The following is a 139,276-nucleotide window of genomic DNA, read 5'->3' as shown; positions in this document are numbered from 1 at the left end:
GGGTTTCTCAGGGGATGCTGGTTAGGGTTCCTCAGGGGATGCTGGTTAGGGTTCCTCAGAGGAAGCTGCTTCCCCCTGCATCCATGAGCCAGGACATCACCTCCTGCCCTGGAGCTGCCTCTGGGCTCTGCCTGAGCACTGAGGATGGGACTGAAGTTGTCTCCAGGACCAAAACCTGACCCCGGGGGTGCTGTGCTGCCCATGGACCACGGCAGGGCTGGTTGTAACCTCCTGCTGCAGCGATCCCAGCTCCAAAGCCCTGAGGAAAGCAGGAAGATCATTTATACCAATGAGATGTGCTGGAGCAGATCCCCGTGTGTGGGGCAGAGCTGGGGGGCACAGCCCTGCTCCTGCCTCTGCCCTGGGTGCAGGAGCTAAAAACCAAACTGCACAAGAGCTCTGAGGGCTGGAGAGCTGCCTGAATTTCCACAGATTAAAAACGCACCAGCTCGGAAAGGCTGCCCTGAGGCTGGGGAAAGGCTCAGCACGCTGGGGATGCCTCTGGGCACTGCTTTAGGGAGCCAAGGTGGCCCTGCCCAGCCCTTTGGATGTTCCAGGCTGGCAGGGACTCCCATGCCCTTGAAGACCCCGCGGATGGTGAGCAGGGACCCCCTACCACGAGATGGGATCTGACTGGAACCTTTCCAGGCTCCCCCTTGGAAATGGGAGCACGGAGAGGGCAACGCAGCCGTTCCCTCCTCGTGAGCTTTGCAGATTAATTATTCCCAGGGTAAGGAGCTGCTTAATGGCTCTCCCCCTCCACCCCCCCTTCCCATGGGAAACGGCAGGGACAGCTTCTCCTTGTCCCTCAGGGGTGATGCATGTCAGGCTTAATCCCTGAGCATCCTGCTGCTTTACTGGGGACACTCAGAGCTGATCCTTGGCCCTGGTCTGAATCAGGAACAGCTCCCTTAAGGGCAGCAGCAGTGGGTTAGCATCTCCTGATGCTGTGGAACAGGAATGCTCCATGGAGGAAAGCAGGATTGATTGGAATAATCAGGTTTTGTTTAACCATATTGAACTTTAGGGTGAGGGGCAACTCCCCCGTTCCCAGCTTTTGGTCTTTGCTTTGGTTTCTGAGTGCCTGAGGGCAGCAAATCTGTCTTGATAGAAGTGCTAATGGAGAAAAAAATGGATATTAATTCAGGGGAAGTGTTTCCAGACAGGGATTCATCTTTGTAAGCACCACTGAAGCTGCTCTGCTCAAAGCAGGAGCAATGATTTTTTCCAGCTGCATCCCACAAGGATGCTGAGGGACAAAGCTCATTTTGGGCTCTTTTGGACCAGATACAGACCTGGGGATCTCACAGCTGGTGGTGGCAGACCATCCAAAAATCCACTTTACCTCCAGGTTCTACATGCCATGAGGCAGTACAGAGGAGAGGGGGTGACTTTCCTTCTTTCCTCCCCAAAAACCCTCTGAGAAGCAGAGATGTGTCATCACCCCAGGCATGGTCCAGCCCTTGGCTTGATTTCTTTCAGCCAGGCATCCCAGGATCAGGAATTTCTGCCCAGGGATGGAGGGGAGGAGGGAGCAGATCCCTCCTGGCAAAGGCAGTGGCTGTCATGGAGCCCTCACAGCTCCCTTCAGACCAGGTGTGTGTTCATTGCTTCCTGCTGGGAAGGGCGACAGCTGGGATCTGTTTGCTCAGGAACTTGTCAGGACCTTGTGGGCTCAGCCACCCTCTGCCCCTGCCTGCCTGGAACCCTGCAGAAGGGATAAATCCCGGCAAACCTGGCCTGGCACAGGGCTGTGAGCTGCTTCACCAGGAGATCCACCTTGTTCTGGGGGCTGGTCACCTTCTGAGGTTAGGAAGCCATCAAAGACCTCTTTGCATTGGCCAAACACTCAAAGAAATTCATCCAGATGTGCCTAGGAGTGACTAGAATTGCCAACAATGGCCTGAAAAATTGAGCCATGATGTTCCTCAACATAGAGAACCAACTTTCTCACCTCCTCAATGGCTGGACTGTCTTTCTCCTTGAGCATTGTTTTAAAAATTGAACCATGATGTTCCTCAACATAAAGAACCCCCTTTCTCACCTCCTCAATGGCTGGACTGTCCTTCTCCTTGAGCACTTGTTTTCTGTTGGGAGTTAGGATTTTTCCTTCTCTCGTGGAATTTTGTCCCATCTGTTGCTAAGAGAAAATAACGACCGGTATTTAAGAGACAAAGGAAATGGCCAAGATGGGTGAAGGGTGCAGCTGGCTACTCTCTTACCTGAGTGGTTTTCTCTTTGGAAGGGCAAAGATACCTCGAGATTTTGGTGGGGGCTGAGGGGCTGGACTTGGCTCCTCTTGCTCTTGGCATCTGAGGGGAGACAGGCAGGGGTTGCTATTGGGAGAATTCACCACCATTGCAGGGTTCTGTCTCCTGCTGCAAACAAAGTTCTGCTCATGGGAGCAACCATTGCACTGGGACTTTATAACACTCAACCTCAGTGGGAGGTGCCCTCACCATCTTTATGGTGAGGGGCAACTACCCCGTTCCCAGCTTTTGGTCTTTGGTTTCTGAGTGCCTGAGGGCAGCAAATCTATCTTGACAGAAGTTTGTGCCTTAGGGGAGAACCCAGAACCCTGGGCCCTTTCCCCCTCCAGACGAGCCTATTTCAGCCGCGTTCCCAACCCGGCTGCCGCTGCCCTGAGTTTTTCGCTACACTGCCTGCCGGGACACCCTGTGGCTCATTCTACGTTTGCAGAGTTTCAGATACATCTTTAACTCCTGTGGGATCTGCTCCTCCCTGCCCCTCCAGCCGCCGTTCCTGCTGCGGCCTGCCCTTGCCATCTATCCTGCCCGCCAGCCCCGCGTGAGGGAGCCCTGCGGCACCACAGCGCCCCTGGCGGCTCGGAGGAACCCGCGCCACAGCGCCCCTGGTGGCTCGGAGGAACCAGCGCCACAGTGCCCCTGGTGGCTCGAAGGAACCGCACCACAGCGCCCCGGTGGCTCGGAGGAACCAGCGCCACAGCGCCCCTGGCGGCTCGGAGGAACCAGCGCCACAGCGCCCCTGGCGGCTCGGAGGAACCCGCGCCACAGCGCCCCTGGCGGCTCGGAGGAACCGCGCTCACCCTGCCCGGCCGGCAGCCAGCAGCGCCCCTGGTGGCCGTGCTGGGAACTGCAGTGCAGGGGACGCGCCCCCTGGCGGGAGAGGCGGCGCTTGGGTTTTTACTTTTTTTGTTGTTTGTTTGCCTTTTTATACATCCTAGCAAAGCAATGTTGTTCTTTTCCCCTTAATGTCACCTGAAAGCATCTTAATTTCAAAGTTATAATAATTTGGAGGGAAGGGGGTCATATTTTTTTGCCGTTCCAAGGGTGGTTCCCGCCTTCCTTGGCAGACACCTGTCTTTCAAACCAAGATGCTTTTCCAGGAGTGGTGTCCACCTGTCAAATGGACCCCGAGGCCAAGAATCTGGCAGAACACAGCTAGACAAGGCTGGTGGGAGCTGTGCTTGCTCCTCCAGCCTCTCTGTGGTTCCTGCCCTTCCCAGTGCTGGTGGTGCTGGTGGGCTCTGGGTTGATATCTGGGAGCACCTTGAGTTTCTCTGCTCCAGTGAACTTCTGCTTCCCACTCCTCTGCCAAAACCAAAGCATTTCCAAGCCACTCTGGTGCTCCTAAGCCATGTGGGGTCACATCTATTCCTTCACCCTAATGAGAGAAGGGAACTGGGACCAGTAAGGAAAAAATGGGAAGAGCTGACATGAAAGTGAAGAGTGAGGGAAAGCTGTGAGGGCTGAGGACACATCTGGGGATGCTTTTCTCCAGACACAAAGAGGATGCTGGGTGGATTGGGATGCACAGCTTGAATCCATGGACTCTTGGGAACACCAGATCTACCTGGGAGGTGGGACAGTGGTGGGAATGAAAGGGACGTCTCTGCTGGGAGGAACACCTGGGGCAGGGAGGAGGATGCAGCCTGGTTGTAGCTGCCTGGGAACCTCTTGAGCTCTGGAGCTTTTTCCTGAGGAGGCCCCACAAATCCCACGGTGGGATCTTGGCTCGGATTGCACAGAACAGCGTATGGATCCAATAGAGCACAACCCCTGCTTGTCAGAGCTGCCGCCGAGCTCCAGCAGATGCAAAGTTTCGAGGAAATTGTGGTTTCTCCATGTGTCTCTGAACCAAACAGGATCCAAACAGGGTCCTTCTCCTCCACCTCCTGCTCTCGCTGGGAGGTAGCAGGACAGCAGGATGCTTCTCTCCCTGCTTTCCTCCCCTGAAGGGATGCAGGAGGGGATGTGATTCCCTGCACATGGCTTTCCCTGGGGAGCTGTGCTGGTGGAAGAATAATCCCTTATGTATTTGGAGAGCAAAGCTGTTGGTGGCAGCCTGCTCCAGCATCCCCACGCAGGTAACAGCACCCAGGCGTCATTGCTGGGCTCGTTTTCAATTAAAAACTGATTTGCTACAGCACTTTGCTGACCTTCAGCCTGGCAGGCTGCTGCTCTGCAGGAGAAATCAGCCCCACTCCCCACCTCCCTCCCTCCCTCCCTCCCTCCCTGCTCTTGTTTCCTTCCCCCATGCCCGAGATAACTCTCTGTCTTGCTCTGTCATCATGTCTTTATCTTAACCCTACAGATTTTTCCCTTCCCCAGCGAGCTGGATGATTTCTTAATGCTTATTGACAGGGGTTTGTGAGCATGATATAGGACCGGGGAGCAGGACACAGAGGAACCTGGGGGAGGTCCGTGCTCCTGGTGCCAGGAGGGGCTACGCTCAGACAACACCCTCGGCTCGCCTGACAGACCCATGGCTGTGCCCACACCCTGCAGCTGATGCTGCTGCATGACCAGGATCCCACTGGATTCTCCTTCCCCAGGGTGCTGAGACATCTCCCATCCCAAATTTGTGCCAGCACTGCTGCTGCATAACCAGGATCCCAAGGAATTCTCCGTCCCCAGGGTCCTGAGACATCTCCCATCCCCAATTTGTGCCTGATACTGCTGCATAACCAGGCTCCCACGAGATTCCCTTTTCCTGGGCCTCTTGAGGCACCTCCCCACTGCTCACAGAGCACCATCCCTCCCTCCTCCCCGTGTGCCTTGGAGCTTTCAAGGCCGTGCTGTGGGCAGGAATTGCCAGGCAGGCTCTGGCTCAGCAGCTCTGGTGCCAAGCCTGGGGACCCGCAGGCAGGGCAGCTTTGGCCGGGCCCTCTGCCAGTGCTGGGACTGCAACGACAGCTTTGGATTTAGCAATCTGCAGACTTTGCCTTCCGGATGCCAGCCTCCCCGTACCTCCTGTGGATTTGCTTATGAGAGGGAAAATTACGGAGCTTTGGAGGGAGGGAGGAGGGAGTTACCTGTTGGGATGGGCACTTTTCTCCTGGGGATGGAGATGGGGGTGGGAGGAAGCGTGACTCCAGGGTAGGCTGCAATCCCCTGGGGGTGGAGATTGGATCTCTGCCCCAGAGATTTGATTTATTTCCTGGAGATTTGATTTATTTCCTGCGTGGAAGGCATTGCCCAGCTCGGCTGAGTGTCTCTGCAGGCTCAGCTAGCAGCAGTGCCTGTAAGGAAAAGCCTTAAGTGAGAGATAACAGGGACATGGGACCAGAAGGGCTCTTTGCCAGCCAGGGCGGTGGCACAGGCACACTCTGCTTTGCCGAGGCGGTGGCAGCCGGGCTGAGCACGGGCACACTCAGCACACAGTGGCATCAAGGGACAGCGGTGACCCGGCCAGCCCGGCTGAGCCCCCGCGGTGGGAGCCGGGCTGTCCCCGCTCTCCCCGTCCCTGGACCAGCAGAGGGCAACAGTGACCTTTGCAACCGCCTTGTCCCCAAAAAATCCCCCTCCCTGCACCTGGGAGGCTCGGCCGGTGCATCCCGGCTGCGGGGGACACGGGGACCCTGGGTGGGCCCATGGTTCTGTCCTGAGAGCACTCAGCATCTGCTGTGCAGAGTGGTGGCACCTGGACTGGTGACCCCATCGGTGCAGTGACAGTTGCCACCTTGGAGCTCATCCATGGGAAGGAGTAATCACCCCAAAGTGGGAATGAGTGATCGTCTCAGTGATGGCTCCGAGGTGGGACTCGTCACCCCATCCATGACCCATTAATGAGCTCCAATGTGGGCTATAATCCAGGGAAAGCTGCTCTGAGCCCGAATTTTGGGCCTGAGCAGGGCCTGGAGCTGCCCCCAGGGGTGATGGGGTTACCAGCAGCAGAGCTGCAGTTTCCCAGCCTGTGAATCCTCCCCGTGGACACAATTTCAGGTAACAACCAGTCGACGAGAAGTGCTTGGATGCTTCCTTGAAGCCCGAGGAACATCCCTGGCGCTTTGGGAGGGAATGACTCGCGGGAAATGCGCCGGGATGGGCTGTGGGATGCGGATCTGGAGGAACGAGGCTGCAAAGTGCGAGATGGGCGCAGCCAGAGCCGGCTCAGCTGCAGCAGGACGAGCGCCGAGGGACCTGAAACCCAGACAAGATGTGAACCATCACCCGCAAGCCTCAGCGGCCAGCCCCTCCGCAATTAGCCTCCTGAACCAGCCAGCGGGCTGAAGCCGCAATTTTCTTTCTGCAACAGCTCTCTCCCTCGACCTGCGCCAAGGTCACCCCCAGAGCGGTCGTTAGCGCCGCATGGAGCTCCCATTAACGCCCCGAGGCACCGGCAGGGGCGGCGGGGCAGCCCCAGCCCTGCCGGCCCGAGGGGAGGGAAGGGGGCCCTTCGATCCTCCCGCAGCAGCCGTGGGAGTCGATCCATTTGCTGCAATGAATGGGAAACGCTTGAAAGGCTAAACCTCAAATGAGGTATTGACTATCTGCCGAGCCGGGCAGCGCTACCTGCCGCAAGCTGAGCCCCGCTCCCATCGCTCTGGGTGTGCCTAAATCCCCTGGACCCCTCCCCAGGCTGTGCCAAAGGGGCTGCTGGCATCCCAGCGCAGGGATGCTGGAGCGGGCATCACCTTGGCATCAGGTGTTCCAGTGCCCGCTCGCCAGGGAGCCGGAGCCTTCTGTGGGGCTGAGCTGCAAGGCGAGACAGTAGGGCTGAAATCCTGCCGTCACGCTTGGGTTAATATTAAACCATTAAATGTGCTCAGCTCTTAATAGAGGGGCTGGTTGGAGCCTTAACCCTGTGTTTGCTGGCAGTGTCCGCCTCTCCTCTGCCAGGGATGGCAGTCCTGGCCCTGCTTTGCACGTTCTGCCTGCCGAGGTGTTTGCTCTGCAGGCTGTTTTCTTCTATTTTATTTAATTTCATTTAATTTCATTTTCATTTCCACCCCCCCCCCTTCCAGATATTCTCCTGCCTCTTTTCCCGCTCCCAAATCCAAGGCCACCCCACCAAATATGTTTTTAAAAGTCTATTCATTCGAAATGCCGCGGTACTCTGCAAAAAAACGGTGTTTGAACAAACTCGAAATCATACTTTAAAGAAAACACAGCTGTTTAATTACAGCCTGCATGCAAAGCAGCCTCCATCATGTGAGTGGAGGAGCTGGGTGCTGACTGTGTGTTTGGCCTCTGATCCCCTTTAATCTCCGCAGTCAAAGGATTTTGGTTTGATTTCCTTTTATTTCCCCACCCGCCTTGGAATCTGCAACCAATTTGTTGTTGTTGTTTGGGAAATAAACCCCAGGGAAAAGGTCTGGATCCGGCAGAGCCGGGCTCGCACCGGCTCTCGCCGTGCCGCCTCCCGGTTACCCCAGCGCCAAGAAAAAAATCTGTTTTCCCTTTGCCCATCCTGCTCTGCTGTTTTTGGCCCGTCTCTCTCCCGCCCCGAAGGAGCCGATGACTTTCGCATCTGCTGCTGCATCTGTTTTCCCCATCGGGTCCGAGAGCGCCGAGAGCTTCAGCTGGGAACGGGAACCACTGCCGAGCCAGGGCTGGGGGGGAAAACCTTCCTCCAAAGTGCCTCCTCCGCGAGGAATTGAGTGTGAAAACCAGGGGTGTGTGCGAGCGGCTGGGTGTTCCATGGAGCCCTTCAGAGGTGGGAAATCCAGCCCCGAGTTTTGGGCAGTGACAAGAAGATGGGGATTCCAGTGGCACAGCCGCCCCCCCGCATCATATTTTTGGGATGGGGAGTTTTATGGGGATGCTGAGAGTAGCAGGCTGTGGTTTTGGGGATGCTGAGAGTAGCAGGCTGTGTTTTTGGGGATGCTGAGGGTAGCAGGCTGTGTTTTTGGGGATGCTGAGGGCAGCAGCCTGTGTTTTTGGGGATGCTGAGGGCAGCAGGCTGTGTTTTTGGGGATGCTGAGGGTAGCAGGCTGTGTTTTTGGGGATGCTGAGGGCAGCAGGCTGTGTTTTTGGGGATGCTGAGGGCAGCAGGCTGTGTTTTTGGGGATGCTGAGGGCAGCAGGCTGTGTTTTTGGGGATGCTGAGGGCAGCAGGCTGTGTTTTGGGGGATGCTGAGGGCAGCAGGCTGCTTGGCGGGTGAGGACACACAGATGTTGCTGCAGGCTGCAGCTCCAGGTTCATCCTGGTACAAATCCAGCGCTTCCAGGCTCTGCCTGAGGGGGATCCAACAGCAGCGAGCAACAAGGCAAACAACCCCTGGCCCTGGATTAAAGCACAGAGCTCCAGGCCAGCCCTGGTTTGCATGGCTGGGGGGCGGCCGGGGGCTGTCCCCGAGCTGCAGGGGCAGGGTTGGTGTCCCAGGGGATTGCTGGCTGCAGAGCAGGACCACCAGGGCAGCAGGATGAGCTCCCTGGGCTCCGGCCGTCAGTTGTTCATCCAAACAAGATGTGGGCAAGGTGGGAGGGTGAGTGTCCTCATGGTGTCTGGGGTCACCAGCTGTTGGGGGCAGTGAGTGATGTCTCCTTGTTTCCCTGAGGTGACCCCGGGCTAACTTTGGCCAGGCTGCACACAATCCCAATCTTTCCCTGTGCCTCCCCTTGCCCTGCTGAGCTTTACCCCGTGCCTCCAGCCCTGCCAGCCCCTGCCTGGACCCCGCACCTTCCAAGGGCTCCAAGCTGTGCCCAGCTCCAGCCTCCAGCTTTGATTCCCCCTTGGAGGCTGCACCAGCCTTTCATTGCTCTCTGCTCCTCCGTGCCCGGTGCCTGTGCCATGAGCCTTTCCAGGCGAACATTAAAGCCTTTGTCTGCTTGGGAGTGCGGAGCAGACCATTTAGGAGGAATTAGTGGTTACATTGAAAGGGGAAAATAAGGGCTCCTGGGTTAAATGCACTTTAAATGTCTTAATAATTGCAATTGGCCGACTCGTTCCTCCCCGGAGCCAAAAGCCTGTAATATGGGAAGCTTTGCTCTAATCAAGAGCAGCGCCGATACCTTATGTAGGAAGCCACATAGGATGGAGGGAATTATTTCCCAGCGCTGCCCGTCTGTCATCCCCGGGCTGCCGGCCGGCCCCTCGGAACCCGCCGGTCACAGAGGTGGCTTTGGGGCGGCTCCGAGCCCCAGGGATTGCAGCCACGCTCCGTGCTCCCAGCCGGGGTGGCCTTGCCTGTGGCAGTGCCTTGCTTGTGGCAGTGCCTTGCTTGTGGCAGTGCCACCCCGGCGCTGTGCCCCTGTCAGTGCCATCCAGGTGGCTGGCGGAGCCCCCGAGCACACACGGCCCGGCTCCCTGGCTCCAGCCGCCGCACAACCACGTCATCCATCAGCGATGACAAGCTCCTTTTGCAAGGAGCCTTTGTTGGCACCCGGTGCCGAGCCAGGCGAGGGGGGAACGCGGGGCTGGCTCGGCTTGCGGCAGACCTCCAAGGCGAGAGCGCCGGCCCCGGGTGAGGAGCAGCCCCCTCCCTGCCTGCCAGCAGCCGGGGGAGGGAGGTTAAAAGGTGCAGCTTGGAGGAGGTTAAAAGCAAAGCAGCTTTTAATTTATAACGTGGCCGAAAGAGAAATGGTAGCCAAAAAAGATAAAGATGCTGAAATAGCTGGAATTCTCCAGCCGCCGCGACTCCGAAGGGTAAAGCCGCTGGAATGTGTGTGTGTGTGTGGAGGGTGGGGGTTCTGCTCTGTCCCCCCCGGGGTGTCCCCCACATCCCCCCTGGCAGAGACAGGAGGTGGTGATGCCCAAGGATGCCCTGGTACCCATGCAACCCCACCAGTGACTGTGGGGTGCAAGTCTGCCCCTGCTCCCACCCCCTTGGCTGATTTTGCAGCAGAATTGGACCTGCTGCCCCCCGGCCTGGGTGAGGGCAGGCTCGGAGGTGCTCCCAGGGCAGGGCTGGGGGCCAAAGCGCCTCCGTGCTTGGGCTCAGGGCTGGGCTCGGGCTTTCCGAGCTCAAACTGAACGGCTGCCCGAGGAGGAGGAGGAGGCTGCTCCTGCCCTGGAAAGCAGAATGAGCAGAGCTGCCCCCCCAGCTGGGTGCACCCCCACGGCAAGGTGGGTGGCAGAGAAGGGGTGCAAGCCAGAGGGGAGGTCTGCTCTTCCAGACGGGCCATAAGGCCGGGTCTGCCCTTCTCCAAGGTCCTTTGCAGCTCGGGTTTCTCAGATCTGGGTAACCTTCAAGCAAGGCCGGCCTTTAGCACCTGGCTGCATCGCTCAGGGCTCGGCCACCGGCCCGTGACGGGGACCAGCCCGCTCCCCATCTGCTCCCTTCCCTCTCCCCATGCACTCACAATAGCCCATTCACAAACCCATCCCGGCTCTTGGAGAGAGGAGGAGGAGGGAAAGAGCCATCAAACCCTGTCTAGATGGGGAAACACCCCCAAAAATGAGTGGGAGTGATCCATCCACTCACTGCCACACTTGCAGGGATGGGGCAAAACTCATCCCAGCTCCAGGGGTGAAATGCCTCTGTCAGGGGGGCTTGAGATGGAGCTGGTGATGCCTGTGTTGACTTCCCGTGCTGTGCTCCATGCTGGGTAAGCCGGCTGGAGCTCTATTTTGGGGTCCGGGAGAGGAGAGATGCCCCAGAGCAGCCCTGCCCTGAGGATGCTCGGTGGGAGCTGTGCGTGTCCTGGCGCCCTGCTGGAGAATCCAGCGCTCTCCCCGGGCTGGCAGCACCTCCAGACACGGGTCAGGGGGAGAAAGAAGGAGCTGCTGGAGCTCTGCAAAGTGCAGGGCCCGGCTGTGGGTTGGCCTCGCAGGGCCTGGCAGAACAAGGTGTCCCTGTGTGGCTCTGGCAGCGCGCCGGGCGCGGCTCGGCCGCAGACACCGCTCGTGTGTCTGCCAGAGCTGCTGCCTGAGCTGGGCTGGGTGTGCACACACACCCCTGCTCTGAGCTGGGCTGGGCTGGGTGTGCACACACACTCCTGATCTGAGCTGGGCTGGGCTGGGTGTGCACACACACTCCTGATCTGAGCTGGGCTGAGTGTGCAAACACACCCCTGCTCTGAGCTGGGCTGGGTGTGCACACACACACTCCTGATGTGAGCTGAGCTGGGTGTGCACACACACACCCCTGATCTGAGCTGGGCTGGGTGTGCACACACACACCCCTGATCTGAGCTGGGCTGGGTGTGCACACACACACCCCTGATCTGAGCTGGGTGTGCACACACACACCCCTGCTCTGAGCTGGGCTGGGTGTGCACACACACACTCCTGATCTGAGCTGGGCTGGGTGTGCACACACACCCCTGATCTGAGCTGGGCTGGGTGTGCACACACACACCCCTGCTCTGAGCTGGGCTGGGTGTGCACACACACACCCCTGCTCTGAGCTGGGCTGGATGTGCACACACACACCCCTGATCTGAGCTGGGCTGGATGTGCACACACACACCCCTGATCTGAGCTGGGCTGGACATCCATACCCAGTCCTGTGCTCTGGAGCTGGGCTGGATGTGCACACACGTCCCTCTGCTCTGGAGCTGGACATCCACACCCAGCCCCTGCTCTGCAGCCTGGATCTCGGCTGCATGTGCACACCCAGCCCTGTGCTCTGGAGCTGAGGTGGACATCCATACCCAGCCTGTGTTCTGGAGCCTGGAGCTGGGCTGGAGGCTGGACATCCACACCCAACCCATGCACTGGGGCCCAGAGCTGGATGTGCACACCCAACCCATGCTCTGGAACCTGGAGCTGGGCTGGACATCCACACACAGCCCCCTGCTCTGATTCTGGGCTGGATGTGCACACACAGCCCCTGCTCTGATTCTGGGCTGGATGTGCACACACAGCCCCTGCTCTGGAGCCTGGAGCTGGACGTGCACACCAAGCCCTGTTCTCTGGAAGCTGGAGCTGGATGTACACCCAGCCCTGGTGCATCTCTGGAGCTGGGCTGGATACCCACACCCAGCCCTGTTCTCTGGAGCCAGGGCAGGTCAGAGCCTCCTGTCCCAGCCTCACCAGCCCTGCCTGCACGGATGGATGCTCTGACCCAGTTATTGGCTCTTTGCTATTGCAAACTCCAGCCAGGCATGAAAACCAGGGCTGGGCCTGCCTGCATGGACGTGGGGGAACTTTTGGGATTTTTTTTGCCTTCCCAGCCCTTCCCCAAGCAGCACAAAACCACCCAGGGCATCCCGGGTGGTGTCAGCAGAGTCAGGCTGAGTTGCTGACACTCATTTCAACTCCCTGGTTTCTCCTCTCCATGGTTCATTTTCCTTCTCTTCATCTGGGAGATGGGACAAGAGGCTCCCTTGATTTTTTTCCATGGTGTTTGTAACAGCAAACCCTGTGCCTGTGGTTGTTTAATGGGAACAGTGTTAAAGCACTGGAGTTTATTTGTTGCAGCACCCCCAGGCTGCCAGGCATCCCTTCCCAATGGGATTGGAAGCAAAATCCAGGATAGGCAGCCAAATTATCCATGTTTTGTTTGTGTGGCAAGAGGCAACAGCTCTTGGGATGGCACAGCCCTGCTGTTGGGGTGGAAAAGCCTGGGATGCTTCCCCTCTAGGAAGAAAAAATCCCATTTTCCGGTGTCTGCAGGGAAATCTGAGGACATGGGGGTGTATTTCTCTTCCACACTTGCACAGACACAGCTTCCAGCATCCCTTTGGCCAGAGAGGAGCCTCATCCCATCTCCCATCCATATGCCAGCTGAGGTCTGCCTGGCTGCTTTTATCCCAGGCTTTAATACAGATAATATCATTACCAGGAGCTAATGGAGCAAGAGTACCTCAACTTCCCCACTCCTTGCTGCACCTTCCTTATTCACTTTGAGTTATTTAGAGGGAAAAAGAAGTAAAAACCAGGGCTGAGCCCTTCCCCATCCCCACTGCTACAGCAAACCCCTTAATGCCATCCCTGGAACAGGAACAGCTCCAGCTGCTGGCCTGGGAAACAAAAGGGGATTTTTTGCCCCCATGGCTTTATTATTATGGGAATACCCAGTGCCCTGCTCAAAGCCATCTCAGGCAGATGTTCTCATCCTGAAAATCCCACCTCCTGAGATCCCTCTTCCCTAGTGCTCCTCAGCCCTGGTGCATGGGATGAGGACGGAGCTCCTTCCTCCTGCACTATCCTGAATGGGAGCGGACACCAGAGGGAATCTCCGTGGATAAGTGGTGATGGGGAGGGTTGTTTTCCCTGCTAGAAGCTGCTTTGCTGCTGAAAAAGCTGCTTTATTTCACCCCAGGTAAGTCCCACCCCAGAGCTTCCCTGCAGCAAAAGCTCCAAACCCAGCAGGTCCACCCAGGAGGGTGCCCGTGGCCCAGCACGGGGAGTTATTTCATCCTGAAATTAAAGCATCTCCTCTCCCTGCTCTGCTTTCACCCCGAGCCTCAGCAGACACCGCCGAGCTTTTCCCAGCTCGTTAAGTTCAGGCCTGAGCTTTGAAACGGCAGCGCCGTCCCTGCGCTGGGACACCGGGTAAAAATAACGCCGGGGGGATGAAAGGGGATTTGCCATTTGTAGTTGGACTGCTGGAAGCTGTGCTTCCCTGGCAAGTCATCGGGGCACTGCGCGGGGGCTGCTGCCGTGCCTCCCACCCCGTGCGGGCTCTTGGCTGCGGTGTGCTGGAGGCCTCACTGTAAGGTTTTCTGTGAGCTGTTTAGGTGGCCTGGAAAGGCCCAGGGATGGCCTTGGAGAGCCGATGCTTCAAAGGACGAGGAGAGACTTCTGATCTTGTCTCGGTCTTGGTGTTTATTAATTGTTTATCTAAAAGATTTTCTTTCAGCCCGACAGAGGTCTGCACAGCAAGTCAGCCATGGGCACACTCCCCAAGCCCCCGGGCGGTCACTTATCTTTATACCCAAAGTTACGTGTACAATATTTATAATTTTTCTCCAATACTTTCTACTCTTATTAACCGGTGCACTTTTAGTAATAACCAATCCCAAAGTGCCACCACCACCACAGAAGATGGAGGCCAAGAAGAAGAAGAAGAAGAACAGGACACGCCCCAATTCCTCCATCTTACTTCTTTAGACCCCCCTGTACCAAAATCCTAAACCCTGTGTTTTACACTTTAACTAACTTATCCCTTCACCATTCACCCAGTGAATTCCTCCCAGTCCTCATACAGGTCTCATCTCCTGTGTAGGATCAAAATCCTGCCACCAGACACTTCTGGCAACATTCCAGGATTCCCGAGCCCCCCAAGGGTGGTCTTGGCCTCTCTGCACCTCCATCCTGAGGTGCTGAGATCCCACACCTCACCAGCGTGGAGCTGCTGTGCCAGATGGGAAATGTGTTGTTTTGCAGCCTGTGTTAAATATTTTTTAACCTAGAAGCCGTTAACAAATAAAAACTCTGTGGTATAGAGCAAGGTGATGCTCCTTGTGCTGCTTTTCCATCACAGCGTGCCCAAGGGCTGCAAAAAGCAACTCAGAGGCTCCTCTCTCCTTATCAAACTGAGCACAACCTCTGGTTTTCCAGTGGCTGGGTGTCAGGATGGCAGCAGGGAAAATCTGCCTCCAGATCCAGCTGGATTAGGACTCCGCAGCCTGAGATTTCCTCTTGTGCCCGTGGTTTTTATCACCATCAATGTCCCCACAGATGGTCCTGCTGTCCATATAATGGCCTAGGAGATATTTATTTCTTGGGAAAGGAATTAATCCATGCCTTTAATCCTGCTGAGCTCCCAGCTTTGCTGCTGGGGAGCTGTGAGGAATTCCTCAGGTTAGCACTGAGCTCTGTTCTGAGGAAAAAAACAGAAATAATTTCCTTTCCACGGGCTGGTTCTCCCTGCTTAATGCTTCCTCTGCAGCTCTCCTATCCCTCTGCATCCCATTGCCCCAAGGCCTGATCCTTCTGCTTCTGCATTTCTGCATTGGCTTCCCTGCAGGGAGGCAGCACTGGGCAGCTCCAGCCCCTCCTCCTCCTCCTCTTCCTCCTCCATGGCCTTTGCTGCCTCTCTGGTGCCGCTCCCCAGGCTGGGGAGCAGCAAGAAGAGTGGTTTGCATTGATCCATCTGCTGCCACGCTTGGATCTCCCTCCTGAGGGATTTGGGCTCGCTCTGAGCCTGGCAGTGTTCAGGAGTCGCTCTCTCCATCTTTAAAGCTGAGCTCCTGCTGCTTTACCCCAGGCCTTTCCCCAAAACCTCTGAATGTGTTCAGCACCAGCCCCACAACCCCCTGAGGTATTTCCAGCTGGATCAAGCCTTTATTCCCTCCCTCTGGAGCTGTTTCCAGCCTTCCCAACCTCGCTGACCTGTGCAGAGGCTGTGGCACCCTCCACCTCCCATCCCGTGTGCCCTGCCACGCACCAGCCGTGGCATCTCCCTCTGAGCACGGGTCCTGCCCAGCCCCTGGCAGCTCCCCGTGCCAGGAGCCGTTAGTGGGAATGCCTTGGCTTGGCCAAGCTCCCTAACCGGGAGGTTTGCCTCCAACACGCCCGTGCTGGCGCCCAGCGCCGCGTCTGTGCTGCCGCGTGGGTGGCGGGGAGCAGGTTCAGATGGTTTCCCTTTATGGAGCTGGGGGGGAAATAGGCTTTCCTGGGGATTTCTCAGCCAGAAAGCTGCTGTTTCTTTTCCATGGATGGAGCCTGGGGTGTCCTGCTCTGGTGCAGAAGCAGGGAGTGACCAGGGAAGATTGGGGCTGAGAATTCCCTTTTTCCAGATCCAACTGGTGACAGCGGCCCCTGGGCTGGGGAGGGGGAGCCTGGATCACATTTATCCAGGAAATTCTGAAATGTGGGGAGTTTTCCTATGAATCCCAGCAGGGGTTTCCTATGAAACCCCTCTCCCTGTTGTGTTGCTTCTTTCCCCTCCCTCTCTGGGAATCCTGGCTCCTAGGGGAGTGCTGGGGGCTCCTCAAGCTGAACCCCTTGGGGTGAGGGGGCTGATATTTATTTATAGGAACAATCTCAGTGCTGGTTCAAAAAAACCCCGCGGAGCGCTGGGCTGGATCCGCGTTCTCACGGACTTTCCCTCCTGCATTTGTCAGTGTCAGCAGGAGTAATTTCATAAATATGCTGGGAGCAGGGGTGGGGACTTCACCCAGACTTTACGTCAATGTAAACAGCCCTAATTGGTGCTGGAGCCTCATAATTCCAGGATTCTCCCCCGTCCCCGCCCGCGTGCATCGAGGAAACTCGCGGTGCCAAGGCCAAACGTGTTTTCATTCATAAATCCTGGGAGGGGGGAGCAGGGCCTCGCTGCCATTTCGTGCCTGGGGGTGCCTTTTTTACATCCCCCTCTTCACCCTCCCCGATCTGACTTATCACTGGCTTCAAGCAGCGGCAGAAACGCGGAGTGCTTAATGGGGGAGTGCTGGGAAGAGAATAAAGCCATTTACTGCTCAAACGCTGTGCTGGAGGCAGCCGAGGGCCACTGGGAGCCTTCATCCCTCTCACATTCACTCACTTGATGGCCTCTGTGTGACTGGAGCCACGTGGGCTGTGTTAGGGGGGGCAAACCCACCTGCCTGCCCCACACCTGGGGTGTTTTAGGGCAGGGACACCCCCTTGGGGCTGTGGGATGGGGTTGTGCAGGTTGGCTCCTTGGAGCAGGCAGTGATCCCTGTTTTCTTGCTGGCATGCCTGCATCACCCGGGGGATGCTTGTGTTTAAAAATCCATCATGTGCTGGGAAGCAGCTGGGAAGGGAGGGAGATGGGTGAGGGTGCCTAGCAGGGAGGCACAGAGCACTCCTGGGCAGCCCAGCATCCCCAGGAGGCAGCTGCCCATCACTCACTTGCTTACAGCTCCTTTTTTCCTATAAAATTAGGTTTCTAAAAGAAGAAAAATAAACTTTGTAGCCCCTGGGGCTGTGTCCTGGGCTAGGAACAGCATCCCTAGCAGGGTTTTGCTGCAGCCATCCCGGAACCACAGCAAGGCTTGGCAGCCATGGGATGTGGCTCTTCTGGCTGCCCTGCTCGGTGGGGATGGGTGTGAGGGTGGATTTGGGGTCCCAGGAAGGGCAGCATCACCCCTGCTCCTCCTCTCAGTGACTCAGAGGGTGCAGCACGGTGTGTGGGAGGGTTGTGGTCCCTTTTCTAGGCTGGGAAAAAGGGAAATGACTTCTGGTGTCCCGACTTAAATGCTTCCCACCCACTCACCCCGAAATCCAGGGGAAATCAGACACTGTGGCTGTGTTTGCTTCCCACATCTGTCTGTGGGCACTGTGATGGATGGCAAAACCATGTCACCAAGGTGGGGGAGCCCAGAGGGTCCCTGGGGGGCTCCCCATGGGTCAGACCCCTCTGCTGGCAGCACCAGGAGGGTGTGGGTGCAGCTTCCAGCACCTTGGGAGGCTGCCGTGGGTGTTGGATGTGCCTCGGTGGAGCCGGGGGCTGCTGTTTATGCTCTCAGCACACTCTGGGCTTGTCAGGGTGAATCCAGAACGACACAGAGCTGGGCTCCATGCTCCCCAGGCAGCTCTGCTCTGAAAGGCAAGCCTGCTGATTTAAGCCATCTTTTGGAGGACACAATCTCAAGCCATGTCAGGGAAGGGATAGATTGGATATTAGGAAGAAATTTTTCACCGAAAGAATAATGAAGTACTGGAATGCTCTTCCCAGGGAGGTGTTGAAATCACCATCTCTGGATGTGTTTAAAAAAACACTGGACATGGCCTTGGTGCTGTAGTCTGGTTGAGGTGTGAGGGCATGGGTTGGACTCGATGATCTTTGAGGTCTCTTCCAACCTCATTATTCTGGGATTCTGTGATTCTGTGATTCTGTGACTCTGTGATTCTGTGACTCTGTGACTCTGTGATTCTGGGATTCTGTGATTCTGTGATTCCATGAATCTGTGATTCCGTGATTCTGCGATTCTGTGATTTTGTGATTCTGTGATTCCGTGAATCTGTGATTCTGTGGATCTGGGATTCTGGGATTTCTGTGATTCTGGGATTCTGTGATTCTGGGACTCCGTGGTTCTGTGATTAGCCCCTCTGGGTTCCAGAGCTGAAGGGAGAAGAGGGCAGGGTCTGGGTGTGCCCAAGCAGCACCAGCTGCCCTTGTGCCCTGGTACAGGACCGTGCTGTCCCTGGTGTCACCGTGCCCTGGTGCCCAGATGTGCTGGCCCTGGTGTCACCGTGCCCCGGGGCACACACAGAGCTGTCCCTGGTGTCACCGTGCCCCGGGGCACGCACTGGCACCCTCAGCCCCTCGCTGGCATTGAGGCGTTGCAGATGTTCTCTCCGCAGCCCGGTCAGCGCGGGAGGAGCGGCTCCGCGCCCGTCGGAAGCGCTGTAAATCACCGCGATGGGTTCCTCAGAAGGGCTTCCAGCCAGGACCATAAACATCTTTGCCTCGGGCCAACGTGACATCCGTGGAGCGCCCCGGCCGTCCCCTGCACGGCTCACGGCTCTGTCCCATCCAGCTAGCACTCAACAGCTGATAACTTTTCCCCCCTTGCCTTTCCTTCCAAGAGTTGAGCTGTTCTTCAAACTCAAAAGCTCGGAAGGGCTTCCAGCCAAGAGTTTAAAGCCCCAGAAGAAGGTTTTGTGAGCTGGGTGGTTTAGCAGTTACAGAACACTTGCTGCAGGACCCCCAAGCAGAAGCTCAGTCCCTCCCCTGCGTGCAAAGGCTCTGGTGACTCTGGAAAAGGAAATTTATTTCTACTGGCCACAGCAACTCCCACTTCTTGGGGGAAGCAGTTAAAAAAAAAAACCAAGAAACCTTTGAGCACAATTAAATTTTTTAAACCGTAGTCATCCCCTCTGTTCTCCAGTGATTTCCCACCGGCAGGGTTAGGAAATCATGTTTTACATCATTCTGGCTGCTGACCCTTGTGGGAGCTGCTGGATTTCTGAGAGGAGCTGGAAGGGATCTTCTGAGCTCACCTCAGCCCAGGCAAGAGTTGTTTCATAAAGAGGCACAGTTAGAAGTTTGATCTAGAGAAAATGGCATGGAAAAAAAATTCCCTGAGTGATGGATGCTCAGATTGCATTGGAGAATATCAAATCTTCTGTGAGGGAAAAGGTTCCCTGTGAGCGCTGCTGCTGTGTTTCTGGGTCCTTTGGGACCTTCAGGGAAGGGTTGGCCTCCCAAAAAGTTTGTAGTGGATGTGGTCTGATGTGGAAAAGTACAAACAAGGGATTTTAATTTAAAGTTGCCAATATTTAATCACTGCACAGTCAGTGTTTCCTCCCCGGGTCGCAGGATGGGCTGGGTCACAAGGGACATGGTGGGGCTGTGGGACCATCATGAGAGTGGAAGAGTTTTCCAGTCCCTTCCTCTGGTGCTCTCAGCAGGGTCTGGCTGGGGTTTTATCCTGTCTCCCAGTGCTCTCTCCATATGGGTGATTGCTTGGCATAATCCTCTGGCCCAGCAGAGCTGCCTGTCCTGAGAACGCTCCTGAGAGCCACAACTCGGCCTGTGGACAGCTATCTGCTGCCTTCCACAGGCTTTGCTGCTCTGCCCCTGTCACCTCCAGCTTTTCCATTCATCCTGGGGGATTTGGGGGATTTGATGCACTCAGCATCCTGGCTGTGCCATCCCACCCACATCACTGTGGTGCAGGTGAGCCGCTGGCAGCTGAGCCAGCCGGGAGCTGCTGCTCCCCCACCTCCTGCTCTCCCTCCCTCCCTCCCTCCCTCCCTCCCTCCCTCCCTCCCTCCCTCCTTCCCTCCCTGCCGAGCGTTTGGACAAATAAAGTTCGGAAAAAATCCGAGCTGGAGCTGCTGACTCCTTGTGCAAGCGGTTTAAAATAGGCCACGCTGTTCCAGGCTGGCGGCAGCCAGCTGGCCGCGCGGCCTCCCCGCTGGAAAACAACCGGCAACAAAAACACGGGAGCCCCGCGCCGGGCCTGCCACCGCGGCCAGGACGTGACCTGCTGCCACCCGGGCTCGGGGACACTGCCAGGAGCAGGAGGGCAGCTCCATGGACATTTCTCTTTGCTGTGCATGTGGGATGCCAAGGCTGCGATGGGCAAGGAGCATCTCCGGTGACATCTTCACCCGTGTCGCTGCCGCCCCAGCGGGGTCCTGGGCAATCCCCCCGCTGCTCCCATTGTGTTTTTGTGGGTTTTGAAGATAAAGCAGCAGTGCTGCTGGCCGGGAGCCCAGCGGGAAGTGGCCCCAGGTGGGCTGGACAAGGTGCCGGGGGGCAGAGCCGTGTCCCCCCGGGGCTGGCCGGTGCCGCAGCCCGCGGTGCCTTTTCCGTGCTCGGCGCTCCTTCGGGGACAGGAAGGGCTGCATTGTAAGATGGCCTTCCAGGATTTCCTCCAGCGGCCCTTGGGGCAGGATGCGGCCCTGCACCGGCTTCCAGGGGAACCTGCAGGGATGCTGGGGTGTCCTGGACACTCTCCACAGCTCCTTTGCGAGCCCAGGTGTTGTGGTCTTGGTAATACCAGGATTGGGTAATTCCTCAGGGGAGGGACAAGAACCCAACAAAAACACAAGAGCCCCATCAGCCCTGAACTGATCCAGCTCACCCAACAGGCCTATTCATCAAAAAAGTGTGTGAAGACAGCACTGGGATCCCAGGGCAGGTGGGTTAGCTCAGAGATGATCCTTGGCAGTCTCAGGGGATGGGTAATCTGGCAGTGAGAGCTCAGCTGAACACAGAGCAGGAGGAGCACAGTCCCCTGAGGGAGAGCTGAACCGCAGGTGTGGTGATGCAGCTTGTGAGGATGTGAGCAATGTCCCTGGGCTCCCAGGGGTGTTACCCGATCCCAAACTGCCTGCACGCACAGTGAGACTGTCCCTGCCTTGTTCTCTTGTCCCTGAACATCCCTGCTGGCACCTGCTTTGCTTCCCTTTGTCACAGTGAACATTTTGGGTCTTCCTTCCAATGTGCTCTGGGGAAGCAGGAGGGCAAAGGATCCATCCACAGGGACAGAGCAGCTGTTGTGTGCTCCAGCAGCACATCAGCCCTGGCTTGGGGCATCAACCAAAACCTCTCCAAGGAGTGCAGCAGCTTCCCTGTCACCACTATGGGGGACATCAGCACTGCCCCTGGTCCTCTGTGCCCTGATGATGGCAATTCCTCGTTGCAAGGTTTAATGGTTGTGTGTAGCTTGCCTCAAAGAGCTCTGCACCTTGGCTGGGGGGAGGAGGAGGAGGAGGAGGAGGATTTGGCAGCCGGGAGCAGGGGGATTAGCAGAGATTTGTTGGATCTCAAGGAGAGAGGTGCCAAGTTTTATTTGTCAGAGCAGGAGTCCTGCGGGCAGGGCACGTCCCCCGAGGATGCTGCGTGTCCCTGTCAGCTGGATGCAGCACCCAGGGCTGCCTGAGGGGGATTGGGGCTTTCTGTGTGGGGAACCTCACGGGCCACTGCTGGGGGAGATTCCAGGGAGACAGATTTTGGTTTGGAATAACCACAGGCTCCTGGATAGGGGTGTCCTGGAGGATGGAGCTCCGTGGGGGCAGCATGAGGTACTCCTGGAGATGTGCAGGTTAAACCCAGCTTGAGTTTAAGCTGAGCCCATGCAGTGCTGGTCCCAAAACGCGCTCAGGATGCAGATCCCTGCTGTGGGCAAGCAGGGAAGGTGGTGGGAGAGAGATTTTGGTTTGGAATAACCACAGGCTCCTGGATAGGGGTGTCCTGGAGGATGGAGCTCCGTGGCACTCCATGAGATGTGCAGGTTAAACCCAGCTTGGGTTTAAGCTGAGCCCACGCATTGCTGGTCCCAAAATGCCCTCAGGATGCAGATCCCTGCTGTGGGGAACATGCTAGGGAGAGAGATTTTGGTTTGGAATAACCACAGGCTCCTGGATGAGGATGTCATGGAGGATGGAGCTCTGTGGAGCAAATGTGGCGCTCATGGAGATGTGCAGGTTAAACCCAGCCTGAGTTTAAGCTGAGCCCATGCAGTGCTGGTCCCAAAACACCCTCAGGATGCAGATCCCTGCTGTTGGGGAAGCAGGGAAGGTGGTGACTCCTACCCAGGGCACGGGGACCCTGCAACATCTTGTGTAACAAGGAGCGAGCATCAAAGGGAAATGCCTGAGCGAAGCAATAACCCATGCTAACAACAGAGAAAAAAAAAACCCTCTCCCCTTTCATTTCCCTCCCTCCCCTCTTGACCTTGAAGAATGCTGGAAGGTGTCATGTCATCAGCATTTCCCAGCCGCTGGGAGCTTGGGGGGGGATTTTTTTCTTCCTTCAGGGCACCCTGCCAAGAATAACAGCCGACTCCAGCAGGTCGGCACAGGAAGGGAACGGCTGGAACCTGATTTGCAGTCAGACGCTCCGAGAGCCAGAATGCGTTTTATTGAAGAGGTCTCCAAGGAGGCATAAACCTTTCCCCCCCCTAAAAAAAAAAAAAAAAAAAAGAAAAGGAAAAGAAAAGAAGAAGAAGAAGAAGAAAAAAAAAGCCTTTCCGATGAAGTTGTATTTTTTTATATGGGTTTTTAAAAGTCTTTAAGATGAATTTGCTTTTGGGTCATGCTGCTGGTGTTGATTTAGGGCAGGAGCGGGAATGGGGAGGAATGGGGTGCATGGAATCCTTTGGATGAAGGGACATTTATTTTCCTGGTGGGATCAAGCCTCCTCCAGCAGGGCCAACACGTCCCTTGGGATGGATGTGTTTAGCAGAGGTCAGAGAGAGACACAGGCACGATTCCTCCCAGGAAGGGGATGTTGATTGTCCAGGAGACAACCTGGGCACAGGTCAGGAGGTCCAGTGTCCCCATGATAACCAGTGCTCCTGTGTCCCACAGTGTGGGAGGTGTGGGGGCACTGAGAGAGTCTGGAATGGGAAAATCCCTGCTGGAAACCCGGGTTTGGTCAGGAAAGTGGTGAGCAGGACAGAGGGATGCAGTTCAGATGGACAGACAGGACAGGAGCTGGCAAAGGAGGCGACGCTTGGCCCAGGTGGAATCTCTGGGATGAGGGCAGCTCTGGGGCTGGTGGTGCCTCTCAACAGGCGCAGGGGGAGCAGGGCTTGGAGCAGGGGAGCCATGAGCTGGTGGTGATGGCAATTTGGAAGGGCTGGGCTCACATTCCTGCAGATTCCTTGCCTCAGTTTCCCCAGGTGTGAGAGCTGCAGTGTGTCTGGAGGGAGGTGCCCATCACGGCTGATGGGTTCCAGTGCCACGTGGGCAGGGTGAGCCCACAGTGACAGAGGTGAGAGCCCGTTTCACCTGGATGGTGGCACCTTTCCTGGGCATCCATGCTTGCCATGGTGGGGCTGGACCCTTCACAGGCTGCTCTGGCTGCTGCATGGCCACGGATTTCTGCCCCATTATTGCCAACAAAAATCTTTCCAACACGGGAGTTTCCCTGGTCACCCTTTGGCTACACAAGGGGACAGTGATTCCTGCTGTGTTCCATCGATTCCTGATGTGTTCCATTGATTCCTGATGTGTTCCATTGATTCCTGATCTGGTCCATTGATTCCTGATCTGGTCCATTGATTCCTGATCAGTTCAATTGATCCTGATCCGTTCCATTGATTCCTGATCCGTTCCATTGATTCCTGATCCGTTCCATTGATTCCTGATCCGTTCCATTGATTCCTGATCTGTTCCATTGATCCTGATCCGTTCCATTGATTCCTGATGTATTCCAATGATTCCCGATCTGGTTCATTGATTCCTGATCTGGTTCATTGATTCCTGATCCATTCCATTGATTCCTCATCTGGTCCATTGATTCCTGATCCATTCCATCCTGCCTGCACCAGCCTGCCCTCAGAAAAGAACCAAACCAAACCCCATCCATTGCTTGGCACCCCAAGGCACAGGAGAATCTCCCAAAAAAGCTCTTCCACCAACTCTTAGAGGGAAAACACTGGAGGCAGCCCTTGATCTCTGGGGATGAATCTGCTGAGCTCCCAGCCCTTGTTCCTCCGATCTCAACCCCCAGCTCTCTAAATCCAGGAGCAGAGACCAGGCTGGGGTTGTTTGCAGAGCTCCATCCTTGGGAACATCTGGAACTGCTGGCTCGTCCCACCTCCAGCTAGCTTTGGGGGAGCAACAACCATGGGTGGTCACCCTGGGGTGCCACAGGGCTGCTGACAGTGGAATCTCAGTGCTGGCAGCTTGGACCCTGCTGAGCCACCCCAGGGCTGGTGACAGTGACAACATCCATGGGATGGATCTCTGTGCTGGCAGCTCCTGCCACAGCCCCATCCCAGCCCCGGGAAGCTCCAGGCAGGAGCAGGATCCGAGGGTGAGGTGATCCATGCAGCTCCCAGCTCCCTTCTAATTCCTTTCCCAGCTGCTTCTGCTCATGGCCATGACCAGGCTGTAACCGGAGCAGGTCAGCGTTTTGCTGATGGAATGTTTTTCCATCGGGAAATACCAATTTCTGTGGGAACATCTCAATTTTGACCAAAGTTGTCTCTTTTTTTTTTTTTTTTTTGTTGGGGAGGTGGGGGAGGGAGAATACTTGAAAACCAGGCTTTTCCAGAGGTTAACCTTCTGCCATTGCTTGTGAGATGAGCACAGAGGGTGGCTGTGGCATGGGAAAGGTGGGAATGAAGGGTGGTGTGGGAATAAAACCGTTGTTGCAGACATCTTTTATGGAAAATCTTTTCTTTAGGATTTTTCTTCTTGAGAAGCTGAGAAGCCTCAAGAACAAAATGTAAACATTGATTATCTGCTGATGTGGAATGCAACAAGTAGATCTTTGATTGGCCCATGTTGGGTGTTTGTAATTAATGGCTAATCACAGCCCAGCTAGCTCAGGCTCTCTGTCCGAGCCACAAACTTTTGTTATCATTCTTTCTTATTCTATTCTTAGCCAGCCTTATGATGAAATCCTTTCTTCTATTCTTTTAGTATAGCTTTAATGTAATATATATAATAAAATAATAAATCAAGCCTTCTGAAACATGGAGTCAGATCCTCGTCTCTTCCCTCATCCAAGAACCCCTGTGAACACGGTCACAAACCATGGCTAAGGACAGACCATGGTGCAAAATGGTAAGCAAGAATATTTTTTAACAAGTCAGAATGAAGTGAACTGATAGATTATCCTCAAAAATACTTTCATTCTGGGTTTTGGAGTAAGATTTAGGCTTTGTCTATCTCTTCCTTTGCTTGCTTGGTCTTTTCCCAAGTGCTGTTACTTGAGCATCCCCTACATCCACTTGGGTTTGACATGCTGGCAGGAGGGAGAGGAGATTCCAAGGGGGATTTTCAGCTGGGCAGGAGCTGCAAGCTCCACCTGCCTCCCAGGGGGATGAGGTGCTTGACCCTGGATCCATCCCCATCTCCCGTGGCCGCCCTGCGGGGCAGATCCACCTTGGAGCGCTGAATAACGGGCTGGGAATAGAAAGCTGAAACCAGAGACCTCATCTTCCCGCTGCATCTTTGCAGTCATGTGAGAGGCTCCTTCCCTCCCATCCCACTCGGCAGCAGCCAGGGCTTGCCTCGAAATAGCTCCTGGCACTGCGGGGGCAGGACCTGGACCCTGCCCATCCCGGGGAGCCGGTGCCATGCCCGGCCCTGCTGTGGATGGAGCCCTGCAGCAAAGCCTGGAGGCCAAGCAGGAGCACAGCAGGCTTGGAACACCGTCAGAGCTTGGAAAACACTTTGTGCAGCCCACAGGGGATGCCGAGTTGCCGGGATGGGTTTGTGCTCTGGAAGGACGCAGGGTGCAGAGTCCCTGCTTGGTGCCAGCGCCCAAGGGCACTGCAGGGGTCTGGCTGCTGCTCCCGGGTTTTTACTGCTCTGCAAACTGTTATTATTTGCAGTGACAAACCTTTTCTTCTCTTTTTCAGCCCCCTCTCTCCCTCTCCTCTCCACCCTTTTTTAATAGCAGCCTCTAACAGCCACTCATTCTTCTTTGTTGACACGGCCCTTTGGCATCAGCACTTGGCATTTGCAGAGCTGCTCGCCCTGGAAAGGAAAAGGAAAAAAAAAAAATCTCTTTTTTTTTTAAAAAAAAAAACCTTCTGAAAAAGCCCCACAGGCAGCAACTGGGCCCTTGTGCCTCGCAGGGACGTGGCTCCCTCCTGCCCATGGGGACATGTGGAGAAATCAGGGCTGGTCTCAATGGGGGTGAGCAGGAGGAGCAGCACGAGGTCAATGCTGTGGGTGCCCGTGGAGGGATTTGGGGCATGGATTGAGGGTTCAGGATTGTCCTCTTAAATTCATGGACTCACAGGGTGCTCCTGGTTGGACTCAGCCCCTTGTGACCACCGTGCTAGGCACCAAATGTGTCCCCACACAGCTTTGTCTTCCAGGAGCAGCAATGTCTTTGTCACAGCCTGGGAGCACCCAGAGAGGCTCAGTGTCCCCACAGGGCTGTGGTGGCCGTCAGCGATCCCCTCCTCTCCCCAGAACCACCTCCCTCCTTCCTGCCTGCTGGGGACCCTGCCAGCAGCATCCTTCCCTCCTTCCCTGGCTCCTCTCTCAGCCTGCAGCTGTGACTCCGGCGCGGTGTGGCCGTGTCCCCGTCCCCTCCACCCCGTCACAGCTCCCTGTCACCTGTGCACAGCTTTCCCTGGGTCATTATTTTTTGATTCCAGGCTCTCTGCTGTGCAGAGGCAGATGTTCCTGCTCTCACCAGCTGGGATCTTGGCCAGCAGCATCCTTGACTCACCTGCATGGCCACACGAAGGACTGGGGGAAAAGAGTTTGCAGGAGAAAAAACTGCCTGGGCTTTTCCAGCGAAAAAAATCAATGAAGTCAGTCCAGAAGTTCAAAGAAAGGTTGAAGCAGCAGATAAGGGATATATCCCCACCATTTCCATGAACCAGCCCTATCTCTCCCATCTGAAAAATCAGCACCAACCGAGTGCAGAGATCAGCCTTTTTTAAAAACAACAGAAAAAAAAAAGGAAATAAAAGCTTGCCGAGACAAATACAGCTGTTGAGCACAGAGTTCAAGGTCGCTGAACTCCAGACCAGTGTCCCAGCATCCCGTGGCAGCCACTCTGCCACCTTCACCCCGGGCAGGTAACACTGTGGAGCTCAGCCTGGCCGCCCCGTGCCTCAGTTTCCCCAGCGGGAATCATCACCCATGCTGGCACGTGGCGGCATTTAGCTGGATTTTGGGCAGGGATGATGCCAGGGCTGGGCTGCCCTTCCCAGTGCCCTTCCCTGCCTGGCTTTGCTGTTGGGCAGGACGCCAGGAGCCCACGGGCGGAGGTGGGAGCCTGGACAGGCGCCGTGCAGGCAGCGGCTGTTCTGCCTCCCTGGCCACACTCAGCTGGGAATTGCCTCCTTGGAGAAATATTCCCTTTTCAAACACCAGGCCCTGGAGAGGATTATCCAGAGGGGGTGGCTGGGGCAGCAGTCACGCTGTCTCGAAGGCACTGTGTTGTTTGAAATGCTCTTTAAGGCACTTGATGACTCACAGCAACAGCTGGAAGGAATAAGCAGTTGGTAATTTCCATATTAACCTCCCGCTCCCAGGGATGTGGGATCTGCAGCACGTGCCTGCTCCAAGGGGTGCCAGGGAATGGGTGCTGCCGGGGCCTGTCCTGCAGGGCAAGAGGGCAACAGGGACTGGGATAGGAACAAGGACAGAGATGGGGATTGGGATGTGAATGGGAATGGGGATGGGGAGGGAGATAGGGGTAGAAATGGGGATGAGGATGCAGATGAGGATGGGAATGAGGGTGAGGATGAGGATGAGATGGGACAAAAGTGGAAAAAGGAAGGATTATAAGGATAAGGATGGCAATAGGGACAGGAGTGGAAACAGGAATGGGGATGGCGATGAGAATAAAGATAAGGTTTGGAGCTGGCAGCGGGGATGGATGGAGGAATTGAGGCAGGAATGGGGATGGAAGTGAGGATGGGAACAGGAATGGGAATGGGGACAAGGATGGGCATCCTGAATACCTGCCCCATAAAAGCCAGAGGAGCCCCCCAGGGCCCTTCACAGCTGTTTGCACACCTTGCACAATTGCTGCCGAGTCCTGACACAAGACAGGGCCTGTCCCCTACCTTGTAAGGGACACCTATCCCCGGCACTTGTCTTTGAGCAAGGCATAGTGTGACATGGGCCATCCTGAGCGAGCCAGGAGCCGCCCTGCCCTGCCTTCCCAGTGTGCTCACAGCGCTGGGGGAGCAGACCTGGCTGTCACTGTCAGACCCCAGCCCAGCCCAGGGGTGTCTGTGCAGGCCCAGCTCTGGCAGCAGGGCTGTGCGCCGGCCGCGGGAGCCGCGCTGGAAAATCCTGCGCTAGGCTCGCCTTGATCCCCGCGCGCCCCGGGGGACGCGTTTGCCGCCAGGGCATGTGTTTTCAGTTCTTGCCGAGGCCGACTTGAGAAATTTTCTCTCCCTCCCAGCTTCTCTGTTGCAAACAGCAACCGCAGGGCCGGGGCGGCACAGGATGATAAATGAGCTGCTCTGTCCGGGCGCAGCCGAGGCCCGGGGAGCTGCTCCGAGGCCGCGTCCCAGTGGGGCACGGGGGAAACGGGGGAGCCGGGGGCTTGTGGAGCCTCAGGAGAGGGGCACGGGGGGTTGGTGTTCCAGGGCAGGGTGGGGAGGGGGGTTTGGCCCTGCTGAGCTCCGGACTTTGAATACGGCGCGTTGTTTCTGGCCCATCTGCGGAGCAGGCGGGAGAGCATCTGTCGGCTGCGCTCGAAGGGTGGGCTGAGCTGGTGGCCGCAGCTCCCGGGGGAGCTCCAGCTGGGCAGCTGGGCCGAGGCATTCCCAGATCCGCTGCTGCTGCTGCTGCCTGGGGTCAGGGATCCATCCGGCCCAGTGGCCCCTTTCCATCCGGGAACAGGGGTGACACCGAGACACCGTGCGCGTCTTTAAAGAGCATCTGAGTCATGCCCACCCCGAGGCGCGGCACTCCCGCTGCCCTCGGCGCATAGAGCAGCCACCACATCAGCCCTATAAATAAATAAAATATAACGAGGCCCTGCTGTCTTCTGGAAACCCCTGAAAAAGCCCCGTGGAGCCAGTTCTCCCAAGGTATCGTGTTCCCGCTTTGTGCGCTGCCTCCCACCCCCTGCTCCTTTACTACCGGAGCCATCTGCGTGGAAACTGGATCCGGGTCCCCGAAGAGCCCTCGTGCCCCTGCCCGCGCTCCAGCTGATGTCACACAATCTGTTTGATCTCAGGGCCGGTTGCCGGGGAGCACCGGACGCTGTCACCCGCAGTCCGGGTGGGAGGTGACACCGAGGCTTGGTCAGCCCCAGGGGGACCCGGACGGGGTGGCCCGAGCAGTGAGGAGGAGCAAGGGGCAGCGTGGCTTCTGCGCATCATCTGGGTGTGCTGGCACGTGGCTCAGGCATCCGTCCTGCTGTCCCTCTGTCCCTGTGTCCTATCCAACCTTGCCTCTTTGGGTTTCATCCTGAACCCTCCCAGCTCAGGCGGATTTGCAAGGACAGCACCTGGGATATTGCAGTGACTTGCTGTGAACTCAAAACTCCACAGCGCTTCCTACTAAAACGACTGTTTGGAAAAAAAAAAAAAATCCCCCTTCCAGCTCCTAATATATTTATTTAATCGGGAGAGCCGTGCCGAGCCGGTGGGCACGCTGACGAGCCGCTGGGGTGGTTAATCAGTCAGGTTTAATTGAGGCTGGCCCTGGGCACAGTTTGCGCTTCCGCGGTGCCTATTGTCCAAGGACAGCAAAGTGCTTTCCAAGCATTAAATCTTATCGCGGGCTGCGAGGCAGGTAAGGATATACCGGGATTATTGCATGCGCCGCTGAAACGCCGCCAGCTCCGGCTGGGAACGCATCAGCTATTTACCAGTGAGTGGCAAAGCGACGCAGCATTTTAGGACCGAGCGGGAAATAGAATCTGGTATTGAACTGGAACAGCGGCAGCAGTTTGAAAGTGGGAAATAAATTACCGGGGGTGGTCGGGACACCGAGTTAATGGCTGGAAAGGGCAGGAAAGGGCCGCTGCTCTCGGTGGGATCCGGGAAGCAGGACGCGTGCCTTTGGGGGGTGCGAGCCGCACAAAGCGCCGTGGCGCGGTTTGGGGGTGCCGGGTGGGACACGGGTGGGACACGGGTGACGGGAGCGGAGGGGACAGCGTGCGGGGGCTGGTGCGGGGATCCCGGTCACAAAACGCGCTCGGGGGGCGGCTGTGTAAATCCCCACGTCCCTCCCTCCCCGGTGGGGTCCCTGGGCCGCGCTGGCTCCGGGCGGGCTCCGGGCGGGCTCGGGGCGGGCGGGGGGTGGCAGCGGCTCGTTCCTCCCTCCGGGCCCCCCCGGGCGGGCAGGTCGCGGCGGGGGGGCCGGGGAGGAGCCGGGCCGGGGGCGCCGGGGCCGGGAGGCGGCCGGCAGCCGCCCTTCCTCCGCGCCGCCGGCGGGACCCAAACTTTCGCACCGAACTTTTATCCCGGGTTTATTTTTGTTGCAGTCCGTGGGTATTTTGTTGTTGCCGCGGGGAGCTTTTTTTGTTGTTGTTGTTGTTGTTGCCGTTGTTTTATCATAATTTTTTTTTCTTTCCTTTCTCGCTGCCTTCCCCCCGGCGGGAGGAGGCGGGCGGAGGGGTGGGGGGGGAGCGCTCCGCAAACCCGCCCCCCGAGCCTGCGTGTCCGGCGGAGCCGCGGGATGAGCCGGGGGCGGCGATGAGCGCGGCGGGGCCGGGGGCGGCGGCGGGGCCGGGGGCAGCGGCGGCGCCGCTCTCCCGCAAGCAGCGGCTGATGGCCGCGCTGGCGGCCGGCGAGGCGGCGGCGGCGGCGGCGGCGGGGGGGGGCGGCCCCGGGACCGCGCAACCCTCGGCGCCCCCGCTCTGCTGCTTCATCTGCGGCGGCGGCATCAGCCGCGGCAAAGAGCTCAAGCTTCAAGTGCGACCCCCCCGCGACCACCGGCCCTTCTTCCCCTTCCTGCAGCACCAGGAGCCGGCGCCCGGAGCCCGCGCCGTCTCGGCGGAGGGCTGCGCCCTGGTCTGCGCTGTCTGCCGCTGCTTCCTGGGCGAGCAGTGGGACTCCTTCGAGCGCAGCCGCACGCCGGTGGAGAAGCGCATGTACTGGCTCAAGCGGCCGCATCAGTGCGAGGCGGCGGCGGCGGCGGCGGCGGGGGGAGCCGGGCTGCGGCGGGGGGCCACGGGCTGGGACCCCGCCGCGCCGCCGCGCCGCGCCGCCGGCCACCCGGAGGAGGAGGAGGAGGAGGAAGAGGAGGAGGAGGAGGAAGGGCCGGCAGCCGGCTCCGAGCTCTCCGAGCTCTCCGACGCCGAGCCCCTGTCGGAGCCCGAGGGGGCGGGCGGCGCTGCGCGGGCCCCCCCGGCGGCGGGCAGCGAGCGGGGGCCCCCCTGCTGCTCCTCGGACAGCGAGATCAACATCACCAGCGAGGAGGAGGAGGAGGAGGAGGAGGAAGGCAGCGAGCGGCCCGCTTGGGCGCCGGGCACCGCCTGCTACATCTGCGGCAGCCCCCTGGCACCGGGCGCCCAGCACCGCGTCCACGTGCAGAAGCAGGAGAAGAGCTCGCCGGGACCTTTCTTCCCGTTCCTGTGGCTGCACAGCCCCCCGGCGGGCGCCCAGCCGCTGTCGCCCACCGGCAGCACCCTGGTGTGTCCCTGCTGCTTCGCCTCGCTCATGCAGCAGTGGCAGAGCTTCGAGCTGGCCAACGTGCCCGTGCTGCAGCGGCTCTACGTGGTGCCCCTGGGCGCCGGGGCCATGCCCGCCAAGGGCCGCCGCGGCGTGAAGGAGGACGGCTCGGGCATCCCGCCGCTGCCCGAGGCTTGCTACCTGTGCGGGGAGGAGTGCGGCAAAGAGGCGAGGCCGGTGGCGGCCAGAATCACCAACGGCAACGCCAAGAGCACGATGCATTTCCCCTTCCTCAGCCTCCTGCCCTGCCCGCCCGGCGCCAAGGGGCTCAACAAGCACTGGGAGGTCAGCAGCTGCCGCAAGTGCTTCGGGGTGCTGCAGGACCTGTGGGCCATGTACAGGGCCTGTCACAACGAGGAGCTCATCTCCTCCGTGCAGAGCTTCCTGGGCAGGTACCACCAGGTCTTCTCGGCCGGTGACCTCGCCGGCCACCCCGCTGTCATCAAGCCGGGTCCCACCTCCGTCTGTTACATCTGCGGGGCCGAGCTGGGAGCTGGCAAAGAGTTCCAGCTGAACGTCAACCCTCCGGGGCGCTTTGGGGAGAAGGAGCCCTTTTTCCCCTTCCTCACCGTGTACCCGCCCGCGCCGCGGGCCAGACCGGCCGACTCCACGGGGCTGGTGGCCACCTGCATCCTGTGCTACCACGACCTGCTGGGACAGTGGCTGCAGCACGAGGGCAGGAACTCCCACCACCCCAGCAGCGCCTGGTCCCGCCAGTACAAGGTGGAGACCTTCGTCTGCTTCTTCTGCCGGCAGGAGAAGAAGCGGTGCCTTGGATTAAGAGCGGTTCAGGTGGCCAGGCTCCCCGTGTTCCTCTACACGCTGCGCGTGGCCAACAGCCTGCTGGTGGACGATGGCAAGCAGCTGACCATCGGCGCCTGTGCCGAGTGCGGGGCCGTGGTGCTGGCTGGCAAGAGCGTGACCCCGCCAGAGCTGCTGGCAGTGGCGCCCCCGGCTCTGCTCCCCAAGGTAAGGCAGCTGGCCAGGTCCCCATCCCTCCTTTCCCAGCGCTTCCCACCTCTGGGATCCGGGAGGAGTTGGAGCGGTGACATAGATGGATGCTCGTGTTTTGGGTCTGGGTGCTGGGGGTGGATGCTAATGGGTGGGGTGCCTTTAGCAGTGAACTTTTGGAGCTGTCAAGCTGCGAAGGAGCAGATAAAAACCCTTCCAGGAGGTGGGAAGAGCCAAGAGCTGTCCCGTTCCAGAAGTGTCGGTGTTGTTGGCAGCCTCGCGTGAGGGAGGTGGGAGCCAGGACAGAGGAAATGCCAACCCTGTCCTGCTGGCCATCAGGGGTGCTCAGAGGTGCCAGGGAGGGCTGCCTGGCCTGCCCTCCGTGGAGCATCCTTGGGAAGCTGGAAGGAGCTCATGGGCTCTGTAGGAAACTTCCCAACTTCTCCCCAGTTTTACAAGGTGCCTTAATGAGGGGATTTCCTTTGGAGGAGCCCCACTTCTTCCCACAGCTGCTGGGTGAGCACAGGGCTGGGTTCCCCTCACTTATCCTGCGTTGAGGGCTCCCCAAAAGCCCTGCAACCCTGAAGGGTGTCATGGGTGTCGTGGCCCAGGTGCTGCCAGATTCCCCAGCTGCTCCTTTCTGGGGTTACACAGGTTGCTTTGAGGCCATCCCCTCAAAAGCACATGGCAGAGCAAAAGTTTATTCCTCCCAAGCTTGTCTTTCTCGTGGGATGGGAAAATAACAGCTTTTCCTCCCAAATCTCCAGCTTGTGGGAGCTCTCCAGAGCCGCTGCTCTGTACCACCAAACCAGGCCCCAGGCTGGGCTCTGTCAAATGCCAACATCCCAAATCCCCGAGGTCATTTTCAAAGCCTTTCAGCTCCATCCGTAGCCAGATCCCTGCGGCTCTCTGAGGCGCTGGCATTTTCTTTAGAAATGTAAACCAGTCCTTCCCAGACAGCGCTCCTTTTCTCTCCCATCCCTCTCCCTTGGCTGCTCACAAATATAATTTCCCATTCAGCTGTGCTGGCTCCTGACCTGGGGGGACACTTGGAGAGGCACCAGGCAGGGGCTGCATCCACCTGGAGGGTGCCAGGATGGCACAGGAGGTTGGGTTGGCACCAGTGCTGGGAATCCTCTGGAAGTTGTTTCTTTTTGGGGTTTCCTCCAGCTCTGTCAGCCTGAGCTGGGTGGTCCTGACATAATTTTGGGTGGTTTGTGGATGGATTTCCATGGTTGCTGGGTGGGTTGTGATGCCCATGTGGTCATGGGTCTGGTGGCATTTCCAAGGTGCTGGTGGCCATGGAGGACTCGGGATTCAGGTGAGCAGCCCGTGGTGCTGATCCAGGGTGGGTGAACTGATGAGAGGGGCATCGCCTGCATGTCCCCAGCTGGTTCTTCAGGCCTCTGTCCCCTTGGTGTCCCCAGGCCACCTCATGGGGACATCATCAGCAGCAATTTGTTCCACCATGGGTGGGTTCCTGTGGGGTTCCTCAGTGACCCCCCCAGTTCTTCACATTTTTCAGGCACTCCAGTCCTCGTCCTCCCTGGCCCCAATCCCAAACTCCCAGGAGGACACAGTGTGTGCCTTCAGGAAGGGACACTGTTGAGCTCCTCCTCTTGTTCCAGGTTTGCTAATGAGCAAATTAAGGGGCTGCTGCAGGGGGTTGGTGGCAGGAGGGACAGCAGGGCTGCCTGGGGACATCGTGGCCTGGTGGGGACTCTGGCTGGCCACAAGGCCCTGGCTCATTTTCCCTCCCTGTCCCCGCATGCTTTCCAGCAGGCTGAGACCTCGCAGATGTCAAGGTTATTTAAAACACGGCTTAATGCTTGGGCAGGGCACTTGGTTAATTTAGCTGTACCCTTGTTCAGCCATTCTTGCTGCTCAAAGTCACCCCAGATGAGCCTTTCACTCTTGTGTGACACCCAGGGCCCCGTGATGGTGGGACCAGGCTGGAGGGAACGAGCCTGAGCAATTAAATCATTCAATTAAAATGATTTAAATTTAATAAATCATTAAATTAAAACCCCAAAAGCCACCAGACACCCCCACATGTCCCTGTTTGGGGCTGAGGTCCCCTTTGTGACATTGTGGAGGTGCTGATGAGGGACCCCCACATCTGGGGCTTGCCGGGAGGGAGGAGCCACTGATATTTGGGATGGGTGCTGCCTGTGCAGCTGGTTTGGTGGTGGGGAGCAGAGGAACAGGCAGGGCTCTGGGGAGCTGTGGTGGTGCCTGAAGCTCTCCCTGCTGCAGGAGGATCTCCTGGAGGTGAGCTCTGCACAGCCCTGCTGTGGTTGGCACGTGTGGGGCGGGTTTGGGTTGTCCCTTCCAAGAAGAAAAGGCAGTGCTGGGTGTAGAAGGGGAATCTGGCTTGGGCATCCTTTGGCTTGTCACCCTTGGTGCCCAGATGTGAAAACGGATTTTCTGTCCAGCTGTGCCCCTTACAAGGGGAAGATCAATGCGCTTATTGGTGTGGTGCTCTGATTTTGGGGTGTCCAGGTGGGATATCTCCTCCTGCTGCTGATCAGGATAAATTCCCTGTGCATCCCCCTGGGGTGTGCATGAGCTGGTTCGTCCAGCAGCCGCTGGTGGGAGCCATGGCTTTGAATGAACCCCAAAATGCCCAGGTTTGGTCACTTCCCAGAGGTGACAGTGACCTGCTCCAGGCTGGCTGTGCCTTCTCAAGTCACCCCCAGGCTCTCCAGCCTTCTCCACAGGGATGAAGTGATGCATTCCCAGCTCAGGGCTGCTTGTCCTCAGCCTGCCTGGCATCCTCCGAGTCCTGTGCTCACCAGGAAAAGCTTCCCCTGTCCTCCAGCTCTTCCCATCTTCACCTTCCACTGCTCTCCCTGCACTTATGTACCTCTAAAAGTGACTCCTATTGAGGTTTTCTGTTTTTTTTCCCCCTTAAATGCAACTTTTTTTGGAAATACTTCCAAGTATTTGGAAAGCTCTCAAATCCTACCATAACTCAGGCACAGCTGTTCAGGACAACCGAGTGATCAGGCCCAGCCCACACGGGTTCACAACCAGCAGGAATTGTCACCTGATGTCCTGTGACAAGATGACCCACTCAGTGGCTCAGGGATCTTGTCTGTGTGGATTTTAGTAAAGGCTTTGGCAGCATTTCCCTGGAGAAATTGGCTGCTTGTGGCTTGGATGGATTGCTGTTCCTTGGGTACAAAACTGTCTGGGTGCTGGGCCTGGAGGGTGGCAGGGAGTGGGGACGTGTCCAGGTGGTGGCTGGTCACCAGGGGTGTCCCCAGGGCTCAGCGTTGGGGCAGCAGAGCTGGGAAGGGGCTGAGGGAGCTGGGAAGGGGCTCAGCCTGGAGAAAAGGGGGATCAGGGGGGACCCTGTGGCTCTGCACAGCTCCTGCCAGGAGGGGACAGGCTCTGCCCCCAGGGAATAGGGACAGGAGCAGAGGGAACAGCCTCAGGCTGGGCCAGGGCAGGCTCTGGGTGGTTATTCAGGAAAATTTCTCCACTGAAAGGGTCATCAGGCTCTGGCACAGCTGCCCAGGGTAATGATGGAGTCGCCATTCCTTGAGGGATTTAAAAAAGGTGGCACTTGGGGACCTGGTCACTGGTGGCCTTGGCAGCGCTGGGGGAACGGCAGAATGATGATCTTGGAGGGTTTTTCCATTTTCCAGCCCAAACAAATCTGTGGCTCTGTGCTCAGTGTCCTTGGGTGCTGTGCAGGTGTTGGCATGGATCTCACTGCTGCTCCCAGCTGCTCCTCGGGCTGGTTTCTGGGAATCTCATGGAGTTTTCCATGCCCCATTCCCACTTTTCAGAGCACACCTGGGGCTGCTGGTGTGGGGCTGTGCCTGGCAGGGCACAGCCAGGCCCCAGGGGCTGAGTTCTCTGTATTTGCTAATTGCCAGCAGTGCTGTTGGCTCAGCTGGGGATTTGGCCCCTGCTGCAGGTTCCCAGCTCCAAAGGTCATGGCTGCATTTCCAAATCACTGCGTGGAGCTGACAGCTGTTGGTGGGCACTTTCCTTTTGGCTCTCGGAAAGGGCTTTGGGCAAAAATCAAAGAGTTTCTTGTGTTCTCCACTAAACCTTGTCCCACTGATGCTGAGCAGCAGCCAAAGCTCCTGGATGCCAGGAAAACAAACCCAGAAGGCGGGGAGTGATGCCTGAGCACTCCTCCTGCATTGCACCAGGCCAGATTATGGGATATTTGGGTGCACTGCAGCATGAGAATTGAGAGACCTGTGTAGGAAGAGCCCCAGGCACTTCTTTGCATCTTTTATGGATTTTGAAGGAAATCAAAAACCTTCTGGCCACTGGCAGTGTTTTGGGTGGTGGTGCCTTTTTTGGCCAAGCTGGTGGCACCTCTGTGTCCCTGCCCAGGCACCATGTGTGGGCTCCAGGGGGGTGGCACAGGCTGCACTTGGCTTCTCCTCATCCCTTTAATAAGGAGCAGAGCTGGTCTAACTCACCTCAACCTTCTGGCTTCCAGCTTGGGTTGGTTTTGGTGGTTTTACCTTTGCTTTGTGTGGCAATTTTTGCCATCAGGAATTCCAGCGGATTCAGAGCAGGATTTTAGCCAGCTTCTCTGGGATAAACCTGTTCAGTTTGCAGATTCAGAGTTTTAGCTAACTTTACTGGGATAAACCTGTTCAGTTTGCAGATTCAGAGCAGGGTTTTAGCTAACTTTACTGAGATAAACCTGTTCAGTTTGCAGATTCAGAGTTTTAGCTAACTTCACTGGGATAAACCTGTTCAGTTTGCAGATTCAGAGCAGGGTTTTAGCTAACTTTACTGAGATAAACCTGTTCAGTTTGCAGATTCAGAGCAGAGTTTTAGCTAACTTTACTGAGATAAACCTGTTCAGTTTGCAGATTCAGAGTTTTAGCTAACTTCACTGGGATAAACCTGTTCAGTTTGCAGATTCAGAGTTTTAGCTAACTTCACTGGGATAAACCTGTTCAGTTTGCAGATTCAGAGTTTTAGCTAACTTCACTGAGATAAACCTGTTCAGTTTGCAGATTCAGAGTTTTAGCTAACTTTACTGAGATAAACCTGTTCAGTTTGCAGATTCAGAGCAGAGTTTTAGCTAACTTTACTGAGATAAACCTGTTCAGTTTGCAGATTCAGAGTTTTAGCTAACTTCACTGGGATAAACCTGTTCAGTTTGCAGATTCAGAGCAGGATTTTAGCTAACTTTACTGGGATAAACCTGTTCAGTTTGCAGATTCAGAGTTTTAGCTAACTTCACTGGGATAAACCTGTTCAGTTTGCAGATTCAGAGTTTTAGCTAACTTCACTGGGATAAACCTGTTCAGTTTGCAGATTCAGAGTTTTAGCTAACTTCACTGGGATAAACCTGTTCAGTTTGCAGATTCAGTTTTAGCTAACTTCACTGGGATAAACCTGTTCAGTTTGCAGATTCAGAGTTTTAGCTAACTTCACTGGGATAAACCTGTCCAGTTTGCAGCGTGTGAAGTTGTTTTTAGTGAGGCCTTTCAGCAAAGCAGCTGCTCAGCCAGCGCCGACCCCGGGCTGGCATTTTCAGCTGAGATCTCAATCCCAGCATGGAGGTGGCAATATAATCATGAGATGACTTCATGTCTCAGGGCACGGCCTACCCTGGGATCGTGTTCCCACATGGCAAACAAAGAAACAACTCGGGGAAAATGCACCCTGGGCTGTGACAGTGATTGCAGGGGTCCCAGAATGAGGGAAGAGACGAGGATCTGACTCCGTGTTTCAGAAGGCTTGATTTATTATTTTATTATATATATTATATTAAAACTGTACTAAAAGAATAGAAGAAAGGATTTCATCAGAAGGCTGGCTAAGAATAGAAAAGGAAAGAATGATAACAAAAGCTTGTGGCTAGGACAAAGTCTGAGCCAGCTGACTGTGATTGGCCATTAATTAGAAACAACCACATGAGACCAATCCCAGATGCACCTGTTGCATTCCACATCAGCGGATAACCATTGTTTACATTTTGTTCCTGAGGCCTCTCGGCTTCTCCTAAGGAAAGGATTTTTCATAGAAGATGTCCGTGACACTGGGCTTTCTCCTGCCGCTGAGGTCAGGGCTGCCCTGCCGAGTGGGAACAGCACCTGGCTGTCCCTCCTCATCCTCACCTGGCACTTTGCCTGTGTCAGTCACCCCCGGCGTTTCCATCTGGGGGTGTTTGTCCTTCATCCCCGCTGTGGGGAGCAGCACAGGGGTCTTTGCTCAGGCCAGGCTGACCTTGCTGGACCAGCTGTCCCAAATTCCAGGGCTGTGCTGCCAGCGCCGCGTCCTGCAGGCCTTGTGCTGACTCCACAGCTCACCAGCTGGCTGCTATATATTTATATTTATATTTATTTTTCACCCTGCCCTCCCTGCTCTCTGCTTTCTCCCTGCCTTTCCCAAAAGCAGCAGCTCCAGCAGGCACCTGCCATAAACACTGGTCTGAGAGCGTGCTGCACCCCTGAAACACCACCCTGGGGACAGGCGCCGGCTCCGCTCCCCCCCCATGCAGGGAAAACGCTTTTGCAAGCTCTGGAGCATCCCCTGGAGCGGCAGCCAAGTCGGAGAGGGGGTGAAGGGCCGGCTCTGGCTGCTGCAGACGGACAGATGTTCTGTGCAGACACTTGGCCCTCCCCAGCCGTCCGGGAAGCTCGGTCACAGGGGGCAGCCTGGGATGCTCCTTGGCTGCTGCCCAGCGAGCAGGGACTTCCCTGCACAGCAGCGTGGGTGCCTGGCCTTCCAAGGCATCAGCGATGGCAGCAGTTGGCTTTTCACCCCTCAAGAGACCAGCTGGGCGCTGTCCTCACACCCCTGTCACTGTCCCTGGGTGGCGAGGAGCCGTCTCCGTCTCCTGAGCAGGTTTTGGGGACACATAGTGTTTTGGGGCAGGTTTTGGGGACCCACAATGTTTTGGGGCAGGTTTTGGGGACACCCAGTGTTTTGGGGCAGGTTTTGGGGACCCACAATGTTTTGGGGCAGATTTCGGGGACACCCAGTGTTTTGGGGCAGGTTTTGGGGACCCACAATGTTTTGGGGCAGATTTCGGGGACACCCAGTGTTTTGGGGCAGGTTTTGGGGACACACAATGTTTTGGGGCAGATTTTGGGGACCCACAGTGTTTTGGGGCAGGTTTTGGGGACCCACGATGTTTTGGGGCAGGTTTTGGGGACACCCAGTGTTTTGGGGCAGGTTTTGGGGACACACAATGTTTTGGGGCAGATTTTGGGGACACCCAGTGTTTTGGGGCAGGTTTTGGGGACCCACAATGTTTTGGGGCAGATTTCGGGGACACCCAGTGTTTTGGGGCAGGTTTTGGGGACACACAATGTTTTGGGGCAGATTTTGGGGACCCACAGTGTTTTGGGGCAGGTTTTGGGGACCCACAATGTTTTGGGGCAGATTTTGGGGACACCCAGTGTTTTGGGGCAGGTTTTGGGGACACACAATGTTTTGGGGCAGATTTTGGGGACACCCAGTGTTTTGGGGCAGGTTTTGGGGAGCCACAATGTTTTGGGGCAGATTTCGGGGACACCCAGTGTTTTGGGGCAGGTTTTGGGGACCCACAATGTTTTGGGGCAGATTTCGGGGACACCCAGTGTTTTGGGGCAGGTTTTGGGGACACACAATGTTTTGGGGCAGATTTTGGGGACCCACAGTGTTTTGGGGCAGGTTTTGGGGACCCACGATGTTTTGGGGCAGGTTTTGGGGACACCCAGTGTTTTGGGGCAGGTTTTGGGGACACACAATGTTTTGGGGCAGATTTCGGGGACACCCAGTGTTTTGGGGCAGGTTTTGGGGACCCACAATGTTTTGGGGCAGATTTCGGGGACACCCAGTGTTTTGGGGCAGGTTTTGGGGACCCACAATGTTTTGGGGCAGATTTCGGGGACACACAGTGTTTTGGGGCAGGTTTTGGAGACACACAATGTTTTGGGGCAGATTTTGGGGACCCACAGTGTTTTGGGGCAGGTTTTGGGGAGCCACAATGTTTTGGGGCAGATTTCGGGGACACCCAGTGTTTTGGGGCAGGTTTTGGGGACACACGATGTTTTGGGGCAGGTTTTGGGGACACCCAGTGTTTTGGGGCACTGGGCACAGCTGGTTTGCCAGGAGCCCTTTTACACCTCTGTGGCTGCAGGAGGTGCCCTGGATCCGTTCCCACACTGGTTTTTTGGGGTGAGGAGAGCTCTGTTTGCTCCCCGATGGCACCTTTGGCTCCTTTTTTAGAGATGATCCTGTGCTGCTGGGCAGCATCTGGCCAGATGTTCCTCCCTCCAGAAGGCCTGTGCCACATGATGCCATCCTGGCCTGGAAAGGATGGTGTGGAAATGTCCCTCTGGTGTGTCAGGGGGACACTGCTCTCTTTGGAGACTGCCAGGGTGGGGATTGGGTGCAAACCCAGGGGGATGCTGAGGCGGGGGCATCCCTGGGAGCTGGGGCAGAGCCTGGCTGTCTGTGCCAGCCTCCCAGCCGTGCCAGGCTCTGTTCCTCAGGGAGCAGCTGGCACTGGGAGCCTTTCCAGCAGCACGGCTCCCCCGGGCCCCGTCCCAGGGCAGTGACAGCCCCGGGTGCCCACGGCCAGGGCGGGTGGCAGCCGTGCCCCGGGCGTGCCTCGGCTCCTGGCGGTGCCACTGCGGGGCTGCTCCTGTGCCAAGGGCGGCACTGCCAGCCGGGGTGCCCTCCCTGGGCCTTGTGCAGGGTGCCAGAGCCCGGTGCCAGCCCGGGCTGCTGCGGGCAGGTCGTGGTTCGCTCCCAGTGCTGGGGGAGCAGCTGCTGTGCCCTGGCTGGATGAGCAGCCTCGTGCAGCTGCTCTGGCTGCTGAGTGACTCCTTTTCTCTGCTGGATCTCCGGGAGCAGGGCAGGGATGGAGGGGATGGCTCCAGGGTGGTTTTTGGGTGTCCTGGGAGAAGGGTGATGTTACCTGGGTGCTCTTCACAGCCTGACGTGGGTATGACGCTGCTTCTCCCTCTTTGGTTTCCTTCTTTTCCTCCCCCCTTCCCCGTTAGCACAAGTGCTGCAGGGCTTTAGGAGCTCTCATCAGGGAGGCTGAAGTCATCTGTTTACCCAGGGAGCTGTGCTTGGAGCAGCAGCTGCCCCGGCTTTGCCTCTGCAACCTGCAGGAGAGGGGCCTGTGCTGAGCGTGCCGTGACCTGCACTGGGGCAGGGCGAGCCTGTGGGGCTCTGGGCTGCCTCACATCCCACCCCATGCCATGCCATGCCATGCCATGCCATGCCATGCCATGCCATCCCATCCCATCCCATCCCATCCCATCCCATCCCATCCCATCTCATCCCATCATGGGCCTGGGCTGTCCATGCTGTGCTGTGCAGGTGTAGGAGCTCCCTCCATCCACAGAACTCCCAAAATTCTGTGTTTTGGTGGCCATATCCAGGCACCAGTTCTGGATGGGCCATTCCTGGTGGCACAGGGACCTGCTGCAGGATTTACCAGCGGTTGTTCTATTCCAACATTGCCTGCCCTGGTGTCCTGGCAGAGCCAGCTCTTGGCAGGGGTGAGCAGCTGGGTTTTGGGGCTGGCTTTGACCAGGAATTTGTGGGAAGGGTCCTTGGTCAGGAATAAGTGTATATATATATATATATAGATTTAGATTTATTTATATATTTTCTAGATGGATGGATGGATGGATGGATGGATAGATGGATGGATGGATGGATGGATGGATGGATGGATGGATGGATGGATGGATGGATGTCTCCTGCCCCTCTCCTTGTCCTCACTGCCAAACCAGCCTCATTTTCCTCTCCCCATCTCTCCCCTGGCTGTGGGAGCAGGCAGCAGGAGTTATCCCTGAGTGCAAACACTGCAAACACAAACACAAGGCCTTTCAGTTCTCCATGAAGGCAGCGCTGCCAAGGTCAACCTGCTGTGGGGACAGGCCTGGCTTGTCCCTGCTGGGCCTGCTCTTGGTGAGGGTGGCACCCCGGGGGTGTCCTGGCTGTTCCTGGTGTGGCACCTCAGGAGTGTTCCAGCTCTTCCTGATGTGGGCTCCGGGGGTGTCCCAGTTTTTCCTGGTGTGACGTCCCAGGGGTGTCTTGTCTGTTCCCAGTTTGGCACCCCAGGGCTGTCCCGGTTGTTCCCAGTGGGGGCTCTGGGGATGTCCAGGCCGTTCCCAATGTGGCACCCCAGGACTGTCCCAGCTGTTCCCGGTGTGGGGCTCTGGGGTGTCCCAGCTGTTCCCATTGTGGGGCTCTGGGGTGTCCCTGCTGCTCCCACTGTGGGGCTCTGGGGTGTCCCTGCTGCTCCCACTGTGGGGCTCTGGGGTGTCCCTGCTGTTCGTGGTGTGGGGCTCTGGGGTGTCCCTGCTGTTCCCACTGTGGGGCTCTGGGGTGTCCCTGCTGCTCCCACTGTGGGGCTCTGGGGTGTCCCAGCTGTTCCCATTGTGGGGCTCTGGGGTGTCCCAGCTGTTCCCGGTGTGGGGCTCTGGGGTGTCCCAGCTGTTCCCACTGTGGGGCTCTGGGGTGTCCCTGCTGTTCCCACTGTGGGGCTCTGGGGTGTCCCTGCTGTTCCCACTGTGGGGCTCTGGGGTGTCCCAGCTGTTCCCATTGTGGGGCTCTGGGGTGTCCCTGCTGTTCCCACTGTGGGGCTCTGGGGTGTCCCTGCTGCTCCCACTGTGGGGCTCCCAGGGCCGGGGGCAGCCGGCTCTGCTGCTGCAGACACAGTCCAGATGCTCCGGCTGCGGCGTCTCTGGAGGGGGAGATGAATTCGCTCCTGCCGTCTTCTGTTTTCAGTCCAGAACATCTGCACAGTAACTGGGAAATCTGGGCTTTCTCCTGCTTCTCAGCCAGGTCCTGTCAGCCCTTTCCTCTTCCAAAAAGGGCTTTGGTGGTTGGTGGTTTTTTTCCCTTCCCCTTCCCGCTATTGCCTGTGCTGTGTAACCTGCTCCCTGCTGTGCATCCTGTCGGGGCTCTGCTTGGGTTTTACTCCAGAAGGAGCATTTGGAGGGACCTGCCCACCTCAGCCACCTCCTGAGCTCAGGGATGTGGATCCCCAAGAGCAGATTTTCCTGCTCTTGTGGCACTGGGGTCACCCAAGCTCCTGGATCACTCACTGCAGTTTTTTTCCTTATGCTGGTCCTGGAGCCTGGGTGCTGCATGCTGAGCGCTTGGGGCTGGACAACCCCTCCCAAAGCTGGCACTGGGACGCATTGGAGGCTGCAGGGTGGCCCCCACCCTGCTCCCTGTTCTTTCCAGCCCTGAGTGGCTTGGCCAGGCTGGCCCTGGGCTGGCCAGGACAGCTCTGGGCTTGGCAGCATCCCACGGGGTGAGGTTTGTTCCGCAGCCGCTGGCTCGGGCTCCTGGCACGGCTCTGGTGGGTGCTGGGCACCTCCTTCTCCTTGCTGCTGCTTCCACCGTGCCATGGGGACACTCAGGAAGTGTCACCCCAATAACTGAGCCGCTGGAGGAAGAATAAATCCTGCTGTCGTGTCCTTCCTCCCTTTCCATGCACAGTGTGTGCTCTCACCCTGACCTTCCCCACCAGAGCTGCTGGGGTCCAGTGAGCCCAAACCGGGCTCCATCCTTTATCCACCCTGCACCTTCTCCTTCCTTCACACCGATTTCCTGCCTCTTTGCTCCTCTTTTAGTCCTTTTGCTGTGTTTTGCCCCACCCCTTGGTGCCCTAGTTGTGGCAGTGCTGGCGCTGTGCCCGGTGCCCTCTACTCCGAGCGGAAGGAAGGGCTCCAGGGAGGGATGGCACTTTTGGGGTGATGCCAGAGGGGTTTGGCCTTGCTTTGGACAGGGGACTGCGCTCCAGGGAGGGATGGCAATGTTGGGGTGATGCCAGAGGGGTTTGGCCTTGCTTTGGACAGGGGACTGACCCCTCAGAGGGGCTCTGGGGCCATGGATATCATGGGTGCTGCTCCCCCAGGCACTCAGGGGACTTGCAGGACACAAAGAGACAGTGGAGGAGGGAGATGCCACCTCTCTCTTTGGGGACCTTGGGACAAAGTGCAAATGGTGCTGCTCCCCCTTGGAGGAGGAGGGGAAACGCTCAGGATGAGATGATTTTGGGTGGCCTTGAGGGCCAGCAGGCTGCCTGGGGGGATGGCTGGCTGCGAGCTTGGCACCTGGAGGTGACGTGTGCCCGCTGTCCCTGTCCTGGGGACAGCCACACAGCTCCGGCCTCGCAGCTGCTATTTCTGTCCAGCCACCGCCACCAGGGCCAGCAGCCGCTGCCCTTTCCCTCCCCATCCCCTCGGATCCGTGGGATGCACGGAGACAGGATGAGGAATCCCCCCAGCGTGGGCAGCAGCTCAATCCCCCTCGGGATCTCCCCTCCAGCCCCGTTTTCCTCCCGTTTAACCCCGGGCTGTGCCTGAGTTTGGCAAAAATAGCGCTGGGCTGGAGAGAGGAGGGTGGCAGGGCCGGGAGGGGGCCGGGGTGCAGGGGGAGGTCCGGTTTCTCCCTTTCCTGCAGGAATTAGGGAGGCCACATGCTGCCAGCAGTGTTTGGCTGGTAGAGGCAAGCGGAGGCTCCGAGGAGGCGAGCAGGCGTCCGCACAGATGGAAATTTGATCACCCACGGCTCAACAGATTGTTTGATTTATTTTAAAATCAAGCAGATGGCTGCAACAGGAGTTTGTTTAAGTTCAGCTCCGAGCTGGGCCAACGGCCAGGATACTCGGGGGTAGGCGTGCCAAAAAATGTTCAATGACTTTGGTCATCACCCACCTCTCCTCCTCCTCCTCCTCCTCCTCCTCCCTCCTTGCCTCGCTCCAGCACACACACACCCTGCTCCCCCTCTTATCGCATCCTCGCCTTCATCTCTTGGCTCCTGCAGCTCGCTTTGTCTCTCCCGGCGGGCGCAGCCTTGCCCTCCACTTTTCCTCCCCTTCCAGGAGCTCCAGGGGGTTTAACTCTTGCCCAGCCATCCCCTCGCCTCGCCCTGCTTCCCTTCTGCTGGAGGGGTGCGGTGGGGATTGAGGGAGAGCCCCCGTCCCTGTCCCCTCTGGGACCAGTCTGGGGGAATGGAGAGCTCTGGGAGCTGGCTGGATGCCCGGAGGGACACCCTGCCCCACTCCTGCCCCACACCCTGTTCCATTCCTGCCCCACACCCTGCCCCACTCCCTGCCCCACTCCCTGTTCCATTCCCTGCCCCACACCCTGCCCCACACCCTGCCCCACTCCCTGCCCCATTCCCTGCCCCACACCCTGTTCCATTCCCTGCCCCACACCCTGCCCCACTCCCTGCCCCACTCCCTGCCCCACACCCTGCCCCATTCCCTGCCCCATTCCCTGCCCCATTCCCTGCCCCACTCCCTGCCCCACACCCTGCCCCATTCTCTGCCCCATTCCCTGCCCCACTCCCTGTTCCATTCCCTGCCCCACTCCCTGTTCCATTCCCTGCCCCATTCCCTGCCCCACACCCTGCCCCACACCCTGCCCCACTCCCTGCCCCATTCCCTGCCCCACACCCTGCCCCACACCCTGCCCCACACCCTGCCCCACTCCCTGTTCCATTCCCTGCCCCATTCCTGCCCCATTCCTTGCCCCACACCCTGCCCCACTCCCTGCCCCACACCCTGCCCCACTCCCTGCCCCACACCCTGCCCCACTCCCTGCCCCACTCCCTGTTCCATTCCCTGCCCCACTCCCTGCCCCACTCCCTGCCCCATTCCCTGACCCCATGGCTGTCCCTCTGGTGAGGAGGGGGTGGATGCATCCTGGTGTCCCCCAGCCTGGATGGGTTGGGGTCCCAGCAGCGTGGCACCCCCATGGTGGGCTGTGAGGGCTGATGTGGGCACGGAGCAGAGCCCCTGCTGCAGCCCGTGGCGGCTCTGGATGAGTTCCTGGCCTCGCTGCCACATGGCCAGCAGGGAAGGGGCTGGAGGAGCCAGTGGGAACCGCCTGGGGTGTGCTAAACTGCTGTAAATGGGATGGGGCCTGCTGTGCTCAGGGCTTTAAATCACCCGGTGCCACCAGGCTGGCACCACCCTGGGGTGGCACAGGCTCCCCAGCACGTGTGGCCATGTCCCCCCAGCCTGCCAGGGGCCATCTGGGATGCTCTTTATGGCAGGGACAAGGAGCTCTGGGACGAGTGGGTGGGATGCTCCAGGACCACCGGGCATCCTCGGTGCCCTTGGGATATCCCTGTGCCCCACAGGACCATGGCAGGCTCAGTGCACCCTCTCCCTGCAGGCTTTCCTGCCGGAGAATCGCCCATTGTGCCATTTCTGGGGGCAGATGTGTGTGATGGGACCCCTCCCCAGCTCCCCTCTCCCCTCCAGGCGGGGCTGGGGGCTGTGGCTCCTGCTGGGAGCAGCGTGTGGGGCTGGAAGGGGTTAAGGCAGGCAAAGGAAAACAAGAGTGCTGCAGGGCCTGGGTGGCTGACAAGCCAAACAACTGTTTTTGACTCACTGCTGCTGCCTTGCCAAGTGCAATTGCTTCCACATTCCCATCCCCTGGCTGGAGGGGCGCGGGGAGATGTTGGCTTTTTGTGGTCAGCAGGGGAAGGGGGATGCCGGGGGAAGGGCTGGCTCTGCACGGCTTTTCCTCAGCTCTTCCCTCTTCAGTTCCCCTCCCTGGACAGGGGCAGGGGTGATGGTGGTGCCAGGGGGGTGATGGTGGTGCCAGGGAGGTGATGGTGGTGCCTGGGGCATAATGGTGGTGCCAGGGGGGTGATGGTGGTGCCACGGGAATGATGACGGTGCCATGGTGGTGATGGTGGTGCCAGGGGGGTGATGGTGGTGCCATGGTGGTGATGGTGGTGCCAGAGGGGTGATGGTGGTGCCACGGGGGTGATGGTGGTGCCTGGGGGAATGATGGTGCTGGGGGGGTGATGGTGGTGCCGGGGGGGTGATGATGGTGCCACGAGGTGATGGTGCCATGGTGGTGATGGTGGTGCCATGGTGGTGATGATGGTGCCAGGGTGGTGATGATGGTGCCGGGGGGTGATGGTGGTGCCAGGGGGGTGATGGTGGTGCCATGGTGGTGATGGTGGTGCCAGGGGGGTGATGGTGGTGCCAGGGGGTGATGGTGGTGCCAGGGTGGTGATGGTGGTGCCAGGGGGGTGATGGTGGTGCCAGGGGGGTGATGGTGGTGCCGGGGAGGTGATGATGGTGCCATGGTGGTGATGGTGGTGCCAGGGGGGTGATGACGGTGCCACAGGGGTGATGATGGTGCCATGGTGGTGATGGTGGTGCCAGGGGGGCGATGGTGGTGCCATGGTGGTGATGGTGGTGCCAGGGGGTGATGGTGGTGCCATGGTGGTGATGGTGGTGCCAGGGGGTGATGATGGTGCCAGGGTGGTGATGATGGTGCCGGGGGGTGATGGTGGTGCCAGGGGGGTGATGGTGGTGCCATGGTGGTGATGGTGGTGCCAGGGGGGTGATGATGGTGCCAGGGGGGTGATGGTGGTGCCAGGGAGGTGATGATGGTGGTGCCTGGGGCATAATGGTGGTGCCAGGGGGGTGATGGTGGTGCCACGGGAATGATGACGGTGCCATGGTGGTGATGGTGGTGCCAGGGTGGTGATGGTGGTGCCAGGGGGGTGATGATGGTGCCAGGGGGGTGATGGTGGTGCCATGGTGGTGATGGTGGTGCCAGGGTGGTGATGGTGGTGCCAGGGGGGTGATGATGGTGCCACAGGGGTGATGATGGTGCCATGGTGGTGATGATGGTGCCAGGGGGGTGATGATGGTGCCAGGGGGGTGATGGTGGTGCCAGGGGGTGATGGTGGTGCCAGGGGGATGATGGTGGTGCCAGGGTCACTCAGCCCAGTTTCTGGTGGAGCATCCCCCGTGCCAGAGTTAAAGGTGGGAGAGGGAATGGGGGGTAAAACGCACCCCCAGGGTGTCTGTCCTGCCTTTCCCTGCTGTTTGTCTGCAGGGAGGAAGCTGAGAAGTGGCTCCTTCCCTCTCGGGGGGTGTTGGGGGCCAGCAGCTCCCATTTCCCCCCTCTCCATCCCTTCAAGCCCCACATCCTCAATGTCCCCATTCCAACCCTTCACGGCGATGGGGAGTGATCCCATCGCTCTGAGATCTGAGCTCTCGTGTGGGGCTGGGCCCCCCGCCTTGCCTGGGTGTCTGCAGGGTTTGGGGGACACACACACAACCCCAATAGAACCCCCAGGCCTCCGGGTGCTGGTGCTGTGGTGATGGAGACAGGAAGAAATAATTCCTTGGAGAAGAGGCTGGGGAGTTACAGCAAAGATTTGAGCTGCTCAGGGTTGCTGCTTTGTGGAGTTAATTATCTTCTGAGTCTGGGTTTTTTGGGTGTTTTTTGAGTCGGTGGTTTTTGGTTTTTTTGTTGTTTTTTTTTTTTTTTTTTCTCCTTGGGATTATTTCTTGGCAAATGAGGCGTCCTTGTGAAGCACTGAGCTCTGCTCCCTCCGAGCTCCTGGCTGCTAAGTGCTGTGGAGGAGATCCTGCTCTTAAAAAAAAGAAAAAAAACCAAAAATCAACACACACAAAAAAATAAAAACCACCCTCAAAAAAAGCCCTGCTGCTTCTGCAGCGTGAATATGGGGTCTGGGATAGCTCAGGGGGATTCTGTGCTCATGGAGGTGATTCTTTGGGGAAGCTGGAGCAGGAGCCTCCTGTGGGCAGCTCTGGGATGGGCAGGGCAGGATGTGGAGATGCTTGGAGGGTACCTGGTCCCTGCAGGGCCAAAGTCCAGCCTGGATTGGGGTCTGGAAGGAGCCCCCACATTTGGGAAGCTGTGGGGGTGTGCTGTGAGCTGGCCCTTGGGTGAGGAGGGCGTTTATGGGGCAGCTGTTTCCCCATTTGGGATGTTGGGATATTGCTCCAGCACCACATTCCCGTCACCCTCTGGCTCCTGGGGCTCTGCTGCTGCCTCCCCCACTTTGGAGAGGCCATTTCCCCCTCCTGGCTGTGGGGAGGGTCTGGCTGTGCTGGGACAGCGGGGCTGGCGTGCTGAGGGTGGCCTGGATGCTGTGGGATAAATGGGATGCACACCTGGAGCTGCTCCTGCTGGCTCTGGCTCCTCTGGCTCCTGCTGCTGTCCCTGGTTAATCTCAGCCTCCTTTGCTGAGCAGGAGCTGGTGCTGCTGGAGGTCAGCATGGAAATCCCTTCCCCTGTTGGTGCTGCAGGAAGGAGCCCCAGAGGTTCCCCCAAAACATCCTGATGTCCATGAGGGATGTGGGACTGCACCACTGGGACAGACACAGCATCCATCACCCCACCTTCAGCAGGGCTGCAGCCCCATCTCTGCCCCTCTCTGAGCTCCCACCACCCTGCAGGACCCATCCACACCATCCACGCCATCCTGACACCCTGCAGGACCCATCCATGCCATCCACACCATCCTGACACCCTGCAGGACCCATCCACGCCATCCTGACACCCTGCAGGACCCATCCATGCCATTGTCACACCCTGCAGGACCCATCCACGCCATCCTGACACCCTGCAGGACCCATCCACGCCGCTCCCACCCCGCTGGCACCGGGGGTGTCACCAGGGCAAACCCCCAAACTGTGCCCAGCACACCCAGGGGCCCTCCCTGCCGCAGTGGCAGGGGACGCTGGTGTCCCCTGTGATGTGGGACACCTTGCCAGCCCCTAATCCCGACGTGAGAAGGCAGTTAGGGGCCGGGATGGGCAGATGGGGCGCAGTGCCGCCGCCGTGGGGCTGCTGCTGGGGCTGGGGCTGGCTCTGCCTCCTCCTCCTCCTCCTCCTAATGTGTTTGCAAATCCTCCCCAGCTGAGGGGATTAAAGCCGGCATCTGGCTCGCTTTAGAATATTAAAACAAAGGGAGTTGTAGGCGCCATGATCGGGGGCAGGCGAGGGAGGGAGCGGGGCCGGGGCCGGGGGGGCTGCAGGGAGAGCCTGCAGGAATGCCCCCCTCCCTCCCTCCCTCCCTCCCCAGCCTTCCCCCCGGCATTTCCCTGAGGAATAAAGGATTTCCCGTGGGTTGGCAGCAGGGCCCAGCACCGGGACACCGGGGGGATGCTGGAAGCGGGTGGGCCGCGCCGGGGGTGTTGTTTGGGGGGTACAGGGAGGTTTCTCTCTCTCTTTCTCTCTGTGCTTTTTCCACCCCGTGGAGCTGTTCTGGAAGCGGCAGGAATTCAGGAAGCCGGCGTGCGGCGGGTGCCAAGTCAGGCTGTACCGCAGCCAAGCCCCTGCTTGTTTTCTCGTCTTGCTGGAGCCAGTAAGTGACCTTATTAGCTTAGGGGGCAGCTGCCTTATTAACACACATCTGGCGGCGAGGGGGCCGCATAGGCCCGATATTGTCTGCCTGCCTGCTCCCAGCGTGGCTGGGGGGGCTCCCCCCGTGGATTCTGCCACCCCTCCCATAGGCAGGGCTGGCATCCAGGCAGCCCCACTGCCCCCCATCCATCCCCCTGCGAGGATTAGGCAGATGGGGTTAGGATTTGCTGGGGATTAATAATTTGAGGTTATAATCTGTGTGAGGTTATAATCTGTGGTGGAGAGGGGGAGTGGGGTCCCCCAGCAGTGTGCTGTTGGCATTCCCATGGATGCTGCCCCATCTCCCATCTTGCTTTTTGGGGCTCAGCGTCACCGTGCGGGATGGGATCGCTCAGAGGGGCTGGACCACCCATGCAGCATCCTCACATCCCTGCCAGCAGCCGGGGTGGGCACTGGGGTTTCCTTCTGGATTGGTGTCAGCGTCTCCTGCAGCAAGGAGAGCCTGCAGCGTGCTGGATTCGGGGCTTTTCCGGCAGATTTGGCTCCTGAAGCTGGGTTGTTCCCAGGAGGATGGGAGCTGGGAGGCTCCTGCTGTGCCAGCACAGGGAGCTGGGGGCTTTTTGCTGGCGTTGAACCACCCCAGGCTCTGTGGGTGCACATCCCATCACAACCATCCAGCCCTGTGCCAGTGCCCACCCTCACCCCGAGCTGCCCATTTCCCCTCCCTGGCTGCAATCAGAGCCAAGCTGGGAGCGCCCTGTGCCCCATGCCCTGACCTGGCACATCCCTGGGGGGCACTGGGCGCCCGCCCTCCCCCCCAGCACACAGGGATGCCCTTTGTCCTTCTTGGCCTGTGGGGGAACTCGGCAGCTCTTGGCTTCTCCCTTCTGTTTTGGAAACTCAAAACATTTGCAGGGCGGCCCACTCGCGCCCTGCCGCCACGGAGAGAGGCACTTGGCTGACTCCTCTGCTTTCCTTGGCCGCTGCTCACGCTCGGGGGGGGCTTTTCTCCACCTCCTCACCCCTCTTTTTTCTTTCCTCCCCCCCTTTTTTTTGGTTTTTTTTTTTTTTTTTGTTTTTTGTTTTTTTTTAATTTTTTTCTTCCCCATGCTGTAAGCTTGGAGAAATATTCCCAGCCTGCAGGAAGAGCCCAGGGGGGCTTTTCTCCACCTCCTCACCCCCCTTTTTTCTTTTCCCCTCCTTTTTTTTTTTTTTTAATTTTATTTATTTTTTACTTTTATTTTTAGGGTTTTTTTTTTTGTTTGTTTGTTTTTTGTTTTGTTTTTTTTTTTTTTTTCTTCCCTATGCTGTAAGCTTGGAAAAACACCCCCAGCCTGCAGGAAGAACCCAGGGGGAGCTTTTCTCCACCTCCTCACCCCTCTCTTTTCTTTCCCCCCCCCCCTTTTTTTTTGGTGTTTTTTTTTTTTTTTTTTAATTTTTTATTTTCTTTTTTCCTTCCCTATGCTGTAAGCTTGGAGAAACACCCCCAGCCTGCAGGAAGAACCGCCCAGGGGGGCTTTTCTCCACATCCTCACCCCTCTTTTTTCTTTTCCCCCCCTTTTTCTTTTTTTTTTTTTAATTTAATTTTTTAAATTTTATACTTTTTATTTTATATTTTATAATTTTTTTCATTTTTTATTTTTTATTATTATTATTATTATTTTTCTTCCCTATGCTGTAAGCTTGGAAAAACACCCCCAGCCTGCAGGAAGAGCCCAGGGGGGGGCTTTTCTCCACCTCCTCACCCCTCTCTTTTCTTTTTCTATCCTTTTTGTTTTTATTATTTTTTTATTATTTCCTTCCCCATGCTGTAAGCTTGGAGAAACACCCCCAGCGTGCAGGAAGAGCCACCCAGAGGGGGCTCTGTTGGTGCCCACCAGCCCCTGGCACTGACCTTGCTGTCTGCTGGGAAGGGCGGCTGTGCCGGGTGGCCGGAGCAGCCCCAGCACTAATGAGCTCTGCCTGAGCAGCAGGATTAATTAGCTGCTGGGAGGAGAGGGGGGAGCATCCTTGTGCGGGGGCTCGGTGCCACCCGAGCCTGGCACGGCGCGGTGCCCGCGGCGGGTTTGGGATGCTCCAGGAGGAGATGTGGCTCTTCCTGGAGCAAATGCCGCGAGCCAAAAGGGGAGAGGGAATCCAGGTGCAAGAGCTGCTGATCAATCACGCGGGCTCCTGCTCTCTGTATTCTATTTTTTTTTTTTTCCCCAAAAAAAGCGTTGTAGGGTTTTTAGTTGATGTTCCCGCGCTGTTTCCGAACCCAGGGTGTGACATGGATGTGTTAAATATGTCCTGTGCAATGTAAAATGACGCTGCGGGGGACAAAGTGGCAGCTGGCTGGGAGCTGGGTGTGGGCAGGGCCTGGCTGTGTGCTGGGGTGAGCCCTCACCCCAAAATCCCAAGGGATTGGAGATGATCAGGAGCATTCTGTTGGCGACTGTCGCCCTCCTGGATGGTGTCCCCAAACCTGGCTTTTGGGGTCCCGTGTATCTGGGTGGATTTTCAGGGGTTGGCTCCGTGCCTTGTGCTCCTCCAGCCCCTCGGTGCCCCTGTCCCCTCTGGAGCGGCATCCACGGGGCAGAGGTGACATCGGGGGGCCCTGCAGAGACAAGCGGGGACACGGTGACACGGTGTCGGGGCCGGCAAGGTCGCGAGGACGCGGAGCTTGAACTTGAATTAGACGGTAATTGCGCCGTGCCTAATTACAGGCAGAGAGCAAATCACTGCGGTGCCGCACAAAGTGTCTGACACGGAATAACGAGCGTAATTAGCAATCAGACGGGAAGCTGCTGCCTCCCGGCCCCCCGGGGCCCTGGGGAGCCCCTGGCACAGCATCTGCCCCTGCCTGCGGTGGTTTGTGCCCCCCAACTTGGGACATCTGCCCCCCAAACCCCCCAGAGGGGACACTGGTGCAGCAGGGACACCTGGGGGGGCTGAGGTGCAGCTGGTGGCTGTGTCCATCCCTGTGTGTCTGTGTGTCCGTCCCCACACGGGTCCGTGTCCAGGTGTCTGTCTGTCCCCACGCAGATCCGTGTCCAGGTGTGTCTGTCTGTCTGTCTGTCCCCACACAGATCCATGTCCAGGTGTCTGTCCCCACACAAATCCGTGTCCAGGTGTCCGTCCCCACATGGATCCGTGTCCAGGTGTCTGTCCCCACACGGATCCGTGTCCAGGTGTGTCTGTCTGTCCATCCCCACACAGATCCATGTCCAGGTGTCTGTCCCCACACAATCTGTGTCCAGGTGTCCGTCCCCACACAATCCGTGTCCAGGTGTCTGTCCCCTCCCAGATCCGTGTCCACGTGTCCGTCCCCACACAATCCGTGTCCAGGTGTCTGTCCCCACATGGATCCATGTCCAGGTGTCTGTCCCCACACGGATCCGTGTCCAGGTGTCCGTCCCCACACGGATCCGTGTCCAGGTGTCTGTCCCCACACAATCCGTGTCCAGGTGTCTGTCCCCATGCTGATCCGTGTCCAGGTGTCCGTCCCCTCCCAGATCCGTGTCCAGGTGTCTGTCCCCACACAAATCCGTGTCCAGGTGTCTGTCCCCTCCCAGATCCGTGTCCAGGTGTCCGTCCCCTCCCAGATCCGTGTCCAGGTGTCCGTCCCCGCCCCCGCGGTGTGTCCAGCTGTGCAGCCCGTGCCTGCTGCCAGCCGTGCATTAATGCAGCCTGACGCTAGAGCGCACCAGCAGCATGTCGTGACATCCTCCCTCCCTCCCTCCCTCGCGGGGACACGGCTCCCAGCAGGGCCACCTGCCCCGGCCACCCTGCTGTGACCCTCCTGGGGACCCGGGCTGCCCTTGGTGGCCGCAGGGGACATCAGTGTGTGTCAGGGCTGGGAGTGACAGTGTCTGATTGCACTCGGAGGGAGTGGGAAGGGAGGAGAGCTGTGGCACCCCAAAATCCCCCCATCACCCCAGCCTGGCTGCTGTCACCCCTTGGGGACCGGGAGGAGGGCAAGGAGTGTCTGGCTGCTAATTAGCTGCACTTTTAATGATGCTTCTGTTGTTTTAGGGAATGTGTCCCCCCTCAGGGAGGCTGGGGAGCTGATCCTAAACCTCCTCTCCTCTACCCCAGCACCCAAAGGCTGAGGAATTTCCTCCCTCTGGGCATGAGGGCACCTCCCAGCCCCAAAACGCCCCTGCCCGAGGGTGCCAGCCTGCTTTGGTGACTTCACTCCGACTCCTGCTGGCCCTGGAGCCACCTCACTCCTGTCCCCAAGTGCCATCCCTCCGTCCCCTTCCCAGCACCTTCTGGGAATCCCACCAGGATTTTTGGACTGGTTTGTCACTGGATTTTAGAGAGGTCGGAGCACATCAGTGGCACCATGGGGATGCTGTCCCTGAGTGCTGGGGCAGGGTGAAGGTCACGCCTCCTCCTCCTCCTCCTCCTCCTCCTCCTCCTCTGTGCCTGTCTCCTTCCCGCCTCTCCTGCTGCCTTCTCCTTTTTTTGTTTCCCCCTCTTGGAGCAGCTGTTCTCTAATAAGCTGTTAATGATGATACAGTAAGTAGGAGCAGAGAGTCCTGCGGGAGCTGCCACGATTTGTGTAATTGGCCTCAGAGGAGACAGAAGTATCTAATATTTACATGCCGGTATTAGTCCCCCGGGAGCCCGGCTGGGCTGGCACTGAGGCAGCTCCAGCCTCAACCTCCCTGCTCCCCCCGATGGATCTTCACATCTCCAGTGGGTGGGAATGGGGGGATCCCCCTCCTAAAAAAAAGCTGGGGGTGGCTGAGCATCCCCAGCAAAATCTGGGGGGGGTTTTGTAGGTGTTGGATCACCCCAGGAGTGGCTGAGCATCCCCAATAAAATCTGGGGGTTTTTGCAGGTGTTGGATCACCGCAGGCTCTGCACATCCCACTGTCCCCATGTGCCACCAGCCCTGTGCCAGTGCCCACCCTCACCCAGAGCTGCCCATCTCCTCTCCCTGGCTGCAGCCAGAGCCAGGCTGGGAGCTGCCCTGTGCCACATCCCCTGACCTGGATGTCTGTGGGAGCAGCGGGGCTGGGCTGAGCTCCCAGAGGGGCATTGTGAGGTTTGGGGTGCCCTGTGCTGGGCAGGGGAGCGGGGCATGTCCCACAGTGAGTTCAGCAGGGCTCTGAGCTGCCTCTGGAGGCACAAACGTGTTCCTGAGCTGGCTGTGCCTGGAGCAGGGGGTGGCAGTGAGAGGGATGCTCACCCTGTGCTCACCAGCACCTCTGCCCTGTGCCCGTGGCTGGGCTGGGTCCCTGGCAGCTGAGCTGCTCCTGGAAGGGCAGGGTTGGCAGCAGCACTGTCCCCGTGGGCTGGCTGAGCCGTGGGGCTGGGCAGGGACTGCTGAACGTGCCCCTGGTGCTGCTACCTGCAGCCATGGGGCCGGAATGGCGGGGGAAACTGAGGCACGGCTGGGGAAACTGAGGCGCGCCGGGGGAAACTGAGGCACGAAGGGCTGAGGAGCAGCCTGCCCACCCTCCTGCCCCTGTGGGGTGTTGCCCTGGGCTCCATCCTGTGCTGTCCCGCTTCCCTCAGTACACCTTGGTGTCGCCGGGGCTCTGGGGCTGTCCCCTCCTGCTGGGGGTCAGTCTGTGGCCAGGATCCCCTCAGCTGAGCTGTTTTGGGATGCTGGGGCTGTGCTCACTCCAGTGCTCACCTTCCTGCACCCCCAAACCTGCAGAGACCCCCCAAAAGCAGAGGGTAGGGACTGGCATGGGGACACCAAAGCAGGCAGTGGGAACATCCCAATTCCCTGCCCGGGGTGGAACTGGGGGTCCCCCAGCCCATCTCCCATTGCCTCCTGGGGAGCCCCCAGCCCTGTGGGATTGCATCCCCAACCTTTCCCACCCAGATTCCCGCTCTCCATTGCCTTGGCAGCCCCGGAATGGTGGCTCAGCTCAGGGGATGTCTCACTGAGCCCTGGCAGGGCCATCACACCCTGAGCTGGCGTCAGGATGGAGCCCTGTGGTTCTGTGCTGCTGTGGTGATGGGGGTGAGGAGCTGTTGCCTTCTGTTCTTCTCTCATCCCTCCTGTCACCCCTCCATCCTTCCCTCGGTCCCTTTCGGGCTGTCCTCCCCGCTCAGGGCGTTCCAGGCTGTCCCTGGCTCCCTGCCAGCCCTTTCCCACACTCCCTGATCCCGGCTCCAGCCCTGGCTGCTGCTGCTGCTGCTGCTGCTGCTGCAATCCCCCCGAGCCAGGGAAGCAGCACCTGGCCCCTGACCTCCCGGGGAACCTGGGGGTGGCAGCTTTGGCCTGGGGACAAGCAGGGGTGTCCCCAAGTCCCCTGCTGTGTCAGCCACCCCTCGGCCAGGGCGGAGCGGGTGGATTTATGTTGGCAAGGGGTGCAGTTTTGGGGGAGCAGGGCAGCACCCCTGGGTGCTCACAGGTTGTTGTGGGGTGCAGGGGGGTGTTCACAGCCTCTCACACCCCTGTTCTGTGCGTGTTTGGGGGGGACATCCCCCCCCCACCTCCTTCCCTCCCTCCTGCCTGATCTGTTCAATCTGCTAAGCAGGGGAATAGTGCAGCCGCCATCTGTGAGCCTGCCAATAATGGGATTAACTCCTTCCCCTGGCCGGGCGCTGCTTCTGGCACCCCCTTCCCGGGGCACCCCCTCCTCCCTCCCGCCTGCCGGTGCTCCGGGACGGCCCCGATTTGCCCGAGCCACCGGCACGGACTCGCCCTCTCCTGCCTCAGTTTCCTCTCTCTTCCCTCCGTGTCCCTCTTGCCTCAGTTTCCCCCCTCCTGCCTCAGTTTCCCCTCCAGCCTAGCGGGGTTGGATTTAGGGCATTCCAAAAGGCTTCCCTGCGTGGGAGTGGGAGCACACTGCGCTGTGCGTGAATCCCTGCGTGTTTGTGGCAGAGGAATGCAGGATTGGAGCCCACCTCCCTCCCCCCGGGATGCCGGGATGCCGGGATGTAGGGATGCAGGGACGCAGGATTGGAGCCCACCTCCCTCCCCCCGGGATGCAGGGATGCAGGATTGGAGCCCAGCCCCTCCGAGACGCTGCCCGAGGCCGGGGCAGAGGCGACCCCGCACGTGGGGGGGTTCAAGGGACCCCCACCCCCAGCCGTGCAGCTCCAAGCCCTTTTGCCGGGGGCGGGATGCCCCCGCTAATCCTCTTAGGCTGCGCCCCGGAGCAGCTGGCGAGGCCGCTGCCCATCCTCCCTCCCTCCCTCCCTCCCTCCCTCCCAACAGGTGCCCCCCGGCCCCCTCCCCGCCGGGGCTGGGCGGGGGGCTCGGGGCTCCCCGCAGCAGGCAGCCCCCCCTTCGCCTTCCCCTTCCCCTTCCCCCGGGGCCGGCCCGGGAGCGCTCATTAATTATCTAATCTTCCCTTTATGTTTAATTTACAGCCCCGCGCGGCTCTGGCCATATGCTGCTTTTGTTGTGTCTGGCTCTTTGTTGTGGCAGGCAGCGGGGGCTGGCGAGACCCCCCCCCCCCATCCCACCCCCAGCCTTTGATCCCCCCTCCCCTCGCAGCGCCACCCCGCAGCCACCCCCGCGCACGGTGCGAGCCCCGCCGAGGGGTAAGTGCCTTTTTCTCGGGTGTTAATTCGCTGACCCCCCCCCCCCCCGGCTCCCCCAGCAGCGTCTGTGTGTCTGTGTGTCTGTCTGTGTGTCTGTGTGTCCCCCGCCTCTCGCTGCCGGCTCGCTCGGGATGTGATCTGTGATCGCGCGTGTGCGTGTGCGCGGCGCTGCCGCCGCCTCCTCCTCCCGCTGCCGCCGCCGCCGGGGTCACCGCGCTGCCCGCACCGCACCGCGCCCCGCGCCGCAGGTACGTGCAGGGCAGCGGGCGGCCCGTGCCCTGCCCTCGGAGCGTGCCCCCTGCCTTGGCTGTGCCCCGCTCACACAGCCCGGGGGTACCCCCATCCCATTGCATCCCATTGCATCCCATTGCATCCCATCCCATTGCATCCCATTGCATCCCATTGCATCCCATTGCATCCCATTGCATCCCATTGCATCCCATCCCATCCCATCCCATCCCATCCCATTGCATCCCATTGCATCCCATCCCATTGCATCCCATTGCATCCCATTGCATCCCATTGCATCCCATCCCATCCCATTGCATCCCATCCCATCCCATCCCATCCCATCCCATCCCATCCCATCCCATCCCATTGCATCCCATTGCATCCCATCCAATTGCATCCCATTGCATCCCATCCCATCCCATCCCATCCCATCCCATCCCATCCCATCCCATCCCATCCCATCCCATCCCATCCCATCCCATCCCATCCCATTGCATCCCATTGCATCCCATTGCATCCCATCCCATCCCATCCCATCCCATCCCATCCCATCCCATCCCATCCCATCCCATCCCATCCCATCCCATCCCATCTCTGCCCCTACCCCAAGTCTGCATTTCCCTCATCTGTCTGTACTCCCTCACACTTGTGCCCCTCCATCCCCATCCTAAATGCCCCCCACCCCTCTGTGCCCCCCATGCACTGCCTGTGCCCCCCTCACCTCCCTGTACCCACCCTGTACCCCCAATCTCTGCCCGTACCCCCCTCACACTTGCACCCCTCCATCTCCATCCTAAATGCCCCCTGTATCCCCTCCTGCATCCCCCCACCCCTCTGTGCCCCCCATGCACTGCCTGTGCCCCCCTCTGTACCCCCAATCTCTACCTGTACCCTCCTCACACTTGTGCCCCTCCATCCCCATTCTAAATGCCCCCTGCATCCCCTCCTGTGCCCCCCTTGTACCCCTCCATCCCCATCCTAAATGCCCCCCACTCCCTCCTGTATCCCCCCACCCCTCTGTGCCCCCCATGCACTGCCTGTGCCCCCCTCACCTGTCTGTACCCACCCTGTACCCCCCTTGCTGTAGCCCCCCTCTCCCAGCCCTGCCCAGCCTTGAGGGAGGTGGGCACCCCGTGGGGATTGTTGGGGGGATAGACCCTGTGTCCCCCCTGACTTGTTGTGTGTCACCCCCAATTCTGCAGGCTGTGTTTGGGGTGGCTGTGGGGGGAGCCCTGTGTCCCCCTGACCCGTGGGGGGCTTTGTGGAACTTGCTGCAAACTTTGTGTGCTGCTGCTGCCAGGTGCCTTCTGCACTTCTTGTTTTGGGTTTGTTGTTTTTGTTTTTTGTTTGTTTTTTTTTTTGTTTTGTTTTTTTTTTGGTTTTTTTTTTTTTTTTTTTTTTTGTTTGTTTGTTTTGTTTTTTTGTTTTTATTTTTCCCTGTGGTTTTATTTAAAAAAAGTAACAGAATGGGTTTTCCTGCACCCCAGCAGGCCCATGCACTGCTCTAATGGGGTGCACAGCGGGGCACCCCAACCTTGGGGTGGCAGCAGATGTGCCCACCTTGGGGGGCTCAGCTCTGGCTCCTGGGGGGCCGTAGGCAAAGGGTTGGGGGGCAGTGTGGGGCTCTGTGTGTGGGTGATGGGGGCACCCCTTGGTGCTGAGCTGGGGTTTGCTGGGCTGGGGTTTGTCCCCCAATGAGAGATGCTGCTGCCCTGTGGGCTGCCCCTTTGGGCTTTGCCAGTCCCACTGTGGGCAGGGGATGCCCAAACCCCCACCCCAGAGCTCAGGACGGCACACAGGGGGCTGTGCTGGTGCTGTCTGTCCGGCTGTCTGTCCACAGCTCCCGCCAGCCCAGGGTGGGAGGGTGGCTGGCTGCCCCGTGGCAGGGTGGGTGCCAGGCCAGCAGCCTGCCTTGGCCAGGGGAGCCGAGCGCTGTGCCAGGAGCTGTGCCAGGAGCTGTGCCAGGAGCGCTGTGGCAGCGGGGTAAGGTCACTGTCACCGCCAGCCAGGTGGCTCTGCCAGGGCGTGCTGGCTCCTGCTGCGTGCCAGGAGCCACGGGGTGGTGGCAGGAGCTGCACCTGGGGTCACCGAGCCGCTCACCGGGTGAACAAATCTCATTTCATGAGCACAAGAGGCAGCTGGCTCTGCAGGCACCCTGCTGCCTGGCATTGCGGGGTCTCTGTAGGGATTCCTGTCCCCAAGGGGGTGCAGTGGCTTGGGGGACCCCTCTCCTAAAGGTGGGATGTGGCAACAGGGGACAGTGCCAGCTGCTGGCATGGGTGATGACATGAGGGTGGCACTGGATGGCCAAGGCACCTGTCCTGGCAGCACAGAGGGAAGCAGAGTGCACAGCACCAGCACTCCTCGTCCCTGCATGTGGGGCTGGCTGTCCCCATGCAGCCCATGTGCCATCAGGGTGACAGGACTGGCCCTTTTTGGTGTTGTTTTCTGCCCACCGGGTGTGTGGAGCTGAGGAGGGGTCATGCCACCATGCCGGGTGCTGCCATCTGGCCATGTTTGTCCCCATACAGAGTCCCAGCCCCACACTGAGGGTCCCTTCCCAAGTGAGTCACCCCAGCTCTGTGTCACAGCCAGTTCACACTGCGTGTCACAGGGAGCCACAGCACGAGGCTGGGGTCCCCCCATGGCAGCCCACCCACCCCCTGCCAGCTGGGGAAACTGAGGCAGTGGGGCAGGACTTGGCTTGCCCAAGGCAGCCAGTGCCAGGGCTGGGGAGAGCAAACAGGATTCTTGGCACGGGCTGGCAGTGCCGTGCTCTGCCTGCAGCCCAGGGTTGCTCTTTGCTGGCTGTGCAGTTTTGCTGCTGCTCTGCACCCCAGCTATGGCTCCCTGGAGGCTGTGCCCGTGTCCCCACAGGTGGCACCCCTCACCTTGGCACTGCCCTACGGGGCAGTTGTTGTTGCCACCCAGTGCCCGGCGCTGTGTGTGGCGGGGCTGGCACAGAGAGAGCAGCTTGGCCTTGGCCCCCTGCCCGCTGCCGTGCCCTTTTCCAGAGGCAGCTGCCTGTGGGCATGGCTTGGCAGCCGTCCCTGCTGCGGGCTGGGCCGGGGCAGGACCCTGTCCCCTGGGTCACCCCCGCGCAGCCTTGCAACATCCCTGCCATGAGTTTGCAGTTCTCAGCTCAGCCGTGGCTCTTCCTCCCGGCTTTCTGTGCCAGCTCCGTGCCCAAAGCAGAGCAGGGGATGAACAAGGAGCTGCTTCTCCCCAGAAAAGTCCCTCTGGAGAGGCGCCCAGTGCCGTCACCCCTTGCAGAAGCCACGTGTCAGCTCTGAAATCCCCTGGTTTTCCACCTTGGAGAGCCGTGTGCGGGAAGGGGGTGGATCTGTCCCCGCTTCCAGGGCACCCTGGGGGTGGTGACATTCCCTTCTCCGTGCTGGGCTCCCTGCATCCCTCCCCTCCCAGCTCGCTTGCCAGCTAATGGCGCGGCTCATTCCTATGGCTTTTTAAGTGCTTAATGGCGCGCGGGGCTAATGATGCAGCTCCCTCTGTTCCTGCCGCCTGGGTGGAGGGAGGGATGGATGGAGGGAGGGATGGATGGAGGGAGGGATGGATGGAGGGAGGGATGGATGGAGGGAGGGATGGATGGATGGATGGATGGATGGATGGATGGATGGATGGATGGATGGATGGATGGTGTCTGATTTCGCTGCCCAAACCTCCAGGAATGGGGACAGGGACACAAGGAGGGGCCCAGCCCGTGCCCCGTGGGGCTGGGAGCGTCCTCCTGCCTCTCCTCCCTCTCCCCTGCACGGCTGCTCGGAGCAGTAATGTCACCATAAACGATATTTATCACGAGGTGATAAAAATCTATTTCCAGCGACCTCTTGGAAATGGCCCTCATAAAACCAGGCAGCAGACGGAGGCAGGAGGCAGACAGTGGGGAGGGAGGGAGGGAGGGAGGGGGCACGGGCAGGGGAATGGCTGTAATCAGCCTGGGAGCAGAGGCTGGAGCTGCCGGGGAGCCGGCCCTGCCTTTCCCGACCCCGGGAAATTGATGGCAGCCGTCAAGGCCAGAGGGCTGCCCGGGCACAGCTGGGAGGACGCTCGGGCATCCCAGGGCTGGAGCATCCTGGGAATGGAGTATCCAGGCTGGGAAGGGAGGGCCAGAGGGGTTTTTGTCTTTAGGTGAACAGGATGGGAGGGTTCTGTTCCCAGAGTGACACTTGAGGGATCCTGGGCTGGAGTGGGTCCTGGAGCAGCAGACTGGGATGGGATGCTGGGCTGCCAGCTTTCCTCCGGTGTTCCCAGCCACAGCAATGCCCCTTCCACTGTCAGGCACTGCTGGGTCACCCCAGTGCCCCCTTTGTCCCTCCTGGGGGGCCACCATCAGTCCCAGAGCCCCCCCAGCTCCATCCCTTCAGTACCAATGGCCAGGTGCTGATTCAGCATCCCAGCACTAATTACTGAGCCCACAGTGGATCCTGGCTGTAAATTCTCCATCAGGAGTGGTGGAAAACCTGTCTGGCTCCTTTCCCTGCTGACCTGAGCAGGGACTTGTGATCCTGTGTAATTCACTGGGGTGCTGAGTTGGCAGGAGGTGCCTCATCCTTCCCCATCCAGCTTTGGGGCTCACTGCCCCCCAGGAATCCCTTCTCCCTCCCCACAGAGGTCATTCCTGGCTGTGTGATGCTCCAGCTTTGTCCCCACTAGCACTAGGGACAGCCTGGGTGACCCCATGTCCCCTCTGCACCCTGGGTGATGCTGCTGGTCTGGCCATTCATGGGGGCTTCACCAGGCTGGGGGGACAGAGGACACCTGAACCACCTTTTTGGGGCTGGGGAGGTGGGATTTGTTCCTAAAAACGGGGACAGTGCAGGACCTCCCTTGTTGTCCCCTGGGGGAGGAGATTGTGAGGGAAAACAGCTCCCAGCTGCAGGGTCTAATCTGCTGCCCTGATGAAGAGACTTTAATCACTTAAAGTAATTAACCAGGTGGGGCATTGGCTGGACCCCTCCCCACCACACGCTGGGTGTCCCTTGCCTGTGGTGGCCCCTTTGGGGAGGGGGACACGGGCTGGGTGTGCAGCTCCCACAGGGACCTGTGCCAGGAGGGGACAGCAAGGACCATGGGGACATCCAGGAGGGTGGCATCATCCTGTGCAGAGCCTCCAGACCCCCGTGGAGGGACGTGGTGCTGCCCAGGGCCTCGATGGCACGGCGGGGCTCCGCGCGGTGACACGGCGGGGTGTGTGTGGCAGGTATTATCCTGCATTAAGGTTTCCCCTTGCAGATGGTTCACATTTAATCTGAAGCTTAAGGCAGCGCCGGACCTGGCGGTAAATCTGTCTTTAGATGGCAGGAGGGAGCCGGGAACGGGCGCTAAGCTGGAGAAGGGGGACACGGATTGGGGTTTAATGCCACCGTGCCACCAGCTGATGGCCCTGGCTGGGATTGCCGTGATGCGCCCCCCCAAAAGGGATGGGGACCCCCAGATGTGTCCCCTCACCCAGCAGAACCTGGCTGCTCCTCCCTGCCTCAGTTTACCCTTGGGGGTTGGCACGTGTGGGAATGTCCCGAAAACCTGAGCCGCTGTGGGGTGGGTGGGGTTTTCCAGAGTGAAAAGCCCCTTGTGGCTGCTTCCCATGGCAGGTATTTAGGGTGGTGAGGAGGGGACATTGGGCACAGACTGCCTGGCAGCTCTGGAGCTGGAGGTGGGTGAGCTGTGGTGTCCCTGAGGTGGGGATGGGAGCAGGGGCTGGGTTGTGGAGTCCCTGAGATGGGGATGGGAGCAGGGGCTGGGTTGTGCTGTCCCTGAGGTGGGGATGGGAGCAGGGGCTGGGTTGTGCTGTCCCTGAGGTGGGGATGGGAGCAGGGGCTGGGTTGTGCTATCCCTGAGGTGGGGATGGGAGCAGGGGCTGGGTTGTGCTGTCCCTGAGGTGGGGATGGGAGCAGGGGCTGGATTGTGCTGTCCCTGAGGTGGGGATGGGAGCAGGGGCTGGGTTGTGCTATCCCTGAAGTGGGGATGGGAGCAGGGGCTGGGTTGTGCTGTCCCTGAGATGGGGATGGGGAGCAGGGGCTGGGCTGTGGTGTCCCTGAGATGGGAAAGGTGAGCTGTGCTGGGTTGTGGTGTCCCTGAAGTGGGGATGGGAGCAGGGGCTGGGTTGTGCTGTCCCTGAGGTGGGGATGGGAGCAGGGGCTGGGGCTGAGCAGCAGTATGAGATCTCAGCAGGATTTGGGTGGCAGGCACCAAGCTGCATCCCTCCCATCCCAGCTTGGGCCCCGTGGTCTCTTCACCAGGGCTGGGGTGTGATGGCAGAGGGAAGTGGGAGCTGCAGGGACACCTGAGGCCAGAGGGTGACTGTCCCAGGCAGGGCAGTTTGTGTCAGGGTGGAATGGCAGCACTGCAGCTGCTAGCTCTGGACTCTGATGATGACAGCGAAGGCTCTGTGCCGCTCAACCTTGAGGAAATCCTTGTGGATTTGAAAAAGCTGATTGTTCCCTGCAGGGCCGGGACCAGGAGCGGCAGTGCTGCTGCCAGCCCTGCTGTCCATGCATGGGTGGGATGCTCGCACCCTCCTCTGCCTCAGTTTCCCTGCTGGAAAGGAGGATGAAGGGAACATTCCCCAGGCTGGCAGGGACTGGCAAACACGAGCTAGAAATGTCCCCACTGTGGGACAGGGACTGAGCAGGTGCCATCCAGCCTGGTGCTGGGGTGATGGAAGGATTAGCACGGGGGGAATTTTGTGTGGATGTGGAGCATTGTGGAGGACAGCACTGCCCAGGCATGGGGTGGAGGTGCTGACATCCCCACCAGCCACTGCTCTTCTCACAACCTGGAGAAACTGAGGCACGGGAGGTGACACAGCATGGCCAGAGCTGGCAGGGACTGGCAAACACGAGCTAGAAATGTCCCCACTGTGGGACAGGGACCGAGCAGGTGCCATCCAGCCTGGTGCTGGGGTGATGGAAGGATGAGCACAGGGAGAATTTCGTGTGGATTTGAAGTGTAGTGGAACACATTGCTGCCCAGGCATGGGGTGGAGGTGCTGACATCCCCACCAGCCACGGCTCTTGTCACAAGCTGGAGAAACTGAGGCACGGGAGGTGACACGGCATGGCCAGGGCTGTCAGAGCAGCGAGCAGCCGCCGGTGCCCATGGCCAGAGCCCCAGAGGAGCTGGAGGAAAAGCCGGGAGCGGGCGGCTGCGTGCCCCCCGCCTCCCCCTCCATCACCTCCCTGTTCGCCGGCGAACAAATGTCTGTTCTTGCAAAAAAAAGAAGTGACAGGGGTCGGCGCAGCGCTTTCCACATGACCTGCCCGGGAACAGAGGACGTCTTTGTTAATCCAGCGAGCTGTCAGTTCAGCCTCTTCACAAAAGGCATAAACCACTTATTGCTGCTCTCACCCCTGACCCCGGATCCGCCTGCGCGCCCTCCATTGTGCCGTCTCGAGGAAGCTGGCAAACAATTTCGGCTCCGGCTCCCCCTCCCCACGCTTGCCCTGCCGGCGTGGGGAGCCACTGCGGGGGACCCCCCTGCACACACACACACACACACACACACACACACACACACACATACACAGACACAGCATCTCCCTCCCCCGGCTGCATCTGCGCGCCCGCCGCCTCGCCTGGCAGCTGCTGCAAGGGGATGGGGGCTGCCACAAAGGGAGCACCTCCCTCCCTCCCTCCCTCCCTCCCTCCAGCCGTGCCTCCCTCCGGGGGCTGCCAGAGCAGCTGGTGGAGCCCACAGGCTGCTGGGTGCTGCACCCCGTGGCCCCCTGGCCGAACCCCGTAATGAGAGGGGACAAAAGCTCCTTAGGGTCCCCGGCTGGGACGGGCTGGGACGGCGGCTTTAGGCAAAGCCGCTTATGGCCTGGCGCAAAGCTGCCAGGAACGGCCCAGCTCCTCGGGGCTGGCGTGGATGGGGTGATGGTTGTGCCCTGCCAGCCTCAGGGTGCCCGGGGGGTCACACGGGGTGACAGCCAGGGGAGGGGGCCGAGCACGTGCCGCTCACCCTGTCCCCCTGAGCCCGGCGCCCGGACCCCGCGGCGGGCCCGGTGTGCGCTGGAGCAATTAGATGCAGTCACTTTGGGGCTATATATAACCCAAATTGCTGCCTGCAGCTCGTTAGCTGCTGTCAGAGCGCTGTGGCCACGGCGCTGAGGTGGTGTCGCCGGGGGGGGGGCTGGAGAGTGACGCAGGGACCTGCTGCTCGCCGGGGATGGGGCATGAGGGGCGCTGTGGTCATGCTGGGGTGGCCACAGGGTCAGACCCTCGCTGGGGATGGGGTCCTGGGGGGAATGTGTGTGGCACCAGCTTCTGCTCCGTGTGGTGCAGGATGGCTGCAGTGACACAGCCAGGCCTGTCCCACTGTCTGCTGTACCCAGGGCTCCTGGCACAGCCTGGGTGAGTGTGCTGGGGCATGGGGAGCCGCTGGTGCATCCCTTGCCCGTGGCAGTAGTGTTTCCAGCCTCATCTGCCCTTGTGGCATCCAGCCTGACCACAGTCTCCAGCCCCTTCCGTCCGTGCCAGTTCCCGGGCGGGCACGTCGCGGCTGTGCCGGCACAGAGCGGCCCCCGCGCCGGCGAGGAGCGCGGCACCGCGGGCTGTCTGGGGGCAGCTGCGAGATGAGTGCGAACATATTGTGTGGGCTCCTGGAGCAGGCGTCACGGTGTCGCTGCTGGAGAGGAGAGCGAGCGGGAACCGCAGCCCTGCCGTGACAAACGGCTCCGGCACAGCCGCAGCCGTGCCCACGCGGGCGCCGCGGCACAGCCGGCACCAACGCTGCGCCAGGACACGGAGCAGGGATCCAGGTGGGCACTGATGGGCATGGGCAGACCCTCAGTGCATGGTGTCACCTGCCACCACTGTGATCCACCCCTCCAGCTGTATGAATTTCCTGGGGGGCCACATCCCCATCTTGGGAAGGGTTAACGGTGCTGTGTCTCAGTCTGGAGCCTTTTGTTTCTTTGCCTTTTTTTTTTTTTCCCCTTCCCCTCTTTAATGAGGAGTTAGCACAGCTGTAATTGTAGGTTCCAACTTTCTGCCAGCAAACACGCCTGAGAAACTTTAAATACGGTGGAGATGCATGGAGCCAGCCACCACCCCTCCCGTGGGCAGCCATCGGGGCCAAGCCATGCCACCAGCAGGCACCCCAGCTCCCCAGGGGCACCCCAGCCTGCTCCTGTGGGAAAACCCTCTGTTTTCAGGCTGCTGGGACAAGGATGAGAAGGGCAGAGGCTTCCTGGAGGGAAGAGCAGCTGGAACCGTCTGGGGGCACACATGGCAGGGGCTGTGCTGTGATAAAGCCCCAGCAGGAGCCAGGGGGCTTGAGGGCCTCAGCGACAAAGGGAACTGGGGGGAGCCTGCTCCTGCAGCCCTCAACGCTCCAAAAGCACCTTTTATCCTGAGCGCCGCCTCCAGGCCTGGGGGGAGCCGGGGGACAGCGAGGGGTTGTGTCCCCCAGGCCCTACAGCCAGCCCCTGCATCCCCTGGGAAGTGCAGGATGCAGCCCCTCTGTGCTGGGCATCCCCCTCACCTCACCCCGCGCTCACTCACCGGAGCTGGCATCCACGCTGTGCCAAACCCCGGAGCCGGTGCAGCTGTGCCGGCGCTCGCCAGGCTCCGTGCCCGCAGCCCTCCCGGGGTGATGCCAGCCAGGAGCCAAAGATTGCATCCACCCCCATACCGGGGTTTTCCGGGGTGCTGACAGGTTGGGGTGGTGTGATGGGGGCTCTGCCGTGCCGTGCCCGCGGCATTCCCGTGGGCGGCGTTTCCGTGGGCGGGTGGCACCCGCGCCGTGCACGCCGCAGCCTGTCCCCGCAGCAGGGGAGGCGGAATGGGGAAGCCACGTTTTGGGTGTCCTGGAGGCACAGGAAGTGCGCTGGCGTGGCCTCCTGCCCTTTGCTTTCCCACTCCGCCAGTGCCATCCCAAAGCTGGGGCAGAGCTGGGAGCTGCGGCAGGTATTGAGCCCAGGGATAGGAGCAGAAGGAGTGTCCTTGGTAGGGAGGGACACACTGGGGACATGGGGACACCATCCCCTGCCCTCGGTGCCATTCTGTCCATGGGCTGCCACGCTGCCTGCCCTAGGCACCCTGCTGGTGGTGTGGGGCACAGGTGACACAGCTGATGTGGTGTCTGGCAGTGCCTCTCTGTGCCTGTCCCTGGGGGCCACCAGCTCTGTTTTCACCCCCCTTGAGCTCTCCACGTCCTTCATACCAAGAACCTGCTGGGGTAGATGGGGACAGATGCCACCCAGAAGGGTTTGGGGAGTGTGATGCAATGGGGCCATCCCTGCCAGCTCTGGTTGGAGCCTTTTCCCCGTGGTTTTGCCACTTGTGGAGCTGGCCTGCGTGCCAGTTCCATTCTTCCCATGTAAATAACATCACATAATGATGTCACATTGCTGTCACCTCACTGCACACCTACCCCTGACCTGGATGTGCCTGAGGCTGTGCCCTGTGTCCCTGATCCCTGTTGTGGATCTGTCCTGGGAGCTGTTTCAGGCTTATCCATCTGTGTGTCACGAGGGGGCCGGCCTCAGCTCAGTGCCATTGGGCAAGCACAGGTCCTGGTCCCCTCTCTCCATCCCTGGGAACATGTGGGATAAGCATCTCCCAGAGCCAGGAGGAGCTGAGCTTCATCACACTGGGACATCGAGGATCTGCCAGCTCTCCTTTCAAATTTCAGCACTTGGTGGCAGAGCGCCCTTCCCTCCCAGCCTCTTCCCAAGCACCTCAGGGTGCTGCTAAGCAAATTAGCACCCAAATCAACCTGCTCACCTCTCACTGGGGGTGAGTCTTTGAGGACGTGGCTGGGGAGGAAGGCCCCCGCTCCGAGGGGCTGCCGCCATGCTTTATCTGGGTGGACAGATCCCTCCTAATTGAGCAGATATTCCGTGTTCGCAAACAGATGGCTCCTTTGCATCAATTATTCCTTATCTGTGTAACCGGGGATGATTTGCTGACAGATAGTGCCGGCTGAAGTTAAAGCAAGGAGGCGGCCGGTGCTCTGTGCAGAGCCTGGGGGTCCCAGGGGACATGGGTGGTGAGGAGGGTGGGATCCTGGCTGCCCTTGGGCAGGTGGGACCCATCTCTGGTGTCTTTGCATCTCAGCATCCCTTGGCAGGAAAACAGAGGGGTCGGGCTGCTGGTGCTGTGGGGCTGATGGGTGGGTTGGGGTCTGGGGGGTCCTTGGGGAGCAGGAGGGTGCCAGCCTTGGCCCAGCTGTCAAAATCCACCGTGACCATGATCTGCGACTTCCCAGCTGTGTCTTGCCCAATGCTGCTGTGACACGTGATGGGGAGTGATTATTGCTAATTAATGATTAGTTGCTCCGGGTATCAAAGTGCGCCCCAACCTTTCCCATGCCCACAGGTAGGGGATTGCTGCCTGCTGCTGCCAGTGGCATTGTCCTGGGAGGAGGAGCAGTGGCACAGCCTCCCCCCTGAGACATCCCTGCCACCTCCAGGGATCTCACACCCAGCTGTCAGGGATGGGGTCTGATCCCTGGGCTTGTCCCCTGCCCGCTGTGAAAGTCACCTTCTGTTAATCACTGGGGAAGAGAAGAGCATCCTGCCATCACCGGGGCAGCTGGTGGCACCCCGCCAGTTGGGGCTGGGACGTGGTGGCACTCGAGGACTCACGGGATGTGCCAAGCGCTCGCGGCTGTGCGGCGCTGCCATATGGATTCCATAAATTAAACCTTTCCAGGGAGCAAACGGTGAATTTATACATCCACTCGTGTGCGTGGCTCATTGAGTCTGAGGGCTTCCCAGCAAAGCATCCACCGACCATCCATCTCCTTGTTTATGGGAGCAATCCTGAGTAAAACAGGATTAACATAAAATCCTCACCACGGTCCTAATGGCCACAAATCAGGCACACGATGTCACCTGTGGCAGGGGGAGGTCACCTGCATCCCACCTTACCCGGGGTGGGCACAGCATCCTGTGAACCTGGGCTGTCTGTGTGTCTTTCCCAAGGTGGCACAACAGTGCTGGGATGAGCGTTGTGTCACTGGCTGTTGCTTTATTAAAGCTGAACAGGAGTGGTGACAGCCCAAGCTGTGTGCCCGGGCAGGAGGGTGACAGCTACAACAAACCCCGGGCCCCAGCAGCGCCCAGGGGTCCAAGAGGGGGACTGTCCCCAAACAAGGCACAGCGGGAATGCCATCCCCATCCCAGCAGCACGTTTCCCTCGCCCGCCTGGCAGGGCAGGCGATGGGGGGTTGTTGATCTCGAGTAAACACTGCCCGGTTGAGTAATCGGGAGCTGCCTAACCGGCCAGCTGCCGCCGGCGGGCGAGGGGACGCCGCTTTGATTCATGTCCTCACCCCCCCTGCAGCCTCTCTTGTCTGGCTGTGCTGGGAGCCATGGGCCGGATCCAGCTGTAGCCCGGCAGCGCGGGCTGGCGTGAGGCTCCCGTGCTGGCCACGTGCACCAGCCGGCAGGAAAACAAAAGCATCTTGTGTGTGTGTGCGCCCCGAACCCCCCTGTGCCCCCCAGCCCTGCCGGGAGAGACAACGGCGCTGAGTCTCTGTCCTGCTTCTCTTCCAGGCTTCCTCTTCGTCCCTGGAGACAGCCGCCACCAAGCCTGCGGGTGGTGAGTCCCGGCACCGGGTGGCCAGCGCTGGGGAGAGCCCGGGAACCGGCAGCACCGCCCCGGACATCGGCCAGCGGACGCCTTTGGATGCGGAGGGTGCGGACGCTGGAGCCACAAGTAGGTGATGCGGGGGGATACGGGAGGGTACAAGGCTGCCATTGCCAAGGGATGTCCCCTGTGCCGCTGTGGGGTGACCATCAGCCCCGTGTGCTGCTTGGGGCTCCCGGTGAAGGCTCATGCCCGGCGGCTTGGGGTTGGGATCCAGCACCCGCAGCCCCGCTGGGAAGGTGACCCCGACAGCACCGCAGTCCCTGCCCGCCATGGCCAGGGCCGTGAGTCAGGCCGTGGGCGCCAGGAGAGCCGCGGTGTTGGGCTGGCAGTGCTGGGGAGCTGGGGGCCCCCGGGGCTGGGATGGACCGCGGCTCCAGGGACTCGGCCGCCCTGTCCGTCAGGAGCAGCAGCATTTTTAGGAGAGGCATCACGCGTGCTTCCCGCCTGCCGCCTCCCTGGCCCGGCTTGTTTGCCAGCCCTTCCCGGCGGGCGCGCCGGGCCGTGTTGTGCTGGGCCATGCCAGGCTCCTTTGATCCATAACAAGCGCCGATGCCGGTTCCTGGCGTTGGGCTGGGGAGAATCAGGAACCGCAAGGTGCAGCGGGCGGGAAGCTGGGGCAGGCAGGGAGAGCCAAGGGGCAGCCTGCAGGGCCAGGGGGCTGCTTGCTGGTGGGGATTTGTGACCCCTCACATTTCCTGAGAAGGACACCTCTCAGGAATGCCGTGGCCCGTGTCACCCATCGATCAGCCCCACAGGGATTTGGCTGTGGGTTGGGGACCCCGCAAGGTGCTGTGTCCCCCGGGGGGAGGTTGGGATGCATTTACAATCTGCTCACAGCCCAGCCGGCAGTGGCATGGAGGCAAGCTGGGAGCCGTGGCCTGGAACGGGCCCGCTGGAGTCAGCCCGGGATTTATTACCCTGCCAGTGGCTGCCGGGCAAAGGTGACAGTGACTAATGGCTTGTTACACGCCTGCCACATCTCATCTGCGCGCCGCGTCCGGCTGCTGCGCTCCCAGCCCTGCTGAGCGGGCAGCCTGCGCCGCGTCCCTTCCTGGGGGGGACATAGGGCTGACCCCCCCTTTGCCCCTGCGGGGACCTCGGCCAGAGGGGGTGACTGTGACAGCTGGACAGCTTGGCATGGCATCTATCCCCGTGCTGAGCATGGAGACCCACACTGTCAGCATTCCCTGTGGCCAGACAGAGCCAGGCTGGGATCTGTGGGAGCACCTCCATATCTTGGGGGTGGTGACACATCCCAGGTGTCCTGCTGAGCTTTGTGTGACACACGGGACTTCCCAGTGCACAAAATCCCTTTGTGGTTGCCAAACCATGAGGTGCTGCTCTGCCAGCACGGCGTCAATGCCATGCCAGGGTGGTTGGGCTGGGATGCTGAGGGGATCCTGCGTGCGTGTCCGGATGGATGCTGACGGAACCACAAATGCATTCACCAGGAAAATTAAAAAATTAACAGGCATTGGCTCGCTCTAGATTAGTAAAGGCAAGAGATAAAAGCGGCTCTTTATACCTTGTGAGAATTGCTGATAAGGGCATTTGTTCCTCTGTATTCTTTAAAAAGAATGCAATAAAAATTTAAAATAGAACGGGAAAAGGGAGTTGGAGGGGGGGGAAGCACGAGGAGGGTGGGGGGGGAGCACGAGGAGGACTGGGGGGGTGGCGGGCAGCAGCAGCACCACGGCAGCACTGGCATGGCCAGCACTGGGGCCTCTTGGAGGAAGAGGAGGAGGAGGATGGAGGGGATGCAGAGGCAAGGGTGAGCTGGGAAGGGATTTGGGGGGGGGTGTGTGTTGTGGTGTGGCAGTTTGTTTGGGGGCGGCTGGGTGTCCCTGTCATGGCCTGCGTCTCGTGCAGAGATGCCAGTTCATGGCTGGCAGTGCCAGGATGAGATTCCTCATGGAAGCCTCCTTCCTGCCCGGGGGAGGTGGGGGTCTGGCCTGTCGGAGCCAGCCGAGCCTGTCTGGCCCGTGGAGCCCCGACTGGTGTGGCCGGTGAATGATGGGCAACTTCCTCCCGTGCCAGTGGGCTGAGCCCCACCCCACTCATGTCACTGGTGTCCCCAAGCCCAGGTGACGGTGGGATGGCACAGGGGTGACCACCACCATACCCACCTGGGAGGGACAGTGCTGTTCCCTCTCCCACACCTGGAGCAGGGTGTGCCTGGGGCATTGGGGTACCCCAAGGGGGCTGCCCTGGGATCACCCCATATTTCCACAGGTTTTGGGCTCAGGACCACCCTGGGTGCCCACTGTGCTGGGCCATGCTGGCACCCCAGAGCCCAGGGTATCTTGGAGCAGTTTTGGGGTGGGGGCCAAAGGCCTGGCCCCCATCAGTGCCTGGCACGGGCATCCTCCCATCCTTACATTTGGGGAGGGTCTGTGAGCTGTGACCAGGACACCCCCATCACCCAAATTCTTGGCATGCTGCGGAGGGACGGCCACCCCGCGGGACCCCCCATTCCCGGGGGGAGCCCCCATTCCCGGTGAACCCCCGGTGGATCCCGGGTGGGCGGGAGGGTGTGTTCCTCCCCCTTGCAGCATCCCTGAGTTCGGAGCGGCCCGTGCCTCGCTGCCGGTGCCCGCCGCCCCCGCCCCCGCCGCCCTGCCCTGCCCTGCCCGGCCCGGCCCCCGGTGAGTCACGCTCCAGCCGTGCGGCTCTCGGGGCGGCGGGCGGGCGCCGAGGGAAGCAGGAAGCGGCGGGGGAAGGCTCGGCACGGCTCGGCTCCGCTCCGCTCCGCTCCGCTCCCTGCCCATGGAGGAGCGCAGCCCCCGTTGGACAGCGCGGCCCGCGGGTGAGTGACCCCCCCAGCCCAGCAGCGCCGTGGGGAGGGGGCAGCGGGGTCCCCCCCCCAACCCGGGTGGGAGTTGTGCTGGAGGGGTGGGATGGGGCTCGTGTGATCCCGCTGCTCGCAATCCCCACCAGCCCCTCTGCTGGGGGGTCTGGCGTGGGGGACCCTGTGGTGAGGGGGACAGAGGTCACCCTGGGGCTGAGAGACCGTGCTGGGGGGATGGAGGTCACCCTGGGGTTGGGGGACCCCGTGGTATAGCGGGTGGAGGTCGCCCTGGGATTTGGGGGCACAGTTGTTCGGTGAATGGAGGTCACCCTGGGGTTGGGGGAGCTCATGGTGTAAGGGGCAGAGGTCGCCTTGTGTTTAGGGGAAGCCGTGGTATGGGGGATGGAGATCAGCCTGGTTTGGGGAACCCCGTTGTAAGGGGAACAGAGGTCAGTGTGGAGGAACCCATGGTTTGGGAGACCAAGGTCACCCTGGGGTTGACAGACCCCATGGTTGCCCTGGGGTTGGGGGTCCCTGTGATGTGGGGGATGGAGGTCACCTTGGAGTTTGGGGACCCCATTATGTGCGGACTGATGTCACCCCAGAGTTGGGGGATCCCATGACACAGAGGGTAGTGGTCACCCTGAGCTTCGGGGGTCACTATTGTTTGGGGGGTGGAGGTCACCCTGAGGCAGGGGGACCCTGTGGCCTGGAGGATTGAAGTGGCCTTTGGCTTGGAGGCCTTTACTGTGTGAGGAGTGGAGATCACCCTGGTGGCGGGGTACCCCATCATGGGGGGACAGAGGTCACCCCGAGCTTCAGGTACCCTGTGATGTTGTGGACAGAGGTCACCCTGGCCTTGGGGGACCCCATGGTGTGGGAAATGGAGGTTGCTATGGAGTTGGGGATCCAGCTGGAGAATGTTGTGAGGAGATGGGACCCTCTGGGTTCTGTGGCCTCAGGGTCTGGGGCCAACTGAGGTGCTCAGTCCCCATGACCCACATTCCAGAGAGACCCTTGGGGTCATTTCTCATGGCTGGCAGGGCACGGAGTGGCCCTGACCTTGACCCTTCTCCTTGCCTTGCTGCCTGCCCATCTCTCCATGCGGGCACACAGGGTGCAGCGTGGGGCCGTGCCTCAGTTTACCCACCAATATTTCTGGACTCCCAGGACCTCTGGAGCTGGGCAGGGACCGTGTTGCTGACTGAGCGGGACGCGGGGAGCCCGGGCACCGCACCCTGTGCCGGGGTGATGCCGCGGCCCCGGCGTCTCGCCTGCCTCCGCCTTTATTGCCCTGCTCCGTCCTGGCTCTTCCAGCCCTGCTTGTGCTGCCTGCCATGCCCTTTGCCCTGGGGCTGGCAGCTCACCGTGCCCTGTGTCTGCTTTGCATGGTGGCATGGGTGCCAGTCCCCAACGGGTGGGTGGCATCTGTCAATCCAGTGCCCCATTGGTGGCATCTGTCCCCAAGCTTTGGGCAAGCACCCACTGCCAGCGCTTGGAGCAGCAGGGGTGAGTGCCCCGCTCTCTTCATCCCCATCCTCATCCTCCTCCCGTGGCTGGGGGCACAGAGCTGGGCCACGAGCAGGATCCAGATCCAGGGAGGGAGTTAATGGAGGGAAAAGGCAGCGGGAAGCCAGCGCCTCTTCCTGCAAGGGCGCGCGTGCGCCGGCAGCACCGGGGTGAGCCCGTGTGGTTTGTGGGTGTGAGCGAGGCGAGCGTGCGCCCAGCTGCGTGTGCGCCCTGTTTGTGTAACCTGCCGGGGAGTGCCACAGGGCTGGCCAGCCATGGCCGGGGCTCAGCGTGCAGCGGGGGCTGGCTGTGAGCACACTGAACACACGTGTGTCCCTCTGTGTGTGTGTGTGTGTGTGTGTGTGAGTGTGAGCGTTGCACAACCGTGGGGTGTGAATCTCTGCGTGCTGACCCCTGGCTGGGGGCACACGGGGTGCGTGTGCCTGCACGTCCCGCGGGGCTGAGCTGCTGTGTGCACACACGGGGCCTGTTCTGGACGGTGCTGGCTGCAGGGCAGGGAGCTGCAGCGGGGAGATGGTGGCTTTGGCAGGGGGCCAGGCTGCCGGGGGGCACAGGGGGGGTGCCGAAGGACGCAGGACAGTTTATTCCTTGCTGGCACGCCAGCGGCTGGGACAGGGGTGCAGGTTGGGGGGCAGCTTGAGGAGGGGGGGTTAGTTTTAATCACTGCTCCTCTGTTTGTTGGCAGCCCTCTCCCTCAGCCTGCTGTCTGGCCCGTGGGAGGCTGAGGCCTGGAGGGGCTGTTTCTGGGGGGTTTGTGCCTGTGCCAGCCGTGTGGGAGGTGGCGGTGGTCTCCCCCGTATCAGGGCACGGTGCCATGGGTCACACCTCTGTCCCGGAGCCCTGGCACTGCCACCAGCTCAGGGTGTGAGGCCTGGCCTTACTGTGGGCAGCAGCAGATGGCTTCTGCCATCACAGCCCAGTGGGGACATCACCGTGTGCTGGCAATGCTGGGGTGCCTCACCCACCTGTGGGGTGCTGGGTACCCTGAGGGGCTGTGGGGCAGCCCCGCCGAGCCTCCAGAAGGAGCAGCTGGGACAGAGCTTGGCCTGCGGCGGCTGCCCGGGCAGGCTGCCAGGGGGATTGCCCTTGAACCGGCCCTTTCCGTGCCTCGTGCTCCATGCCCCGGCTGCCCCGTGTCCCCTCCATGTCCCCCCACCCCACACCCCAGTGCCCGCGGGCGGTTGCACCGCGGGGCGGGAGGAAGCGCCGCAGAGCTCCCGCGCTGTAACGGCGGCCGCCTTATCTCGGGCCCTTCTGGGCCCCCCCAGCCCTTATCTGCCACGGCCGTTGGCCCTGGCTGGGCTCACGGCCCCCCCTCGGCCCCCCCAGCCCCTGCGGGGTCAGCCCTTGGGGGCGGCCGCTTGGCAGCCTGCCCCCCCGATCCTTTTTGAAGTTTCAAATCCATTTAAGTCAAGAGGAGGGAAAGTTATTGCCTCTAAAGCCCCTTGCGTTGAGCAGTAAATCCTCTTTGCTGGGCCAGCGCCGCCTCCGAGCACCCGCGGGACCGGGGGGGTGACTCCCGGAGGGGGGGTACAGCCTGGATGTGTGTGTCCCCAACACCCTGCAGGCGGCTGCTTTGTGGCCGGCAGGCAGTGGGAACCCCAAAACATGGACAGTGTGGGGTGGGGGTTCCTTTGAAACCCCCCCAGCTGAGCAGGAAACAACATCACTGCTGCTTGCCCACCATTTGCTCGCTGTCTCCTTGCTCACCCTGATTTGGCCCAGAAAGGGGGTTCCCCTTGTGGCATCAATACCCTGGTGTCCCCAGCAGCGTGGTGTCCCCAGCAGTGTGGCACAGCACCCCCCCTGCCGCCGTGCACCCTCTTTGAGGCGATGGAGCAGGAGCTGGATGTGCTGCCGGCACGCTGGCGTGTTTTATTTGATTTCCTTTCTCCCGAGCTGGCAATATTTAAATATTAATGCCTGCCTCTAATTGCTGGGTCAGAGGAGCGGGGCGGCGCGGGAACGGGTGCAGGGGCGGATGATTTTGTTGTCTCGGGGAGTGTTTGCCGAGGAAAAATGTTTGTGCACACACACACACAATTTTACTCCCTTGGGAGTGATGCAGAGGGGGGAAGGCTGAGCCGTGATGCCACCGGGCCATCATTTTGCAGCAGGGCACCCACCCCCCGCATCCGGGGGGCCCTTCTCCCGCGCCCGCAGAGGGATTGCTAATAGCAGGGGAGAGGGGGGTGTTTTATTTTCTCTCCGGGCAGCGCGGCGTCAGATGCTTGCGTGCTCGCTTCCTGTAATAAAGCGACCGCCGGCGCGCTTGTCACCTGCTCTCTGTTGTGCTGCCAAGCGCAGACATGCCGCTCCTCGCTGCGGGCCCTGGCGTGCTCCCCGCTGCCGCCGCCGCTCCGTGCCCGCCCCGGGCGCTCGCCCCGTGCCAGCGCGGCGGTAGCAGGTGTTTGGGCAGGGTGTGTGGTGCCTGTTGCCGCACGCCCCGTGCGGGCGGGGGCCGTTTAACTGTTCCTCACCGCGGCCGTGCCCCCTTTGATGCCCTCCCTGCCTGGCGCTGGGGTGTCCTGATCCCCTGCTGCTCCCCCAGCGTTTGGGGTGCGCCGTGGCAGAGCCGGCCCAGCTGCAGGCAGGTGGCTCTGCTTGTCCCCAGCTGTGCCGCGCAGTTGGAGCGGGGAGGTCCGTGCAGCGTGTGCCATGCAGGGGATGGCATGTGCAAGCTGCTTGATGGGTACAGACTGGCACCAGTGACACAAGGCATCACCTCCTGCTTGGCGCTGCTGTTGCCCACTGTGCTGTGCCATGCCATGCAGAGGATGGGATGTGCGAGCTGCTTGGCACTGCTGTTGCCCACCGTGCTGTGCCATGCTTGGACACCAGGTCACTGCCCACTGTGCCATGCTGTCCTTTAGCATGCACAGCCCTGCTGCCAGCACCTTGCCAGTGCTGTTAGGGGATTTTTTCCCCCATTGGGAAATCCCTGTGCTCCCCTTTGGATCCCTCGCTGGTTTGCCAACCCCCACAGCCGTTGGTTCTTGGCTGTGCAATCTCCTTCCTCCTGCCCGCATGGCAGTGCTGGTTAACCCATGTTTGCTGGGTCCTGCTCCCGTTAACCCCGGCCAAGGGAACTCTGTACCCTTGAACCTGGCAGGGAGGCTCCTTGCAAGGGGCTGACGCGGGGTCTGCTCCCCACAGGCAGCCTGCAGCGTGGTAGATGTGGGGTGTAGGGATGAATTACACCCCACCATCCCCCGTGGAGGAGGCAGGCTGGGTTTTCCTCCTTCCCACCCGCATCCTGCCCCGCTGCAGCCCCGGCTCCCGGCGCTGCCTTTGTTTCCGCTGTATAACAAGATGATGGGTTAGGGTCAAGCTGCGGGTTCATAACTTGTTGGAAGACTTTGCCGAACAATAAAGGTGTCTGGCTTTATATCTGCTCGTATTTTATCCGCGCCACAGCCTTTCCCCAGCGCCGGCCGCGATTTATGGCGGGGGATATTTGAACGTGTCGAGGCGAGCTGGGGAAGCCGAGGCCGACCCCCTCCCCACGCCTTTGCATTCAGTGTCTGGGCACTGAAATATTTACCTTCCAGCTCCTCTGACAGTTCAAGCCGTCTCGTGAAGCAAAGGTTATTGAACTGCGAATGTTATGACATTACATTTTTGTGTCTGCACTTTCTGGATGCGTGATGCAGCCTGAATGATAAGTGATCTTGGGGTTAAGGGTGGGGTTTTTTCTTTTTTTTTGCCTTTCTGTTCCTTTCCCTCCCTCTCTGCTCTCCTCCCTGAGCTGTCAGCTCTGCTGGCGCTTGATAACGCTCCCTTTTATTGCCCTGCCTTTGCATTCCTGCTGCTGGGCTCCCTGCAGTTGAGGTGGGTGCTGGGAAGGCGGGAGAGGGACATTTCCAGCTCAGAAGCCTGCCTGCCTTGCTGTGTGCTTCAGTTTCTCTAACCCTCATGCCATGAGTGGTCACCCATGCCAGCAGCCCCTCTTCATGGTTGGTAGGGAAATGCTGCATCCTGTGTCCCACCGGGGATAGAATCACAGGGTAGTTTGATTTGGAAGTGACCTCAAAGCTCCTCTCATCCCAACCCCCTGCCATGGGGGAGACCTTCCACTAGTCCAGGTTGCTCCAAGCCCCATCAAACCTGTCCCAGCCATGCCATGGGGCAGGAGGTGATGCCTGGTGTCACTGGTGCCAGTCTGTGCCCATCTTGCAGCTGCATTGGTGGGATTTTGGGGTGCTGAGGTGATGCTCCCTGGTATCCCCCTGGTACCCTGTCTGTCAGGGCTCTGAGCATCTCATCAGCTGTCCCCACTTGAGACACAGCATGCTAGGTGGCCAAGTGGCCAGGGGGACAAGTGACAGCAGGCCTGGGCTGTCCCACACTCACTAGAGGGCAGCAATAAACTGGATCAGTGGGCTGTGCTCTGTCCCTGGGGGCGTTGAGGGGTCTCAGCCCCCAAATTTGCCCTGGCACTGTGGGTTTGCAGCGGGGGCACACTTATTTTTCATTGCAGCAGGATGAAGTCTCTCCAACCACTCGGACCCGCAGTGTCATTTCATCCCAAGAGCAAATTAATTAAGTCATTCCATAAATTTGGCTGTGTTTGCTGCTGGTGAATCACATCTGCATCTCCCCTGGCTTTTCCCCCTCCCTGCTCAGCTCCCTGCAGGAATCAAGATCTCACCCTGCAATGCCTGGAGATTTCCAAGGGCTCAGGGTTGGCCGAGCATCCCGAGCATCCCGGGTCGGGGCGGCTGCCAGAGCTAACAGAATCCAGCTGTGCTCCCAGGCAGGCAGGGGGGGGGCGTGGGGAAAAGGGGAAAAAAAAAAAAGAGGTCAGGGCCCAGGAAATTAAATGTTCATAAATGTAGGCCCGAGCGCTTAAAAAGTAGGGCAGTGCCATTAAATCTCATTAAAGTTTAATACCTATCAGTGCCACTTCAGGCAGCCCTTGGACATTGCTTTAATTTGATGGGTGTTAAGGGAGAATTATCAAATAATTGTGCTGGCTGGGGACTTGCTTTTATCATGTTACATGGAAAGCTCTCCCGGCTTTGTGCCGCACATCAAAACAGCGGCGGGTAGGTATTGTTCTGGGGAGGGGATGGGGGCAGCTGCAGAGGGGTCCCCACTGTCCCCATCGCCCTCTGAGGTGGCAGGAGGGATGAGGGACACCGGATCAGATTGTTACAGGGATTAGCTGCCCCACTGATCAGCTTTTTCTGCCCAAATTTAACCCATCTGCCCCCAGCAGGGGTTTGGTGTCCCAGGCTGGCAGCCTTGAGGGTGGCATGGGGACAGGGAGCATCCTACCATTGTCCCCATGGATTCTGCCATTACCCCTGTGGGCCCTGGCAGTGCTCCCATGGGTCCTGTCACCATCCCTATGGGTCCTATCACCATCCTTTTGGGTCCTGTCACCATCCCCATGGGTCTGTCACCGTGCCCCTGAGTCCTGCCATCATCCCTGTGGGCTTTGCTGGTGTTCCCATGGCTCCTGCCATCATCCCCAGGGGCCTTACTGGTGTCCCCAAGTGTCCTACCATCATTCCCATGGGTCTTGTCATCATCCCCACAGGTCATGCCATTGTCCCCATGGGTTCTGTCACCATCCCCATGGGTCTGTCACCATCCCCCTGAGTCCTGCCACCATCCCTGTGGGCTTTGCTGGTGTTCCCATGGCTCCTGCCACCATCCCCATGGGTCTTACTGGTGTCCCCATGGGTCCTACCATCATTCCCACGGGTCCTGTCATCATCCCCACAGCTCCTGCCATTGTCCCCATGGGTCCTGCCAGTCTCTCCATCAGTCCTCCTGCTGTTCCCATGGGTCGTGCCGGTGTCCCCGTGTCCCAGCAGGGTTGTGCCACTCTTCCTGCACTTGCTACCCCAGGATGACGCCAGTGTGGGGCTGTGGGTGCTGCTAATTAATATTAATTTTTGGAGAGGCTGTGGGGTCTGTGGGGAGTTGCAGATGGGAGGAGCTGGGGATGGCTGGCTCCGTGCAGAGGCAAGGACATGGGCCCATGCATTTTTTATAGAGTGCACCCGGGGTTATTTTTATTTCTTTCTATTTCCTTCCTCCTCCCCTCGCTGTAAAAGTCCCTGTTGATAAAGAATTAGTGCCAGGTCGTTAGTCCTGGTTTTTATGAGATAAACCCAGGCACAAGGTGCTGTCGTGTAAACGCCGGGGCCAGGGGAGCGCGGGGACGGGGAGAGCGGAGCTGCTGCCATGAATTATTCAGCAGCTCCTGATTTCACATTATTCTCACTGATACTTTTACAACCTGTCAGTAAATAAAAAGATTCTACATTATTTATAGAAATGGACCCGAATTGGGTAGGAGAATTTACTGTTGCTATTATTAGGGGCTGCTCAGCACCGCGTTAATGAGGGATGGGTGGTGGCAAGTGCTGCTTCCTGTGGGCATGGTGTCCCCTTGTCCTTCCGGGTGCCACCTTGGTCCCCAAGGATCACTGTGTCTCTCACTGCTGGGGCTCCATAGGTTTGGGCTGTTTGAGGGGAGATATCTCCATCCTAAGGACATCTTCTTCCCAGTGACACATCCCTGCAGGTGATGCCTGCCCCAGGACATCCATGCCAGGGAGGTCACCTTGCAGGGGATGGCATCTTCCCTGGGATGTCTCCTTCCTGGGGACATCTCCTTCCCAAATATGTCTGCTTCCTGGGAGCACCTTCCTCAGGACTGTGTCTTCCTGGAGACATCTCAGACACATCTCCCTCCTGAGTGTCACATCTTCCCAGGGACATCTTCTTCCTGACACTTTTCCAGAGACGCCTCCCTGTGGATGACACCTTCCCAGGGACATCCTTGTGGGGGATGTCTCCTTCCAGGAGATGATATCCTCCCAGAGACATCTTCTTCCCAGGGACAACTCCCTGTGGATGACACCTTCCTAGGGACATCTTTGTGGGGGATGCCTCCTTCCAGGAGATGATATCTTCCCAGGGACATCTTCTTCCCTGTGGATGACACCTTCCCAGCGACGTCCCCTTGCTGGGGACATCTCCTTCCAGGGATATCTTCTTCCTGAGCACATCTCCTTCCCAAAGACATCTCCTTCCTGGGGTCATCTCCTTCCCACGGACCACATTTTCTCAGGTCATGCTCTGCCTGGGGATGTGTCCTTCCCCAGGACATCATCTTCCCTGGGACACCTTACCAGGGACATCTTTGCTGTGGATGTTTCATTCCAGGGGATGAGATTTTCCCAAGGACACCTCCTTCCCAAAGTCATCTTGAGAGCATCTTCCTGAGAATGTCTCCTCCCTGGGGACCACATTTTTATGAACATCTCCTTCCTGGTGACCACATTTTCCCAGGAACTTCCTCCCAGGGATGTCTCCTTCCCTGGGACACACACCTTTGCCAGAGGAGGATGCTTTCCAGTCATGATGCAATTACATTTCTGTCCCCATCCAGTCAGTTGTTCCCACCATCCCTTCTGCCTCTGCATCCCACCCTGCAGCAGGAACTGGAGGGGCTCCACTTCCATCCTGTCCCCCCCTTCCCATCATTTGCCTGTCACCAGCACAGGAGCCATCCCACCCACAGCCCCGCCAGCCCCCCAGATCCCATCTGGGCTTCCCGCATCCCTGATGTGACAGCTCCAGGGAGGTGGAAAAGCATCTCACGGGGCTGGGAAGCCCCGAGGAGGGGGGTGCTGGGCTGTGGGCAAACCAAGGCACGGCAGCAATGGAAAAACCAGGAGGAAACCCAAGCTGTAATGGTTTGTCTGCGGTGTCCTAAGGTGGCTGCTCCCAGGCTGCCGGTGACAGGTTTATTGGCAGGCAGGCTGGGCTGGAAGGATTGTGGGCTATTTACAGTGCTGGGGCCGTGACTTTGCGAGCAGACAGTTAACATAAATTCACATGATGGATCAGTTATCACTTCATTGAACTGGTGGCGGATCCATTGAAGGCTGTGCAGTAACATACTGTTTCCTGGCTCTGCGCAGCGCTGGGATACATTAAATACACTTTATTTATAGCTTACCATTGCTGCACTGTGGGCAGGAGAATGCAGCTTTTGCAACTATCATCTAATTTTATGATGAGCATTAAAGCAAGGCCTATAATTTGCACCTTTTTATTCATTAGACACTGGTGCAGCCATAAGTCAAGAATGCCCAGGGATTTAGATGCAGATCCAGAAGATAAACTATTGACAAGCCAGATGTATTTTTACATTAGTGTGCCTTTACAATAGTTTATGTTGAGAGTGGAATATAAATTGCATTATTAAATACGAACCACTCTTGTAACCGCTGCTCTTCCTGCGTGTGTGCAGGCAGGGTGGGATTCGGAACCGCAGAGCACGGAGGCTTTGCCTAATGGCTCCAGGTTGGGGGGAGATTGTTATTTTGGCTTATTTTATCCTTGGATATGCTGATGCATCAGAGCAGGGGTCTGTCTCAGCGCTGCCCCTAGGAGGAGGCATCCTGAGGGATGAAGAGATGTGGGATGTCAGAGCAAAGCCATCCCAACCACGTGCCCCCAGCAGGGACCTCGGCTTGGCCGCTGCCACCCGGCCAGCAGCGAGTTAAATCCTTTTGTTTCTGAGGCAATACAGTTTATATTATGAGCATGAATAAAAGATGGTTGTGCTAGGGGTAGCTGTCAGGATCTTCGCCGCCTATAAAGGCTTCTACTGTAGCTTGACAGTAAAAGACTGTGTTTGGGGACTGATGTGGTTTCTCAAAGGAGCTAAATAAATAAGGGACGCTTATTTTTACACCAGTAAAGGCTGCTGGAAATTTAAAGCCCTGTTTATCTCACTGAAATCACGGTGTTTATTGTTATCTCGTGGAGGGGGAATTTGCATGTTCACTAATAATTAACCCAGCCCAGCGTTCTCCCTGCTGTACCTGTGGCAGCCCTGCCGTTATCTGGGGGGAGGAAACGCTTGCAAATCAAATGCAAATATTGACCCTGCCTGGGCTGGGCACTGCGGTGGCAGGAGGGCAGGATGGAGGGGCTGGCTGCTAGTGTGGGACATGAGGGGGCTGATGGGAGCCACCCCCATGGCCACCCCATCCTTATTTCTGCCCTACTCCCATTGATGTCCCATCCACCCTGATGCTTTTCCATATTTCCACCCCATTCCCACTGCCATCCTGTCCCCATTGCCACCCTTTTGCCATTACCACTCCATCCTTATTTCCATCCTATGGCCATGGCCACCCCATTGCCATTGTCACCCTCTGCTACCCCATTCCCATTGTCACCGTGTTGGCACCCCATCCTTCTTTTCACCTCATACTCATTGCTGTCCCATCTTCATTGCTACCCAGCACCCATTGCTAACCTGTGTCTATTCCTGTCCCCATTGCCACCCCATCCATATTTCCACTCCATTTCCATGGCTGCCCATTCCCCACTGCCACTTCATCCTTATTTCTACTCTTATCCTACGGTCACCTCATTCCCATGATCACTGCCACCCTATCCTTATTGTCACCTTGTCCATTGACACTCCATCTTTATTTCCACCCTGTTTCCTTCACCACCCCATCCCCATTGCCACCCCATCCATATTTCCACTCCATCTCCATGGCCACCATTGCCACTCTGTCCTTATTTCCACCCTCGTCCTATGGTCACCTCATTCCCATGATCATTGCCACCCTATCCTTATTGTCACCTTGTCCCCATTGACACTCCATCTTTATTTCCACCCTATTGGAAATAAAGATCCTCTGCCACCCCATCCCCGTGGCCACCCCATCCTTATTTCCACCCCACCCCTGTGGCCACCCCTTTGTGGCGGGCGCTAACAGGCGTCCCTTCCCGGTTGCCAGTCCCGGTGCCACCAGATGCTGCCGCTCCGTGTCACACCATCATGTCGCTAGCAGAGTGTAACGGGGAGAGCAGTCGGTGCCTTTGTTTCTCCTGCTCTCCGCACAGCTGTCACTTCCAGTGATCAGTAGAAAAATCATCACCCCACCGGATCATACATATGGAACGGTGTCTGTGCGGAATATTTATTGTAACATGTGTCGAGGCCGCGCCGGTCGCGAGCCCCGGGCTGGGCTCACGCAAGGATGCTCCAATCCCCTGGGCTCTGCCTGCTGGGGAGGTGTGGGTGTCCCCACAGCAGTGTCCCCACAGTGGTTGGGGGACTCGGGGCTAATTGCGCTTGGTGGCCTCAGGCTGTGCAGCATCCTCTGCCTCGTGGGGGACTGGGAAAGTGTTCCCTCTCCCAGCCTGTCCCCACCTTGTTCCCAAAGGATGTCCTCAACCTGGGGGAGCAGCTGAGGTGTGGAGGTGTGCAGAGCTGCAGCTGGCAAAGCTGCAGGGGAACAGAAGCCCGGGGGCTGCCCTTTACTGGGGTCACCTGTGGGGTGGCCCTTGGGGTCTCCAAGGGCAGGAGGCGAAGGCACTTGGGCACCTTGGCCCCGTCAGTGTCTCCGGGAGCTCTCTCCCATCCCTGGAGCTGTCAGCTCGGCACCTTTCATGTGTGATGGGTAAACAGCGTGGCGCGCCTGCCGGGGAAGGCTGTTGGATCCCTGCTGGTGCTAAAGCGGCGTCTGGCAGGGACGGGGAACGTGCCGTCGCCTGCGCGAGGCACGGCGGACGTGACGCCCCGCTGGGGCTCCGTGCGGCTTTCCTGATGGAGAGCAGAGCCCCAGCCTGCCCCGGTGTCAGGGTGAAGCTGTGCTGATGGCATCCGTGGTATTCCCTGCAGGTGTGCCACTCCCACCACCAAAAACCACATCTCACATCCCCATCCCATGCGCTGGCGGGGACACAGAGCCCCCCTGTGCCCCCTCTCTGTGCGTTTTCCCTCTCCAGGGTGGACAGATGCTGCACGGGCAGGACGGGGTCACCGGGTCCCCCCAGCACATGGCTAGGGGAAGGTGTTGCCAGCGCCTTTTGGCACCCGCTGCCACACGAGCGCGCTCCTCTGACAGCTTTATCAAGCCTCCAGACTTCCCAATTCCATTGTTCCTGACATCTGTTTCGGTAAGTGATTAATTGCAATTAGTGAACGGTTTGAAAGCCTGTGGAAGAATATTCAGCAGAAAACTCGTCAAGATTAATGAGTGGTGGCAGTTGTCAGAAGGGCTGCTGCCTCGCCGGGATGCGGCGGCGGCGGGGAGGTGCGGGAGGCTGGGTGAGTGGGGTGCCCCCCTCCCCGTGCCCGTGTCCCCCCCCAGCGTGTCCCCCCCTCCCGGAGAATAACACGGGCTGATTTTTCATCCGAACGCATGAATTATCCACTAATGCGCTATTAATAAAGCGCTGTGGAGTTTCACCGAGATTAGGTCCTAAATCATGCAGAATGAATTTTAATCGGTCCGAAAGACACCGGTGCTAGCCACTCCCAGGGACCTGCGGGAAACCAGCCTGGATCCGCCTGGCATCTGCTGCCGGAGCAGCCACACCTGCACCTTTACCCCTGTGCCATGCCGTGCTACCTGCGGGTGCTGACAGAGCCAGGCACCTTTGTGCCTGGCACGCCGCTGCCGTGGCAGGAGGGTTGCAGGGTATGAGGTCTGTGGGCACAGCCAGCTCTCTGAATCCGTGCCAGCGGGCACAGGGGGGTGACAGCCTGTGAGGTGGCACCTGACTGTGGTGCCTGGGGTGCCAGGAGGGAGCATGAATCATCCTCTATGCCCAGATTCCCAAAGGCCCCATATTTTGGGGGGTGTCACTCCTGCAGTGAGATTCCCAGGTCTCTGCAATGTGCCTTTGCTCTCTGGTTGTGCCCCCAGCTCAATGCAAGGGACCACCCCGAGGTGCCAGGGGGTTTGAGGGGTGCCAAGCCCGGGGGGTGACACACCCTCAGCCCCACGGGGAAGGGTGCGACATCTGCTCCTGCAAATTGTTTGCCTTGCCGAGGTCAGGGCGGCTCGACAGCCCCAGGTCCTGCGAGCAGATGGCTCCGGCATGTTCCCGGCCGCGCTCCGCTGTGCCGCACCCATGAAATTCCCCATTAACTGGCTGTGACCGGAGGCTGGAGGGGGAGGAAGCATCCCTCGCTCCTCTGCGCTCAGCCTGGGAGCACGCACAGCCTGTGTGTGTCCCCAAGGGCAGCAGGGACTTGTCCCCTCTGCCGGGGAGGGGAATGGCAACCATGCTTTGCGTGGCCTCACTAATCCAGGGGGGCTGTGGAGCAGCCAGGGCTCATCACCCAGGTGCTGGTGGGGAGCGAGTCCCCATCCCCTTCCCTGCCTGCCAGCCTGTCCCTGTCCCATCTCTTTGATTTATTGCTCTTTTGGCGGAGGGCAGGGGTGGCGGGGTCGCCAGGGGCTGGCAGGGGTCGGGAGGTCCCGCCGTCGGCCGCCCTTTGTTGGTGTCCGGCACAATGACCCGGTGCAGGCTGTTTGCTGGGTAATTACCGTGCCGGGGAGGATGAGGAGGTCAGGGCCGATGGAGCCGCTGTGACCCGCCGCCGTCGAGGCCCTGTGTGGCAGCGGCTTGTCCTTCCCCTGTCACCATCTGCTCGGAGGCGGCCGCTCGGAGCGGCGGGGCTGCGGCGCTCAGACGGACGGACAGATGGTGGTGGGTTTGAAGAGGTAGAGTGTGTACTTTGTTCTGGAGAGCTTGGAGGAAAAAAAACATTAGAAGGAGAAAAAGGCAGGGTGAGGAGAAGGAGGGGATGTCTTCCTGTGTCCTCGCTGCCTGCCACCGTGCCACACGTTGTAGTGGAGGTTGTCACCGTGCCATGGATGAGGCTGTGAGTCCTGCACCGTAGTTGGAATGACAGGGAGATGATATGGGTGGTCACTGCCCCTCTGAGTGTCCCCTGTGCCACCACCCCAAGGATGTGGGCATCCCTGTGGTGTCGCCAGGGATGCCCTAACCCTGCTGCGCCTCTCCAGGGCCTGACCCCGCTGTGCTGCCTGCCGGCACTGCACGTCCCCGCCTGCCAGCGGTGCCAGCCAGGCCAGGGCTGATGCAAGCGGCATTCCCGGGCAAGCCCGGCCGCTTCCCAACCGGCTGGGGCAGCCGGGCCGGGGGCGAGGCGCGGGCGTGGGGTCCCTGCAGCGGTGCTGCGGACGCCGGGCACAGGCAGGGCGACACGGCGTCTCCCCGGGGCGCTCCTGACCCGCCGGACCCGCTCGGGGAGCGCTGGCGTGGGTTGGCGGCTTTGGCTCCGCTGCAAGAGAAAGGTGGGGCCCGGCCGCCCCTGCCGCCTCGCCGCCGCCTGCTCCCCCGGCGCCGGCCCTCCGTGTCCCGGCATCGCCTCCGCGCAGCGGGCCGCGCTCGACGCCCATGCAACGGTGCCACGGCGGTGCCTGCCCGGCGCCCGCGGGCAGGGCAGGGGCGCTGGCACCGCGTCCTGGCACCCGGGTGGCTTTGCTGGAGTGCGCCGGTGTTGGGCCGTGCAGGGGGGATTTGGCACAACCAGGTGGGGCTTGAGGCCGTGGTGCATGGGGTGATGTGCTGGGGTGGGGATGTGAGTGGGCTCCCTGAGGAGGGATTCCCATGGAAATCAGAGGCTTTGGGTTGGGACCCTGCCCGCTGCCTGCCACCGTTGCAATTCTGGCTTTTCTGCCTTTTAATTACCGCCCGCGCCAGGCCTGGCCCTGCGTTCCACTTCATTACGCGATTGCGATCGGGGCCGCTCCTCCCTCCCGGTGGATAATTAGGTGTGTTTTCTCCCGCGCGCAGACAGACACTTAATACAGCTTTAATCACCTGCTCCAGCGGCTCCCACCCACCGCCCTGTGCCCGCTGCTGCCGCTGCCCACAGCCTGCCCAGCCAGGTAATGACAGGCTGTGGGTGCCCAGTGGAACGCCCGCTAGTAACCCCCAGTGCAAATGCCCGCTGCCAGTGCCCAGTGAGTGTGCCCACTGCAACAGCCCTGTGCCAACACCTCATGAGCATCCCTGGTGCAGATCATGGAATCGTGGAATGGTTTGAGTTGGAAGAGACTTTAAAGATCTCTTTGTTTGAACCCCCTGCTGTGGGCAGGGACACCTTACACTGGACCATGTTGCTCCAAACCCTGTTCAACCTGGTCTTAAACACTCCCAGGGATGAGGAATGCCCAGTGCCAATGCCCAGCGCCCAACCCTGATGCAAATGCGCCATGCAAACACCTTGTGCAAATGATCGGTGCCAACACCCGCTGGACATCCCCAGCGCATGTACCCCGTTCCAGTGCCCATCCCTGGTGCCAGTGCCCAGTGCAAACACCACCCAGGCGGGGAGCTGGCGTGTCCTGGGGTGCTGTGGCGCTGGCAGGCGGCGCTGCCCGGCTCCCGGCCGGCTTCTCTGGAGCAGGCGGCCGCCGGCTCCTCGCAGGTGTACGCACAGACTCCGCGGCGCCCGAGCTTCTGTGCGGCGGGCGCGTGCCAGCACACTGCTGTGCCTTGCGAAGGTAGCAGCCATCTGCACTGTGATAAAAAGCCCTGAGGATGATAAATAGACAAGTAGCACTTTTATTGGATTGCCGTTCCGAAGCAGCCACTTTGGGTTTGGCACGGCGCTAACGACAGACTCGCCGCACGCTGTGCCCATCCGCCCCGGCCGGGGGAAAGGGGCTGCCCGGCAGCGATGCCAGTGCCTGCCTGGGCACCACTGCTCATCCCAGAGCGCTCCCCCTGCCTCTTCCTTCCCCCTTGGTTTTCAGGAGTGACACGGATCTGGATGGGAGGCCAGCGTGGCTGGCTGTGGAGCAGGAGTGGGGCTGTCCAGCTGGCATGGCGTGGCACAGCATGGCACAGTGTGGCACAGTGTCCCAGCTGCTGTGCTGGCCTCGGCATCACCTGCACAAAGCAGCTTGTTTGTCAATAATGGAGCAGGGAAAATTGCACCCGAAATGCCTCTCGGCTCTGCTTTGTGCTGCCTTAATGCATCCACCCCAGAGGTGCCGGCTTGGCGGCGGCACAAAGGCTGCTGGAAGGGAGGGGAGGAAGGGATGGGGAGCTCAGAGAGGTTCCAGAGGGGATTTACTCCCCACTGGCCCACACAGCCCCCCAGTGCCAGGGTGAGGGGGCAAAGACAGGCTCTGACCCAGGTGGTTGGCACCATCATGCCCCCACAGCTTGGCTGTGCCTGATGCCAGGGATGTCAGCCCAGTGGGATTGATCCCAGAGGGATGTGAGTCTTGGGAACAGTTCTGGGGGGAGCAGCATTGCTTAGTCCTTGCCCAAAACTCCTGCTGCTGGGAGCAGGGAGCGGGGTCCTACCAAACATCCCCATCTCACTGTGCTGGGACATTGCTCCAGCCTTGGGGATGTGATTTCCAATTAATTCCATGTGAGTCATGGCTGCAGTTGCCATCCCACCCTGCCCATCCCACTAGAGCCCTGACATGGAGGTGACACTGAATTTTGGGAAAAGTGGTGACCCCCTGGTTGCTGGTTTGGCTTGGGAGACACTGGGGTGGTTGTGGGGTCAGTCTGTGTCCCTTTGTGGTGGCAGCTTCTGCAGTGGGATGGGGCAGCTGGGGACACCATTTCAGGGATGGGACAGGACACCACAGCTTGGGGACAGTTTCAGGGCACAGCCCCACGTTACAAGGGGAGGCTGGGCTGGCAGCACAGGCACTGGGGGTGCTGGGGGGGGGGGGTGTCTGTCCCCACACCCTGCCAGCCCCCACCTGCAGCTCCGGGGCCGCACGCAGCTGCCTGCCCGGGCGTGCATGCCAGGAATTTGGGATCACAGGGGGGGCTGGCTGCCTGCGTGCCCTCTGACCCCCGGATGATACAAGCCCTCTTCTGTTTCTCCTCAGCCCGCCGGCGGGGTCGGCCTGACGGCTGGCGCTGGCTGCCTCGCTGTGATAAAGCAGCTCGTCTGTCACGACACAATGGATCCGTCAGGCTGCTGGCACGGCCCAGGGGACACGGCCCCGGGGCTGGGTGGGTGCTGGCGTGCCCCTTGGAGCTCCCCAGGGTGTTCAGGCTCTCAGCAGAGGGGTAGGGACAGCGACAGGAGCCAGGTGTCCCGGCTGATACCCCTGCCAGCCCCTGCTCTGCTGCAGGGAGATACAGACCCGTGTCCTGGCTCCCTGCCATGCCCGCTGCCCTCACTCCTCACCACCCAAAAATACCTCGGGAGGCCCCAGCACGAGGTGCCCCTCACGCAGGGGACGTTCCTGAGGGAATTGCTCACCTTCATCCATCCCAGTCCCACTTTCCTCCTGACTTCACGGTCTTTTTATCCAATTTTACATCAGCCTCTCACTAATTTCTGGGATCTCAATATCCAGGATGCTTCCCCCTGCAGCACCACCCCTTGGCATGGGTGCAGGACCCCCCTAGGATCCCCCAGCCCCAACTGGGTGGTTTTTGAGAGCTCAAAAGCATCTCCAATTAGGAGCAGCCATGCCGCGGCGCTCTGGCGAGGCACTGGGGCTGTCACTGTGCCGCCTTAATTAGCAGCGCCAGGGCAGGGGTCAGCACAGCTCGGCGGGCTTGACAAGGCTGCTATCAAGTGCAAGGAGGGAGGAGGAGGGAAGGGAGGGAAAAGCAAAGCTCCCCAACTCAGGACCAGCCTGGGCGGCGGGGAGGGGGAGGATGAGCGCGCCGGAGCCACGCAGGCAAAGTTAAAAGGCAATAAAATGGTCGCTGTCACCCGCCGGCGGCTCAGCACCGGGGCTGTGCCTCCCTCTGCCGGGGTGTGGGACCGCTCCTGGGCCCTCCCAGCAGCCTGAGCACCAGCCTGGGGAGGGGGGCACGGGACCCTCGCCATGCTGGAGATGAAGAGCTGGTCGTCTTTGCTGCAGAGCCTCAGTAAGTGACGGGGGTGGCGAGGCTGGGGCTGTGGGGACACCCCTCCTGTGGGGACACCCCTTCCTGTGGGGACACTGTGATGTCCCCACAAGCTGTCCCCTCCCTGGCCCCACTGTGCAAGGGGAGGTGGGTGGGTGGCATGGCCGGGGTGAGGGTCCCACACCCCCAGGCCCCGCGTGCCGCCCCGTCCCCTCTCCGGCGTCCCCGGCCGCGGGGTCAGCGCCCGGCCGCGGCCAGGCTTAACCTCTGCCCTTGCCCTGCCGACCTGCAGCCCTGTTAAAAAGGGTTTAAATGCAAAGTTATTTGATAGCTAATCCCAGCTATCCTGGGGGCAGCCCCGGGCTGTGGCGCTGGGAATCGCCCCGAGCCGGGACCCTCAGGCGGCAGCGCCGGCACAGCCGGGGTTGCACCGGGGCTGGAGGTCAGGCAAACGCGCCGATTAAAGTCCGGCGGGTGAAAAGAGCTTAAACAAATCCCAAATCCCTCAGATGCCAGATGAGGCTGGTTGAAATTTGCTCGGGAGCCACTGTGGGGAGGGGGAGAGACGCTGGAACTGGCGGGAGCACTGGGAAGGCCGAAACTGGGGAGGCTGGAGCTGTGTGGGTGCTGGGAGGGCTTGGGGCTGGGCAGGGGGCTCAGTTGGTGTTGTGGGGGCCCTGTGTGCCTTCCTGCCCTACCTGCCTTTGCTGCTGGGCCATGAGGGACCAGCATCAGGGGACTCCCTGTTTCGCCATCATTTCCCCATCTTAGCACACCTTTCCTCCTAAATGCCACTTGTGGGGTGCCAAGGGGAGATGCAGGTGAGTGGCCTCACTGCTGAGCAGTCACCCAGCCAAACTTGGGAGCAAAAAATGCTGATTTTTCTCCTTCCTGGCATCATGACATGGAGGTGCTCACTTGTCCCCAGGGCTGTGCCACTGAGGAGGTCATGAGTCCCTGGCCTGCTGTGTTCCCTTGCTTTCCCCAGGTATAACGTGTCCTGGAGGTGCCAGGCTGCAGCCTCACATCTTAAGTGTTCTCAGGTAGCCAGATCCTGTTGTGATGCTGTTAGGGAAACTGAGGCTGGCACAACCTGGAGGTTCTGGTGTGGTGGGACCTGTGGGGTGGGATGGGGGCTGTGGGTGGGAGGCAGCCAAAGGAGGAGGAATAGGGGGACAATTCCTGGTGACAGCTGTCTGGCCTGGGGCAGGGGTGGCCAGACAGGCTCTGTCCCCTCAGTCCTTACCTGTCTCCCATGGCAATGAGTCCCCAAAGAGCCGTCAGGGCCAGCTGAACCCCAGCCCAGGGACAGAGGTCGCAGATGCTGTGAGGAGCCACGCAGACCCCCAGGCCTCCCTTAATTGGGGAGGATCGATGGGCTGGGTACCCCAGTGCTCCCTGCCCAGTGGGTATGGGATGCCCTGTGCTCCCCTGCCAGCTTCTGCATTGCCACCTTGCCTCTCCATCGTAATGCCCATTCCATTGGGGTGCACCCTCCTTCACAACCCCATTGTGAGCACGGTGACAGCCCCAAATCAGGCAGCTGGTGGCAGGGTGTGCTCTGTGCAGGGACCACCAGCCTCCCCAGCTCTCCCACATCCCACATTCCACATCCCTGCCCACCAAGGGTTAACCCTGCAGAGGCAGGATGCCTGCAAGCCCTCGTGCCAGTTCAGAAATGAATGTTGCCTTTAATATACCATCCTTCAATCCTTATCTCTCCTAATTTATTGGACATAACTGGTTGCGCTGATGGATTCGTGGCTTAGACCTTGGCTTCTAAATTTCAGCATTAATAATCTGCCCCTTCATTCTGCTCTCCAGATGTCTTTCATTTATCTGCTTATTCAGTAGGGGTGCAACCTCGCGTCCTCCGTGCCAGCGCTAATGTGGCCCGGTGACAATAAATTTGGACTTGTAATAACATGGCCAGATGAATGAATTGACCTCTTGGTGACTGTCACTCCCAGCCTCCCCCCTTGTTAGGGACTGCTGGGGACCAGGGGGGCCCCTAACAATGGCTGCTAATGTCAACCCCCTCCCCTTTGCTTTTTTTCCCCCCAAATTTGGAAAAATTATGGAGAGGCAGATGAGTGGACTGTTTAATCTTTAATCAGCTTTGGAGCAGGGTGAGAGCAGCCATCCTTAGGGGAAATCCTAAAACCAGGGAGCCCTGATAGGGCCCCCCAGGGGCTGTGACCCCTCGCCCAGGTGGGGATGTGTCAGTGCTGCGGGGCTGAACCTGAGCTGGGCAGGTTGCACACCTGAGAGCGTGCGGAGAAATGCGTTTGCTTAATTAATTGGCGGCGGGAGCGCGCCGGGGGTGTAAATCTAACGTGGGCCTTGGCAGCCTGCAGTGCTGCGCACGCAAGACTAGACTTTAAATAAGGGTGCAATTATTGTTTGAATAATTGACGAACAACGGGCGCGCATCGGCGCTCAGCCTAATGGGCTTTGATCGCTCGCCAGGGCCGCCCGGCGCGCCGGCATCCCGCCCATGGAGGATGTGAGGGGTCCAGCGAGGGGTGTGCGTGGGTCACAGGGGCAAATCGGGGTGCTGCTCCCCTCTGGGGGGGTTTATGGGGCAGGTGTAGAAAGTGGGGTGTTGTTCCCCACCCGCCCCGGCCGACAGCGCGGCGCCGCGGGGTCGGCCGGGGAGGAGGAAGAGGACCCTGCACGTAGCAATTGATTTAAATCATTTTAGAGAGGACCTATGGAAAATAAAAAGCCTTTAATCACATTTGTATCCATTTCCAGCCTCGGTAAATCAATTTGGATTGAGCTGGGTGCCACGGTTACAGCTGATTAGCGCGCGGCGGATGGGGTCAAATTAATGCTAGCTGGGTTCGCTTAATGGGGTCACCGTCGTGAGCATCCCTCCTCTGGGGCACTGCGGTGGGCAGGAACATTTTGGTCCTGTCCGTGCCACAGGGAGCCAGCAAGGAAGTGCCAGGGTGTGAGCTCCATGCTGCTCTGTGCCTCAGTTTCCTCTTGCACACCAGCATTAACCGTAGCAGAAGAGCCAGTGAGCAGCACTGGGGATGTTTAGGGGGATATTTGGATTGTCCCACCTTCCTCCCCTGGTCCCACCGTGCATCACCCATGTGTCAGAGCCCCTCACGTGTCCTCCCTGCTGCCCCACGGAGGAGCCATAAACAGGTCCCCGCGCCCCGGTGCCGGTTAATTTGTTTTCAATAGGTTCCAATCAATTAAACGTGGTCCTGGCGAAGGGAAAAGTGCCCTGGTAATTGGTGAAAATAAATCACTCGGCAGAGCCGCGGTGCTGCCTGGGAGCTGGGGCTGCAGCCGCGTGGCACTGTGGGGATGGGGACAGTGGGGATGGAGCCCGCTTTGCCTGGCTGGGATCCCTGTGGGGCTGGGATCCCTGTGTGATCCGCTGGCAATGGCGTGCTCGGGAGCTCCCAGCTCGCTCCCTTGGCGTCTCCCCGCCTGCCCTGCCTGCTCCTTGCACGCGATGCCTGCCCGCACCCCGGGGCGAGGGCGATGCCTCCCTGCCCGTCCCCACGGTGGGGAGCATCCCCCCCATCCCTTCACCCGCCTCCCCCAGCCCTGCCCCAACCGGGGCTGTAATTACCGCACGCTGTGCTTTGATTGCTCCATTCCAATTAATTAAACCCGGCGGTGACCCAAATTATGATCCCTTGTCTTGTCAAGCGCCGTATTTTTAACCTTAACTGGCTGGGCTGTGTTTAGATTTCCAATCCGGGCAGAAATGTCACCCGGGGAGAGTGACTGGCGTTGAACCCAGCCTTCCCGTGACGAACCCCGTAATTAGAAACCCTCGTGTCCCCGAGACGGGTCTTTAAAGCTGTCAGAAGCCAAGATCCAGCCATTTGATACAAGACTATCATTAGCTGCGCCCAACCTATTAGCTGCAGGTAAATAACAGGCTGTACCGGAGCCGGGGAACAGGCGGGTTGGGGAATTGGATGGTTCTTAATTAGGAGAAGCGGTGCGAGGGATGCTTTCCCCTCTAATTGCCTTCGTTAGCAGCCTGGGTATGAGTCCCTGTGCCTGGATCCTCTTTCCTGGCACGGTGACGGCTCCTGTGCCCCATCTTCCCATCGTGGTGGCCATCCCACCTGCTGGCCCGGCCGTGGGATGGGCACTGTGATGGGGAGGCAGGGGCGTGAAGCCATTTCCCAGGGTTGGATAGGGATGGATGGTCTCTGGTCCAAGCAGAGGATAAATCTGGGCTTGCCGCCGCTTTCCTAGGGCTTGTCTGGGTGACATATTCGGTTGGTTTGAATGTCTGGATGGAAAATCAATCACCGGGGCTGTTTCCGTCCCCCTTTTCGCGCTACGTTTTAATTTGCTAGGCTGCAGGGTCCGTACTCCGAGGATCCATCTATATTTGTGTCAAGTACCGGCGTCTTTGTCTCCCTGGTGCAGAATTGTCCTTCCCAGCTTGGCACACTCTGCCCTGGGCGCGGTGTTGTGGTGCACGTGGGCACCGGGGAGGTCTCCAACCCTCCTGGGGTTTTACCTGATGTGGAGCTGCCCTCCTTCAGCAGATAGAGGGGCATGGAGTGTGGGGAAACTGAGGCACGCAGTCTTCTGGATGGGTGATGAGGATCCCATCCTGCTCTGCCCCCCCCTTTCAGCAGGAGGACCCCCCATATCCAACATACGTGGGGGTCAGCAGACACCGGGCAGTGCCGCGGCAGCGGTGCCGCCTGCCCGGCCCTCGCCGGCCTGCCCCCGCCTGATCCCTCTCCTGCAGACGCTCTCCCTGACACTGGCTGACAAGAGCCATTTCCAAGATGGATTGATTCAATTTAGCACCGATTTTTTGCCGGGGCCGGTGACGTACGGCTCCCCAGCCGGCGCTGGGCGGCACGTGACTCCCCAGCTCCTGCCGTCATTAGAGCAGCTCAGCACCGGCTGCTGCAGCCTCATCAGCCCTGGCTGGCATGGGAGGGGGCCCCATCCTGCCCTGCCATGGCTCCCACCCCCGGCATTCCCACCGGGATCCTGCCCTGGGAATGCTGGGGTGGTGAGGTACCCGGGATTGTGGCAGCTGGTACCCAGGGATGCTGGCGGTGGTACCCAGGGATGCTCTTGGTGGCAGTCAGGGACTGCCAGCAGCACCCAGGGATGCTGATGTTGGTACCCAAGGATGCTGGCAGTGGTACCCAGGGATGCTGACAGCACTACCCCGAGATGCTTGCATTAATACCCAAGGGTGCTGGCAGTGGTACCCAGGGATGCTGGCAGCACTACCCAAGGATGTTGATGCTGATACCCAGGGATGCTGGCAGTGATATCCAGAGATGCTGGTGGTGGTACCCAGGGATGCTGGCGGTACCCAGAGCCGCTGGTGAGGCTGCGCAGGGGTGATTTTGTTTGTTCCCTCGTTTTCTGGGTTTTTCTCCAGGCTTGATGAGTATGTCTGGTTCTTTCTCGCTGTCTGTCTTCTCTCTCCTTCCTTTGGAGGCAAATGGCTGACTGATTGCTTTTCATCTCCCACTCTGAGGAGCTGTAAGAGCTACTTTATACAAACATCAATTACAGGCACGTAATAAATTAAGGCTCCCTTACACCGAACCCATTAGAGTCCACTCTCATATCAAAGCGCTCCCATCACACACGGATTGGGGTGGAGTGGGGGGGAGGAGGGAGAGGGAGGAAAATGTCTTATTAGCCGGCAGATTGTTAGCAGAACACTGATTTAATTGTGTCCCTGCGCCCGAGCGCGGGAGGAGGACGAGGAGGGGGTTTCAGAGGGGGGGGCACCCGGGGCCTGCCAAAAAAGAAATGCCCAGGGATTGTTCCCTTCCCCGAGGTGCTGGGGGGCCACCTCTCTCCCAGGCTTGTCCCCGTGCCAGCGCCGGCTGCCAGCGATTCTCCTGGTAACGGCCGAGGGGACCGCGCTTCAGAGGTGCCCCCCACCCCGGCGGGCACCGTGCCAAGGAGCAAAGCCCATGGGTGGGTATGGCTGGGCAGGGGTGTGTGCCCACCCTCCTCCTACCGCCACCGCCTTTGGGGTGCCACCTCCAGCGCCTTGGCCTGACTGGGTGATGCTGAGGGCTGCTGGGGCAGGGGGAGCATGGCGGCTGCCCGGTGTCCCTGTGTGCCAGGGCCTTGTGGCGAGTCCTTTAGGTATCAGGGCTGGGAAACCCGGGCTGGGAACTCCCCCAAATACCTCCCTGTGTTTGGATGGTGCATAGGGGTGTGGAGGTGGAAAACCAGGGGAGATGGGGGCCAGGCAGGAGGCAGGGAGCAAACTTCCCTGTAGGACAAAGGCGGCTGCATCCGCCAGCAGCTCCCGCTGCCTCTGCCTGCGAATAAATAACCTCCAGGCTGTCAGTCTGGCACTACCCCGGGGCTGGAGGCTCTTGGAGAGGAACGGAGCCCAGGAACAGCAGGCATGGCTGGAGCGCTGCCCGCCGGGGCTGTGCAGGCACTGGCACGCCGCGCCGGCGCACTCTGCCCGGCCGGGGCTGCCTCCAGCCCGGCGTGCCAGCCCGCCCATGGCCTCACCACGCATCCCTGGGGTGGGCACGGCCCCCTGGGACTGTCCTGGGTGCGTGGGGGTGCTCAGGTGGTGTGGGGGTTGTCCATGGGTTGTGACACATGGCAGGTCACCGAGGTTGTGTGCCCTCCTGCAGAGGTGAGGTGGGTGCGCATCCTGTGCTGCAAGGGAGAGGCCGTGAGTGCACACGCAGGAATCCATCCCTGGTGCACACGTGTGTGAGTGCACACGCAGGAATCCATCCCTGGTGCACACGTGTGTGATTGCACACGCAGGAATCCATCCCTGGTGCACACGTGTGTGAGTGCACACACAGGAATCCATCCCTGGTGCACACATATGTGAGTACACATGCAGAAATCCATCCCTGTCTGCTGAGGGCTGCTGTGCACACATATGTGAGTGCACATACGTGGAATCCATCCCCGGTGCACACGTGTGTGAGTGCACACACAGGAATCCATCCCTGTCTGCTGAGGGGTGCTGTGCACACGTGTTGGTGCTCACACACACGCACATCCCTCTCAGCTGAGGCTGTGCATGGTGCACACACGTGTGCCCACACCAAGCTCCTCTCTGCACGCTCCATCCCAGCTGTGCCTGCCCCTTCCTGCACACCCCAGGGTGCGGGCTGGGGGTCCTGCTCGCCCCCCTCCCTTCCAGGGCAGGTTTTATCTCCCGGCCTGCTCCTTGCCTGCCGTTCCCTCGTTGCCCTCTGAGCCTGACATTTACATATTAATATTTTCCAGGGAGGCAATGCGTTGCGGTGCAAGTGTCTGCATTGTGGTTGCACATAATGTAAAGTGAGATAAAGCGCCCAGCTCCGCTATGAATAACTGCAAATGAAAACCCATGTGGCCATAAAAGCCTTCACATTTGCCCTGTCAGCATGTGGTACATCGGCTAAACAACTGATTTAGCTTTTCTCTTTTTTTTCCAAGGTTTATCACCACTTACAGAGGACATGCTCTTTGTGTACTGCCTGTCGCTTTCTGCTCAGCTTCCTTGTCACTTCCCCTCGGCGTCCTCCCAGCCGGGCCCCGAAACGATGCTCTGCTCCTCTAAACCGCCCTGACAGCCCCTATTAGCTTCTGGCCGAGTACAGCTTGGCGCTGCTGGGGCTATTTATCTCGCCGGCACAGAGGGCTGTTATCTATCACCCTCGCTCCTCACGGCCCCGCTCCTTCTTCGCTTCTGCTGATGGCAGGGATTTGGGATGGGGTCCTGGGGGGAACGAGACCTGGGAGTGCTTATCCCTCCTCCCAGAGGGGCTGCATCCACCCATAAAGCTTTGCCTTTTTGGCCATGGTGGCTCCTCATCCTGGTGCTGCTGTGCCAAGCAGGATGCAGCCAAATCCGCTCGGGATAATCTGGAGAATCATTCCCGCTCCTACGCGGCGTGGCTGGCGTGGCTGGTGGCATCCCCACAGCGGTGGCCCCGGGCAGGGGTGATGTCCCTGCGGGACCGCTGCCTCCCGAAGGCGCCGGCTTGGGGTGCCAGACCTGAAATTCCGGGTGGGGAGGGAGCAGGCGGGGCGGTGACGCCGGCGAGCGGGACGAGCAGCTCCGTGCGGCGCCTGCGGCTCGGGGGGAGGATGAGGATGAGGATGGAGCAAGGGGGTCCCCGCTCGGTGCCCATGGAGCTGCCTGGCCCTCTGCCAAGGGCGCTGGCACCCAGCCGGCCCCCGGCACCGCCGGTAACCAGAGCTGCCTCCCCTCGCTGTTATTTCAGCAGGTGGGGGCAGATCGGTTTACAAGGCCAGGGAGATGCCTATCAGTCCCCTCCCGCCACTTCGTCCCCATGCCACCTCCTCTGCCATGTCCCTGTTAGCAGGGCTGGGCATCACCAGTGAGGCCAGCATCAATGGTGGCCTCTCCTTGGCATGCTGCTCTTTGGGGTGCCCTGCACTGGCTGGTGCTGGCAGAGGGACCTCAGTGTCACCACTATGGTGTGCTTTGCCTCTGGCTGCCCCGTGCCACCAACTCGGCTCATCCCCTTGAGTCACACCAGCGGCTGGGATGTCACGGCAGGCGCCAGCGAGGAGTTGTCCTTCAGGGCCAGCCCGGGCTGGTGCAAGCTCTGCGTCACCCCACGCCCTGCCCGGGCTGCCAGCGTCCCTGGGCACCGGGCAGGGGCCGGGGGGGCCTGTCCCCCTGGCAGGGCTTGCATCAGGGCATGAAGGGAGTGTTGCACAAGTGTTTTCTGTCTCAACCTGCCCCCGGCCAGTGCTAGGGGAGGGCTGTGGGGGGCCGTGGGTGGGAAGCGGGGGGCCGGGGGGGTTGTTTACAGCCACGGAGCTTTGTTTCCTTCCACCTGCCTCGGGGGAAGCAGTTAGCGATTTGTTAGTCAAACCAGATGAGCCTTCCTGGAGCGGCTTCCTGCCAGGCTCGGCACAGCCTGGCTGCCCTGTTGGCGGGGTCCCCGTGTCCCCTCGCCCTGCCGTGTCCCCTGTCGCAGCCAGAGCCACATGGGAGGTGTGTGGGTGGGGTGTGGTGAGGCTCGGCAGCCCCCAGGCATCTCCGCTTGGTGTGGGCACCCCTGGAGCTTGGAAAAACAGGGTGCTGCTTGCTTTGGGGCCTCTCCCCAGATACCTCCAGGGAGGTGGTGCTGGCCCTGGCAGAGCCCATGGGGGCTTGGCGGGGTGGTGAAGTGGAGGGGAGCTCTCCAGGGAGATGTTTGGGTGCTTGGGTGATGGTTGAGCATCGTATGATGCGCTGAGCACCGCTGTGACAAGGGCCACGCGTGTCAAGGCCCGTGCACTGACCCCTGTGCGTTGTGTGTCAAGCCCTGTGCATCATCCACGATGAGCCACATGTCCCATGTGCCACATCCCTCGTGGGCATGCTGCGCTGAACCCCACACACCACCACACGTGGCATGTCAAGCTGAAAATGCTGCATTGAACATGTGCTGAGCACCATGCTCCGACCCTCACACACCACACACCAAACCCCCCGTATCCCACACCCCTGGATGCTGTGCCAGGCCCCTGCACCGATCACTCTGTGCATCACAACCGTGCTCTGACCCTCACACACCAAACCCCCCGTATCCCACACCCCTGGATGCTGTGCCAGGCCCCCTGCACCGATCACTCTGTGCATCAGGAGCCCCGGGGTCAGGCAGGCACCGTGCCCTGAGCCCCAGGAGCCCTGCACCGTGTGCATCCCCTCACATCCAGCAGCCCTGACCCTGCGGGATGAGACCCACGCAGGAAGCTGGAAGTGCCAGCCCGCGCCCCCTCGCTCACCGAGTGGCGCCGGGTGATAAATAAGGAAGTTAACACCCAACCCGGGTTGCTAATTAGCGTTTAACCTGTACTAGCAGTTAACTACAAAAGGCAGTCATTTGTTCCGGGGAGCTGGTAGCGTAGAAAGAACGAAACATGGCCAATTTTGTTCAGGATGAATTAAGACTTGCAAATGTAAAATGAGTTCATCTATTTAATTAAGTAGCGGCAATATGGATGTTAAATTAAGTTAATGGCAGGCATGCCAAAACAAGGTTATACAAATCTTGTCCTGGCGGGGTGGGTTCCGCATCCGGCCCTTGGATGTGGGGCCCTGGGGTGGGCTGGTGGCCCTGGGGACACTCTGCTGGCCTCCTCAGGGATATAGAGGGAGAGGGAGGTGGAGGTGGAGGGAAGAAAAAACGAGGCAGGAGGAAAGGCAAAGCGCGTCTCACGCAGCGCCGCAATCTTATCAGGGCTGAACTTTACTCTCCCGCTAAAGATATAGGATACTTTAGGGACATCGGAAAGAAATAATAACCCTCTGATTTGTAGCTCTTGGGCTCCGGCAACCGAGGGGGAAGGAAGACTGTCTTCTGCCATTACCATTTTTTGTATGAACTATTCCCCAAAGAAATCAAACCCTTGTACAAGCCCTCCCGTGCGGCAGCCCCTGCTCCGGCGCTGACCCGAGCCGTACGGATTATCACCGCGCATCGCAGCCGGAGACAGGAACATTCATTAAAATTTGAAACACAAATGGAAAATTGCTACTTGAAGCCTCCTTGCCGGAGAGCCAGCCGCTTGATCAGAGACCTCATTAATGTATCTAATGTGTAAGGAACAATTAGACTTTTCAAAGACATCCTTTTCCCAGCCAGGGGAGAAAAAAAAACCAGAACACCAGAAGCAGCTTGAACCCCCCCACCCCAATCCAAAGCAACCCCAAATGTGCCCCAAGGGATTGGGGTGCGCAACCCCAGGGGGAGCCCAGGAGCCGCCGGAGAGTCTGGGCTCCATCCCGGCGCCCGAAATGCCCCTTTCCCCTTAAGTTAGATGGGGAGGAAAGTGGGCTGATTAAAAAGCTGATTTCTTTTCCCAGCGACCGGCGGGGTTTTGCCATCCTCCCGTAATTAGCCGGTTACACGGCCGTATGTTTTATTTATGAGCCGAGGGCGGAGGGAAGGGGAAGCGGAGGAACGACCGTGCCCTATATATCTGCAAATAAAACACTTCATTTCCCTCCTGGGGAATGTCACCTCGAGAAACCATCGCTTTCCTGCTCACTGCCCCGTCCAAATCGCAGGCTGTAAATGGCTTTGTGGGCCTGGCTGGCGCTCAGATGGGTTTAAAATATGGATTTATGTCTTTATTCTGCATAGTCAAAGGTCAACAAGAGCAGGAAATCATCGCTGAGCTGCTTATTTACGATGGGAGGCGACCGCTCGCTCCTCTTGATCCCGTGTCCCCACTTCTGGATGCTTCCTGGGCTGCAGGGACAGTGGTGGGAACCCGTGCCTCAGTTTCCCTAGAGCGGGCATCCCTTGGGGTTGGGCATCCCTGGGTGGATATCCCCAGCGCGGTCGTGTCCCATTCCATGGGGAGGCCCACGGGGAGGCCCACGGGGAGGCCGAGCATCCCCAGTGAGGGTTTGTCCATCCCGGCGTCCACCGGTGATGCCCCGTGCGGACGGCGCGGGCAGGGCCGGCCCCGCGGGCTGCGCTCTCATGCTTTGCTAATCCCGCCTGGCACCTGCCCCAGCTCCCGGCGGCTCCGCGCGAGCAAAGGAACCAATTAATCCTCCCGGCGCTCGGGGAAGTGGGTCAGGCTCGTCAGGCTCTCCCGCTGACGAGGGCCGAGGCGCGGCGGCGCGGCCCGGCCGGCTGCTGGGTGGCCGGGCGGGTGTCCCGCGGGCTTGGTAAGTGGGTAAACTGAGGCAGCAGGGTGGTGGCCCGCCTGAGAGCGGGCACCGGCCAGGAGGAGGGTGGCGGATAATTCGGTTGGGATGATGTCGCAAAGGTTTCCCAACGGGGCTGCCGCTGTGCCTCGGTTTCCCCATGGCGGCCAAGCAACGGGTGCTCCTGGTTTGGGGTGCTGGGGTTTTGGGGAGGCGGGGCGGGGAGCGCGGGCAGGGCAGGCAGGGCGCCCCTTTGAAGTGGAACCCAACTTCCAGGAGTGAAGCAATTCTCGTTTGCATAATGAATAAAGGCAGCGGAGAGGAGGGGGGAGGGGATGAAGGGGGGGTGAAACCCCAAAACCGGAGCTGGCAGGCAGGTCTGCCCTCCCTCCCCTCCCTCCCTCCCCTCCCTGCCTGCCCGCTCCCCCAGCCGCCTGTAATTACAGGTTTATTGCCTGCACAGCTATTGTGTAATGACATGTTTGCAAATTAATTTTTACGGCTCCTGCCGTGTTGGGGGGGGGGAGCAGGGGAGGGGTCCCCCGGTGCTTGCCTGAACCCAGCAAATCCAACCCCTCTGCAAGCGGGCTGGGAGCTGGGTGATGTTGGTGACCCCAAAGCTTTCCCAGCCTGGGGTTGGGGGGTCCCCACTGCACCCACACAATGGGTTTGGGGCACCCCCAGGTGTGTCACCCCATCACCAGTGAGGTTTGGGAGGGGGTTTGGCTGGGGTGTGGGGACACGGAGGAGCAGCACCCCAGGGTGGGAGCAGCACCCCAGGGTGGGAGCAGCACCCCAGGGTGGGAGCAGCAGCTCCCAGTGCCCCACAGAGCCCGGTGACACGGGGGAGCTGCCTGGGAGGGAGCGGGACGCGAGCGACGATGACTCAGGGGACGGGCCAGAAATACTCCCAGCGCCGATCTTGACAGATGTAGGTTAGGAAGGAAGAGAAGACATAATAATAATCCCCCGACCTGGAATCAGAAAAGCAATATTTAACGGGGGGGAGGAGGAGGAGGGTGCAGGTTTGCACAGGCTCTGTCTCTGCCGAGTGGGATTTTGGGGAGCACGGCTGGGAGTGCAGGGATACCTGTGTGTGTACACACATGCACGCGTGTGCATGCAAGTGTGCATAAGTGTGCACAAGTGGAACTCTCACAAACCCCCTCCAACCATCCATGCCCAGCCGTGGGGCTGGATAGGTTTGGGGTGATGCTGTGACCCCTTTTTCCCTGTTGTGCCCACTTCTGGTGAAGTTAGGCAGGCAATGGGCACTTGGGAACGGCTGGGCAGATTTGGGGCCACCCTGTGACCCCCACGCCCCCCAGTCCCCACACCCAGTGCAGGCAGTGGGCACTTGGGAACGGCTGGGTGGATTTGGGGTGACACCGTGACCCCCATGCCCCTCTGTACCCACACCCCGTGCAGGCAGTGTCCTCCTGGGAACGGCTGGGTGGATTTGGGGTGACACCGTGACCCCCATGCCCCTCTGTACCCACACCCCGTGCAGGCAGTGTCCTCCTGGGAACGGCTGGATGGATTTGGGGTGACACCGTGACCCCCATGCCCCTCTGTACCCACACCCCGTGCAGGCAGTGTCCTCCTGGGAACGGCTGGGTGGATTTGGGGTGACACCGTGACCCCCATGCCCCTCTGTCCCCACGCTCGGGCGCAGGCAGGGGCGGGCGCCTGGGAATGGCCTCTGTATCTTTAAGCTGTTTGAAGGGCTGGCCATTATCATACAGGATGTGGCTTCTCTTGCAGGGGCGAGATATCACACGTCGCCCCGGTGAACTTTGGTGTTAAAACCAGTTTGGGAAGAGAAGGACGGAGCTGGGCGGGGGCGCGCTGGGAGCCGCCGGGGGTGTCAGATCAGCCGCGCATGTAGCGCTCGGGGAAGCGCGCTCCCGCGAGAAGCGCGCTCCCGCTGCCAGGATGCGCGTGCCCGCGGCGGCGCGCCCGTGCGTGCCCGGAGCCAGCCAGAGCTCCCCCCGATGCCGCCCGTCCCCTCCTCTCTCCACCCCGCCTCGGCTGATCGTTTGCTTAAAGCAAATTAAGCCGGGCCCTCGTTACTATGGTGCAGCCAGGATCTCCAGCCTCCCTCGCGCTCCCGTAATAGCATTTATTAGCCCTATTTGCCTGCAAGCATGTCTTCCCGGATCTGCTAATGCATCAGCGGGCAGGGGATGGGGGAGATCCTATCGGGCGGCTCATTACAGCCCCCGACGCCGGGCCAGGGGGGATTTAGGGGCTCGGAGGGGATTTGGGGGGGCTAGCCGGGGTTGGGGCAGGCGGCTTTGCTCGCCTGCCTTTTGTGAGGCAGCCGGCAGCTCCCGGCAGGCAAGAAAGTTGGGTTATTTATTGTTTTATTTCCTAATTTTCCCTCCTGAAGCGACCGAGGGTGGGGGTGGTGGGGGGTTTTGCCTTCCTATTTTTATTTTACATTTACCTCTCCCCCCTCCCCGCGCCCCGCTCCGCCCGCCGCATCGGCAGCTGTTTGAAAACAGAAAAAGGCAAGAGAGAAAAGAAAAAAAAAATTAAAATTATTCCGTCTGTAGGCGAGGAGGAGGAGGAGGAGCGGGGGGGGATGAAGGGGAGGGAGATGCTCCCCGGGGCGCCCCGGGGGTTCGCCCCCTCCCCCGAGAGCGCCGGGGCCAAGGGCTGGAGCCCGGGGGGCGCGGGCGGGGGGCGCTGGGGGCGAGCAGCTGCCGGCCGCCCTCCTGCCCGCTGCCCGTCATTAGGGGAGACAAATCTGCTGTCAAGGAGCCAGATTTCCAATTTACCGATAATGATTCTTGCATGAAAATTGATCGAGGGGCAAGCCTGCCGCCTCCCGCCCGCCCGCCTTGGCGCAGCCCGCGGAGAACGGGGCTCTCCGGACGGACAGACGGACGGGCGGACGGACGGACACTCGCGACCCCCGCCCCACGCGTCCATCCCCTTCCCCAGCGTGGGGGGAGCCCCAGTGCACACTGCTCAGGGGGTGCGTTCCCCGCCGCCGAGGGTCCCAGCGCCTCTTCATCATCCTCCTCCTCCTCCTCGCCGCCGCCGTCGCTGGCTTTTTGTGTGCCTGCGGTTGGCAGCTGGGGGCTCGGCGGCAGGAAAAGCCCCGGGAAGGCGTCACGCGTGGCAGCCGGGCTCCTGCCCTGGCCCCGCCGGTGACAGCCGCCACCGCCACCCTCCGCCGGCGCCCTGGGCTCGCTGCTATTTCAATTTTTATTTTTCCTCCTCCCCCCACGCACTTGATTCCCCCCGCTCCTCCTCCTCCTCCACCTCCTCCTCCTCCTTCTCCTCCTCCCCGCTCCACCGTATTTTTTCGCCTCTGGTTTATTTTTCCAACCCCCTCCGTGTGGCTTGGTGCTAATTTTTGGGGTTTTTTTCCTTTTTTTTTTCCTTCTTCTTTTTTTTTTTTTTTTTTTTTTTTTTTTTTTTTTTTTTTTTTTTATTGCTTCCTGACACATCCTCCTCACGTTGGCTCTTTTATTTTTATTTTTAAAAATTTTTTTTTCTTCCTGGCTGCAATGGAACTGTAACATAAATCATGTTTGGGTTGAAACCACCTCTCTATTACTTACCAGGTAAGGCACCGAGCGATGCTGCCGCCAGCCCTCTGCACTCCCTCTGCCCCCACTCCGGGGGCTCCCCCGGGGTCCCCCCCAAACCCAGGGACTCCCCTTTGTCCGCCCCAGCCAGCGGCAGCCAAGGGCGGTTTGGGGGTGAACTTACTTTCTTCCAGCACCTTATAAGAGGTTTTGGGGTCGGGGGAAGCGGGGAGAGGGGGGAGCAGAGAGCGGGGAACACTGCCTGGCACGGCACTGCAGTGTTTTGGGGTGCTCGGGTCCCCCTCTCTTCTCCTGCTGCCACTCCCTCACCCTGGGGGTTTCTCCCTCTCCCTGAGGAGCCGAGGGTGTTGTGGCCGGGGTGGGATTGGGGAGAAATGTGGGATGTGCTGTGTTTTGGGGTGCCAGGCTCGTCGCTGCGAGGCCGCGGGGATTTGGGGCACCAAAGTTTGCTGTGCCACCCCAGCCGGCAGCTCCGGCTCCTTCGGCTGCCAGCAAGGGAGGGGATCCCCCTGGGGGGTTTGGGGAGCACCAGTGGGTTTGGGGTGCGAGCTTAGGGGGTGTGCTCAGGGTGAGTGTTTTGGGGGGCTTTGGGGTGCTTGAGGGTGGGATCTGGAGGTACTCTGGGGGCGCAGGCTCAGGGTGCGTGTTTGGGGCGCGCTCTGGGGGTTTGGCACGCTCGGGCTGTGAGCTCAGGCTGTGATCTCGGGGTGCTCTGGGGTTCACGCTCGGGGTGCAGCCTCCGGATGCAGCCTGGGGCTGGCCGTGAACTCGAGGCGCTTTCGGGGCGCGGGCTCCGGGCGCTGTCCCCGAGCCGGGGAGCGGTGGCAGGGCCCTGTGCGGGGCTCGGTGCCCACGCGTGGCCGTTCCCCCGCGGATGCCTGTTTGTTTCAGGAAATGGCTTTGGCATGTGGCCGCTCTCACCGGAGCCAGCGGCTCTCCCCGCGCGCCTGCGCCCGAGCGCACGAAGCCGAGCCGGGAAGGGCGGCCGAGGGGCACCGGGGTCCAACCGGGGGTCCCCTTGCTTTGGGAGGGGTTGTGCTGTGACATCCTCTGCCAGCCCTGTGCCACCCTGGGGACACGGGTGACCTGCTTTCCTGTGGTACCCTGAGTGCTCCCACCCTGCTCCCACCCTCACCCTCCTCTGTGCCGGCTCTGGGGGTCCCGCTGCCGGTGTTCCCCCCAAAAACCATCTCCTCGTCTGCTCCTCGCTCTTCTCCACTGCCTGCAGCAGGTTTGGGTGATTCCTGCCCGGCCTCAGAGCTGTGCTTTGCGGTGCGGACCCTCCAAGGGCTGCAGGTGCAGGCAGACGTGTTTGGGGTTGGCTTTTTTCCCCCCTTAAATTCCATATTTAGCACGTGCCGGTCGAGCCGGGGTTCCCGGCGGCAGCTCCTGTTGCGTGAAACTTCTGGTTTTGCCATTGTGGCTGATGCACTAATTCCTGCTCCCTGGAAAACCCTGCTCCGGCCGGCTCCCCAGCCGCCTGCGAGGAGGGGGAATAATAAAACCGGAGGAGAAAAGCAAGACTGGAGAGAGGAACATGGAAGTGTCAGGCTGCGAGGTTGGAAGCAATTAGGGGGAGCGGTGCTGGAGGCGCTGGCACGCAGCGGGATCGCTGGCGGCAGCTGCCGGGCGTTGGGAGATGCCGGTGGGCCAGGTCGGGCGGGAGCAGATGGAGATGGGAGCCTTCCCCCCGCCCTGGGCTCGCGGGGCTGGTGGCGGTGACTCAGCGGCGCGAGTCCTGCTGGGGACTGTCACCGCCTCAGGGACTGCCTGGCCCTGGCCCGTGTCACACGCTACTCCTCGGTGGCTTGTTCCTGGCCCAGGATCCAGCTGGATCCTCTGTGTCCCCTCTGGTCACCGATGCCGCTGTCCCCTCGTGTCACCGATGCTCCTGTTCCCTGTATCCCTCGTGTCACCGATCCTCCTGTTCCCTGTATCCCTCTGGTCACTGATGCTTCTGTCCCTCTTGTCACCAATGCTGCTGTCCCCTTTTATCCCTCTGGTCACTTCCCCAATGCTCCTGTCACCTCTGTCTCTCTGGTCACTGATGCTTCTGTGCCCTGTTATCCCTGTGGTCACCGATGCCTCTGTCCCCTGTGTGCCTCTGGTCATGAGGTTGGATTTGTGCCACAGGGCTCAGCTGGCTGCCAGGGGACACTGGGCAGTGTGGGGACCTGCCACCAGGCATCCCTGAGAGCCAGGGCACAGGGAAGGGACCCCATTCCCTGCTGGTCCATATGGGAGCCACGCTCAGGCTCAGCTCCCTGGGATAACATGGGTGCAGTTGTCACCATGTGGCCGATGTCAGTGTCCCTCAGGGACACCACCCTCCTTTGGGGACAGCATCACCCCTCAGGGACACAGAGCATCCCCGGAGGGCCTGGCTGTTTGCTCCAGCAGGCACAAGGGTGGCACCTGGACACACACAGCTTTTTGGGGGCTCCCCCTTGCTGCGAGCGTCCCCAAATCCGGCAATCCCCCAGGTGGCCCTGGGGCTCCCCGTGCCGGGGAGGATGGCGGTGGGTGCCGGCAGCGGATGCTGCTGACTCAGGACCTTCCCAAATGGTTCCTATTTTTATGCTGGGGCCGGGAATATTTAGCCCCTGGATCAAAGCAGATGGAAGGAGCCGGGTGATGCCGCGTAAACACCCGCTCGGCTCGGCGGGTGCCGCGAGCTGTGAGTCACCGGCGGCTCTCGGCGGCGCTGGGCGGGCACAGCCACCCCCAGGCTGCGTTTGGGGTGCTCGGGGCTGAGCCCCGCTCTTGGCGTCCCCTCAGCTGGGTCTGGGGTTTGGGGATGCCCTTCCTCATCCTCGCCGGGTGTGGGGTGGAGGGATGCACGAGGAGGTGTTGGTGGGGGGCTGAGGGGGGCTGCGTGATGCCCAAGCCGTGTTGGGGTGCCGGGAAGTCCTCCTGCCTTCCTCCTTTGCCCACCCTACCATCTTCCTCCTCCTCCTCCTCCTCCTCTCGCCAGTCCTAAATTCGGTCGCCATGGCAACCATGTCAACCACTTTCCAGCTTCCCGGTGATGGTTTGAGGAGGGGAGGGGGGGAAGAGGGAAGCCAGGGGAAGGGGGGGACTGGGGGCATTGCTCAGAGCTCGCGGGAGGGGGACACTTCCCAGATGGTTTTTTCCTGCTGGATCTTGTCTGACAAGTGAGGCCAGTGCCAGCCCAGCCTGTGCCAAGGGGTGAGGGGGTCCTGGCCTGGGGAGGGGGCTCTGTCAGCTCTGAGTGGGTAGGTGGCCACCCTGGAAATCTGGTGCCTTTCTGCAGCCATCCTGTTCATGCCATGGCCCTGCAGGCACCCGGGATATCAGTGGCCACACAGCTGGGAGGGGGGTGAATTATTCCCAGACACCCCCTTTTTCCTTCCTTCCTTCTTCCTTTCTCACCCCCCTCCCCTGCGTAATCTCTTTATTCCCAGGCTAAACCCGGTTCCTGATGGTTTTACAGGCAGATTTCTCAGTAGCTATATAGGACAGGGTGCAGAGCTGTGTCTGGGTGGGTGGGTGGCTAACGCCAGCATTGGCATCACCCCACGGCGGGTGGGCACCTGTCTGCCCCCCAGGAACGGCTGTGCCAGCTCAGAGCTGCTGGAGGAGAGGTGGAATCACCCCAGGGCGAATTTGGCTGGCGATTTGGGGCACCCCTGCCACGCTGTCACATCCCCGTCCCCCCTGGCACCGCCGCACCCCAATCCCTGCGCGTGCAGCGGGCACCGCTCACCTCCCAACCTCCCAACCTCCCAACCTCCCAAGGCACCGCGGGGGTTTCGAGGGGGAGCAGGTGCTGCCTTTCTCCGCGGCGTGTCCCCCCCCTTCTCCCTCGCCTTGGCACCGGCTGCCGGCACCTGCCGGGATGCTCCTTGGCACGGCACCGCGGCACGTGCGCGGGCACCGCCGGCAGCGGCAGCCGCGCTCGAGGCACCGGCGCTGGCAGCCGGGGCGGGGGGACAAGAGCGGGGCCAGCCCTGCCCCGAGCCTGGCAGCAGGAGCGTCCCCTCCCTCTTAATTTTATGACTGATTTTTAACTTTTATTTCCCAAACGCTGCGCTTAATTAAACCCAGGCGCCTCTTGCCGCGAGCGAGCCCGACGCTGGGGGATTTATGGCTCCAAACATCGACCCCCGCTGAAAAAAACCCCTCTGACAGATTCTTCTCCTGGATTCAAAGTGGGGGTGACGCTCCAAACCCCCTCCCCTCATCCCTTGCAAGATGCTCTGAGGGTAAAAGATGTCTGTGCTTCAGCATCCCCAAGCTTCCTCCTTCCCCCCTTCTTTTAATAATAATGCTTTAAAGATGTTTGACATCTGTAACAAACAGCTGGCATCCTGTTATGGAAGAATGTCCTTTTATTTCCAAGCAGGTTGAACTGTCATTAATAGTATAATTAGGTGATTATCGGCATACAGCAGAAAACTGCTTAATTGCACAGCCAGCTTTCCGAGGATCCCAGCTCCTTTATTGCTGGATTTGTTTTAGCCGCCTGAATATTTTCTCACTGTTTTGTTGAGTTCGGTTGTTGGTTGGTTTTGTTGTTTTTTTGTTGCTTTTTTTTTTTTTGCCACATTGATGATTATTATTTTTTAATGCGTGTGACAGCTGGGGGAATGTGGCAGCAGTGGGAGGGGGACACACGCGACAGCTCTGGCACTTGTCCCCATGTGTGTCCCCCCCTCCTTTCCAGGTCCCCAGGGGGTTTAGTTTTAACCCCGTGTGTGCTGAAATTGGGCAAAAGGGCTTAGAGGTGGCGTTTTGCTGGGTGCAGCACCCATGCTTGGGAGCTGAAAGTTATTGAGGGAATAAAGGAGATGTCTTTGTTGGGCAGCAGAGCTGTGGCACCTTCTCAGAGGGCACCCATCACCCTAGGTGTCCTCACCCTGCCCTCCCTGCTGGGACCCTCCTTTTGGAGCTCAGTGTCACACAAATGTGGTTCCCTGCGTTTCTGCTGTGCTGTGGCTCCGTGGCCATGCCCACCCTCATCCCTGTGCCCGGGATGTGTGGGTTTGGGGGGCACAGCAGCTTTTTTGGCGCCTGCCAGACAATAGCGCTTTGTATGTCCCCCCGGTGCCGCCAAACACACTTGTTAGCGCCGCAGCTTTGTGCTGTAAATTTCCATGGAGTAATTACGTCTTAATTTATGATAATCCCAGCCGGGCGCTGGTGCAGGGGGGCAAGCACCACTCAAGTTTGGAAGTTTGGGGTCCCCCGTGGCTCCTGCTGCCCGTGAACTTCTCCGTCCCGGTGGGTGGGGAGAGGAGCATCCCTGAGCAGGGAATGGTGATGTTCCTGGGGCCAAGAGCGAGTGAAGCCACCTGGATTTGGGATTTGGTGTCAGTTTGTAGGCTCAGAGCCGTGTGTCCCATCCCAATGGGCCATCCAGGAGCTCGGCATCACACCGGGGTCATCCCAGGGTGAGTGTCCCATCCTGTGTGCGTGTCCCCAGTGCTGGCTCCCCTGACAGGGAGGGGATCTCTGCCTTCCCCCAGCCCCTGGCACCGCTCCGGCGTGGGGCCGGACCCTTCCCCCTTGCCGGCGCTGAATGGCTCATCCCGCCTTTGTCTGGAGGGCTTATTACAGCAAAATAGAGGCTCTTTTCCCTCGGCCTTCCCAGCGGGCAAATTAGATGCTTTGGCAATTTGCGAGGAGGGAGGAGGAGGATGGGGAGGGGAGAAAGGCTCTCGTCACCCCCAGGGTGAAGACAATGCCAGGCAGGGCGCTGGCATCTCCAGCACTGGTGTGGGAAAGGGAGAGAGGGGCTCCCAGTGTCCCTTCAAAGCCACCACGCTGGGAATCCCATGGGACTGGGGGAGCTTCCCTGCTCAGGGAGGTTTGCCTGGTGTCACTGAGCATTCCCGCAGAGCTGGGGGGCCGCTGCCATCCTGGCATCCTGCAGGGCACCCTGTGGGCACCCCGTGCCCTGCTCCAGGGTGGGATTTATCCCTGGAGAGCGCTGAGAGCCGGGGGCTGTGCCCGCTGCACCTGCAGCCGGGTCCCCGTTGGGAGGCAGCGTGCACCCACTGACATTTGCCAAGCGTAAAAATTCAATTAATTCCAGCAGGCAGATTAAATATAAGTGAATTTTAATAATTTGCTCGAAAGGCTGAGGATTACTGTAGGCGAAAAGGAAAGATGCTGCTCACGGGGGCACGGGCCGGCCTTCCCAGCTCCCGCACATGGGATCACTGGCATTAATCACCCTAAATCCCGGCGTGGGAAGAGAAGAGGGGTCTGCTCCCCTTGCTGGGCTTTTGGTTGATCTTCCTTGCCATGAGGAACGTGCTGGATCTGTCCCACCAGTGCTGGCAGCGTCCCCATCTCCAGCAGAATGGCTCCAGGGACATCTCTTCTCCTTCAAACCTTCCCCCATTTTTTGTGGGGCTCTATGAAAAGGGAAACACACATTAAGGCAGCCCTGGTGACCCTGGAGGTGCTCTCAGGCTTGGAGAAACCCAAGGTCTTCCCCAGACCTCCACAACATCTCATAGCTCAGACGTGGCGCACCGATCAGGAAAATGAAAATCCACACAGCAAATTCTGTTTGCCAGGGATAATTTCTTATCCCAAGGTAAAACCTTTCACTCTGGCCCGTGCTGCACCACCAGAAAGTGCTGGGGGTAAAGGGGGGACCCCCATCCTGCCTGGACCCCCCCATGCTGCCCAGACCCCCTGCTCTGCAGCGGGATTGATGGAGATTGCCTGTGACCTTTGCTAGGACACGAGGAATTACCATTAATGCTCCTGTATTTCCGGCCTTTGCGCCATCCATAAATCTCATATCAAGCAGGGCGGGCGGCGTAATCTGCCAGGCAGTGTTATTAATGCTCCTTATTAATGCTCCTTATTAATGCCCCTTATTAGTACTCGTTATTAATACCTGTTATTAGTACCTGTTATTAATTGCCCCTGATGCCTGCCATGAGCTGCCCCGTGGATGGGGGCTGCGCTGTGGAACCCCTCTCAGCTTTTCGGGGTGGGTGCTGGGGAGTCCCTGGTGCCAGCAGAGTCGCCCACCAGCAGCAGGGATCCCCTGTGGGCACCCACCCATGATGGGGGCAGTTTTTGGCTGTGCTTCATAGGGGTGGCACAAAACATCTGCTCAGCTTGTCCTGGCACTTGCCAACTGTTTCCTGCAGCCCTTTCCCTTGGTTGAGTCCTGGCTTCCCACCCTGCCTGCAGCCCCCTGGCCTTGCCTGCAGCCCCCTGGCCCTGCCTGCAGCCCCCTGGCCCTGCCTGCAGCCCCCTGCCCCTCTCTGCAGCCCCCTGCCCCTCTCTGCAGCCCCCTGCCCTGCCCCTGCCCCTCCAGGACCTGCCCCATGCAAGATCCAGCCTGCGCGAAACTCTAATCTCCAATTTTATTCGCCCGGCTCCAGCCGATTTGCATAATCCACATAATCACCCCGGTTTTAATTGCCTACAACTCTGCAGAAAGATCATGTGGTTAAGTGGTAAATCATAATTAGATAAATAATTGGCTTGGCCGCAGCAAGCTGCTTTGTTATACCTGCCATCTGCTGGGCAAGGGATCCTGCGCCCAAAACAATGCACTGCTGCTGCTGCTGCTGCTGCTGCATGCCTGCGCCAGCCTGGGCACCTGGGCACATGGGGCACGGGCGTGTGGGCACGGGAGAGCGGCCTGGGGGTGCCAGGCATTGCCTGCTCTCGTGGCTGGTAGCTCTGTGTAAGTTTTGGCAGCACCGTGTGGTGCCTGGCTCCCACCCAGGTGCTGCCCGAGGGCTCTGTGGAAAGGCCAGTGCTGCTGTGCAGTGCCCTGTGGCATCTGGGAATGCCCAGTGCCACGTCCAGGGGATGCCCAGCAGCTCTATGGCATGCCCAGTGCTGCTGTGCAGTGCCCTGTGGCATCTGGGAATGCCCAGTGCCACGTCCAGGGGATGCCCAGCAGCTCTATGGCATGCCCAGTGCTGCTGTGCAGTGCCCTGTGGCATCTGGGAATGCCCAGTGCCACCTCCAGGGGATGCCCAGCAGCTCTATGGCATGCCCAGTGCTGCTGTGCAGTGCCCTGTGGCATCTGGGAATGCCTAGTGCCACCTCCAGGGGATGCCCAGCAGCGCTGTGAAATGCCCAGCGATGCTCAGTGGCACTGGGGAGTGCCCAGTGGCACCATTTAGTGCTGCTGTGCTGTGCCTGGCAGCCCCAAACAGTGCCTGGCAGGGCCATTAGGTGCCCATCAGGGCAGTGCCCAGCTCTGTCAGACCATACCCAGCATCCCAGTGCAATTCCCAAATCTCCAGGCAATTCCCAACATCCCAGTGCAGTTCCCAAATCTCCTCCAGGCAATTCCCAACATCCCAGTGCAGTTCCCAAATCTCCAGGCAATTCCCAGCATCCCAGTCTCTCCCAGGCAGTGCCTGGCAGCCCCATGGAGTGCCCACTGCCCCACAAAGCCACTGAAGAGCCCCAGAAGGCACCAGGGTGAGGGGGTGAGGGCTGTACCCCACTCCCCCCAAAGCAGAGGGACCCTCAGCAGGCAGCTGGCACTTGGATCTGGGCATCAGGAGCCAGGAGGAGCTGCCAGCCCAACCTTGAAGCAGCAAAGGGGATTCAGGACCCAGCAGCATCCTTGGGGCACAGGGGCTTGATTTTCCAAGCTCCCAGCTTTAAAACAGGGCAGGAAGTTGCTTTAAAGTAAATTTTCCCCTGGCTGGATCTCCTGAGGGCTGCAGAGGCTCCCAGGGCTGCTGGGCTGGGCACGGGAGGGTTGGGAAGGGAGGGAAAGCGCCCGGCCTCGCTCCATCCCCAGCGCTGCACCCTCCAAACGAGCTCTTATTAGTTTGCTTGTTGTCGTTTGCCAGATCAATGGTCCATGCAGGAGTGATCGATGGAGGCCCAGCCTCCAGGATAACAGTGCTGGATGCTCCACAGGGAGCCCAAATCCCACCCAAGGGGCTCCTCACCACGGGGAACCCATCCGGGCCCCTCCAAGGGGGTGTTCCCAGGATGGGCCCTGGGTTCTACCTAAAATTGGGGGCAGAGGCTGTGACTGCATCTCTCTGTGCCTGGGGACACCTGGGGACACCAACCCGTGCTGGGAAGGGGGGAGGGAGGGCAGGAGCACGGGCTGGGATCGATCAATTAATTAATTAATGGAGCATGTTGGAGGTGCGGCGGCAGAGCTGCTTTAATGAGGAGTGGAAAACGTGCAGGGCATCACCAGGAGGGAGGGGAGCTGGTCACCTCTGCTTGTCCCCTCTGCCCCAGGGGGTGACAGGGTGTGTGACAGGGCCACCACAGCACGCGCTGGGCCTGGCCCCCTGCCCTCCGTGCTGGGGCTGTGCCCGCTGCCTCCAGGCACGGAGGGAAGGGGGGCTGACAATGCGAGGCCATTAGCATCGGCAATCCATGCGGAGCAGCTGTTCCTGCTCCGAGCGTGCAGCTGGATGCGGCTCCGGAGCGGGAGAGGGGGGGAAAGGCTCGGGGGGGATCCTCAGCACCCCAAATCCCTCGGGGAAGCAGCAGCAATCGGCGTGGTGGAGCCTTCCGGAGGGTTTGGCCGAGCGGGCTCCGTCCCAGCTGCGGCGCTGCGGGCTGGGTGCGGATCCATCCCCGGGGAGGAGGAGGAGGATGCAGGATGCTCTCGTCTCTCCCCACTCCCTCGGCTTCCCGCCGCACTGGGGTTTTTTCCGCTCCATTTGCCAGGGGCTGGAGCTGCTGCCTGATCGTATTTGGTAATAAATTATTAGTTCCAGCACTTGGGAGCCCGGCAGCTCAAAATAGCTGCTGTAAGAGCGGGCGGCTGGTGCAGGTCGAGTTCAATGGCAATCTGCTCCCAAGGGCACTCCACGCTCATTAGAGAGGCCTTTCAAGGTGCTGGGAAGGGGGCAATGGGAGCCGAGGCGCTAAACCTGCCCAATTCCCCCTTCCCCACAGCCCTACCCCGTGCCCGGGGATCTCAGGGTGCTGGGAGCCCGTCCCTGCCCCTCGCTGCCCGCTCCTGCCTGCCCGCAGCGGCTGCCAAGGGCTTTTATTTGTCTCCAGCCCCACCAGGCAGCCAGACTGGTTCTGCTCTCGCTGCCGGAGGAGGCTCCCGCTGCCAAAAAACCCGCCAGCATCATCAGGAGCAGATGGAGAGAACATGGCACGCTCCCAGCTCCCGGCTCCCAGCCCTGCGCCGGCGATGCGGGGGCTCGGGGGGGCTCCAGGAGCCGGGGCTGGGGGGTTCTGTGCCCCCGGAGGTGCCAGCCCCGCGGTGGTTCCGTGTGTGGCACTGCGGGGAGCGTGGCGGTGACCCTGCCGTGCCCGCTCCTCCTCCTCCTGCTGTGCCTGCTCCACGGGCACGCAGCCAGCGGGCACCGGGAATGCCAGACACTCCCTGTGCTGCTGTGCCCGGGCACATGCTGTGGGAGGGACGGGGACACGGTGACACATCGCCAGCTCCCCGGCCTCCCCCTGTGCCCTCAGCGGGGCACCCAGGTGTCCCCAAGCCCCCCTGCCCCGGTGCGTGGGGGGATTCAGGCATCGCTTTGCCAGGGAGGTGCATGGCAGTGCCAGCTGTACCCACCCAGGGCTGGGCACACTGCAGGGACATACTGTCCCGTTTTGGGGCTCCTCTCCCCGCCCTGCTGAGGCAACCGCTGCCGTGACCCCGGGCCGCTCCAGGCACCAAACTTGACCTGTTTTTCCGCACGGATCCGCCTGCTGAGAGGAGCAGCCGGGGAGGGGCAGGGCCGGGGGGGGCCCCACCTCACTGTGGGGCGTCACGGCGTCCCCAGCCACCCGCAGGGGTGAGCGACGCCCACGCCGTGCTGGCAGTGGGGTGCCGGAGGGATGAGGGGATGCCGGAGGGATGGGGGGATGCAGCCCCACATCCCTCATCCCATCCCATCCCGGTGTGGATGCTCCCGCCCAGCCCGCTCCCCGTGCCTCAGTTTCCCCAGCTGGCAGCCGTCCCGCAGAGCAGCCCGGGGACGCCCGGACAGACGGACGCCAGCGGCGGCGGGGCACGGCGGGTGAGCGGCGCTGCTCGGGCCCCAGCCGGGGCGGAGGCGCCGATTTTATCGCGGGCAGGGAGCGGCAGAACTGGTTTGGAGCGCGGCTGGGGCAGCGGCTCGGCTCAGCCCCGGGGGCAGGAGAGCTCCCCGCACGCTGCCCCGGCCGCTCGCTGCCCTGAGCTCGCCTGGCAAATCCCGCTGGGATCAGCAGTTGGCCGGGAGGCGTTTGGGGATCAGCTGAGCATCACACGGGTGATGCCCTGCTTCGGCCCCGTGCCCCTGTGCCAGCCTGCTGATCCCTGGTGATGGATGGAAAAGCATCTCCAGGCCTGGACTGGGGCTGGAAATGGGGGCTGTGGTGGGGTTAAAGGTGGGGAGGAGCTGGGGGGCACTGGGAAGTGTTTGGGGCTGTGCCTGGAGATGTGGGGCAGTGCCTGGAGGTGCAGGGCTGTGCCGAGGGGATGCCAGGCAGTGCCAAGGGGATGCAGGATTGTGCCTCGGGATGCGGGATTGTGCCTAGGGGGTGCAGGGCTGTGCCAAGGGGATGCCAGGCAGTGCCTGGGGATGCAGGATTGTGCCTGGTGGATGTGGGGCAGTGCCTGGGGGACTCAGGGCTGTGCCAAGGGGATGCCAGGCAGTGCCTGGGGATGCAGGATTGTGCCTGGGAGATATGGGGCAGTGCCTGAGGATGCCGGGCTGTGCCAAGGGGATTCCAGGCAGTGCCTGGGGAATGTGGGGCAGTGCCAGGTGGATGTGGGGCAGTACCTGGTGGATGTGGGGCATTGCTCAGGCGGTGCATGGGAGCTGCAGGCTGTGCCTGGAGTGCCGTGTCCCCTTTGGATGCTGCGTGGGCGCCTGGTGCTGCAGGCAGATCCCGGTGCCCGCTCTGGGGAGGGGGCACCGAGCCCCCATCCGGGGCTGGAGCAGAGCCCGGGGGTGCCGGGGCCGGGCTGGCGTGGCGGGTTGGCTTCCCAGCTGTTCCGGTAATGAATTTACATGAGCCCGAGCGTGTCGACAAGGCGGCAGTCAATGGCTGAGAGCAGCGGAGTTAATAAATGCTTGTATAATGAGGGCAGAGGGGAGCGCGCCGCCGCGCCGGCCGCCTCTCCTGGGGCCGGGGGGCAAAGATTAATCCACGCTGAGTGCCCCCCGTGCCCCCCCGGCTCCCGAGGCGCCCCCCGCCCTCCTGCCCGTGCTGGAGCTGCCGCGGGATGCTCGGGGATGCTCCATCCGCCCTCCCTCTGCAGTGGATGGATGCTCCAGGTGCTCAATGCCTCTCCAGCCCCGCTGGGAGTTGGGGGCTGCCCCACGACCCCCCCATCCTCATGCCCACCTGGGAGCCGGGCTAATTTTAGGCTGGTGTTAATGAAGCTGCTGGGTGAAGTCTATTTTAAGGGCCCTGACATCAGCAGTTGCTGTTTTGGGAGGTGGAGAGCCCTGGAGCAATTGGTGTGACAGCTGGGGGGGCTCGGGGAGGGCTGCACGCTCCTGCTCAGCACCTGAGCCGCACTTTTGGGGTCACTGTGCCCTTTAGGACCTTGGTACTTTGGGGGGCAATGTGGGGATTTGGGGTGTGAGGATTTGAAGGGGCTGTGTGGGGAGTTGGACGTGCAGTTCTGGGGATCCAGGGATGCAATATTGGGGTTTTGGGGGGTGCAGTGCTGGGGATTTGGGGGTGCAGGGGGTGGGATCCAGGGATGCAATATTGGGGTTTTGGGGGTGCAGTGCTGGGGATTTAAGGGTGCAGTTCTGGGGATCCAGGGATGCAATATTGGGGTTTTGGGGGGTGCAGTGCTGGGGATTTGGGGGTGCAGGGGGTGGGATCCAGGGATGCATTATTGGGGTTTTGGGGGTGCAGTGCTGGGGATTTAAGGGTGCAGTTCTGGGGATCCAGGGATGCAATATTGGGGTTTTGGGGGGTGCAGTGCTGGGGATTTAGGGGTGCAGTGCTGGGGATTTAAGGGTGCAGTTCTGGGGATCCAGGGATGGAATATTGGGGCTTTGGTGGGTGGAGTGCTAGGGATCCGGGGATGCAATATTGGGAGATTTGGGCATGCAGTGCTGGAGATCCAGGGATGCAATATTGGGGTTTTGGGGGGGTGCAGTGTTGGGGATTTAGGGGTGCAATATTGGGGTATATTGGGGGGTGCAGTGCTGGAGATTTAAGGGTGCAGTTCTGGGGATCCAGGGATGTGTTATTGGGGATTTGAGGGTGCAGTACTGAAGACCCAGGGATAAAATATTGTCAGTCCTGGAATGCTGCAGTGGGAATTTGTGGGTGCAGCTCTGGGGATCCAGGGACGCAATATTGAGGATTTAGGGGTGCAATGGTGGGGATTTGAGTGTGCAGTGGCTGGGATTTGGGATGCAGTATTGGGGCTTTAGGAGTGCAGTGGTGGAGATTGAGCGTGCAGTGGTTGGGATTTAGGGGTGCAATAATGAGGATTTAGGGGTGCAATGGTGAGGATTTGAGCATGCAGTGGTTGGATTTGGGGGTGCAATAGTGACAACAAGGGGTGCAGCAGTGATGCTTTGAGTTTTGGCAGCACCATGCGAGTCGGGGGACTGCACCTCTCCCCGCCACCTGCATCAGGATGCTGAAGTCCCTGTGTCCCCCAAAACACCCTGCAGAGCTCTGCTGAGCCCTCCTGCTCCATTATCCTGGCGACTGTGGAATGCTGAGACACGCTTCCCCCCATTACCTGAACTCGGGGTGCATTCTGGGGAGTGGGATGACAAACTAGAAAAAAGGAGCTGCTGGGGGAAACTGAGGCTCCCATCTCCACGTGCCTAACCCGCTGTCTCTGCTTGGCAGGCATGAGCCATGAGCCGAAGTCGCCGTCGCTAGGAATGCTCTCCACGGCCACCCGCACCACGGCCACCGTGAGCCCGCTGACCCCGTCGCCCCTGAACGGCTCCATCGTCCCCAATGGCAGCCCCGCCGCCAGCAGCACTTTGTCCGTCCAGGCAGCACCTTCCTCCAGCTTCGCCGCCGCGCTCCGCAAGCTCGCCAAGCAGGCCGAGGAGCCCAGAGGTGGGGACGGCGACAGGGGCAGGGACGGGGCGGTGACAATCGCTGGTGCCTCTCCCAGGAGCTGGAGTTGGTGTTTTCCTGCTATTTCCCCCACTATTGCCGTGTCTGGAGGGGGCAGTTTGGGAATTGAGTTCATCCGGAGTGATCCGGGTGCTCGCTGTGCCGTGGGAGAGCACAGCATGGTAGGGTTCAGCCCTGCGCCCTCCCACCACGCTGCTTTTCCCCAAATTTGCTAATTCCTCGGCCAAATTTCCCAGTTGAACAGCCCCAGGGGTGCCCAGCCCTTGTCACCCACACTCTTCAGTTCATCGGGAGTGATCCGAGTGCTGTATCGCTCACTGTGCCCTGGGAGAGCACAGCATGGCAGGGACCAGCCCTGTGCCCTCCCACCACGCTGCTTTTTCCAGAGATTCCCCAAATTTGTTAATTCCTCAGCCAAATTTCCCAGTTGAACAGCCCCAGGGGTGCCCAGCCCTTGTCACCCACATCCTCCATCACCTCCCTGTCTCTGTTTGGATGTGGGGTGTGAGCACCCCGAGGTTTCCCTTCCACAGGGAGTGTGTCCCATGGGAGTTGCCGGGGCTCTCACAGCCAGATGGGGAGGCAGCCAGGGCCCAGGCTGGGAAGTGTTTCAGGAGACTGCTGGTGTCACCAATTTGAGATGAAATAGTCTTTATCTCTGCTATTTGCATGGGTGGGTGCTCCCCTCGGATCATTACCCACTGCCTGGGCACTTTGATCCCTTTGCAAGATGTTTTTTTGCACCCAACCCCTTTGCAAGATGGTTTTTGCAAAATCCTTTTGGATGACCCTATTTAAAAGGCCCCCTTGGCACAATCCTTCTCCCAGGACCCCTTTTGCGGGGCTCTTTTTGGAAAATCCCTTTTGGAAGCATCATCTACAAGACTCTCGTTGCAGCCCAAAAATCTCTGGCACAGCCGTGGCCTGAAGCATCAGCTGCTCCCAAGGAAAAGTGTGGGGATCCCAGGTCCTTGTAACTCTTTATCCTCACTGGAAGCTCCTGGTTTTTCCCAGCTGCTTCCTCTGGAACCCATCTGCTTCCTTTGGAGCGATTGATTGAGTTTGGGGAATTATTTTGCTTTTTTTTCCCCCTTCCCACCCCACAGTTTGTGCCCTCCCTGTGCTGCTCAGCCCATCCCGAGGGACATCAGCAGGTTTGGGCATGGATTTTGTGGCACTGGAGAGAAGCAGCCTCATTCCCTTTGGATTTCCCCTTAACACCTGCATGGTTTATTTGCAAAAACCCCTCCCTTGCCCATTTGGGTGCCTCATCCCAGAGGTTTTTGATCCGTGTGGGTTTGGGTGTGTGTTGGGAAGGGCTTTTTTCTCCTTGCTGTGGTTTTTAGCACCAGGAATCGAATTGCTTTTCCCTGAAATCCTCACCCACTTCCCACAACGGGAGATGCTCCCTCCACTTCCCTTCCCAGCTCGGGAGATGCTCTGCTGTGGCAGATGCCGGATCCACGCAGGATCACTGGTTTTGTTCCAGCTTTATGGGCTCACAGGTGTGCTGGCACATCCCTGGGGAGATCCCCTGCTGCTCCACAGCATCCCAAACCACCAGGGCTCATCCTGACCCACCCCTTCCCAGCAGAGCCTCACAAAGCCACCGCCTGCCCGGGGGCTGCCGCCTCTTGTCCTGCCCGGGGCTGTCCTCAGGGTGGGTTTAATCCCACCCCTCCCTCCCTCCTCTGTTCCCAGTTCTCCGTCAGGGTCTCAGCTGTTAATTACATTTGCCTGTCAGCCCGGGCTGCTAATCTGCTATCGCCGAGCGGGGAAGCGGGAGGTCAGAAAACAAAGGTGACACCATCACACTGTGCCTCTTGTCATCTCCAATCCAGATTAGTTTCATTGACTAACTCCTGGCTGAATACCACCAGTTAATTATAACGATCACAAACCCTCCCGTTTAAAGCCACACAGCGAGAATTAAGGTTCTGAAGTAAGACTTTAGCTTCATTAATTGCCGGGCTCATTGTGATGGTATTGATTGTTAACGCTATCGCGTGGTGAGTAATGGCTTCCCAGCTCAGAGGGGATTAGGCTGCTAATTGTTGTTGGCCTTGCGCTGACAAGATAGACTTCAGTGGGTGTCAAATCGGCCTCCTTTGTCGGGGACAGCCTTTCTCCTTCCCCCAGCCTCGCTGCTCTTCAAATGAAAGCGATTCGGGGCGACTCGGGGATCGTTAATCAGGGAGGGCAGCGGGATGCTGCTCCCGGCCTCGGCTCTGCTGAGCATCCTTCCACAGAGCGTCCTTCTGGAGCATCCTTCCTTCCTTCCTTCCTTCCCACCCTGCAGCCCGGGGATGCTCCTGCTTCCCTCGGCATTCCCAGCCCCTGGCTCCCTCCTGGGGTTGTGTGGTCTGGGAGGGCAAGGGCATGAGGTGGGGTGTAATGTGAGGAGATGCTGGCACACTCTGGAAGTGGCTGCTGTGCCCACGGGACACACTCAGGGGAGTGGCCTTGCACGCTGGGAAGGTGAGGAGACACTCTGCACACTCAGTAGACACTCTGCACACTCAGGACACGCCCTGCACACACAGGACACACCCTGCACACTCAGGAGATGTCCTGAATACTCAGGAGATGCTCTGCACGCTCAGGACACACCCTGCACACTCAGAACACACTCTGCACACTCAGGGGACACCCTGCACACTCAGGACACACCCTGCACACTCAGGACACGCCTTGCACACTCAGGACACGCCCTGCACACTCAGGGGACACCTTGCATGCTCAGGACACACCCTGCACACTCAGGACACACCCTGCACACTCAGGGGACACCTTGCACACTCAGAACACGCCCTGCACACTCAGGACACGCCCTGCACACTCAGGACATGCCTTGCACACTCAGCCCTCTCTCTGTGCCCCGCTCACTGCCTGGGAGCATCGCTGTCACCCCATCCTGTGACCACAGCCCACTCCTCAGCTGATCCCTGCTGGCCCTTTGGGATCTCCCCCTGACCCAGACTCTGGGATGGAGGGAGCAGAGTTTGGGGTTCGGAGCCCCCCAGGCTGCCCAGGTGGGATTGAGGAATGGGAAATGTTCTCACCAGGCTCCCTGTGCCCTGCTTAATATGGAATTTGGATTTCTCTGCCTTTCCCCTTCTCCACCTTCACTCCATTTCTGTTTTCCCTTTGGAAATATGGCCAGCATCCCTGGGGTGGGGGTAACTTAAAGTACAGATTGTTATGCAAATGAAACCAAAGCCTTGCCCAGGGGTTTCAGGGAGTCCCTCCTTCATCCCAGTGTCCCCAGAGGCCCTGGCCTGTCCCTGGCAGCTCCTGCAGCTGCATTAGGAGTCTCTGGGTCTGCCTTGTGCCAAGGGGCTCTGTGGGACTGGGGGTTTGGGAGTCCCTGTTAGGTGGGAGCAAGAGGCTGCCCCATCCCACCTTTAGCACCACTGGGAACTTCTGGGATGGAAGATGGGGAATCTCCTCCAGTTTGGGAGTCTGGCAGGACACTGAACACCCTGAGTGCATCCCAGTGCCCCAACCCTGCTCCCTGCAGTGTGCAATGCAGCTCCATCCACTCAGCCTCTGGGTTCTCTCCTGGTGTCCTCAAGGGTCTTGGTGTCATCGATTCTCACTTCTTTTTGCCCTTGTGGTCTTTGTGCCTCTTTCTTTCTTTCAGAGATGGGACTTTGGGGTCCACATCCAAGCCCAGTGTCCCATTGGAGCATCCTGAAAGCTGAAACATTCCCAATTGAACATCCCAACCCTGAAGGGTTCCAAGCACCCTCAGATCCTCCAGCTCCTCCAGAGGGTTTCTCCATCCAGCTAACTCCCTTTCTCCTAACTTCTTCAATCTCTGCTTGAATTCCAGGCTCCTCACTGAGCAGTGAGTCGTCCCCAGTGTCCTCTCCAGCCACCAACCACAGCTCCCCTGCCAGCACCCCCAAACGTGGCCCCATGGGCCCCATCATTGTCCCCCCGGGGGGACACAGCGTGCCCAGCACGCCGCCCGTGGTCACCATCGCCCCCACCAAGACGGTCAACGGCGTCTGGAGGAGCGAGGGCAGACAGGTAGGGCTGGCTTTGGGGCTGCCCTGAAGGATGGAGGGTATGGGGTATCATAGGGCTGGCTTTGGGGCTGCCCTGAAGGATGGAGGGCATGGGGTATCATAGGGCTGGCTTTGGGGCTGGAGGGTACGGGGTATCGTGTATGTGCTGCCCACATTCGGTCCCTTCCCCTCCCTGCTGTGTCCCCGAGCTGGCACCGTGCTGACAGCGTGTCCCCCCGTTGTTGTCACCATCCGGAGGGGAGGGCAGGGAAGGAGGAGGAGGAGGAGGAGGGAGGGATAGGGGGGAGAGCAGCTAATTAAGAAGCATCGTTAGTGGTTCTCCTCTCCTCCAGCATGCTACAAGCAGATTCCCGGGGGGATTATGCCACTTGGAAAGACTAATTAAACCACAAAGAGAGGCAGGCTAGGGGATGAGAAACGCCTGGGGCGAGAGGAGGAGATAAATGGAACCGGGATCCCTGGGAGCTCAGAGGGGTGTGTGGGGTGTCAGGGTGCTCCCCAGCCCCGTGTGCCCCCCGTGTCACCCCCGGTGTGGGGATTAACCCAGTGTGGGGGTGTCTGTCTGACACTGCATGATGGGGACACCTCACCCTTCGTGGTGACCTCGGGGCTGGCCCTGCCCTGGAGGGATGGGATGGGGTGGGGAGAGATGGGATGGGATGGGATGGGATGCGATGGGATGGGGTGGGGTGGGGTGGGGTGGGGAGGGATGCACGGGCTGGGGGATGCTGTGGGTGCCACCATCCTCCTCCTCCTGAGCTGCTGAATGGAGAAGGTGCGATGAAAAATCATCATTTTTAAACCAAAACTTGTCTTGCTGGTGGGGTCGCCCCACTAATTGTCAGATCCTGTGGGGTCTCTTGTCACCCCAAGTTGTTCCCCCTTGCTCGGGGTCCCTCCCCAGCTGGAGGGGGTGACCTTCATGCTGACACCAGGGCTGGAGGCTGATGGAAAGCAGCTGAGGCCCTGTGGGAGGGTGCTGCTGCCGGGGGGATTGTGGGCTGACCCCTGGGTTATGGCCCTTATCAAAGGCCGCCTGGATTTCCCCCCGGCCGTGTCACTCCTCCCGGGTGATTAATAGCCCCGGAGAACAAAGCAGCCATAAATCTCCAGGCAGGTAATGGGTGTCTTGCCCTCAGCTCTGCCCTGGCTTCAGCACCTCCTTTCCCACTGGGGCCCCTCAATGCAGCCTCCAGAGCCTCCCACCCCATCCAGCTGCCCTTCCAAAGCCTGGATGCAGGAGATGAATCCTTCCCTGGGTGCTGGTGCCAGCCGGGGCACGCTGGGGACTCCTGAGGGTGTTGGGGTGAGGACACAGCAGTGATTCCCCATCCCCTGCTGTCCCTAATGCCCACCTTGGCCTTGCAGCAGGAAGCAGGGTCACGAGGCAGCAGCAGCAGCGCCGGCCGCGAGCGCCTCATCTCGGAGCCCCCCCTGAGCCAGGAGAAGGCAGGGGGTCCCACCGTGCCCTCCCACCTCCTGGGGACCCCCTACTCCTTCGGGCTGCCCCCCAGCTCCGTGGTGCAGGACTCCCGCTTCCCTCCTCTCAAGTGAGTCTGCTCGGAACGGATGGGAATGGTCGCAGGGCGAGGGCGTCCCCTGCGAGCTCTGCTCCCACCTGGGCGAGAGAGGTGACATCTGCTCCCACCTGGGGGAGGTGACATCTCCTGGGGGGACAGGGAGGGATGGTGACCATCTCCTTGCCCCCCAGCCTGCAGCGGCCCGTGCACCACGTGGTGCCTCCCAGCGCCGTGACCGAGGATTACCTGCGGAGCTTCCGTCCCTACCACACGGCCGAGGACCTGCGCATGTCCTCCCTGCCGCCCCTCGGCCTCGACCCCGCCACCGCCGCCGCCTACTACCACCCCAGCTACCTGGCACACCACCCCTTCCCTCATCCCGCCTTCAGGTGGGCACTCCAAGCCTTGGGAGATACCTCTGCATGAGCTGAGCTTTGGGGTATTGGGACGTGGGAGCACTGAGGGCGTTTTGGGGCTCTCCATCCCTTTCTCCCAGTAGAAGGCAGCGGTTTCTAGGTGGGTTTGGGACACCACCAAGTCCTTAGAGTTTTAAGCGTTGGTGCTTGTAGTTCTCAGGCAGATGCTTTAGTAGGGGCAAGCATCAAGATTTAGGGCCAGGCATGGTGGGGTATCTAATCCCAGTTTGGACCCTGGCTTTCGTGGAGTTCCGTTAATCGTTGTTCTAAGATCTTCTTTGTTGGGGAGGCCTTATTGGCCCATCTGGCTCCTGGGAAGGCACCTGGGGGGTTCTTTGCCTGTCTGAGCATCGCTGCCTCCCCAGGATGGATGAGTCGTACTGCCTGTCAGCACTGAGGTCCCCTTTCTACCCGCTGCCAGCGCCGGGCTCGCTGCCCCCCCTGCACCCCTCGGCCATGCACCTGCACCTCTCGGGGGTCCGGTACCCCCCCGAGCTCTCCCACTCGTCCCTGTCTGCCCTGCAGTCCGAGCGCATCTCCAGCCTCGCCGCCGAGAGGTACGGGATGGTGGGGAGATGATGGGGGGCTCCAGAGCATGGGGATGGATGAGGAGCTCCAAAGGATGGGGATGATGGGGAGCTCCAGAGGATGGGGATGGTGAGGGGATGGATGGGGAGCTCCAAAGGATGCTGATGGTGTGGGTATGGATGGGGAGCTCCAAAGAATACTGACAGAGGACCAGGGGTGGTTTTGGGGTGCTCTAGGAATGCTGGCAGGTGACTTAGGGATTTGGGAGTGCTGGCAGGTGCCAAGGAATTGTTTGAGGTTCAAGGGTGTTCCAGGAGATGCTGAGAGGCATCCAGGGTTGATTTTAGGGGGATGCTCCAAGAGGGATGTCTGGGGTTGGTGCTTTTGTTTTTGTTTTTCTCTCTGCAGGCTGCAGATGGACGAGGAGCTGCGGCAGAGGGAGCGGGAGCGGGAGAAGGAGCGGGAGAAGGAGCGGGAGCGAGAAGCCGACCGGGAGCGGGAGAAGGAGCGGGAACGGGAGCGCGAGCGCGAGAAGGAGCTGGAGCGGGAGCGGGAGAAGGAGCGGGAGCGGGAGCTGGAGAGGCAGCGGGAGCGCGCCCGGGAGAAGGAGCTGAGCATGGTGAAAGCCATGGAGGGGCCCTTCCTGCCCGTGGCCGAGCTGCACGGGCTGAGGGGGCACCCGGCCGAGGAGCGGGGCAAGGCAGTGGAGCCGCTGGCACCCAGCAGAGCAGGTAATGCCCGTAATGCCCGCCTTGCTCCCCTCTCCCTCCAGATGGCAAAGCTGAGGGGGTTGGTGGCCCCGGGAGGTGGCTGGGGACGGGGATGGGCCGTCCTGGCTGCCAGATTGCTTTGCCAGGAGCCCAGCTGCGGCAGCAGTGTCTGTGCCATCTGACTCGGGCTGGCCTGGCACCGTGCCCAGTGCGTGCCCAGCAGCTGGGCTGGCAGCGAGTGGGCAGCCCCCTGAGCTGAGCTCTGACCGGTGGCTGCCCCACAGCTCCAGGTCCTTGCTCACCCCAAAATCCCCCCTCTTTTCCACACCCTGACTCTCCGTCACCCCTTTTCCACCGCAGACAAGCTCAAGGACTCGGTGCTGCCCACGCCGAAGCCCATCCAGCACCCTCTGCACCCTCCACCGGGCTCCCACCACCCCGTGCCCAGCCTCATCCCCAATCACAGCGTGTTCCCCCTGCCCGGGAGCAGCGCGGCCACGGCGCTGCTCATCCAGCGCACCAACGAGGAGGAGAAGTGGCTGGCCCGGCAGCGCCGGCTGCGCCAGGAGAAGGAGGATCGGCAGTCCCAGGTGTCGGAGTTCCGGCAGCAAGTGCTGGAGCAGCACCTGGACATAGGGCGTGCCCCCAGCCAGGCTGAGCCCGAGCACCGGCCCGAGCACCCCAGGTAGGGATGGGATGATTGGGCTGTGTTTTCCCATGTCACTGCTGTCCTTGCTGGAATATCTGTATGTTAACTGGGGAGGACAAGGGAAAGGAATGATAAGATGGGGGGAATGTCTTTATATAGAAAGAGGGCAGGGTTATGTGGGGTATTGGGAAGATGTTGTTCCCTGTGAGGGTGGGGAGGGCCTGGCACATGGTACCCAGAGAAGCTGTGGCTGCCTCATCCCTGAAAGTGTCCAAGGCCAGGTTGGACGGGGCTTTGAGCAATCTGCCCTTGTGGAAGGTGTCCCTGTCCATGGCAGGGGCTGGAATAGGATGATCTTTAAGGTCCTTTCGCCCCACACCATTCTGTGATGCCCTGATATTATGATTTATAGGCTTTTCCCCCCAACCTGTGGCTGTGCCCACCCCCTTACCCTCCTCTGCCCCCCATCAGGCATCCACCACCCCTTGGCCGTGCCCCTCACACATCCCATGAGCCGAAGCCACGGTGCCTGGCCGGTGCCAGCGGGTTCCTGCCACGCAGTGCCAGCCAGGCCGGCTGTGCTGGCAGCACCAGGCGTTCCTGGTGCCCGACATCTGCGCGGCGGCAGGCGCCGAGCCCGGGAGGTGGCCGGGGGCCAGCGGCGAGTGGCCAGGTGCTGCCCAGCCACCAGCCCCGCTAATTGCAGCTCCCCCCTCCCAGGCAGTGGGGCTGGGTGGTGGATGCCTCGTTTGGGGGGCACCTGTGCCAAGCCCGGGCAGTTTGGGGGGCAGCAGAGCGTGCCCACAGCCCCGGATTGATTGACAGGGCCTTGCTCGCCCCCGTGGCTGAGCATTTAAGCGGTGCAGGCTCATCCAGGCAGCTCTGCCGCCTGCTCCCTTTGTTATTTTTGGGTATCCAGGGGATTAGCGCGGCTCATCGAGGATAATAAGGAGAGGATCACGGGGCGGCACAAAGGCGAGCGCCCGCCGCAGGCTCCCTTCCCATCCGCTCCTCCCACCCCAGAGCAGAGAGGAGGCAGCAAGGTCACCCCCAGACACCTGCAGCTGGGGATATTCCATCGCCATCCTTTTCCTGCACCCAGCGGGGCGGCAGAGGGATGGATCCCGGGGGGCAGGCGGTGACTCCGCGGCGGCGCTGGGCTGAACTCGCTGCTCCGCGCGCGGAGCTCCGGGGCGCTGGAGCGGAAAAGTGTTAAATGCACAGCTTGGGCACATGAAATATTTATCCTGTAACGGGCTGGCTCCGGCTCCTGCTGTCAGAGGAGGGCTGTGCCGGGGTGCTGCCCTCGCCACGGGGCTGTGGCAGGGCTGGCGGCTGACTTGTCCCCACGCCGGGGTCAAGGCTGGGGTCTCCAGCCCTGTGCTCCTGGGATGCGGCCACATCCATGCTCAACCTGCCCATGCACAGCCCTAACTCTGCCCCCATCCCTCAGGTTTGTGGCGTGGAGGGGACAAGTGTGGCAGCCCCACGTGCATAAACCACTCTGGGTGTTCCTAACAGGCGTGTTTTCCCCCAAAATCCCCCAGGGCTGGAGCGCTGCCAGCTCTCCATTGGCAGTGCCAGCTCCTCACTGCCCGGTGCTCTCCTCTCCCCGCAGGCTGGGATCGAGCCGCCACGAGCCGAGCAGCCGGGAGCCAGGGCAGCACTTTGGCGGGCCCCCACCCCTCATCTCCCCCAAACCCCAGCACCACCCCGTCACCACGTCCCTCTGGAACCCCGTCTCGCTGATGGAGAGCCCCCCCGACCCTCCCCGGCGCCTCCCCGAGCCCCACGCCCTCCACAGCCACCCGGCGCCCTTCGAGCCCGGCCGCCAGGGCATCCCTCTGGTGAAGGTGGAGAGGGTTTTCTGCCCGGAGAAGCTGGAGGAGGGCCCGAGGAAGAGGGATGCTCTGGAGAAATACCCGCCGGGACGGGAGCCCGGCGCCCCGGAGCACGGGGCCTTCACCCACACGCCCTTCCTAGCTGAGCTGGAAAAGTCCACTCAGAGCATCCTGAGCCAGCAGAGAGCCCCGGGCACGCCGTTCCCCGAGGCCAGCAAGCCCAGCTCGCCCTACAGGCCCCCCCAGCCCCGCGCCCAGGACCCCATGTACATCTACGACGAGTTCGTGCAGCAGCACCGCAGGCTGGTCAGCAAGCTGGACCTGGAGGAGCGGCGGCGGCGGGAGGCCCGTGAGAAAGGTGAGGGAGCAGGGGTGTCCCCCCCGGCACCGGGGGGCTCCCGGGGGGCTCCCGGGGATGCCGACGTTCCGAGCGCTTCGGTAAACCCTGCTGCGCTGCAGACGTGCCCCATGAATAAATGATGAACTGGAGCTAATAAGAGGGTTTTAAATATTGATGGGGCTGATGGAGTGGGGATGAGAACAGCGATGAGGAGGAGACAGAGAGCTGGGAGGGGCTGGAATTGCTGTCCCCGCTCCAGTGGGATGGGGGCTCCGCCACGGTGTCCGCAGCCTGTGCCCCGTTGACCCCCTGCCACCTGTCCCAGAGCAATGCCAAGAGGATACACAGGGATGGGCCATGCTCTCCGAGGTGCCACAGCTGGTGGAGAAGGGACAGGGCTCCATTGGGTTGCACTCCCCACATCACTCCTCTCTGACATCCTACCCTGCTGCACCCCCATCCCCAGTGGGGTTCCTCAGGTCCCCAAGGTGTTCCCAGCCTCCCAGCAGCCTCTCCCCCTCCCCAGGGTACTACTATGACCTGGATGACTCCTGTGACGACAGCGACGAGGAGGAGGTGCGGGCCCATCTCCGCTGCGTGGCTGAGCAGCCCCCGCTGAAGCTGGACACGTCCTCTGAGGTACTGGTGGCACACCTGTCCCCTCCCTGTCCCCTGGCGGAGCAGCCCCTCCTTTACACCAGTTCCCAGTGCCCAATGTAGCCATCGCCCCACATGTGTGCAGAGGCACCAGGGGGATGATGAGGATAGGGATGGAGATGGGGATTGCAACAGGGCTGAGGGTGGGCATAAGTATGGGGATGGAAATGGGGATGGCGATAAGGATGGGCATTGGAACGGGAATGGGGTTGGGATGAGGACGGGGATAGGAATGAGAATGAAAATGAGGATGAGGGGAATGGGCATGAGAATGGAGATGGGGAATGGAGATGGGGATGGGAATGGGAATGGAGATGGAGATTGCAACAGGGGTGAGTGTGGGCATGAGGATGGGAATAGGACTGAAGATGAGGATGGCAGTGGGCATGGCAATGAGAATGGGATGAAGGCGAGGATGGGGTGTGACCCTGCTCTGCTGTGCCCCTGCTCGCCCCAGAAGCTGGAGTTCCTGCAGCTCTTTGGGCTCACCACGCAGCAGCAGAAGGAGGAGCTGCTGAGCCAGAAGCGGCGCAAGCGGCGGCGGATGCTGCGGGAGCGGAGCCCCTCTCCGCCCACGGTGCAGAACAAGCGCCGCACGCCCTCGCCCCGCCTGCCCCTCTCCACGCGCTACAGCCCCGACGAGATGAACAACAGCCCCAACTTCGAGGAGAAGAAGCGCTTCCTCACCATCTTCAACCTCACGCACATCAGCGCCGAGAAGAGGAAAGGTAACAACCATGGCCCTGTGCATGCTGGGGCTGGGGGTGCTCTGGGGGATCTGCCTGGGGCCCTGAGCTCGCTCTGCTGAGCTGAGGCTACACTAAAGCTCAGCTTCCCATGCTGCAGACAAGGAGAAGCTGGTGGAGATGCTCCAGGCCATGAAGCAGAAGACCACGCCGGGCGCCGTGGTGGTGAAGAGCTCCCCGCGGGACAGCCCCGGTGCCCCCAGCACTGGTAAGTGGCCCAGGTCCTTGCCCTGGTCTTGGGCTGGGGGGCACAGCTTTGCCTTGAGGGGCACACACAGTCCTGGCTGCAGCCAACTGCTCCTCCTCTTCCCAAAGAGCCTCCAGTGCCTCCGCTCCTGCTGGACCTGGATAAACCCGTGGGCATCGCCGTCTCCGTGCCGGAGGTGCCGAAGGTGGCAGAAGCCTCCAGGTTGGAGCAGCTGAGAGCCCAGGAGCCAGGCAGGCCCAAGGAGCCGGGCACGGCGCCGGAGAAGCCCCGGCTGAGCGATGGGCACCCGGGGAAGAAGGCTCTGAGCATCCTCAGCTACGTCAGGGGTCCCCTGCCCAAGGACATCCCGGTGCCGCTGTCCCACAGCATGAACGGCAAGAGCAAGCCCTGGGAGCCCTTCATTGCTGAGGAGTTTGCCCACCAGTTCCACGAGTCGGTGCTGCAGTCCACGCAGAAGGCGCTGCAGAAGCACAAAGGTAACCTTGGAAGTTGTTGGGAATTAAAGTCACTTAAAGAATCATCAGCAAAGCCAGGTTTAGGGTAAAACCAGGATCACAACAAAGTTCGTTGGCAAGGTTCTCTCTCTCTCCTGTTTGTTGGATGGTTAAAACACTCTGAGAAAAAGCAAACAAAAATGCCAAGTCAATAAATAAACCCCAAATAATCTGTGTGGAGGCTGGAGGTGGGGGAAACAAAAGGATAGGAAAGGGTAAGGACAAAAAGGAATGTTGGAAGACCCTTGTGTTGAGTCACAAGTTCAGAGTAGATCTCTGTTCTAAACTGAGGCTGGACTTGATCAACAGGTTATGTTTAAAGGCTCAACAGCACTTAACTTAAATTTAACAGCACTAAAACTTAACAGCATTTAAACTTAATTGATAATTTATTAAGGGATTCTTAGAGAATTTACTATACCACAAAACAATAACTTCCTCACAGGCCTAACTTACAAATCTAAAGTAATAGAGTAATACTCTGCACTGAGTGCCACGTTGAGCCCTCCTTGAATCCCTCCAGGGATGGGGACTCCACCAGCTCTCATGGCAGCTCCTTCCAGTGTTTAACAGCCCTGCCAATCAAGAAATTCTCCCTGGTGTCCAGGAAAAGCGGCAGGGATGCAGGAGCCTGGTTGGGTACTGGGATATCACCCCCTTGTCCCCCACCAGGGTTTGGCACTGGCAGCCTCATTGCTGGAGCTGAAGATTAGGGATAATACAGCTCCAAAGCCTCCAAACTCACTCCATTGAGCGGTTGAAATAAATAAAATTTTCCCAGTGCGCCAGGAGTGATAAAAACCCGCCGGTAATACCCCAAAAAGTCTGGGAAGGGTGGAATTAATCCTTGAGGGGCTGAGGGGAGCGGGCAGGGGCTGACTGTTGGCTGCCCACAGGGGGGACGGCGGCGGAGCAGAACCACAAGCTGGACACCTCCATCCACTACAACATCCCCGAGCTGCAGGCGCCCTCCCGCCTGGCCCCGCACAACGGCACGGCCGAGGCACCGCCCCGGCCGCTGCCCCCCCTGCCCCGGGACTCCGAGGACGAGGAGGAGGAGGAGGAGGAGGAAGACGAGGAAGAGGAGGAAGATTACCCCAGGCCCAAGTGGCAAGGGATCGAGGCAATTTTTGAAGCTTACCAGGAACATATAGAAGGTAAGGGGTGTTGGGCAGGGAGGGTGAAATGCCAGTTTGTGCTTTGGGAGGTGTCGCTGGTTTCTGCTGGGGTGGGCCGGGGAAGCACTGGGGGGTCTCCAGCAGTGCGGGAGCAGCATGAGAGCAACAGGCAGTGTTGTTGTTTTTGCAAAAATTAATGTGTGCATGAAAAGTCAGTGTGTTCATAGCTGCCCAGTGTCCTCCCTGAAGGTTCCCCACGGGCAGTGCCAGGGTTGGGAACGCTCTGGGATGCTGGGGGCAATCACTGCTGGCTGGGCAGAGCCCAGAGCAGGGCTGGCACTCTCCGTGGGTGGTGCAGGGAGCTGGAGGAGCCGTGCTCAGCCCTTGTCCTTTGGCTGTTGCAGAACAAAACCTGGAGCGCCAGGTGCTGCAGACACAGTGCCGGCGGCTGGAGGCCCAGCACTACACCCTGAGCCTGACAGCTGAGCAGCTGTCACACAGCATGGCGGTGAGTGGGGGTGGGCACACAGTCCCTGGGCACACATCCCCTAGTCTTCCATCCCCTTGGACACCCATCCCCTGGGCACCCCATCCCTATGGCACACTATGCCCTGGGCACCAGGATCTGTGGGTGCCCAACTTTCTTGGGATCTTCTTGGGCACCCCAATCCTCCCACAGCACACCCATCTACCTGCATTGCACCCATCCTGTGTAGCACCCATTCCCTGCAGTTCCCCATTCCGTGCTGTATCCCAAACACTGCACTGCCCATTCCCTGCAGCCCCCATGCCGTGCAGTGCCCCATCCACGCACTGCCCATTCCGTGCTCTTTCCCAAACCTTGCAGTGCCCATTCCCTGCAGCACCCATTCCCTGTAGCACCCATTCCCTGTCCATTCCTTGCACTGCTCATTCCCTGTCATGACTGTTTCCTGCACTGCCCATCCCTTCACTGCCCCATTCCCTGTCCATTCCCTGCACTGCCCATTCCCTGCACTGCCCCATTCCCTGTTCCCTGCACTGCCCATCCCTTCACTGCCCCATTCCCTGCACTGCCCATCCCTTCACTGCCCCATTCCCTGTTCCCTGCACTGCCCATCCCTTCACTGCCCCATTCCCTGTCCATTCCCTGCACTGCCCATTCCCTGCACTGCCCCATTCCCTGTTTCCTGCACTGCCCATCCCTTCACTGCCCCATTCCCTGTTCCCTGCACTGCCCATCCCTTCACTGCCCCATTCCCTGTTCCCTGCACTGCCCATCCCTTCACTGCCCCATTCCCTGTTTCCTGCACTGCCCATTCCCTGCACTGCCCCATTCCCTGTCCATTCCCTGCACTGCCCATTCCCAGCACCCTCCCCACCCTCTCCCCCTGCCGTTCCCCTCCCCTGGAGCTGTCTGACCATTCCCATCCCTGCTGCCTGCAGGAGCTGAGGAGCCAGAAGCAGAAGATGGTGTCGGAGCGGGAGCGCCTGCAAGCCGAGCTGGATCACCTGCGGAAGTGCCTTGCCTTGCCTGCAATGCAGTGGTCTAGGGGTTACTTCAAGGGGTATCCCAGGTGACGCTCCTTGGGCCAGGCCGAACATATAGTCTAGAAATAATAATCTATTTTATTACCTTGAATATTTAATATTTTTCACTGGGAGGTTTGAAGCTACGAAAATAAAAATTAAAAAAAAAAAAAACAACACCGAACGGGAAAAAAAAAACAAAAAAAAAAAAAACAAAAAAAAAAAAAAAAAAAGAAGAAGAAGAAGCCCAAACCATGACAACAAAATCATTAATAATAAAAGGAAGAAAACAAAACAAACAAAAAAAAATAAAAAGAGAAATAAATAAATGGAGAATGTGCCATGCATGAAGCAAACGGGAGCCGGGAGGAGCCGGGAGCCCATCCCACGGCCAGCAGCCCCCGGCATGTCCCCTCCTGTCCCCTCCTCGGGGGGCTCTGAAGCACCCCCCGCCACCCACCCACACTTTATAACGCTCATTTTTGTTGGTTCTTTGGTTCTTTTTTCTAAAAAAAAAAAAAAAAAAAAGAAAAAAAAAAAAAGGAAAGACAATGAAAAGACTCCACCGACAACACTAAACCCGGCGGGGCCCCGGGTGCTGCCGGATCCCGCTCCCAGCACGGCACCCCCAGCCCGGGGCTCCCCCTGGAAATGCACTTCGCTATCAAAAAATAAAGTCAATAAACTGGTTGAAGGTCCCTTTTTGTTCCTGGTTGGTGGGGAAGGGGCAGGGACACGCGTGGGGTCACTTTGTCACCCCGGCTTTGGGATTGAACAGGCGGAAAAAAAAGAGGAAAAAAATAAAAAGGTGCTTCAGCCTTGTACTGTGTATATATATTAAAAAACAACAAAGTTTTGTATGTTTTTATTGCTTTAATTATTGTTATAAAAAGCTTGCCTTTTTTTTAAGATGTTTCTGCTTTTTTTTTTCCTTTTTTTCCCCCCCCTCCTTCTCCCTCCCTGTTTTTGCTTTCTTTCTAGTTTGTTTTCCTTTTTTTTTCCTTTGGCAAAAGGATTAACTTGCTTTTAGTGTTTGTACTGCTGCTGGTCGGGCCAGAAAAGATATTGAAATGTTTTAAAAAGAATTGAAACCCAGGAAAAATAAATCCCCTTTTCCACTGGGGCAGGTCCTGTCCCACCACCAGGCCCTCGAGAAGCTGAGCCTTTCCACCCTTCTGTGTTTTTTTTTTATTTTTACCCTTTTTTCTTTGCTTTCTGGGGCTTTTTCTGCTCCAGCTGGGTCATCGTGGGTGTCACAGTGCTGGGTGGTGTCTGAGCCTTGCCCAGGCTCCATCTGCCAAAGGAAAAATCCCAAGGAATTGCGTGGAGAGGGCGGAGGGTTCGGGGGTGGGTGGCACTGGGGTGTCCTTGTCACCCCATAAAAATACCAAGACAATCAGAGCAGCTCTAAGGCAGTTTGGGCACAGGGAGAGCGGGTCCTGTGGGGTCTCTTGGTGGCACTTTGGGGACAATCCATGAGGAGCTGTGCCCGCAGGCGGGCAGGGATGTCCTGGTGCCACCAGGGTCAGGCCTGGTGCCATTTTTATCCTCTTGCTAAAAACCAGCATGTGCCCCGCCTGCCCTCCCCCCGGGAGGGCCTTTTTATTTGATTGTTATTTTTAAATTATTTATTAGAAATTGTTTTTAATTCGCCACGAGACCAGCTTCACATCTCTGGGAAAAGGTGACCTCTGCTTCCTGCTTTAAATTCCCTCGTTGCACTGGCAAAGGAAAGCATTAACCCCCCCACGCCCCCCCTGCTCCCTGCTCTCTCATTGGCTTCACCAAACACAAAAAAAAAAAAAAAAAAAAGCTGGGCAAGATTAAAAAGCAAAATGCCCTTGTGACAGAAATTAGTTTAATCTTTTTTAAATCCCCAATTGCCTCGCCAGCCTCTGGCCTCGCCGCTGCCAGCTCCGGGCTTCGAAGGGAATTTTAACACGGCAAAATTCGCTGCTTTCCCTTCCTGTGTGCCGTGGCAGAGGGAGGGGGAAGAAGGCAGGGATGGAAAATCATTGGCAATTTATCCCTCGCCGTGCTGAGGAGCCTGGCTGGGATGCAGCCTTGCTTTGTAGCAGCTCCTGTGCTGATTTTCCCTCCTCACCAGCCTGGATTCTGGGTTTTTGGACCAATTTTCCCCCCATCCTGGGTTTGTGGTGAGAATTTGTGTCCGTGCAGAATTGCTGGAGCAGCTGTGCCAGAGCCTGGAAGGGCTGGGAGGAAGGAGAGGACGGCAGAGCCTGCTGGGGGCAGGTTGGATGCTGTGAAAGAAAACAAAAAAAAAAAAAAACGCCAAAAAAGGAGAAAAACCCAACCCTAAACATGTTCGAAGTGTACCTTGTTGGAATTAATTGTAATGTAATATATTATTTGTTGACTGTAGTAAATAGGTATTTATGAATTTATTGCTGTAATTCCTGAAAACATCCCCCCAAAAAAACCCCAAATAAACTCTTCCACAACGACAGCAAGGAATCCTTTCTCCCTGGGGAAGGCAGCCCTGCTCCGAGCACAGCTCCTGCCGTCATTCCTGCCATCCTCCCGCCATGCCAGCCCCCGGGTGGGCAGGAATGGCACAGGAATGGCACAGGAATGGCACAGGAATGGCACAGATGGCAGCGGGAGCCCGGCCCAGGTGCTCGGGAAGGGCAGCGCTGGCAGCCTGGCACCCCGGGGCACCACTGGGAATAACGAGAGCTGCCAACAGCACGGCCCTGCTGCGGCCAGAGCCCGCCTGGATCCTGCTTGAATCCTGCCTGGATCCTGTTCCAGATCCTGCCTGGATCGTGCCCTGGATCCTGTGTAGATCCTGCTTGAGTCTTGCCCTGGATCTTGCCCTAGATCTTGTCTGGATTCTGCTTGAATCCTGCTCTGGATTCTGCCTGGATCCTGCTTGAATCCTGGCCTAGGTTCCGCCTGGGTCCTGCCCTAGATCCTGTCTGTATCCTGCCCCAGATCCTGCCCTGAATCCTGCTTGGATCTTGCGCTGGATCCTGTTTGAATCTTGCCCTGGATCCTGCCCCAAATCCTGCCTGGATCCTGCTTGAATCCTGCTCTAGATCCTGGCTGAATCCTGCCTGGATCCTGCTCAAATCCTGTCCTGGATCCTGCTTGAATCCTCCCCCAGATCCTGCCTGGATCCTGCTTGAATCCTGCCCTAGATCCTGCTTGAATCTTGCCTGGATCCTGCCTGGATCCTGCTTGAATCCTGCCCTAGATCCTGCTTGAATCTTGCCTGGATACTGCCCTAGATCGTGTCAGGATCCTGCCCTGGACCCTGTCAGGATCCTGCCCTGGATCCTGCCCCAGATCCTGTCCGAATCCCACCTGAATCCTGCTCTGGATTCTGCCTGGATCCT

General features: G+C 59.6%; 1 protein-coding gene across 1 annotated transcript; it reads left to right on the top strand.

Annotated features, from left to right (window-relative positions):
* The first annotated feature begins 30,997 nt into the window (after positions 1 to 30,997).
* Positions 30,998 to 136,478, top strand: GSE1 (Gse1 coiled-coil protein). Its single transcript, XM_059481344.1, has 17 exons — positions 30,998 to 32,548; positions 70,887 to 71,049; positions 120,908 to 121,126; positions 124,983 to 125,182; positions 126,550 to 126,731; positions 126,893 to 127,090; positions 127,483 to 127,674; positions 128,054 to 128,376; positions 128,716 to 129,040; positions 130,623 to 131,203; positions 131,712 to 131,824; positions 132,300 to 132,570; positions 132,674 to 132,796; positions 132,904 to 133,272; positions 134,187 to 134,447; positions 134,813 to 134,916; positions 135,834 to 136,478. The coding sequence occupies exons 1-17, from the start codon at positions 30,998 to 31,000 to the stop codon at positions 135,966 to 135,968; spliced, it is 5,310 nt and encodes a 1,769-aa protein (XP_059337327.1). The 3' UTR covers positions 135,969 to 136,478.
* Positions 136,479 to 139,276: the final 2,798 nt, after the last annotated feature.

This window comes from Ammospiza nelsoni, chromosome 13 (assembly GCF_027579445.1).
Source record: "Ammospiza nelsoni isolate bAmmNel1 chromosome 13, bAmmNel1.pri, whole genome shotgun sequence".
Taxonomy (NCBI): domain Eukaryota; kingdom Metazoa; phylum Chordata; class Aves; order Passeriformes; family Passerellidae; genus Ammospiza; species Ammospiza nelsoni.
Note: the sequence above shows the minus strand (reverse complement) of the source record. Positions and strands in the feature narration are given on the sequence as shown.

Coding starts and splice junctions, on each gene's coding strand:
- GSE1 (XM_059481344.1), top strand. CDS start 30,998: ATGTACTGGCTCAAGCGGCCGCATCAGTGCGAGGCGGCGGCGGCGGCG. Junction 127,675..128,053: donor TCCAGCCTCGCCGCCGAGAG/GTACGGGATGGT, acceptor TTCTCTCTGCAG/GCTGCAGATGGACGAGGAGC. Junction 129,041..130,622: donor CACCGGCCCGAGCACCCCAG/GTAGGGATGGGA, acceptor CTCTCCCCGCAG/GCTGGGATCGAGCCGCCACG.